The sequence below is a fragment of the Mchenga conophoros genome, linkage group LG11 (assembly GCF_057382185.1).
Source record: "Mchenga conophoros isolate Kocher_MC1m ecotype Shallow Benthic linkage group LG11, M_conophoros_male_GT1.1, whole genome shotgun sequence".
Lineage (NCBI taxonomy): Eukaryota > Metazoa > Chordata > Actinopteri > Cichliformes > Cichlidae > Mchenga > Mchenga conophoros.
In genome coordinates this window covers 17,660,775-17,781,240 of record NC_140536.1, presented here as the reverse complement: position 1 = coordinate 17,781,240, position 120,466 = coordinate 17,660,775, and the positions used below count along the sequence as shown (strand labels likewise).

General features: G+C 41.6%; 12 protein-coding genes and 1 long non-coding RNA gene across 20 annotated transcripts; 5 read left to right on the top strand and 8 right to left on the bottom strand.

The window, feature by feature from the left end:
- The first annotated feature begins 8,120 nt into the window (after positions 1-8,120).
- Positions 8,121-9,414, top strand: nr0b2a (nuclear receptor subfamily 0, group B, member 2a). Its single transcript, XM_085290325.1, has 2 exons — positions 8,121-8,724; positions 8,840-9,414. The coding sequence occupies exons 1-2, from the start codon at positions 8,190-8,192 to the stop codon at positions 9,079-9,081; spliced, it is 777 nt and encodes a 258-aa protein (XP_085146451.1). The 5' UTR covers positions 8,121-8,189; the 3' UTR covers positions 9,082-9,414.
- Positions 9,415-12,006: 2,592 nt separating this feature from the next.
- Positions 12,007-15,675, bottom strand: kdf1a (keratinocyte differentiation factor 1a). 2 transcript variants are annotated; one of them, XM_085291215.1, is made up of 4 exons: positions 15,546-15,675; positions 13,935-14,965; positions 13,452-13,526; positions 12,007-12,744 (listed from the first exon to the last, which is right to left on the bottom strand). In XM_085291215.1, the coding sequence occupies exons 2-4, from the start codon at positions 14,944-14,946 to the stop codon at positions 12,659-12,661; spliced, it is 1,173 nt and encodes a 390-aa protein (XP_085147341.1). In that variant the 5' UTR covers positions 14,947-14,965; positions 15,546-15,675; the 3' UTR covers positions 12,007-12,658. The 2 variants fall into 2 exon arrangements, with proteins under 2 accessions (XP_085147341.1, XP_085147340.1); XM_085291214.1 differs by having other exon boundaries at positions 15,265-15,593.
- Positions 15,676-20,553: 4,878 nt separating this feature from the next.
- Positions 20,554-22,543, bottom strand: LOC146563867 (trophoblast glycoprotein-like). The gene is made up of 2 exons (XM_085291212.1): positions 22,283-22,543; positions 20,554-22,036 (listed from the first exon to the last, which is right to left on the bottom strand). Exons 1-2 carry the CDS (start codon positions 22,540-22,542, stop codon positions 21,067-21,069), a joined length of 1,230 nt encoding a protein of 409 aa, XP_085147338.1. The 5' UTR covers position 22,543; the 3' UTR covers positions 20,554-21,066.
- A 1,099-nt stretch (positions 22,544-23,642) lies between these two features.
- LOC146563866 (transmembrane protein 222-like) lies at positions 23,643-27,722 on the bottom strand. Its single transcript, XM_085291213.1, has 6 exons — positions 27,474-27,722; positions 27,217-27,301; positions 26,876-26,907; positions 26,678-26,774; positions 26,276-26,406; positions 23,643-23,780 (listed from the first exon to the last, which is right to left on the bottom strand). Exons 1-6 carry the CDS (start codon positions 27,590-27,592, stop codon positions 23,693-23,695), a joined length of 552 nt encoding a protein of 183 aa, XP_085147339.1. The 5' UTR covers positions 27,593-27,722; the 3' UTR covers positions 23,643-23,692.
- Positions 27,723-28,214: 492 nt separating this feature from the next.
- wdtc1 (WD and tetratricopeptide repeats 1) lies at positions 28,215-38,106 on the bottom strand. The gene is made up of 16 exons (XM_085291211.1): positions 37,917-38,106; positions 37,267-37,409; positions 37,102-37,185; positions 36,957-37,003; positions 35,729-35,840; positions 33,843-34,030; positions 32,702-32,884; positions 32,464-32,558; positions 32,246-32,361; positions 32,079-32,154; positions 31,904-32,000; positions 31,640-31,810; positions 31,307-31,542; positions 30,906-31,071; positions 29,829-30,021; positions 28,215-29,679 (listed from the first exon to the last, which is right to left on the bottom strand). Exons 2-16 carry the CDS (start codon positions 37,330-37,332, stop codon positions 29,482-29,484), a joined length of 2,028 nt encoding a protein of 675 aa, XP_085147337.1. The 5' UTR covers positions 37,333-37,409; positions 37,917-38,106; the 3' UTR covers positions 28,215-29,481.
- A 3,037-nt stretch (positions 38,107-41,143) lies between these two features.
- cep85 (centrosomal protein 85) lies at positions 41,144-53,361 on the top strand. Of its 3 annotated transcripts, none has more exons than XM_085291206.1 (14): positions 41,144-41,266; positions 42,163-42,221; positions 42,326-42,457; positions 45,931-46,718; positions 48,509-48,639; positions 48,742-48,859; positions 48,976-49,161; positions 49,626-49,778; positions 49,874-50,028; positions 50,139-50,256; positions 50,704-50,754; positions 50,848-50,955; positions 51,191-51,329; positions 51,444-53,361. In XM_085291206.1, exons 2-14 carry the CDS (start codon positions 42,182-42,184, stop codon positions 51,605-51,607), a joined length of 2,283 nt encoding a protein of 760 aa, XP_085147332.1. In that variant the 5' UTR covers positions 41,144-41,266; positions 42,163-42,181; the 3' UTR covers positions 51,608-53,361. The 3 variants fall into 3 exon arrangements, with proteins under 3 accessions (XP_085147332.1, XP_085147330.1, XP_085147331.1); XM_085291204.1 differs by having other exon boundaries at positions 51,086-51,329; XM_085291205.1 differs by having other exon boundaries at positions 41,179-41,322; positions 51,086-51,329.
- A 699-nt stretch (positions 53,362-54,060) lies between these two features.
- Positions 54,061-58,496, bottom strand: ubxn11 (UBX domain protein 11). 3 transcript variants are annotated; one of them, XM_085291208.1, is made up of 14 exons: positions 58,295-58,496; positions 58,152-58,192; positions 57,687-57,782; positions 57,474-57,574; positions 57,328-57,379; positions 57,167-57,246; positions 57,019-57,085; positions 56,708-56,925; positions 56,545-56,622; positions 56,348-56,471; positions 56,154-56,257; positions 55,015-55,088; positions 54,485-54,628; positions 54,061-54,397 (listed from the first exon to the last, which is right to left on the bottom strand). In XM_085291208.1, exons 1-14 carry the CDS (start codon positions 58,363-58,365, stop codon positions 54,226-54,228), a joined length of 1,422 nt encoding a protein of 473 aa, XP_085147334.1. In that variant the 5' UTR covers positions 58,366-58,496; the 3' UTR covers positions 54,061-54,225. The 3 variants fall into 3 exon arrangements, with proteins under 3 accessions (XP_085147334.1, XP_085147333.1, XP_085147336.1); XM_085291207.1 differs by having other exon boundaries at positions 56,708-57,085; XM_085291210.1 differs by lacking the exon at positions 58,152-58,192 and having other exon boundaries at positions 56,708-57,085; positions 58,295-58,474.
- On the top strand, positions 54,301-59,215 carry LOC146563862 (uncharacterized). The gene is made up of 3 exons (XR_014894372.1): positions 54,301-54,546; positions 55,608-55,742; positions 56,128-59,215. It is a non-coding gene; the product is annotated as an uncharacterized LOC146563862 (long non-coding RNA).
- A 9,201-nt stretch (positions 59,216-68,416) lies between these two features.
- On the top strand, positions 68,417-75,383 carry fez2a (fasciculation and elongation protein zeta 2a). 2 transcript variants are annotated; one of them, XM_085291202.1, is made up of 9 exons: positions 68,419-68,882; positions 70,139-70,247; positions 70,433-70,549; positions 70,713-70,845; positions 70,939-71,198; positions 71,344-71,424; positions 71,812-71,887; positions 71,959-72,024; positions 74,302-75,383. In XM_085291202.1, the coding sequence occupies exons 1-9, from the start codon at positions 68,542-68,544 to the stop codon at positions 74,316-74,318; spliced, it is 1,200 nt and encodes a 399-aa protein (XP_085147328.1). In that variant the 5' UTR covers positions 68,419-68,541; the 3' UTR covers positions 74,319-75,383. The 2 variants fall into 2 exon arrangements, with proteins under 2 accessions (XP_085147329.1, XP_085147328.1); XM_085291203.1 differs by lacking the exon at positions 71,344-71,424 and having other exon boundaries at positions 68,417-68,882.
- Positions 75,384-77,075: 1,692 nt separating this feature from the next.
- Positions 77,076-78,811, top strand: clec3ba (C-type lectin domain family 3, member Ba). The gene is made up of 3 exons (XM_085291200.1): positions 77,076-77,389; positions 77,499-77,597; positions 77,792-78,811. Exons 1-3 carry the CDS (start codon positions 77,293-77,295, stop codon positions 78,190-78,192), a joined length of 597 nt encoding a protein of 198 aa, XP_085147326.1. The 5' UTR covers positions 77,076-77,292; the 3' UTR covers positions 78,193-78,811.
- Positions 78,419-97,016, bottom strand: LOC146563858 (CUB domain-containing protein 1-like). 2 transcript variants are annotated; one of them, XM_085291199.1, is made up of 13 exons: positions 96,889-97,016; positions 93,960-94,172; positions 93,502-93,864; positions 92,593-92,805; positions 92,135-92,497; positions 86,077-86,292; positions 85,619-85,981; positions 85,144-85,512; positions 84,059-84,250; positions 82,881-83,240; positions 82,425-82,781; positions 80,671-80,758; positions 78,419-80,471 (listed from the first exon to the last, which is right to left on the bottom strand). In XM_085291199.1, the coding sequence occupies exons 1-13, from the start codon at positions 96,956-96,958 to the stop codon at positions 80,108-80,110; spliced, it is 3,531 nt and encodes a 1,176-aa protein (XP_085147325.1). In that variant the 5' UTR covers positions 96,959-97,016; the 3' UTR covers positions 78,419-80,107. The 2 variants fall into 2 exon arrangements, with proteins under 2 accessions (XP_085147325.1, XP_085147324.1); XM_085291198.1 differs by lacking the exons at positions 92,135-92,497; positions 92,593-92,805; positions 93,502-93,864; positions 93,960-94,172; positions 96,889-97,016 and adding an exon at positions 86,745-87,007.
- Positions 90,025-91,701, bottom strand: LOC146563859 (uncharacterized). The gene is made up of 3 exons (XM_085291201.1): positions 91,692-91,701; positions 90,893-90,968; positions 90,025-90,789 (listed from the first exon to the last, which is right to left on the bottom strand). Exons 2-3 carry the CDS (start codon positions 90,898-90,900, stop codon positions 90,354-90,356), a joined length of 444 nt encoding a protein of 147 aa, XP_085147327.1. The 5' UTR covers positions 90,901-90,968; positions 91,692-91,701; the 3' UTR covers positions 90,025-90,353.
- Positions 97,017-112,085: 15,069 nt separating the features above from the next.
- On the bottom strand, positions 112,086-113,706 carry tmem158 (transmembrane protein 158). Its single transcript, XM_085291197.1, has one exon. It carries the CDS (start codon positions 113,387-113,389, stop codon positions 112,688-112,690), a length of 702 nt encoding a protein of 233 aa, XP_085147323.1. The 5' UTR covers positions 113,390-113,706; the 3' UTR covers positions 112,086-112,687.
- Positions 113,707-120,466: the final 6,760 nt, after the last annotated feature.

Here is a 120,466-nt window from a genome sequence, read left to right as displayed (position 1 = left end):
AATTTAATAAGTGGCTGTCAGACAAATGCAGTGGAGTAAAGGAAGGAGTACAGAAACGGTTAGCTCAACATTGAATGTCAGTATTTAAACATTTATTTATTTAGTGTACAATGTAGATACAGTGGACATTCACATGTACCAGCTTGTGTGTGTGTCTGCCAGTCACAGTTTTCAGGACCCCAACACCTGACTACAGACAGAAAGAAAAAAATAAAAAGCATTTTTCATAATCAGCTTGAATTCAAAGTCCAAAACAGGAACTAACAGAAATACAAATAAACCTTAAAGAAAGAAAAGCAGCAATATAATAATAAAACTAATGCAGTGACCCAAAATACAATCATCACAAAAATCCAGACCATATCCAAACAATCACCAGTCTTGATCCTTTTTATATTTTCACTGTGAAATGCCCCCTAACATCCACACAACCAGTAACCAGTGCTGCTCAAAATATATAATCAGATTGCTTAAAATCACATATTGGGTCTTAATGGTTGGATTTTTGGTGTTTAAAGTCTGTATATAAATGTGCTGTGTAATTTGTGGAAAACAAAGTGATGCAAGATTGGTCAGGAAAATCCAGAATCATAAACATCAAGTTAAAAAATTAGAGCCCAACCCATACTGATACTGACATTTGACATAAGGACAAAGTTCATTTGTCTTTATTGTTTTTTAAAAGTCTGACATTCCAAACTTGTTATATGATATTTTATATTAAGTTGTTTACCGTCCGCTCGATTCTACACAGGTCAGCTGGTTGCTGTGTTTGTGGCATCCCAAACAGGTAAGTTATGAACACAGAAGTTGCATTCAGATTCCTTCCAATGCTGCTAAAATTAACACTCTTTACATAGTTGATTGGTCTTTCTCCAATTTTTCCTTTAGTTTTAAAATGTTCTTTTATCTGCCATTATACATGCCAATACCGATAGCTCAGTAAATAGACCATTGGATTAATAGAACTGCTTAAGCACTGTCTTAATGTTTTCATACAGTATATATTATAAGAGGTCACATCAAAGTGGCATCGATGTGCTTTGATAGACAACATGTTTAATCATGTCTCACTTGGTTGCACAGGTATATTTCTTTTCACACTGACTATAAGTTGCCAATTCCGCCTCTTTAATAATGGTCACAGTAAAACCTTCATTTCATTAGAAATACACCAAGAGTTGTTCAAAACTGTTTAACTTAGCATGACTAGTAAAAGGATAAAAGAGAAAGAGGCAGCTGAGAAATATATCTAGTCAGAGTTCATTAACCCAAAGTTAACCCTTGCTTTGTCCTTCACCTCAGCTTTTATTGTTGTATTTTTATAGTAATGGGCAGTAAAACTAGACTCGGGTGTCTGGACTCTGACATTATGTCACACATCATATTACACACACACACACACCGTGCATTAGTCATCACCCTCCTGATTAGTGGAAGTTCAAACAAATTCTTGAGAATGTGCATGTGTGAACGTGTGTGATGTAAAAATAAAATTAAAATTAAACAACAGTAGATGTGGTTAATATGTGATTAGATCATAAAACAGCCACCTAACTCAAGAGATGAACCTGTGTTGTGTGTACACATAGCAGACAGCTAAGCAAAGAACCAATTTTAAGTGGCAAAGAAAACATGATTAGTTCCCACTTGTTTAGTCAAACTTGTGCAAAATGCCAAAGATAACACAATTTGAAATACATAAAATAGTATTTTCACACCAACAAGGTCATTCAAAACTTGGCGTATCTCAGCATGGTGTGCAGTGTGTCCTTAAAATTTCAGTGGTGTTGGGGATCTTTTCACAATTGGTGAAATTATGAACAGTCAGATTTTGAACGACCATTCAATAACACGTGAAAAGCATCTGATTGGCAGTAGCTTCATTTTTCAGCGTGACAATGATCCCAAACACACTGCCAGTGCAATAAAAGCTTTGGCACATACAGTGGCTTGCAAAAGTATTCAGCCCCCTTGAACTTTTCCACATTTTGTCACATCACAGCCACAAACATGAATCAATTTTATTGGAATTCCACGTGAAAGACCAACACAAAGTGGTGCACACATGAGAAGTGGAACGACATTCATACATGATTCCAAACATTTTTTACAAATAAATAACTGCAAAGTGGGGTGTGTGTAATTATTCAGCCCCCTGAGTCTTTGTAGAACCACCTTTTGCTGCAATTACAGCTGCCAGTCTCTACCAGCTTTGCACATCTACAGACTGAAATCTTTGCCCATTCTTCTTTGCAAAACAGCTCCAGCTCAGTCAGATTAGATGGACAGTGTTTGTGAACAGCAGTTTTCAGATCTTGCCACAGATTCTCGATTGGATTTAGATCTGGACTTTGACTGGGCCGTTCTAACACATGGATATGTTTTGTTTTAAACCGTTCCATTGTTGCCCTGGCTTTATGTTTAGGGTCGTTGTCCTGCTGGAAGGTGAACCTCCGCCCCAGTCTCAAGTCTTTTGCAGACTCAAAGAGGTTTTCTTACAAGACTACCCTGTATTTGGCTCCATCCATCTTCCCATCAACTCTGACCAGCTTCCCTGTCCCTGCTGAAGAGGAGCACCCACAGAGCATGATGCTGCCGCCACCATATCTGACAGTGGGGATGGTGTGTTCAGAGTGATGTGCAGTGTTAGTTTTCCGCCACACATAGTGTTTTGCATTTTGGCCAAAAAGTTCCATTTTGGTCTCATCTGACCAGAGCAGCTTCTTCCACATGTTTGCTGTGTCCCCCACATGGCTTGTGGCAAACTGCAAACGGGACTTCTTATGGTTTTCTGTTAACGATGGCTTTCTTCTTGCCACTCTTCCATAAAGGCCAACTTTGTGCAGCGCACGACTAATAGTTGTCCTATGGACAGATTCCCCCACCTGAGCTGTAGATCTCTGCAGCTCGTCCAGAGCCACCATGGGCCTCTTGGCTGCATTTCTGATCAGCGCTCTCCTTGTTCGGCCTGTGAGTTTAGGTGGATGGCCTTGTCGTGGTAGGTTTACAGTTGTGCCATACTCCTTCCATTTCTGAATGATCGCTTGAACAGTGCTCCGTGGGATGTTCAAGGCTTGGGAAATCTTTTTGTAGCCTAAGCCTGCTTTAAGTTTCTCAACTTTATCTCTGACCCGTCTGGTGTGTTCTTTGGACTTGTTGTTGCTGCTGCCAATATTCTCTTAGACAACCTCTGAGGCCGTCACAGAGCAGCTGTATTTGTACTGACATTAGATTACACACAGGTGCTCTCCATTTAGTCATTAGCACTCATCAGGCAATGTCTATGGGCAGCTGACTGCACTCAGGGGCTGAATAATTACGCACACCCCACTTTTCAGTTTTTTATTTGTAAAAAAATGTTTGGGATCATGTATGATTTTCATTCCACTTCTCACGTGTGCACCACTTTGCGTTGGTCTTTCTTCATGCAACAAGAAGAAATGGGAGTGAGACAAAACATGTTTATTGAAAACAACGCTTAAACTGAAACAAGCGGTTTTACAGCTGATGAAAGTTTAGGACCACGTGCCTTTAAAAGGCCAAATCTGTGCAGAAATGTGGATTCATTGACATTTTCTGTCAGGTAGTCACACTGTCATAACGTTCTGACGGCAAAGGCAAAAAAACGTTCTCTTTTTGAACGTGGTCGGGTTGTTGAACTGCACAAGCGGGGTCTCTCGCAGTGTGCCATGGCTGCTGAGGTGGGATGCAATAAGACAGTCATTTCTTAAATGATCCTGAACGTTATGGACCAAAAACGTCAAGTGGAAGACCCAAAAAAATTTCACAAGCACTCAGCCAGAGGATCCAGTTGACTGTCCATCAAGACGCTGGATGATCCTCGACCCAAATTAAGGCTGTTACTGGTGCCAACTGCAGACCCATAAACATCAGATGGCATCTGAGACTGAAGGGCTTCAAAAACAAAAAACATCAAAAACATCTTTAAAAAATTTTATTTCACTGCAATTTAAAGTTCAGTGTGTATATGTGATGGATGCATGCAACCACACAACTGAGATACTTAGGTAATATTCATTTGGTCTTTTGTCTTATGTTTATGTTATGCTCTAAAGCTTCTGTGATCATAAGTTAACTAATTTGATATTTTGAGTTTACCTGTAATGCATGACAGCACTAAGCTATAGCCCAAATGGTGGCATAGACTTTGCTTTGCATTGTTTGTTATTTTATATAGGTATGTTATATTGATTATATTTCTGCTCTTTCTGAGTTACCTGACCTCCGCTCCAGTCCTTCCTGGTTTGGCTGAAAGAGGAGGCTGAGGGTGGAGCTGGTTTAAATGCAGAAGCCAATAAAGTGGACTGGACCATCTATTGTGATCATGCAGGGGGAATGGGGTTCTTCTTGAATGATGGTTAGCTGTTATCTCTTTAGTTTTCACCTTTGGTGTATATAATGGTTTATTCATTTGCTATATAACTGGAGCTGTTTCTCATTTGGGCAGATCAGGTTGTTGAGGTATGTTTTTGTTAAGTGACTTTTGAGTAGCGTTAAGTTAAAGTCTTTTATGGGCCCACTTGGTTCTTAAAAACTTTATTTTTGTTATTTTGAATTTTTGTAATCATCTTGTCCTTTTTGGGGGTATAATAAAACCCTTTTTTCTTTTTTTTTTCTTTTTTTTTTTTTAAGATTACATTTGTGCCTGTGTGTTCCTGGCTGCTTGATTCATGACAGTATATAAATGCAATTTCAATCTGAATTTTAATTGAGTGATTCTGGGGGTCTTTTTCGTCTCCTGAGTACGTGTTCCCATGAGGCCACCCTGTGTGAATCATCTTTGGGTTGATGACCTTATTAAAATGGAACCAGGCAAATGAACCTCTGTATTAGCAGTAGGTCAAGGCCAAAAGTCATGTTCAACACATGACGTCCATCATGCACCCACGTGGTAGCACGGAACGTTCAGTGGCCTGAAAAAACTGGAAGCAGTGGAAGTTCAGTCAGTCAGTGTTTTGGGAAAACTGTGAAGATGAGTCTGAGCGACTCATATTTCCACAAATCCAGTAATGCAATTACAGTAAAGTGTCCTAATAAATTATTTTAAGGTGCATGAATATTGAAGATATTAGGAAAACAGTCTTCAGCTCCTGTCTATGACATCATCACCATCTTGCTTCCCTTTACTCCGAACACAGTGGTTGTTCTACTTATAGTATGAAGGACGTTTCGTTTTACTGTCCTGGCAGAGATAAACGTCTGTCCTCCGTGCCCGTCTGTGCCTGCTCCAAACCTCTATAAACACGGGCCTTATCAAAACCATTTACAACTGTCAGCATGCTTGATGAAGCCTGAGGGCTGCTGAGTGCATTATAGGTCACTTCCCTGAAGGGAGCGCGCTCTTGAAGATAACCCCGTGCATCTTATCGTGTTTTGAAGCTGTGGTCAATTTCGATTAGGCTTCTGTGAGTACGGACATCGTGTCCCATATGATTGATATGATACTGTCCATCATAATGAGATCACCCTGGGAAAAAAACAGGGCTGTTAAACATTTTTCATGTATTCTTTCAAGGAATGAGTAAAGGCATTGATAACATAAAACAAATATTCGGTGACTGGCGCTGCCAGTTGTGTCTGGTGTGTAATCTCTTTATTGCGGTCATTCACTTTATGGACTGACCTTGACACAGGTACCCTGCAGTTCAGATCCTCCTCTTAAACTTCCAGTTTCAAGCTTCTGGGTTTGTCAGGCTTTTTGGCAAATGTGTCACTAAATAACAATAAATAACGAGGATGGTACATCATATATGGTGGCACCCGGGATCACTGACTATCATAAATGTTTTACTGTCTATAGTTCATGGCACTGGATGTTCAAACCAGAGGTCTTCCACATTGGGTTGTTTGTTTATTTCTTACGATAATAAAATCATTTTCTTATCGGCCCCAAAGCTCGGTGCCAGGTACGGGGTAGATAACAAAATAGGATAAATGCATTTAAATGACAAGTGGAAAAGTGTGCAACATGTTACGGACACCATGAACTCCACGTACAGGAGTTTGTTGTGCTCATTTCAAGTTTCAGAAACTTGAAAAGAAAATTCATAAAAGTTAGTTTGATATATGAAGAGATATACGAATGTCACAGACTGAAGTAAGATCAACCTCATGGGGACAATAATTTGCCATGGCCAGTACAAATGTTTACTAGATTTTTTTTGCAGTACAGTAGTACAGCACGTATCAGGGCAATCAGCGTAAAGTCTGCACACCACAGCCAGGGCTGGAAATTCCCTTCACAGTACACAGGAGACTGATCTGGATTTCTTTTATATTGACTTGAGAATATTTTTTAAATAGTTGTGTGTGTGTATTTGTGAAGATATAAGACACACAATTTCCAATTTTATCTCAACACACAATGATAAAGAACACTTGAAATGAAATGAATAACTTCCAAGGTCAATTTTAAGTAAATCCCTACATACATCTGAAAAAAACAAAACACTTAAGCCTCAAATTATAAACCAAATCCCCCAAAAATAAAACTCACAAAGGTAAAACCAATAACAAACAATAAATAACAGTTTTATGCAGGTGGTTTTGTGTTTAATTGTGAAAAATAATTGTTTTGGGGGTGGTGGGAGAAAAAAAACGTGTGTAGCAGTTGTGTCAGTAGAGCGGTTTCTCACACATTCGTTTCTTGTTTTCTTATTGAGTGGATGGGGCAGAGCTGGAGGGCTGCAGGTACGGTGCAGTCTACTTCTTGGGTGCAGGCTGAAATATCTCAGCGGTCATTTTGCACAGATGCTGTGGATTCTCCAGCTAATAGATAAACGGCTACGCACCCACTCCAGTCGCCTCAGAATCATCATAATCACCTGACCCTGCTTTAATAGTAAGTCCCCGTGTTTCACAAAGCTTGACCTGTGATCTACTAACCAGTTATCTCTGCCTGTTCCCAAACTACAGATTAATCTTTACAGGAGGGAGGGATTCTCGAGACTGCCAGAGATCTGGACTTTTAGTGGCGTCGGTCTTTTCATTGGAACATCCGTTACAAATACAAAACATGAAATACAATAAAAACCACTGGGCAGCTGCAGATCCACCAGTCTGGGTGTCAAAGTACTCCTGGGTGATATACTGAATCCTGAGTCCTCCCTGATGTATCCATTAGAGTGTGAGTGGGTGTTTTAGGCACAGATAATAGTGCTGTGTGGATGTGTGAGACTGTAGAAAGCAGTTTGAATTTGATTTCAACTGATCTATGCGAGTAAAAGTCCATTTACCAGTGTGTGATAGTGCTGAAACGCTATTTCTGTACCATAAATAGAACCATATTCAAGGTTGTCCTGTGGCACACAAGAAGGTTTTCTAGCTCTTCTTCACAGGTTTGTGCAGAATTTGCGTTTTCACTGGATGCTTGTAGTCTTTACATTGCAATGTGGCAGTGAAAATAAATGTCTGCTCTATCAAATACATGTCCAACTTTTCAACCCTTGTGAGCTGGAGGAGGCTGAATTACACTTCTCTTATATAAAGCTTCCTCTGGTTAAAATCACAATATAAATAGTAATAACTCAGCTTGTTTAAAAGTCAAGATTCCTTGCCAAATAATTCGGTTTTATTTATATAGTGCCAGATCGCAGCAACAGTCGCCTCAGGATGTTTTACATTGTCAGGTAAAGACAATAACACCAAGGTGGCTGTTTACAACCAGTTTCTACTAAATTAGAGTATTAAAATAAAATTGTCTTCTGGGATTTTACTCTTTTATTTGAAGTTATCTCGCAGGTCAGTGACCCAAGTCTACTTTGGCCTGTTTCCAGTATTACAGGTGTGAGCTAGCAGCAAGCAGGGGCTCACTGTGGGGCTGATTACTTTTGCAGTCCTTGGTAGCTTGGTACTGCCTGGGTTAATGACACCGGTTACAAGATAAGACCCAGCCCTCTTGATAGCCAGACTTTACATCAGCAGCTCCTTTTCATTGAGAAAAGCTTATCAGTTTCCCAGGGTTGTTCCAGTCACCTGGCAGAACACACAGTTGTTTTTCATATGGAACGTATTGACAAGTCAAAGTCCACTAAAGCAGGTTGGGCTGGCCTTATAAATAGAGGGAGACTCCAAGCAGCAGCAGCAGCTGTGCTCACAAGCGCGTGAAGAGGCCATCCTGCGAGAGGATTCATTTAACTGCCCACACAATCTGTGACTCGGTTAAAATGGACAGCGCGTGTTGTTGTTCAACCAGCAGTGATAGGACTTCAAATCCTATCCTGTACAACATCCTGAGCCAAATGGATGGCAGCAGACCAAGCCAAGGCAACTTCAGCTACAATTCAGTGCGTCACAGATGCAAATGTGAGGCGCGACGGACAGTGTGCTTGAAAAGGCCGTCGGAGATTTGCAAAGAAGCTTCGGCGGTTCTGGTAAAAACCCTAAATTTCATGAAAAACTTGCCCGCCTTTAACCAGCTGCCTCCAAACGACCAGTTCGCCCTTCTGAAAAGCTCCTGGGCGCCACTCTTCATTCTGGGTCTGGCCCAAGAGCACGTGGACTTTGAGGTGATGGACATCCCCACTGATAGCATGCTGAAAAAGATCCTCCTGAACAGACCTGAGAACCCTGAGGTGGAAAGGGAGCAGCCCACTATGGCCGGTGTCAGCAAACTCGTGTCTTGCCTCAAAAAGTTTTGGAGTTTGGATTTGAGCCCCAAGGAGTACGCATACCTCAAAGGGACCACGATATTTAATCCAGGTATGTATTCGAAGTGTTCAGCTTCAGCTTTCTCTGGTCAGTTTTCAGTGGTTTAATAATGGTGTGCAATATTAAGCATTCATGTAACTTTACAGTTTTGTTTTTCCACCGACAGACGTACCAGATTTGAAGGCAGCCCTGTTTGTGGAAGGCTTGCAACAGGAAGCTCAGCAGGCCTTAAGCAAGGTGGTTCAGCTCCTCCACCCAGGGGACGGGGACCGCTTTGCTCAAATCCTCCTCACAGCCTCCGTGTTGCAGAGCATCACCCCCAGCCTCATCACTGAACTCTTCTTCCGGCCTGTGATAGGACAGGCGAACCTGCTGGAGCTGCTGGTGGACATGCTCTTCTGCAGATAGGAGCAGTGGATTTTAGAGCTTTTCCGTCTTTGTGAAATGAAGGATTGCCTGATGGTGGGTTGCTCTAAAACACATTTACTATTAAACAAAACTCAAAGAAAACAAAAACTGTGAATTGTTGAAGATGGGGTTATGAACTGCTTACACTGAAAATGATGCCGAGGTCACTGAAGCCCAGTCTGACAAGATTTCGTCCAACTGAACTGGATTTGACTTTCTACATTAGGACAGAGTACCTACTGCCCATGTATTTGCGTGATCTCATGACGGGAGCTCTCTGTTGTAAATAATTATTGTTTGCATTTACAAAACTTTTCAAATAAATCTATTTTTTTACACAAATGAAGAGTGAAATTGTGTGTCGGTCACCTGAAAAGGGAAGTTTGTAATATATGTACCAGCTGGAACATCTGGTACTAACAGTCTGGTTTGAACATTTGACCCCTGCACTCCATTGGCAGGCCCATCAGTGATATGTGCAGGACAACATGACACATTAAATTCTTGTTGTTGCCAGAGCTCTTAAAAAGCAAATACCTTGAAAATGGGAGTAAAAGGATGATTTTGGGGTGATGGGGTGGCTGTAGCTCAGGTGGCAGAGCAGAAGGTCATTTTTACCTAAATAACCTCTGCATTAAAATGTCAGGAAATGTTTTACATGTTACATTTAACATGAGTGCTTATTGATTTTAAATAAATTAACAGCTAGTAGACTTTCTTGAAAATAGGTTTAGATAACTGTATTACAGAAAAACAAATAGTATCTGAACATATTAAAATAATAGGAATAAAGAATTTTACACTGCTTTAACAAATTAAGATCTTAACGAAGCCAAAAAAATAGAAGAAAAAAAGCATTTACAAAGAATATCTCAGTTCTCTGTGTGAAAATGTCCTGTTGATAACAAAGGTCAGAGGAGAATGACCTTCGATCTGACAGGAAGGCAACAGCAAGTCAAATAATCAGTTATTATTATTGCCAAGCTGTGCAGAAGAGCTTTTCTGACAGCACTAAAAGCAGCAGAAGAAGAAGATGCAGAAAGACCACACTGAGTGCCACTTCTGTCTGCTAAGAACAGGAAAATAAAGCTACACCAAAGCTGGACAATAGAAAACTAGAAAATGTTGTCTGGTCTGATGGGTTTTAATTTTTGCTCCAATAATCAGGTGGTAATGTCAGAAACGACATTCAGCTTTGAGCTGAGGCTGCTGGTGGTGTGATGGTCTGGAAAATACTCTCTTGGCACACTTTGGACCCATACCAGTGAGCATCGTTTAAAAAACCACAGCTTACCCGTTGTTGCTGAGCGCAGCCATCCCTTTTTGACCACAGTATGCCCGTCTTCTGTCGGCTGCTTCCAGCAGGTTAACACACCATGTGACAAAGCTCACATCATTTCAAACGGCTTTCTTTAACATGAAAATGAGTTCACCGCAGTCAAATCCCCTCCATAGTCACCAGATCTCAATCATATTGAGCATCTTTGAGATATGGTGGAATGGGAGATTTCCATCGTGAATGTGCAGCTGACAAATGTGCAGCAACTATGTGATCTTATTATGTCAGTGTGGACCAAAATCACTGAGTTTAGATTGCTGCATGAATCTCTGGAGAGCATGAAAATGATTCTATTGGTGGGAGGAAATCAAAAAAAGAGCTTTTAGGGGATATAACACAGTTATTTATTTATTCATTATAGAATAGGTGGGGGAATGACAGCTTAGAAAGGATTTATCAGGGGTCATAAATATATCCATGTTATTATTAGTTATGTATCTTGACCTGAGGATGGAGACACTATGTTTAAATGTGGCAGCACAGTTTTATACGCAGTCTACGTAATGCTTTCTTTTTTCTCTAATGGTTCTCTGTCCCCCTCTCATGGAAAACTGTGGAAGTCACACATTTTCCCAACAGAGAGAATCATAAAAATTGAGCCTGAACTTTATTGCGTTTGCAAACCCTTATGAGTGCAAAAGCCTCACTCGGAGTGATTTTAAAGGTTCAGCACCTGAAAGCAGCCGAGGAAAAACTTAAAAGGCTAAATCAGCTGCGACGGGAAACTCTTGACTGGTTCTTGGAGATCTGCAGGCTGCATCACTTATGGAGCAAGCTCACGATTGGTCTTGTCCTGTGGTATGTTAGTTGTGAAACTGTGAGCCTTTACATGACACCTACATACAGGTAAAACAGGAATGTGCTGGTGGGGGAGTGAGCCAGAGGAAATGGGGTTACACAGGCCAAATGCAACACACACAGAAACAACTTGCCTAAAACAAAAAAGCTGTGTGTGTGGCGCTGAAGAACAGATAGTTAGGAAGTGTAATTGTCTTCATGCAAGATTTTACTGGGTTTTGAATAAAAACAAAATAGTTTCAGTAACTTTGTTTGTGCGTTTTCTCGGTGCAATTTTGGCTACCGGTTTAACCCCCCGCCCCTCGTTTTAAAGCAGTAAGTCACAGCTGGAAACAACTGTACAGGCTCCTAAAATAAACAAAAGATAATGATTATTGACAGATGCAGCTTCATCTGTTTAACCCAAATTTGAACCGCTTCAAGAAAATTAGGCTGACTTTCTGCACTGTTCCTTCGCCTTTGCCATAAATGACAAAGACAAAGCCGTGGATTTTATTTCCTTTCTGTAAGAACCAGCCAAACGAGTTCCTTCTTTTGCTGAGGGCGGAAAAAGCCTGCCTGCTGTAACACAGTGACCTCGGGGAGATGAGCCTGACAACAATAATCCCAGAGATAAAGAGGAAAAAAATAGGCTGAAGAGAGAGTGCCAGAGAAGCTCGTGATGGTAAAGACTTGTTGATATACATGAGCAAAATCATTTGCTGCCAAACAAATGGAGCTGCTTTATATACAGAGAGAGAAAGACTTCCAGATTTAGACTTTTGAATAAACACAAGCATAAAGAGGAATGAAGTTGTTTTTTTTTTATTATTTTGTTAAAAATATGACTTAGTAGCTAACAACATAAAATAAAATAAAAATGTGGACAAACACCACATATGGTTTTAAAAAAACCACAAAGTAACATCAACAGAAGGGTATTTACAAAATATGGCTAATACAAATTTCAGGTAAAAAACTCATGTCTTAGGGTTGTGGGGAAATGGCAGGAGGTCGACAAGCTCATACACACATACGGCACATGCACAACAGCTAGCAAAAAAAATGAAGATAAAAACAAGAACGAGGACGGCTCTGTTCAAACGTCTGCCTCTTTCCTATGGCATCCTGTTGAGTGGAGTCACTTTTTTCATCTTTAAACACTGCACAGAAAAAATACATAAAAACCTATATCTCCTAACGTGTGTGTGTGTGTGTGTGTGTGTGTGTGTGTGTGTGTGTGTGTGTGTGTGTGTGTGTGTGGAGGGGAAATAGGGGGGGAGAGTCTCCTCAGTGGGTCTTTTGCTTGAAACATAAAGATGCTTGAAAACAGCAGGTAGTAGCTGGACCACTTAAAGGCAGAAGTACAACCACCCGGGGTAAAAGGTGCTCAACTTGGTAACAGCAGGAGGATGAAATAGCCCATGTAACTGGCTACATCTCATTGTTTTTGTTTGACTTTTAGAGAATCAGAGGAGCGCCTGAGGAGTAGGTTTCAGCGTCGTGGTGGTACGCCGAGTAGGCCGTAGTAGTGCTGGAGGAATATGCTGCAAAAAGACAAAAAGGAAAAAAAGGAAGGATTGTTTAATGCAGTGAGGTTAAAAAGCATAGCTCTAGTTTCATTTATCCTTAAGCAAAAAAACCTGGACAAACCCAGGACCCGGACACGTTCCCCGAACACAGAGTTAAAGTTGTGAAAACACGGTGTGGCGTACCCTCATTCACAGACATGTAACAGGACACCCGTCCTTTTACCAACCTCTTCACCGAACAACAAGAGAGAGAGAGAGAAAAGAGGAGCCTAGTTTACGTAATCCATCTGTAACCCAAGTTGGTGAAATTACTTAGCAGATCTGGGAACATTATGTGACATATATTTAATGTGACTTGATCTGCTCATCTAGCAGGTGGTGTAGCATTACCATGGAGCTGGAGGGCAGGCAGATAGGTAGGTGTTAGGTGAAAGAATATGCAGGGAATGGAAAAAGGGCAGGAATGCGGTGCTTTCACTGCTAGGAGAGTGGGATGTGACTGAAAGGTGGAGGAGGAGGAGGTGAGAAAACGCCTACAGCTGCACAGCTACAGCACACACACACAGAGCAGGCTGGTTATTACACCCAAATGCCCAGGATGGACTGCCAAAGTCAAGCAGAATTACTTTATTTACTCCCGAGTATCTTAATTCCACACGAAACCAAAAGAAGACAGACTCATGGGAAATCCCCACACACACCACCCCCGCGCATGCACTCACTTCGCCCGCTGTAATTTCTCATCTTTCTCGCCAGCTCGTCTGATGGCGTCTGCTCCGACACTTTCACCTCTGGAACTGTAGCGAAAGGCAAAAAAACAAAGCAAAAACAAAGACAAGACAAAATGAACGCAGGCAAGAGAAAACAAACAGAGATCCAGCAAACGTTATAATTCATCCGGTCATCTCTGTTATCGTGCTTGAGTTTAGCAGACGCCGCACCTGCATCGACTTGCCTCAGATTAAGCGATTGTTATGAGGCTACTGCATGTAAAATACCTGGAGTTTTAGAGCTCGCAGCTACGAGGCAAACAAAAGAGCTTCAGCCGGTGTTCCAACAGACTCTATGAGTCATTAAGAAAAGATGGGTCAGATGATTGGTATATTTGGTATGTTGCTGCAAGGTGCTGGTGAGCAAGGTTGTCTTGTGCATTATAAATATTTACACAGTTCTAGCAAGAAAAAAAGAAAAGAAAAGATTCTTACAATCACTGCTCATGAAGGTGTTTGTCATGGTCTCGTTGCCACTGTCGGGGAGGGTCCCGTCCCTCCTGCTGTTATGATGCTGCCCGGTCGACAGGTAGCCCTTGTTCCTTTTGCCCTTCCGCGTGCTGATGCGGATGACCCCGTGCACCAGCTTGCACTCGGCCTCTTGCTCCTCCAGGTTGTAGTCCTGAGCGATGCTGTAGATGAGCTCGCTGATCTCGTTGGTCTTGCGGGAGAAGGAGGAATCAGAGGTGCACTTGGCCAGCTGGTCAATCTGATGCAGGGCGTAAAGCTCCAGCAGCTTCTTGGTGATCAGAGAGTCAATGTCTTTGTCGCTCTGCTCATCCAAGTCGTAGTCCTCGTAGGATATAAGGCTGGTGTTGCTGACCGGCCGCTGGTTATCCCCTTTACCTGATGCGCGACCCCGTTTGGGGTCAGCAACTGGGTACTTTACCTTCTGACCTGCTATGTGCACATCTGGGTAACGGAAACTGTCATTCAGGGGCAATCTGGGGGTCTTGGGCTGCTTATTATTGGGCTCCAAAGACATGCCAGGGGTTTTCATAGCTATGCCGTTAGGAGGTCGAGGGTCACCGACCGTTTTGGGGGTATGGTCTGTGGAGCTCTCGTTAACGGGGAGGCAGGGCTCCCGGGTGCCATAAAATCCACAGGTGAGAACACAACAGATAAGAGCCTTACAGCTACTCCAGCCCATAGAGGCACAGGAGCCACAGGACTGCCTGCTGCTCGGCACGCTGTCTGCCGACCCCGGAATAAATCCTATTGTCTCTGAACCCCTTCCTGTGCCGTTTCGAGGGTGGCTTCTTCCTCGACCATACCTGCCCTCTGAATAGCGGGAGTGGTCTCGTAGTTGCTCCCCATGAGGATCCTTGTAGGAGTCTTGGCTGGTCGTGCTGTCCCTGGATATAGTCCGGTTGGGTCGATGGTTGTCCGCCCTAGAGCAAGAGTTGGGGTACTTGTGGCGGGGAGCCCCTGTGCTGTGGCCAGGCATGGCTCAAAAAGCCTGGGACCTGGAGGAGGAGGAGAGGACAGATTAGTACAACCTCCATAAAACCCCCAAAACACATTGAACTAAGCTGCATTTAAAGCTGAAGCAGGAAAAACATAGCTTTCAGTAAAGTAACCTAACATGAAGCTCGGAGAGTGTAAATAAAGCTGAGTGCTCTGATTTCTATCTTAACAATAACTTTCGTCGCACCCTTGGTTTTTTTTTTCTTGCCTAATAGTGCGCGCGGAGGAGAAAAGGTGAGACCAAACCTCATTCAACATCCAACTGTTTTTCCATTTTACTTGCAAATCGTCCACTTACCGCATAAGAGGAAACACTTTTATCCCAGACAACTTGTTCAACGAGCAAAGTGCGGAAGTCTTAGAGAGAGAAAAAAAACTACACTAACGCTCCAAACGGAGAAAACAAAACCGCCTACAGATTTTTAGGTTTGTGTACTTAAGCAAAGTTTGCAAACCCAAAACAGAGTCCGGCAATCCGAGGGGAAAAACACAGCTCAGCTCATCGAGGTCGTTTGTCTTTCAGTGAAAAGAAGTTTACAGTCTTGCGTTGCCGAGAGTCTCCCAATGTTTGGCTATTACCTGCGGCTACAGCTAATCCCAGATCCTACACCCACCCACAGGTGAGTCGTGACGTCACACGAGGCGGATTTGAACGTGCAGGGGACGGAACGAGAGATGTGGGGAGGAAAGAGGGGGCGGGGGGTGATACGAGGGGAAACTATTGCATAATAACGTGTATGTTTGTTTGTTTGTTTTTTAAAAATTCCATAAAAATGTGTCGGATTTCTTTCAGTTTAAAAATGTTTAAATACGCATTTCGTGAATTATTAAATAGTTCTTAACCCGAGAGCAGCCATTTGGCTTTTCTACCTTTAAAACCCGCCTTCCAGCCAAATGGCTGGTAGGTGTTTAGCTAGGCTTTAGCTTCAGCCAAGTGGAAGCTAAATTGGCTGGTCATTCATATGTAAATTAGGTTGTTACCTGAGAATTCTGGAGGGGAGTGGGGGTGTGTGAATGAGGGGGTGGGGGAGCTGCTAAAAGCTGTGAACTTCCTTTTGTGTTCGTCTTGATGCATTCTCAATCATCCAGGGAAATAAATCTCCAAAAGTCACCAACTTGGAGTGGTTAGTTTCCTGAGCCACAAGGAAACTTGGAGTGTTTCAGTTTGCCATCTTAGGGAGAAATCAACACACATGGGTGTATTTCCTTTGTTGCTGAGATTTATTGATAAAAACAGTACAAAAAACCAACCATTTGTACACATATTTACAAATAATAATAAAAAGTGAGTGAGTACATTTCAACATTTTCAGCAATCACTCACAATCCTGGCACTGCCATGGTATCTGTAGTCTGCATTGAACAGCTTGAACATTACACATGTAGCTCAGTTTAAAGTTCATTCATTACAACAAGAAATCATTATTCAGTAAAATTTTATAACGTGCGTTATACTCTAAAGTAAATACCCTAGAATAATAGACAGAAAACTCCTGTATGAGGAAGCACTTGGTGAAAGTGGAAATAAAAAACTCCCTTTTAACAGGAAGAAACGTCTGGCAGAATGAGGCTCAGGGAGGGTGGCCAGTTGGGGATGAGGGAAGGAAGACAGGATAACAGACACACTGTGGAGGAGAGCCAAAGATTCATAATAACTAATGATTAAATGCAGAGTGGTGTATAAACACATAGTGAGTAGAAAAAGCGAGTGAAGCTTGATGAAGAATATTTCATTAGCCTCCATAAAAAGTATAATGGAGAAAGGAATATGGGAACAAAATTAAAACAATAAAAATAAAAGGCAAGTTTATTTATTTAATATATGCTGCTTTACTCAAACTGAATGTGCTTAAGACTAAACATAAAAGCATAAACGCCTGTGTAGGTTTACAATGCCTTAAGGCAGAGATTCAGGGGGCATTTTGCAGAAATAAATAAAAGAAAGTCCCAGCAAAACTTCACGTGAGTGGTTTCTACAATGAAAACAGATACCTTCCTGGGATCTTCCTTTCCAATGTACGATCACTCAGGAATAAGACAGACGAACTGGCCCTGATGAGAAGCATGAACAGAGACTTTGCCTCCTCCTGTGTGTTATGTTTTACGGAGACGTGGCTCTGTGAGGACATCCTGGACAGCGCGCTCAAGCTGGAGGGCTTTCATCTGCTGCGCGCGGACCGGCAGGCCGCTCTCTCCGGTAAGACCAAAGGTGGAGGTGTCTGCTTCTACATTAATAGTGGCTGGTGCACAGATGTAACAGTGATTGCTCAGCACTGCTCTTCCTCTCTGGAATACCTTTTCATTCACTGCAAACCGTTTTATTCTCCGCGGGAGTTTGCTTCATTCATCCTGGCCGCTGTTTACATCCCGCCAGATGCGGATGCGCAGGCAGCTCAGTGCGCACTCGCGGAGCAGATTCTCCACACGGAGCGGACATTCCCGGACTCTCTCATCATTGCTCTTGGGGACTTTAACAAAGCCAATCTGAGCCATGAGCTTCCCAAATACAAGCAGTATATTAAATGCCCGACCAGAGAGGAGAGGACATTAGACCACTGTTACAGCACGATCAGCGGGGCCTATCGCGCGGTGCCCCGCACTTCACTCGGACTTTCTGACCACGTCATGACCCACCTAATCCCCGCGTACAGACAGAGGCTGAAGCTCTCCAAACCTGTCGTGAGGACCAAAAAACTGTGGAGCAACGAGGCTGTGGAGGAGCTTCGCACGTGTTTGGAGACCACAGACTGGGACACATTGAAGGCTGCTTCTAACAGCTTGGACGAGTTTACGGACACTGTCACCTCCTATATCCACTTCTGTGAGGACAGCATTGTGCCATCACGCACCAGGGTGAGTTATAACAATGACAAACCCTGGTTTACTCCTAAACTCAAAAAGCTGTGGCTGGAAAAGAGAAAGGCGTTCAGAAGCGGAGACAGGGACTGCTACAGAGAGGCCAAGTACAGGTTCACTAAAGAAGTGGACATTGCCAAACATCAGCACTCTGAGAAGATGCAGCAGCAGATCTCAGAGAATGACTCGGCCTCTGTGTGGAAAGGTTTTAGGAATATCACCAACTACAAGCCTAAAACCCCCCACTCCACTGATGACTTGCTCTTAGCCAACACCCTTAACGACTTCTACTGTCGTTTTGACGAGCCATCAGGCAGCCTTCACACCTCCAACGGCCCCAACAATAGAGGCACTTTGGACACTCATTCCCCCACCTCTCCCCCCTCCATAGAGCCATCACCACCTTCAATCACTTCACCTGCAACACCCGCCCCCTCACCCCACACAAAAGAGGATTTCACACCACCTCCTCCCACCACAACTCTTCATATTCATGAAGCAGATGTGAGGAAGCAGTTTAAGAGTCTGAATGCTCGAAAAGCTCCCGGCCCAGACGGCGTGTCTCCTGCCACCCTCAGACACTGTGCAAACGAGCTGGCCCCAGTGTTTTCTGGCATTTTCAACTCCTCACTGCAGGCATGTCATGTGCCTGCCTGCTTCAAGTCCTCCACCATAATCCCTGTCCCCAAGAAACCTAGGATCACTGGACTAAATGACTACAGACCCGTGGCTCTGACATCTGTGGTCATGAAGTCATTTGAGCGCCTAGTTCTCTCCCATCTCAAGACCCTCACGGCCCCCCTCCTGGACCCCCTGCAGTTTGCATACAGAGCCAACAGGTCTGTAGATGACGCCATCAACATGGCCCTACACTTCATCCTGCAGCATCTGGACTCCCCAGGAACCTACGCCAGGATCCTGTTTGTGGACTTCAGCTCTGCCTTCAACACCATCCTTCCAGACCATCTCCGAGACAAGCTTTCCCAGATGAATGTGCCTGATCCCATCTGCAGGTGGATCACTGACTTCCTGACGGACAGGAAGCAGCATGTGAGGCTGGGAAAGAATGTCTCGGACTCCCGGACCATCAGCACCGGCTCCCCTCAGGGCTGTGTTCTTTCTCCTCTGCTCTTCTCCCTGTACACCAACTGCTGCACCTCCACCCACCAGTCTGTCAAGCTAATCAAGTTTGCAGATGACACCACCGTTATCGGACTCATCTCGGACGGGGATGAGTCTGCCTACAGGAGGGAGGTTGAACGTCTGGTGTCCTGGTGCAGCCACAACAACCTGGTGCTGAATGCCCAGAAGACAGTGGAGATTATTGTGGACTTCAGGAAGCACACAGCCCCACTCCCCCCCATCATCCTGACTGACACCCCCATCACCTCTGTGGACTCGTTCCGCTTCCTGGGTACCACCATCACCCAGGACCTGAAGTGGGAGCCCACCATCACTTCCGTCATCAAGAAAGCCCAGCAGAGGATGTACTTCCTGAGGCAGCTGAAGAAATTCAACCTGCCAACACGGACGATGATGCAATTCTACACCGCAATCATCGAGTCCATCCTCACCTCCTCCATCACCGTGTGGTACGCTGGAGCCACTATCAGGGACAAACAGAGACTGCAGTGTGTTGTGCGCTCTGCTGAGAAGGTGATTGGCTGCAGACTCCCATCTTTGCAGGACCTGTACACCTCCAGGACACTGCGGCGTGCAGCTCGGATCTCAGCTGACCCTTCTCACCCTGGACACAGTCTGTTTGACCTGCTCCCCTCAGGCAGGAGGCTCCGGTCCATTCGCACCAGAACCTCTCGCCATAAGAACAGTTTCTTCCCCTCTGCTGTTGGACTCATGAACAATAACCATATGACTGTTCCCACCACTAACACATGACCCTACGCTGTGTTCACTGCATCATTCCATGTTTGGCACTGATCACCATCTGCACTCATGTATATATCATGTATATATCTATCCACTTAGCACTTTTAATTCTTATTCTTATTTTTATATTTTTATGACAGTATGTTTGCACTGAAGCACCGCAGCAATTTCCTAATGTTGTAAACCTGCTCAACATTTGGCAATAAAACCCTTTCTGATTCTGATTCTGATTCTGTCTGATATTTAATGAAGTAGAAATGTTATGGGGGGGGGGGAAATCATTTTCTATCTTTTGACGGTGTTTCTATCACTTTCTTTATTTGGTGTTGTAGGGCAGATTGTAGGCAACGTGTTTGTTGGCTAGAAGGCCGTAAAAGTGCAGATGATTCAGATCATTCTTAAGGATAAATCAAATGAGAGCGTCTTTGCAGCTTTCACATTTTCCAAAGCTGTCCGGTGGACCCTTGGTGGCCAGTTCTGCCCTTTAGGCTGTGTGCTTGACACCCCTGATAAACAGCCATGTGATGCAGGATAGCAGAGAATTTTTGTGTTTTAAATTGCAGCAGTGCACTTTTCTAATTTCTCTATATAAATCCTCTTTAACGTGCACATACAATGGGTAGAGAGCTCCGGCAGGGACACAGAGGTGCACAGCTGCAGAGCCAGCAGGTGTGTTTCCCGGTGATATCATTCATTCTGCCCTACTTTTTCCTTGTATAGAAACACTTAATCACCCACTCTTTGAATTGAAATAGTATGGCAATCTCACGTGGAGATATACATGACCTTGTGTAGCAGTGCCTTCCTCACTACACTTACAATAAAACAGCACAAGAAATTAATTACATCATTTCTTTTTATTTCTAATTAATGTAAACACAGGTTTTTATATCATACCAAGACATATTCATTCAAATACAAATCGCATTATTACCGCTCCTATACAGATATAGGGCTGAGTAAATTTAAAGGTTTTGCTTTTTTTTACTGAAGAACACAGTAGAATAGACCTACCCTACCATTCACTGGTCATCTATAATTTATGTTATTTATGTTTTTCTTTATCTTCTGCTTACTGGAAAGATATTTCAGCTAATATAAAAGTAAAGAAAGCACACTGAAAAAGCTAACATCCATTTCCAAAGTAGCCTATGTGTAAGGTCCTTATAAAAATCTAGAAGAAAAACATACACTTACTAACTTACAAATACAAGAATCTAGAGTATCTACAACACAAAGGCACTTTTTTTTTAGGTTTCTAGGATGTAACTCCGATATGTACAGAATGCTCGAGACAAAATTGCAAATTTCCTCCTAAAACTATTTACAGCTACACCATAATATGTCAAATCATCAGTTAGTTTATCATAAGTTTAGAGGTGGGGAGGTTGTCAGCTGTTTGACTTGTTTTTGTGGGGGCAACAGAGGTGTCACTGGGCAGCTGCTGGGGCAGAGATATTCCTAACTGCCTTTGCGCCCTTCTGCTGTCTGCAGAAATGTGCCCCAGCCGAGGGTCCGAGTCAATCTCGTATCGGTAGTGATAGCCCTCCAGGACATCCTGACAAGCGTCTCTCATTTCATTGATCCACTTCTTCATACCTTTGCGATTCAGGTAGAGCACAAAGAGAAAAACCATGCCAACAAGCCCCAGAACCAGTCCCAGGAAGACATAAGAGGTCTGCAGGGTGAGATCAGCGACCTCTGCCAGGACTGGAACAACACACCCGATATCCTGGATGCTGAGCCCTCTTAGGCGGGCGTCAGTTAATGCGCCAGGTGAGGCACATCTCACAGCATCCACATCAACCTTAGCTCTCGATTTATTCAGCCACGCGACAAACTCATTGATCTCGCAGGAGCAGGTGTAGGGGTTGTTACCAAGCAGGATTCTGATGTCCCCAAGCTTGTCCAACTCCACCAGAGCATCGGTTCCGAATGTGCTGAAGGTGTTGTGCGTCAGGTCAAGCATCTCCAGGTAATTCATGCCAGAGAAGGTCCCACTGTAGACTGCCACCAAAGAGTTGTTGGAGAGGAAAAGCTGCTGCAGATTGGGAAGGTGAGAGAACATGCCCGGGGGAAGCAGCGCAAGCTTGTTCCCCGAGAGGTCGAGGCGGAGGAGCCCCGCGAGGCCCCCCCAGCGCAGAGCTGTGGTCAGGTCTGTAAGGGCAGTCAAGTTGTAGAGTGACTGGCTCAGGTTGAGCTCCTGAAGGGGACTACCAGGTATGCTGAGAGCCTCTGGATGGATGAGTGCCAGCTGGTTTCCACTGAGGTCCAGGAAGCGCAGGTTGACCAGGGAGGAGAAGGTGTGGGACGCCATCTCTGTTAACCTGAGGAGACGACTAACACTTTAACATCAGGTTTTAGACATCTGATTATATCCTCCTGCTTGGAAACAAGAAATGCTGGGAAACCTCACTGTACTATCAAGGTTAAAAAAAGAAAAACTCACAGAAACAGATCTTTATTTATTTATTTATTGTGTAAACATAAAGAAATAAACTATTCAAATACGGCTTAATACATACATGGTTGAAACTGAAAAAGAAACAAATAAAAAACACTGACATTCTCACCTGTTATTGGTTAAAATGATGTTAGTGACGTTCTCCAGCTCCGTAAACGAACTGGGTCCAATTTGGTGTATATTATTCCCTGTGATAATGACGGTCCTGGCATATCCTGGAATATTTTCTGGTGCTGTGAGCAGATCTTTAGAAACACATTTTACCGTGCGGATCACAGCGAAACACTCACAGCCAAAAGGACACTCCAAGCAGCGGCACAGAGCGCAGAAAAGAATCCCCAAAAACACAAAAACAGCAGAAAAACACATCTCTAAATAACAGCTGAAAGAGTTTAAACTACAGACGTGTATTCATAAATCAAACTTTAGCTGTTATCCTTTGTTCTCTAAAAGTGATCGGACACTGCAGAGGTGGCAAAGACTGCTCGCTCAGTCGTCGTCTGCTGCACTGTGGGAATAAAGGTTCCCGTAAAGTGATGGTAGTTCATATCACACAGAGTCTGCTGGATGAAAACGCAGTCCCCTTAAAGGTACAGAGGACAACCCACAGCCGGTCACCTTTATCCCAGTCTGCCAGGGGAGACAACAAAAGAGCTCTGCACACAGCAAATCCAAAATGCAGGTACAAAAATGGAAATATTAAACGGTTACAGACATACAATAATAAATAATACTTATTCAAGTACCAAAAACATCCAATAAAATAACATAATGCATAAACAAGTGATCAAATATTGCTCATATAACTTGGCAGGATCAAGTGTGAGGATGCACAAAAGGAAATCATACAAATCTTACTGCAAAAAAGCCAAAACAAACAAAAAAGAAGTCACTTAACATAGAAGCGTCTTATTAAGGAGGAAAATGTATCCGAGGGAGCGCAATACCCTAATTATTAACATGCGGGTTTCCATCATTCTATCTTTGGTCTAGCTGCTCATATTTCTAAGACAAATAATTGATGAATACTTCCAGCTTGAAGATTTTGCAATCCGTTTTCTATGGATTCGTCACTGAAATATATATTAGCCCGCCTGGAAACACATTCATCACTGCCGTTCATCAAAAATACATCTCTGCAACTGAAATGCATTACTCTACTGGGGTCTAATCTGGACGTCGTCTCCTTCATGATAATATTAACAAGGGGAAATAAAGCAAAAACACAAATGCAGACACTGTAGCTTGCCTTGCTAGCATAATAACCAATGAGAAATAATCAAAATATCAATAACTGAAGGACAAATTGTTCATTTCAACTGCCCCCCCCCCCCAAAAAAAACCAAAACATTTAGCTTTGCCCTTTGATACTCTTAGAACATGCATCACAACAGATGAAGAGGCAGTCACTCAGTTTGTGCGCAAACAAACGTTCCATCAGAACGCACCACTCACACCAATGACTGTGTATAAAGTATAACCAAAAAGCCTGAGGCAGCTCGTTCTACTGCTCGCCGCACTACTGTAGGTTAAACGTGAGGATGAAGGTGGCGAGGACTCCGCTGAGCATGACGAAGGGCAGCCAGGTCTTGAGGAAAGCAGCCCAGCTGGAGGATGGAAAAACACAGTAATTAGAGTACTTCTCAACACCTGGATGTGACAAGGACGTGAGGTGTGCCGGAGTGTCACATGGTGCAATCTAATATAGTGTCTACAGCCCCAGCTTGTGTCCTACTGTCCCTGTCCACCCAGCCGGTGTGCGGGGAGCCCCAGCGGAGGACTGACCTCCAGTTGTTACACAGAGGGGAAGCGCTGCCGTCTGTGATTAATTGCGCGACTCCCCTTCTGTTTAAAAGACTCCTGTGCCACAGGATCGTATGAGCAGAGGCAGCACAAGCTGTGACGCCAGCAATCTCTATGTGGGTCAGCAGAGAATAATGAGGGAGGATCTCTGAGCCATATGTCTCTTGATGCTTTCCAGCATCCAGCAGCGGAGCTATTTAACAGACTGTTCAGACTGTGGTGATGAAGATGCTTCAGGTGTGCTGCACAGTAATGTTCTCCTTCAGTTAAACTGTAATACTAGCACAGCTACTCGTATCACCCTTTGTAGCACCTATGTCTGAAAGAGTGAAACCTGCCATGATAGAGGGTTTAGTACACTCACAGGACACTTTATTAGGCACACCTTGGTAGTATTGGGTTGAAACCCCTTTTGCCTTCAGAGCCGCCTTAATTCGTCACAGCAAAGATTCAACAAGGTGCTGGAAACATTCCTCAGATATTTTGGTCCATGTTGATGTGACTGCACAGCTGCTGCAGATCTGTAAGCTGCACACCCGTGGTGTGACACTCCAGTTCCGCCACATCCCAAAGGTGCTCTACTGGATTAAGATCTGGTGATTGTGGAGGTCTTTTGAGCACAGTGGACTCATTGTCATGCTTAACCCTTGTATGGTGTTCGGGTCTGTGAGACCCGTGTTCAGTTTTTTTCAAAAGAAAAATTAAACAATTAATTATTTTTTCACGTGTAAATGTGTTGTGTCTTTCCACTCACTCCACTTGATTATAACTGATTTATTTATAACATTTTATATAAAAGAAAAACGAGAAGCACATTAATTCATAAATGTGATCTAACAAAGGTAAAGGGAAAAAATTAACCATGTTTGCTGTTCATATGTCTTGTAATTGGGATGAAGTAAACATCTGTTGAGTAATTTAACATAAAATTGTTTGATAGTGTTAATTTGGAAAGCCAAAACTCTAGCGGGTCCACCAGACCCATGAACACTGGCTGAGTAACAAAAATACGAACACCACACAAGGGTTAAGAAACTGGTTTGACGTGATTCTAGCTTTTAGACATGGCATGTTACCCTGCTAGTAGCAGAGGGACATACTGTGGTCCTAATAGGAGCAACAATATTCAGGTAGGCTGTGGTGTAGAAATGATGCTCAGCTGGTACTAAGAGGCAGCAGCCTGAACACTGATACCAGGCACGCTTTCATGTTGTTTACCCTAAATTCTGACCTTACTATCCAATCTCACAGTAGAAACTGAGACTCATCAGACCAGGCAACATTTTTCCAATCTTCCATTGTCCAAATTTGGTGAGCTCGTGTGAATTGGAGCATCTGTTTCCTGTTTTTAGCTGGTAGGAGTGGGACACAGTGTGATCTTCTGCTTCTTGTAGCCCATCTGCTTCATGATTTGTCATGTTGTGCATTCAGAGATGCTCTTTTGCAGACTTTGGCTGTCATGAGTTACAACGAAGGTATGTTGCCTTTATATAAACTCAAAGCGGTCCAGCCATTAGCAAATTAATCATTAATTTTATACAACCTGTTTCCAGAAAAGATGAGACATTGTGTAAAATATAAATAAAACTTACAATATAAATCAATCAATTTGATTCTAACTAGATGTTTCAAAGGAGGTGGGATAGGGGTATGATTCCCTCCGTGTTGCCTCATTTCTTCTTTTAGCAACACTGTGTAAGGGTTTGGGAGCTGAGGAGATCAGCTGATAACTTTTGAAAGTTTTATAGAGGATTTCACCTGTGCAACAGTTAAGGGCCCTAAAAATACACTAAATATTGTCTGCAGGGTGGCATGTTTGGACTGCAGGCAGACGAGTTTCGCAGCTGGGTTCTTTTACTGCGAAGCGATGCTGTTGCAGCATGTGCAGAGTGTCTTCTGTATTGCACAATGTTACTAAAAAACATAACCTGTATAAATATTTCAGCATTAATAATAGCTTGACAAATGTGAAAGTTAACCAAGCCAAAAGATCACGCCCGTTCGTTTTTGGTTTCCAGGTTTCCTTGGATGACTCTAAATGGTAGCATGTGGTATTAGTGGCGGGAGGGCGGGGCAGTGTTTAGCACTGTTGCTCCACCCACCAACAGGGGCCTTTCTTTGTAGAGTTCACATGTTCTCTCTGGGTACTCAGACTCCCTCCCACAGTCCGAAGACATGCATGTTGGGTTAGGCTGTAGCAGGAATGAGAGTGTGAAGAGTGATCTGTCTCTAGCCGCTCTTATCATTCATACATGTGTTTTATTCCTGCAGTGCTGGAATAAGTGGCCAAAATATTTACCTTACGTGTTTCCCGTGAGTGAGAGACAGCACACACAGGTTCACCATGTTCCAGGATGTGCTGTTGTCGTAGCGCATCAGGTTGAGGGCCATGGCAACGTGGGAATGGCAGTTATCAAAGCACAGATTGTGCTTCAACAAAAAGTAAATAAATAAGTATTTATTATTAAATCACTAATGTGCAAGGAGGGTCACTAGTGTCAAAATGAATTAATTAAATACATCATTATATAATTAATTAATGAAAACTATAATTAAATATTATTACATATTTAAAAATATATTTTAATTGTAAGTAATTAATCAAACACTTAATTCATTTTGGCACTGAAGGCCTTCCATAAACACAATCCAGAAATGTGTTAATTAATTCATAAGAGAATGCTAAATACAACAATCTTACCGGCCTGCATTTATACTCCTCTGATGCATCGTGCACAGCTTTGTCCCATGTAGCTGCACCATTACCACACACTTTATCCACATCAAGCTTCCAATACCTGAAGTATTATTTTAAAAGAAAACAGTGAGTTACCTTTAATGCGTTATCTCTGCTCCCCCCCTACTTGTTAAAAGACAATAATATCATCAATAAACTTACTTTGTGGGTCTACCAAACCCCATGTTATCCTCCTGCAAAGAGCGGAAATCATGCATGTGAATTAGTGCTGTACGATCATGATCCAATACCAAGTAAATACAGGGTCAGTATTGACAACACCAACACCGACACTGATACTTTAAACTTATAAAGGTAGAAAAAGACTAAATCTGAACACAGTTTATAACACAGTAGTACTGATCCAATACCAGTACCATATTCAAATTGCTTCCCACCGCTAATGCGAATCTATCCTTGAGACTCCCATTGAGAAGGTCTAGCACTTTAACATCAGTCTCTATGCGGTGATGTGATAAACTCGATGCAAAAGCAGTGCTCACCGAGACAAAATATGACCCTGCGAAATCTCGTATGACTCCAGCAGAAGTGCATATGCCCATGTGACCGATGAAGGGGAGCACCCACCTGCAGGACGCACGCAAATAACACACGAGGCAATTACTGTACGTCCTAATGTCCAGCAAAACAGCTAACGCAATACCATTACAAGGAAACAGTATTAGCGGATAAGATAAACATAGCTTCGTTTCATCTGCTGCCACAGCACAGGAGCATCAATACTGCAGTAGCCTCTTACGTTAAAATGGGAATGGGTGTCCAGACAATGCAGAAAGGGTAGCGGCTGCTTTTTCTGTCGTTTTTTGGGAAATCACCGTGGTAGCTCATCATTACGTCGGTATCGTTCGCCTCCGCCATCACAGCCTGGAGTGACAGAAGGAGATGAACGGCAGTGACGCACAGCGGAGGTACGCAGCCACCTCCTCCAACCGTCGGTCCGTGAACGCAGCACGGGCCATCTGTTCGTCGATTAAGGCCTTTACGGTCAGCGAGGAGGGATTTAATGTTAGCTGCAGCGCCCTAGCACTTTACCTCTATAACAAATCTAAAAAATAATTTTTTTTTGTCGTTTTCATGTATTGCGATAGTCTCTAAATACATGCATAATGGTCTCATTTCACTGTAAAACTGACTGCTTTGTGGTTCTGCAATTAATTCACCACATCAATGAAACATCTGCAAAACACTTGCTTTTCCAGCCCAGCGTTGTTGCTACAGAGTTACCTGCAGTAACTTCTCCCACAGATGGGTCACCTCATTAGATGAGATGCTCATTTAACTTGCTTGTGATGTACCGTGCTCGCATTTGTTGCCCGACAGTCAGCAAAAAGCGCGGACACTGACGAACGGGGATCCTCCTAACCTAGATAAAACTAAGTGCTACTGTACGCGTTGTGTAACCGCCAAGCTAAAAAGGGCAAACAGATGAAACAAACAATGAATCAAAAGGATACTAAGGTGGTGTTCAATAATTTTTATTCTTTGTTCTGTTTGCCACAAAGGTCTTACAGGATTCCTCAAAGAAAACAGAGCATCTCAAATTAATGAACAAATGAAAACGAATGGAAGCCTTAGTGATGCATGTAGCTGAGGACTCCATTCATGAACATTTACCCTATCTAAGGGTAAAGAAGACCCAGCGAGCACTGGATGGCTTGTGGCTGTGCTGTTTTATTGCCCTGCATCTATGCTCAGAGAAGCCTCGTGCAAGCAGGACTGAACACCTGGCTGCAGCAGAGGACTAATGCTAGAGCCACGCAGCTAGTAGGCAGGAACCCTAAAGCTGCCCCCTCCCCCCAAAAAATGACATTGACACTTCATCTCAAATGATGTGAAATCAACAGGACTAGAAGAAAAAAAAAAACTGTATTAGAAAGCTGCTTTCTTTGACCTGTCAATAATCTATTGTAAGAAAAACCTCTTAACTAAAAGGAGCCAAAGTTATGTTTCAATGAAACAAAGAAGTCTAACATTAATCCTTCGCTGTTTACGTGACAGATGGCAACCTTTGGCAGAAGAACCCCTTGTTTTTTTTTTCCTTCTTCCTCCTGACAGTTGTAAACTAAAAAAGCATATAAATACATTTCATTAGAGCAACTCTGGCAGCGTTCACAACTTAAAGAGCGAGTTAATTCTAGCCTTCCAGTGGCCAAAACTCCAACGGAAAATAGGATTGAGGCTAACTTAAATAACTTGGGTGTGCAGCCTTTCCGAGATGAGTGGGTACTGTGACGCTTTGCTCTGTCTGCCGAGCAGACAGGAGTTGTAACAAATACACCGTTTTCGGGTCAGAGATCTTATTCTGACCGCGCGGCCACACGCCGACCTGAAAATAGGCCACCAGATACGCGCCTCTCCAACATAAACCTGAGGAGCGATGCGTGCTGAACTCCTCCTTCTTTGTGAGAAAGTGGGGGAGTGAAGTTTGAAGGTGCTCTCCTCAAAGTCATCCCACTGCCACCGCAGGGTGGAGGGAGGGACGGGCTGAGGTGTTGTAGGTGCTTCGAAGGGGTGGAAGGGTGCTGTCGCAACCCTCCATGAATTTCTCTACCCCCAAAAGTGGTCTCCACCAGTCCTCTCACAGGACAGGGGAGGGTGATGCATAGTGCAGAGATGTGACACGACATTCACTCAATGTTCTGTCAGACGGGGCTGGGGAGTAGGGCGAGGGGATTTCAGATTCAAACAGGAGCTAGTAGAGTGCTTTGCTTCCTAAAATCCATTCTGCAGAACAGATGACTATTTGCTTAGCTGGGCCTGCACTGTACTTGTCCCTCTGAGCTTTCTTCATCGTCTGAACCATCTGGACCGACACCGCGCAGGCCTGTGATGCGATAGCCCATGTTAAGCAGCATGACCTCCAGCGGATCCGCGTTCATGCGCCGCTGATTAGCCTGAGCAGCTCCCTCCATGTCTTCCACCACACGCCCGTTTTCGCTGTCTGTCTGCGGTATTTAAAAAGAAAAAAACAAAAGAAGTGATCAAATATAATTCCAACAGCATGACACATCTTTTTAATGAATGGCATCTCCTTAACACACTCCCAAAGCATGTCAAGACCAAGTCTGCGCATAGAGGAGTTTCCTCTGTTTACCTCTGGCCTGGGGTTCCATAACCGAACGACAGGGTCGATACCGCTAGTAGCCAGGAAGCAGTAGCTGGGGTGCGGCTGTAGGCAGTTGACTATGGACTCATCCCCCTGCAGGATCCTCACAAGATTGGTTGTTTCTTTTTCCCAGATAAAGAAAGAGCCATCGTCTGAGCCGCTTACAATATACTGGCCTTTGCTGTGGAGAAAAAGAATCCATTCAGACCTGCCTGATGAGCCATGTTCCTGGGACACAAACCTTTTACGGGGAATTTAAATATTTACTCGGAAAATTGTGCAATCGTTTTACATTGAACTTCTTTCATAGAATGTCAACTTCACTGCGCAGATGTGTACAGTACTGAGAACAGCTGAGGTGAAGGTTAAGCAACAGCAGCGTGCCATTTTCTACCATCACTCAGCATACAGTACCTCCTTTGGCCCATGGTATCAAAAACCAGTCTCGTTAAGCTGTTGGAACTGCACTCACTAATCAAACACATCATAAAGATTTGTGTTTATTTAAAAGGTAAACTAAATGAGCCACAGCGTGAGTTGGTGTTGATTAGAATATATTCTGACTGTTATAACGTCATGGGAAGTAGACGATTTAGTCACACTTTTGAACAGCAAAAACAAACAACTGCTTCATAGGCCAACATCTAAAAGTACGACCGACTCTAAAGAAACTAAACAACTTGTTTAGATTGAGGAACTGTTGATTGTGTAAAACTAATAGAACAAAATTATGTTAAAATAAAAAAGGCCAAATAGTAATCAAACAAAGCTGTTAATCAGCCCCCAAAAGCTGCTCACACATGCTAAAAATATGGCTGAGATTCCACAGCTTTGTAATAAAGAACACTTTACTCCTGTGCAGCTACTTTCAAAGCTGTTTGAGCATTTTGCTGCAAAAGAGGTTTGACTAGTTACTGAGTGCAACAGTGTTAATGTGTAAAGGCTCGGCTTTATTTATAATCGCTTGAGCACAGTGTGTCATTTAGATAAAGATCACGTTACATTTCAAAGCTCACGACTGCCCCCTAGTGATGACACAGCGGCCTGGCAACGAGATTAACCCACCTTCCAAAAAAGTTGGCTTCTTTGATGTCAGTGGTGGTGTTACAGTGACCGCAGTATCTGTGTTTGTAGTCAAAGCTGCGCTCTCTCAGCTCCAGCTCATCTTCAGGAATGGACTCTTTCCGACTGAACGAGTGGAATCGGATGGAGCTGTTGGCCTTTTTGTCTTCTGCAGTTATAGAAAAAACTTTTTTTTTTTACTGTAATTCACACAGATTTTAAAACTAAAATATACACAAAGAAACGACATGTGTACTACAAAGCAGGTTTTTTAGTGAGCATACAATCATTGTAAATAATGGCAATTATCCAATGAAGTGTGATATAAATGTTTTTTTCTAGATCTGTGTAAATTCTCTGAGAGTTACTGAAAATTAGCCAAGAGCTATTTCTTTCTTTCCCACCTGATTCTGACTTGGAGTAAAGAGCAGCCTTGATGTCTTTATCTAAGGCATCACAGGCACTGCTGTGCGCCTGCTCTGGAAACTTCCCTTTGAAATCGTCCAGACACTCCAGAGCCTCAGCCACATATTTTAGCTCAAACAGACACCGTGCCAGCCTGAAATGTGCTTTCAGATGACCGGGGTTTAGACTCAGAGCCTTCAGACAGTCCCTGAGGGCATCATAATGGTCTCCATCCCTAAGAATCACATAGAAAAACATAAAGACTCAGGGTTTCCAAAGGTTTTAGAATTAAAAAAAGCATCATTCCTCTGCACTAAAGCAACGCCGCATACCACTTGCGTTTCATATAGGCCGCAGCTCTGTTCCCGTACAACATGGCGTTGCTGCTCGCCTGATGAATGCCTAAACTGTACAGCTGGATGGCCTGTGTCCACTGCTGCCGTGCAAAAGCATCATTAGCTTGTTGTTTTATCTTCTCCAGGTGAGGAGGGAGGTCATTAGAACTGAAAGACAAAAGGGAAAAGCAGATATTTTGACATAAATTCAAATGTATAACCTCAGTCAATAGACGTGTAGTGGAAAGAGCCGACGTTTACCTAGACTGCATTTTGCTCCCAGTAAAGTGAATGTGGCCAGCTGGCAGGTGAATTCCATTGGAGACGCCGTTTGTCGTCTTTCCATTCTGCACATCTCCTGGAAAGCGAGAGATTCAATAATCGGCATTCTTCATGTACTTTGGAGTTAGTGTGAAACTCAGTGTTTATTATCTACCTGTTGACGATTGGCATTTCTTTGGAAGCAAGAATGTATATGGCCTCTGTTTGAACGTCAAGTCAAACAGATACACCTGCAAGAACCATAAAGAGATAGTAAAAGGATCCCATAAGAATGCCTCTGCGATTCTCACATGGTTCCCTCTCTGTTTGGTGATGCATTACCTGTTCCCCGCCCATGTTAACAAGCAGCTCGGTGCCATCAGGACTGAAAGTAACATAGGTGGCAACCAGGACCCTCAGGCGGTTATTGTAGTCAGGGAGTTTCACCGGCAGGTGACCTGAAACATTCAGTCAGATGGTAATGGTATTAAACCACAGTCCAGAATATAAATGCACCCATTAAAAGAATTTGATTCCAGACAATTTATCTGTATACACACCTGCAACATAATACTGCCCAGCTCCATCTGGGATGGGCTTCTGCCTTTCACAGAATGTGTGCACAGCTGCCGATGTGCTTTGACTCAGAGATTTCCTGTGTGAGGAAGAAAAGAAAAAAAAAGTTCGGAACTTCCTTGTCAAAACTTGGAACGCACCACAGAGTAACTACAAAGCGCTTTATTTGACAGTTTGCCGAGTACTCACTACCACAGAATAGCATGAAAAAGCCAAACTCACCTGTAGTTGTGTATCATCCTGATGTCGTACAGACGTACAAAAGGCCCATTGGCTCCCACAGCCAGGTAGTTGTTGTCCCGTGGGTTAACAGCTAAACATTTGGCCTCGACGAGCTGACCACAGAACTCTGTGAGATCGATCAGCACCTCCGAGTGTTTACTGTTCTCCCTCAGGTCGTATTGTCTGCAGTGAACAAGGACAACATGCACATATTACCTTGGCAAAACCACCCACTACCAAGTCTAAGGAGCTTGGAAAGAAAAGCGTCTGGACTTCTTTACGTTGCTTGAAGACGTTTCACCTCCTATCCGAGAAGTTTTTAAAAAGAGGTTTTTACACCATTACAAAGATTTTTTTTTCTTCACAGCAGGTACTAAGCTAAAAAAGAAAAGCAGAAACAAACAAGATTGATCCACACAACACACTCATTGTCCCACATATTTCTAACACTGACCCCAAGTGACAGTAAACAGCTACAACATGTAGATGTGGGTCTACAAACCTGCAGGCTACGAATGCACCAACATGCTGTGAGCTTTGATCACACTGCAGATTAAGGCTGGGCAATATGGCCAAAAATATTTATCACGATATATATTTGAAAATTTGCGATAACGATATAACTGAAGATATAATTGACGGGAGACAAAATACTTTACAACTCCACAACTTTATTAGTGGAAAAAGAACCCCCATCAATGCATTTTGACTTAAACAAGCAGCGGTTTTTATGTGCATTAAAGCTATATAAAAATTTAACAGTGTAAATGCAAATTCCTTGCTGACAGTTTGGCCCCACAATGAGCTCACCCGTAACCCTGGCTGATTGTGACCCACACCTGTTTTCACACTTTGGCTCATGTGATTAGGTAGAGGATCATCAGGGGGTCCTTTGTCCCTCTTTGGGGGGGGGGACACTCCCACTGGGTTTAAATCTGAGACTCTCCACCTTTTGACTCTTAGAACTGAAGAAGCTTCTCGGATGAGAGGTGAAATGTCTTCAAGCAACTTAAAGAAGTCCAGACGCTTTTCTTTCCAAGCTCCTTAGACTACGATGACCTGGATGACTGAGAACCTTCACAGACACCCACTACCAACATAACATTTGACTTTAATACATTATTGATCTCTTTGGTCTAACCTGATGATGCCGTCCTCCGCAGCACTCCAGAAGGTGTTGGGCCACATGGGTGCTGTGGCTATGCGTTTAACTCTGTTTGTATGATCAGAAAACATATGGATGGTTTCCTTCACTGTCAGGTCATGCACGTGGACTTTTGTGTCGGCTGCACCCGTTACCAAAATTCTGTCCCCGGAGTGAGGCAAGAACTGCATGGACAAATAAAAATACCAAAGTGAACTGATAAGAACTGAGATGCAACACTTTATTGGCTCATATTGGCACTGTTGACATCAGGCGACCAGCTGATTAGTAAATAAGCTGACAGAGTCCAACGATCATCTGTAGGGCATGTTCGGTTTAATAGTCCTCACATCTGAGACAGATATGAGGACTGTTTGATTCTGTACTCACTTAAAAGTACCAAATAATATACTTTATAATAGGAGGTAATTAATAATAATGAAGATCAATTTGTTACACTGCCGTTTGAAAACCTGAGCTGTAAACACTGGCACTGACCCAAAATCTTACAAACAGCGCATCCCCACTAAGTATACACACACAATGTTTGAGAAAGGCTTAGCTTTGAAATAAATGGTGATATAAATGTCAATAGTCACACACAGGACATTGTTATGACATTTACAAAGACTTCTTAAGCTGAATTCATAGTCCAATGTTTGTATCCATTTACATAGCTGTATGGCTACACAGAGAAGAGGATTATGGGAATTCAACCAACACTGAGGGTGCAGAGGCACACTTGCTGCAGTTCTCCACAAAAGTGTGCAAAATGAACAGGAAAGAGAACACCAGTGGAGTTCATCACGAGGAGGAAGAAAAGGAAATAAGACATCATAAAATAAATATATATATATATATGTAGGGGTGGGCGATATAAATGATATACGATAGAAACGATATAAATTTGGCCAACGTTAGAGATTTTGACTATACCACGATAGCGCATGTTGATGATGTCATCAAGCTGCGCCTGTTTTGACCGAAAGCGTCGTAGCGGCTGCAACCATTATCATCTGCAAATTATGCCGGGCGACAGTCATAGCAAAGAGATGAAGCACTTTTGAAATATGGGGAAAGCCAAAAACTGCGCTTCCTCCACTTCCGTAACATTGATTCATTAATGCTGATTTCTCTCGCAGCTGCAAATTCCTTTCTGACAGTTTAACCAAAAGGCATTTCCAGTGGAAATTGGCCGACAGATCCTGAGCATAACATGTATAATATCCACAAAACTTAAAAGGAGGTTATACACACACAATACAGTAATATTATGTAGAAGCACAGTACGTATTACTCTGCGAGGTTCCCAACTACGGTAGCCATAATGCTCCGACAATCCATAAAGCGGTGCGGCTTCACAGCTTAGCAAAGTCGTACTAAAACATTTTTGACAGATTTTTGAGCGCCGTGTACCACATAAAATCGGTTCGGTAATAATAGTAATAATAGTAATAACGACGTGGTGTGTATCTGACGGACGAAAGCTAAACCAGTTCCACACCACTGAAGTTGCAGCATTTTTACAAACCAATTCTGGTTCATCTGTTTCATTCAACGATTCTTCTCATTCTCCGTCACCGCCATGCTTTTCCCACCATGTGCGTATGAAAACAAAGGCACTGCGTATGCGCATTTTACCCATATTCTATCGCGATACTTCATTTTCTTATCATTGCCTAACATTGTACTGGTATTACCGTGAACGGTATGATAAGGCCCAGCCCTACTGCACATCACAGCGAAAATTATTCTCTGCCATATTTTCGTAATTAACCTTGAGGAAGAGCAACAAGGCAGCCTCAATTGTGCAATGACTGCAGTATTAATATGTTTCTAAGCTCAGGCACCATCCAGTACACTGTAGAATGTGTTCTCCTTACCTTTACAGAGAATATGTTAGCCGCATGACCTGTGTGCATAGTTGTTAGCTTCTTGTGCCTGAATGGATCCCAGATGATGGCATGTTGATCATCCGAGCCTGAAGCCAGCAGACTGAGTACGAGGAAAAAATAATAACAATTCAAAGAAGCCAAGCAGCATTTCTTTAAGGTATGCACCTTTTTTTTGTTGATTTATTACATTTACACGTTATATTACAGGTATTAGAACTAACTAATAAGCAGTTGGACCTGTGTTGCTAGATTCACTTTAGAATGGATGCAATATCTTTATGTTAAACTGATCCCTCCTGGTGTGCTGAAGGTGTCAGATTACGAAAGAAGCAGACTCACACCACTGATAAACATGGCGAGTGAGACTACTTTTACTAACTAGTAGACAATGTTGGGGTTGTTACTAGGAAAAAAGTAATGTATTAAACATTACTGGTTACTTTTCTTAAAATGTATGTAGTACATAAAATTACTGAAACACACTGTCACATACTTAATTACCAGGCAACTAATATAAAACTGAGGTTACAGTTCCACACACCAACACAAAACCCCACCCTAATGAGGGCACAAATACAATCTTTCTTTTAGTTTTCACATATGAAAACAAAGTCAACAACACAAAATAAAGTTGAAAGGGTCTTCAAAGCTATCGCCACAGTGATTCTACTGCAAAAATATGTACAGGTAGAAATGGAGTCTGCAAGCCTGACTACACATCACTGCCTTTTAAAGTTCAGGCTTTGGCTGCTGGGCTGGGATCGCCATACAATAAACTTTGACATTATTCTGGGTTTCTTGTCTAGCTTTGTGTATAATGCAGATGTTTCTGTCCTACATGCAGTTTGTCATCATGGCACTCTTGTCCTTTGGTGCAATAAAAATAAAAGTAATAACCATATTTCTGCTCTTTAAAAGCATTAAAAAAAAGTTTTCTTCTTTCTAGCAGCCAGTTGCTCAGATAACTGAAGAGCCTTTGTAATTCAAGTAACAACATAACTGTAACTGTATTGTAATTAGTGAGTAACGCATTAAATTACTAAAATAAGATATAATGTGATTATATTATTACTTTGCAACACGTTAGACCCAACACTGATAGTAAAACTGTGACATTTAAAATCCAAGCAGGAAGTGAACAGGATGCAAACCTTATCTGGACAGATACAACAGAAATTCACTGTACATACAGGGTTCACAGGGTTTGATCACTTACTCTCCACGTTCGTTCCACTCCAAACAGTTCACACAGCCTGTGTGGCCCTGTTGAAATAAATGACATTGAGGGTCAGACGAAGAGAACAAAAGAAAAAAAAGTGTCCCAATGTGTTTACAGAAAAATATGTCATGTTATTAGTGACCTGAAGCTCAGCCTCCAGTCCAAGTCTCTTGATGAAGGGGTCAGTCACATGGTAGAACCTTTGGAAGCTTGCAGCTCTCTTGTCCTAAAGACAAAAGAGCACATCTCCATCAGACTCTCCATCAGACGGGGATGATCACACTGGCTCTGGACTGTTCTTACATACCCTGATCTGCCTGTGCAGGATATCTCTGGAGATGTTGGCAGTAGTCATGGCCTCACCGCAAAACATAAATTAGGTTTCGAGGCTGGAGGTTTCCAAGGGTCAGAGATCAGGATTCATTTACTCTTTTTTTCCTTGTGACCAAGCTGTAAAAACGCAGAATGGATTAAGGCAGAGCAGAGACTTGTTAGAAGACAGAGACTTTACACCGGTATAGCGTCAATATCAGCTTTAAACAGAAAAAGGAAAAAGTCGACATTAAACTCAGGCATGTGATTTATTCAGAGATTTTTTGTTGCTCATCTGACATAGGCACAAAACATACCGCTAGCTGGTCTACAGATAGTATTTGCTCCCGTTACCTACAAAGCGACTTCATTAGCTAACCAGGCTAATGTTAGCAACGTAGCTCTGGGAATACAACAACTGACAGTTTTGCAAAAAACTAACAATTATTTAAAATCTAAAGCCCCATTAGCCTACGAGAATGGTTAACGATCCGTGCACAGGGCCTTTGAGAGACCTGTCGTTCATCAAGAAGCTGGCGTTAGCGTACTGGCGTTACCTTGCTAGCTAAACAAAACATCCACTTTATATAACGTTAACATTTGCAGCGCTTTGGTGATAATTTACAACTGTTAAACAAAACTCACCGTTTCCCTCGAGCTAAGGAAGCCTCTGTCAAGAAATGTCCATTTAGTAAAAGTCACAAATTGCACTCCGTGTGACTTTGTTGACAGGATACTCGCTAATACCTTCGCAGACCTGAACACAACCCTCCTCCACTGCACATAAGCACGCAACTTTGTTCCGCCAGCTGAAAATACACCAAACTCTTCCGGTCTGTTTGGACATCACAATAAAAGCATTCCAGAATAAAAGCATTTTCAAGTAACGTTTAATAAAGGAGCACTACAACAAAGAATGTAACATATATTTACCAAATGTTTAAGCAATACATAGTATTATTTTGTAATTTGATGGTAATCTTGAAGGAAGAATTTGTGAATAGTGTTGTGCGGGTGAATCATGTGTAAGTAAGGATCCTGACTTTGAAAATAGGGATGGTGTACACGAGGTAGTGAGACCTGCTATGATGCTGTGATGTGTGATTTGGAGATGGTGACACTAACATAAAGACAGAAGGTGGCGCTGGAGGTGGCAGAGTTAAGGATGTTAACGTTTTCATTGGTAGAGACCAGGATGGGCAGGATTAAAAAACACGTATATCAGTGGAACAGCTCGGGGTGGAGGCAAAGTTAGAGAGGCAAGGCTCAGATGGTTAGCAGAAGAGGGATAGTGGGATAGTGAATATAAATCTGCCAGGAAGGAGAAAAATAGAAAATCCCCAGAGGAGGTTATAGATGTAGTGAAGGAGGTCACGCAGAAGGTCAGGCTAACAGAGGAGGATGCTGGGGGTAGGGTGAGATGGAGCCAGATGGTCTGCTGTGACGACCCTTAAAGGCAGCATCAAAAAAGAAGATTTTGTAAATGAATGAGTGAAAACAATAAGAGTAATTTTATGTACTTCACACAGTGAATGAGGAAGGAGAGTTTCCTTATGTAAAAAAGCAGTCAAATTAAGAGGGCGGGCAGAGTTTGTAAGTGACCAAGCAGACCTATGTGTTTATGAGTGGAACAGTCTGAGTTCAATTAAAACAACCTGGGATATTTACAACCCACTGAGTGATAAAGTATCTGACTTTGTGAATTATGGTATGAATACAAACAATACAAACTCTCTCATATATATATATATATAAAATAATAATGATAATAATAATATTTTATTATTATTATTATTATTATTATTATTATTATTATTATTATTTGGCTTTATTTTATTTTTAGGTCTGTCTTTTCTGAACTACTTTTAAAAAAAGATAATAGTTTCAACTTTTAGTTTTTCTTTAACAGTAAGATTGTTAAACCTGAATCTCATTGCATGTGTTTTTACAACCCTTAAATAAAGATGCAGCAAAGTAGTAAGTTTAATATTCAGATATTAGAGTTCTTCAGAAACTTTCGAAACTCTAAAAGAACATAAAAGTTGTCCGCTGTAATAATAGTGTCTTTAAAGTTTGTAATGATTACTTGTACTTTTTCAGGGGTCAGTAATACTCGATTCTGCTCTACTCTACAATTCTATGGTTCTTTTTTCAGTTCTTACCAAACTTGGCTCAAAAAATGGAAGTGAAAGTGTGACATATGCTGAGTTTGTTTGTTGCTTTATTGCAGGAAGTTGAGAAACTGACATTTGTAATACTCAACATCTGCCATCATAGGGTAACATGTGCAGCAAATTAGGATTTTCTTTTTGAAATTTGACACTTGAGAAATCAGAGTTTTGGCACGATTGTCAGCTGACAATTTCACGTGCTAGCAGTATGTGGTATAGTATATTATTCTTACTTTTGTATCTATAGTACTGTGCAATTGTTTTAGCCAGGTGAGGAAAAATGCTGGAAACAAAGAATGCTTTCAAAAATGGAAGTGTTAATCATTTATTTTCCTTCTGTCTCTTAATGTAATCCCAGACACATTTGATGATGTTGAGATCAGGGCTCTGTTGGGGCTATACCATCACTTCCAGTACTTCTTGCTCTTCTTCACGCTGAAGATAGTTCTTAATGACTTTGGTTGTATGTTTGGGGTCATTGTCTTGCTGCAGAATACATTTGGGGCCAATAAATAATCATTTATATTTCTGAAAGCATTTTTTGTTTACAGCAATTTTCACATCTGCCTAAAACCTTTGTACAGTAGTGTATATAAAAAAGAAACAATAACAACAATAATATCAATAAGGTCACCAGAACTGCTTTCAACTACTGAAAAATTTAATAAATAAATAAAATAAAACAAAACATAAGAACATTTTTATATCAAACTGACTCTGACAGATTGCTCTATGCATTTATGTCAAGCAGGTTAATCATTAACACTCTGTTAACCAGATTATCCAAAGGATCATTGGATTGAGCCACTACCAGAGTCCTTAACCGCACATGGAAACTTGAACATCTATTGAAATAACTTAATTGGCTCTCAGTTCAACACTGAATTATCTTTAACTTCCTTCTATTTAACCCAGCGAGACCTCTCATGTCATCAGGCGCAGATCTTTTAACTACTCCTAACCACACAGCAAAGTGTGCTTTCAGAAACTGTGGTCCTGTTCTTTGGAACGATTTGTCCGCTGACCTGAGGTCAATTATAAGTGTGTTTACATTCAAAAGCAGACTCAAAACCCTTTTTACTTTCATAGACTTACACTGTATGTGTTTGTGTGTGCGTGTTCGCTTGAATTTAATGTTTTTGTAACGTTTTCTTTTGTTGTTTTTATTGCCCTACGTACAGATCCGTGTAATTTTGATGTCTATCTTTTATAGGAAGAACATTGAGTTTACGTGTACTAAAATGTGCTCTACAAATACAATTCCTTGACAATTCATTGACATTGACCTCTTGTGTTTAAGTTTACAGTGTTCACATCAGTGCCAATCAACATTTTGTAGTCCAATTTAAGGTATTTTAAATATGGCTTCAACACATTTTAACCCTTGCGAAAGTCTTCTTCTAGGTTATTCTTGCCTTCTCTGTGCAACTTGGTTAGATGCGTTCGTTGTGTGTTGCTGTAGTGGTTTTTTGGCCACATGACAAGATAAAAATTCTGTGAATTAATCTGGCTCAGAGGTTAATATTTCACGATATTACACCAGCACCCATAGTTTTGAAGTCGGTGTGTACCATCAGTGGAGGTGTAACAAGGTGTATGCAGAAAACTCCGCAGCGGTTTGTGAAGCAGCACCCACTCCCCGAATTTAGCGGGCGGCGCTGTAATATTAAACAAGCTTCCACCGTGTCTTTGCGGGGTTGTCTGCCATCAGAGGAGATCAGTTGGCTAGCGGAACAACAGCAGCAGCAGCAGCAGCGAAGGGTTCAGATTCAGAGCCCGAGACCGAGATTTATCACTGTATTCAGTCCTTATCTGAAACCGAAGGTAAAGTAGCCGTTCTTTCAGCGTGAAGAACCGGCTTATCTACGATAATGTGCACGGTAGGCTGAAGTCAGATATGTATCGTGGATGTGAACTCAGGAGTCTAAGAAAACCGTAGCGGTGTTAGCTGTTAGCTAGCTTGTTCGGCGGAAACGGATTTGTCGTGGATTAGCTAAAATGCTTAACGGTGTAGGGCATCGCTGCTCAAATCTTAAACGAGTTGTTTGTGTGTGTGTTTTTCTTTGTAACAAAATAGGTAGATTGGGATAGCAGTAATTGGCTCATTCGGCTGACTAACAAAAATACTTTTAGTACATTCAGTTAAGCGTGTACTCGTGTTTAGCTTAAAGCGTTCCCTGGCATCAGTAGTTTCCTTTAAGAATTAGCTACAGAAAATGATTAGTTTGAACAACAGTGGGGGGTGTCTTAGCCTTTTGGTGCCCACCATCATTACATTCTTTTCTCACCATTGATTTGGAAGTTCCTATAGGGTTCCCGTAGGGATAGAGATGTTTGTATAAGACATTATGTAACGAGAAGACATGTGCTCGTGTTGTTATTTTTGTTGCTACCCAGAAAAGTGTGTGTGGTGGTTGTTGATGGGCAGATGAATTTGATAGGCGAGCAGATCAGTCAGTAGCTAACAGCTGCTGTGTCCTAGCCCGTGACCGTCCAGTTCATAATTACTATGTGCAGACAGGCTTTCTACGGTGGGCACAAAAGTCTGCCAGCCTCTGTCAAATTATTGTTTAAAATAGATCGTTAGTTGTTCAGCTGTTTGTTTAAGTGAGGCAAAGTAAACAAATTTACACATGTTCCAATTTAAAGCTATTCCATGAGTTTGATCACCTGTTCAGTGTCCCGTACCATACAATAATGCTAATTCCTTGTCTCCACAGGTAACTGGTCTTTTATGGAATGACCACCTCGCAGAGATATATTGAATCCAAACCAGCGGGTAAGTTGACACGCTGCTGTCACCATGCATAAGCCCTGTATCATTTCCACATGTGTTGATGTTCTGCTCTGCTGTCGTTGTCCCTTTTCACAAATGTGCATTAGCCCGGTTTGCTGACATGGAGTGGCAGACGCCAGCTGTGTCAGAGAAGTTCCAAAGCCGTTTTGGCCGCCGGCCCGGAACATCAGACAGCGGGGACACTGGTCTTGGCACATCAGCATCTGACAGTGCAGAAGGTGATGACTTTTGCTTGTTCTTCCTCTGCCTGTAGTGCCTGTTGTGTAACATTGTTTTGAAGACTGTCTCACTGCAGTGACCTGAACACATCCATTAAACAGTGTTGGGTTTGTTTTTCTAATGGTTGTGCACCCTTAAACCTCTGTTCTTTAAAATTGCTCACTAGAAAGTTGAGCGCAGTCATGAAATATTTAAATTAGGTAATGCTTGGCACTTAACAATTTTGGGGAGATGAAGCTGGAACACACTGTGTTGTCCATGGTGTTGTTTCTAGGTCTATTTATAGGGTGATAAAATGTTCATGATTCACCGCTGATGCCTGGGACATTTACAGAGATACTCCCCAGCCAAAACTGACCCAAGGTGCAGCTTGTACTGCTCCAGAGTTGAGGTTAAGTGAGAGGAGATGTTTGAATGCCAAGGCTGTACCTTGCCTGTGGCGGGAATATCACTGCTTTCACATTGTTCTGTTTAAAATGGGAATCTCCCAATGGTTTGATAGCTTGTGTGTGCATGCACTAGTGGAAAAAATAATGGACTGAAAGGCTGTGTTTAATGGATGGCCAGCTGGGATGGGTGGTCCCTGTTTCCAAAGGAAACATTACAAAATAATAGGCTGCAGAGTAGCAGCACTGTAGGCTTTGGGCTGGTATTTATGGGTGGATTGCCAGGCAATTGTCAAGGACAAGGAAAAATATTAGTGAGGTGATGGTGTCCCAGCACACTGAGTAAACTGATGGTTATTTTGGTGCTCTCCCTGTCACTATGGTGAATTAAACAATCTCTGCTCCTGGCTTTTTATCAGTTAGCTTTAAGAGAACCTGTGGAGTTCTTTTTTTTTTTTTTATTATTATTATTTAACCAGGAAAAAATGTCTTCAGAGTGTCCTGGCCAAGAAAGACAACAGTACAGTCAGTGGAGCATAAAACAAATAACACACAAGCAGAGATACAATAAGAAACAACCAAAACTTTCAAACTTCCAGTAAATACCAGTTATTAGTGTTAGTAGATGCATGCGTTCTGTCTTTGAAATAAATGAAAGCAGATGCCATTGAGGTGGCCAGGGTTATCTTACACCTCCTGAACATGTTAATCGCTGAGCTCGGCGCTTGTAAGACAATATTCCTATAACGGTCAGAGCTGTATTCAAGCGAATGGTTGGCAGGCTTGTTATTAGATACACTAATTGCTAGTTTTGCATTATTTTGTCCAACCCTCCACATGTTCATGTATTGAGTTGTGTTCCCTGAGCAAATTTCGTTTATAGCAATAGTTGTAAGCTATTACAGAGCTAAACTAGCAGCACTGACCCACTGTACAATCCTGAGTAGTTTGAGTGCTTTTCTGGATTTTTCTCTGGAAGTTTTGGTTTCCTGCCTTGGCTCATATCATATTCTCAAGATGTCAGTTTGATACGTTGAATAAAGGTGAAATTAAAATACAAAACAGAAGTCTCCAGACATTGTCTACAGTTTTGTGCTCTCCTTCAACAGACAGTTGTCCACTCTGTTCTCACATAGGCAAACTTGGAGCTGAGAGACTTTTCATTGGATGATATCTAGAAACGTTTCAGGCTATAGTGCATGTGGGAAACTGGCTTTAATATATCCAGTAATGCAGCTATTAGGCTTTTTTCCAACCACCTAGACTGATGGCAGTGCCTATAAATATAGCAGATAATTAGGGTTTGGAATTAAACTGCTTCCAGTTTAGCACCAGTATCAAATTGTCCAGTCCATTGCATTCTTGTGGCTCCAAGCTGATCAGTGCCTTTTAATCGGGGCCTTCATGATTTCCTGACTTTTGCATATTTTATAGAGGGACATCAAACTCATGGAAAAAGGTTTTTGCACATCATAGTCACACACAGGCCTTCTAAAAAAACAAAACTCTGTTTCTAAACTGTGTTCAGATTCAGGTATAGTAAAACCTCTGTGTCTAAGCTGAAAAACTATGTACTTGGATGATTGATCATGAATCAATGAGGGTATTGATAAAGAATCAGACCAGCAGGCAGAAGAGATAATGACATTGTTAACAATGATATCTTATCAGTGTCTTTCACTAAAAGCTACGATAATGAGTTTTTAGAGTCACCGTGAAGTGGGAAATACACTCGATTTGGTATACAAATGAACAAGTTTTGGGTTTTTATGTCTTTGGGTAGGAATGTGTGTTGAGCAAACATCTAACAAAGGTTGTTCTTGCTGAGGAGTTCAGACATGTTCTAGCCAGTCGTGATTCAGTGGAGCCTTGAGGCGTCTTTTATATCAGATGTGTTATGTTTTAAAAAAAAAAAAAAAAAGTTTGTTCTTTTTTTCCCCCCACCCTATTTTGCCATGTTTGCTGTTTATTTTTGTGTGCAGTGATTATTCAGGGTGTCTTAATTTAAATCAGTTCTGGTTTAAGCTGGTAAGAGGTAGAAGTATCCCATTCAGTATTTGACTTTGGAGGTACACGTGTGATGTGTGGTTCAGTGGGAGGAGGCAAGATGCTTAAATAAGCGGCACCCACAGATTGCTCTGTAACTTGAGAGGTGGGCTATAAATACCCCCTAACCTTTCCTGCGTGTGCCTGTTTGTATGCGTTCGTTCAGGGCTCGGTAAAGGCGAGGTCTTCTGTTGGAGGACAATACGGCTTTGGGCTTGCTCGTCGGGCGGCTGTCAGTCTTGGCTTCACAGGTTGTTCTGTTGCTCTCAGGAAATGCAGAAGACTGTTCTGTGTTTTGATTTAAAGCGTTCTGCCGCTCTGCTCACTTCCGCTCGTTGTTAGAAAACATGCCACAGCCTCTAACACGTTTGCTGTGTTCGAGTGACTGCCCAATTTTCAGACTTCAACACTTCTCTGAGGTTTGTAGTGCTGGTAAAACAGTTGTGTAACGTGTGTTGAGGATTGTGGAGATGGCTGGTGTTGGGTTTTCCTGTGTTCCTAAAGTCATTTATCATCTCTGAAGCTTCCAGATTAACATTGCTGTATCTGCTTGCTTAGTAAAGTGGACTCTGTGTTTACTGAAGCTGTAGTACCCCATGTGTGTTGTCAAAATTTTGCTAATTATAGGGCTGAACTTTTTGTCTGCCCTTCTGCAGTAACATATTTTTATAGTGGGTTATAATTGTACATGTTTCAGGCAGGTATCAGCAGGTTTATTAACACAGTGAACACAGGAAATGTTTGTCATGTAACACGGAGCTCTAATTCTGTGCAGTGCTTTAAGTCTATTATAAGCCTATTCCCTGAGTTGAGTCAGTCAAAGCCATTTAATTCTTTCAGCGGTGACACCTCATCATCAAAGTAGGCCACCAGTAAACCCTGCTGCATCTACTTTACACTGCTGACTGAAAATAGAGAAAATGGCCTGCGGTAGCGCTCCAGATATTCTGCACTGGTTTAACAGGGAACATTTGTAGTGTGAGAGAAATCCTCTTAATGTTGTTTCTAATGTTTGTCTTCTTTTATTTTTTTTTTTTAAGATTTCTGCAGTTCCAGCAGCAGCCCCTCTTTCCAGCCCATCCGCAGTCAGATCCCCATACCCACTGCACATGTCATGCCATCCACGGCCGGAGCCCCGGCCTCAAAGCCCCAGTCATGTGTCCAGGAGGACTGCCTGTCCTCAGCTGCAGGTCACAGATCTTCCTCTGGCTCCAGAACCCCAAGCGGCACCACGTCAAAGTCCTCCTCTCTCTCCAAATCAGCATCTTCGCCCAACTTGGATGCTGAAGTTGGCGTGGGAGGAGATCCCGTCGGGGTAAAGCCCGACTGCCTGAGTCGATACCGTAGTCTGGTGAATGGGCTGGACCACTCGCTTTTCCCAACAGACCATACGCGATTGGACGAGGGCCACAGGTTTGATACTCCTGCGGTGGAACCTACACTGAATCAGTCAGCCATTCTGGGTGGGTTATGCCCTGACATGAGACTCCGGTTACAGACCGGGATTAGAGACACTCCAGACTACGTGTCTGAGGCCTACAGAGGAAGTTTGGAGCACAGCTATAAAGTTCTGCCTGAAGCTAGGCCTGGCGTTCCTGGTACTGCAGAAGCCTCTAATCAAAGGGGCGGACAGCCTGGTGTGGCCGGATCTGCTGGAGTTTATACGAGTCCTCTTAGCCTTCAGACGCAGGCTCTGTTGAGAGAGCACGCAGGCTCCAAAGGTTATGAGCCGCTGCGGCAGGACAGATGCAGTGAACTTCCAAGCTGGCAGCAGCAACAGCAGCATAAACAACTGGAAAGCTTACGCTTGCAAATGGAACAAATGCAGGTATGTATCTCAATATAAAACATCTACTGCTGCAAGATTGTTGGTAAAGAAAGTGAGACCAACAAGTTTGGATTTCAAGTGTATCTTGTGACACTTTTTCCACACAATATATTTTGCTAGGTGGCAAAACAAAAAAGGCAGCTTTAAATGGGTTCAGATGTATCTGGGAAAATGTAAAAAACTGAAGATTTGTGGAGTAGCTGTTTGTTTGTAAAGATTAAAACTTGGCAAAAGAATAGCTTCTATACACAATGTATAGATTTTCCCATTTCTTTATTAATTACATATAAAATGTGGTCTAATACACATTTAAGTTTATTTTAAAACAGGATTTTAAACAGATCAATAACCAAAATTTAAATTTCAACTACTTCAACCAATTATATGCTGTCTGCAGATATATTTAATTATTCGATCTTTTGTTAACACTGACTTTTGTTATGTTTGGGAGCAGATGCTGACCGAGTGCCACTTTGAAGTGTGACTTTTAGCAGTTTATCAAATTTTTGCTTACAAATGAACACTTAAGTACACTAATGCAGTTTTTCTGGAACTAACACTGAACAAAAACAAGCTAAACCTGATCGTATTGAGAGGTAATTATACTATATGAACAGGCTGTACAACCTCTTGCTGATTCAAAGCCGAGATCGATGAGCTGCATTCACTCATTTCTAATACATAACGTTATTTATTGTATTTTAAATGCTTAGATATAATTTTTGTGTCCTTTCCCAATAAGCGTTTTTGTCCTCAACATACATAGCCTATTTGACATTAACAAAAGAAGTAGATGACAGGCTCGTGTTCATGTTTCTTGGGAATATATTTGTTATGCCAGTTTATTTGTTCTGTCACTGTCAGGTGGCTAGCTGTGTGCAGATTTAAACCTGTTATGTTGTCAGCATAAATGTGGCGTGTGTGGCTCTAAAATTATAAGTATTTAATGTAAAGATGTTGGCACTAAAGCAGAAATCAAACAGGTACCAGAGCTTATTTATTGATCATAAGAATACTGATCAGCTCCAATGTTACCAGTTGTACTATTGGCAGTGAACAAATAAAGAAACTTGGTGTCCTTTACTATTGTTTTATTAATAATATATTGTCCAGTTTGTATTTCAAACTTTATAATTTGGGGTTTAGAATCAGAAGTTCATCTTCCCTGTTTCTATATGTGCGTGAAGGCCATTGCCAGCTGCAGCACAGTGTAGCACGTACAAAGCTACACAATGAATTATGGTTCCTAAAGTCATAAGTACAAGTCTTTTGCATATAAAGGCAGAAACTCCAGCAGTCTGCCGGTAGCTTGAAGGGTTAATGATTAAAAGTAACCGTTTTGTCCTGAGTGCACACATGCATGACGAGCATCACTATCATTGTCTTTGTCCTGAATCCTGTTAATTTGTTTCTTATACAACATCAACAGTGAAAGCACAAATCACCAAGTAGTGTTGATAAGACTAGTAGTACCATTACAACCTTAACATTAGTCATCTAAAGTTTTACTGGAAAACAAACACTGCTGGCACTGCTAATTATTTCATAGCACAGTGACCCATGACCATGTGATTTGACAAAAAAGTAGTTGTTACTTTCGTGTTGCATATGAATAATTGGAGGTTATTCATGAGGCGTTTGCAGTACTCGGTACTTTAAAGCACTAGATCTGTTGTTGCTAACCCCTGAATTGTGTGAAAAAGTGGAAAGTATGCAGGTGTGTCTCGTCACTTGTCCGCCACTGTCAGTTAACACTGACACGTAATACATTTCTCCCTCTCTTGTTACAGCTAATGGGTGGAGGAATGGGTCAGTACCCACCTCTATACTCAACACCGGTTCACTCTGAGTCGGGCAAGTGGGACGCGCTGGTCAAAGCCAGCGAGAGCCTGCTAAAGGAGAAGGAGCTTATCATTGAGAGGTAAGTGTTTGTAATGGGTTCACTGCTTTTATTAAATTACCAAAACAAAGCTTTGTGAATGTTTGTGTTGTTGTTGATGGTTGGACTTGGTTGTGATCGCAGACAAAAGCAGCACATGGCCCAGCTGGAGCAGCGTCTGAGGGAAAGCGAGCTGCAGGTTCACGGAGCCCTCCTGGGCAGAGGAGCTTCTTATGGAGATATGTATATGCTGCGTCTACAGGTTAGTAAAAACATGCTCAGCCTCCAGAAAGCAACGCTTAGGACTACTATACTGCTGTCATGTTGACTAACTGCACCCATATCTTACTCAGCTGAGTCTTTGATGTTGACTTGCAGGAGGCTCAGAGGGAGAACGCGTTCTTGAGGGCGCAGTTTGCAGAGCGCACAGACTCTGTTGTTCTGGAGAAAGCAGAGGCAGAGCGCAGACTCGCGGCAGTTGAGGCTGAGATGCGGCGACTGACCGAGAATCTGAAGGAAGCCTGCGAGAGGCACACGGAGGAGATGAAGAAACAGGAAGAAAGGGTTTGTGCTTACCCAACACGTCCTTATTAAGAGTCATGCACACGAGAACCACAATATCGAGACTGAAAACCTTTAAACCCTAATGATGGCCAATGCAATGGTTGTTTTTTTTTATATATAAATAAAAACCCTGCCCAATACTTTGCTCTAGCATGTCCCAGTATTTGATATTAGCTAACAGCAGAGCAAAACACTTGACGTCCTTGAGCCCAAGGACATCAAGTGGGAAGTTGTTGTCTCCCACACAAGAAACAATATGGTGTAGATAAAAATCGGTCAGGGTTAATCACTCGAAGCCTGAAGCACGCTTCCTCTTTTCATTAAACAAACTTCTTTGAAACTAAAAAGTAACAATGGGTTTGTCATTTTCCTTTATTCATCATCAGATGATTGAGAAGGGCTGTATTGAGCGGCACATTTGGGTACCGTAATGTTATCAGATTAACGTGTGTTTATGTTTCCAGATCCGCAGTCGAGACAAGCACATCAGCAACCTGAAGAAAAAGTGTCAGAAGGAGTCGGAACTGAAGAGGGAGAACCAGCAGCGTATTGAGACTCTTGAGCGCTACCTCGCTGACCTGCCCACCTTGGAGGACTACCAGAACCAGAACAAACAGGTTAGGACACTAAACTTTAACTCCTTTTCGTTTGCTCAGGTGCACATGTGTTAATCATTAAACCTGTTCATGTTTGTTTGCTTTTTTAAAATAAGCTGTTGGAAGCTGAACATCAGGTAGCAGAGCTAGAAAGGAAAGTAAAAGAACTGGACGACTGTCTGGCGACGACAAACTCGCAGCTGAAGGAGAAAGACTCATACCTGGAGGAGCAGAAACGCAGGGAGAGGGACCTGCTGACCACCATTACTGAGTATGTGTACTCCTCTCTGTAGGCATGTTATTTCTCCTCGCTCTCAGTGTAAAAAGAAAACCTAATAACTGTGCATAATGAGTGTTCTGCGTTATTTTTGTCTTCATCAGTATGCAGCAGCGGGTACAGCAGGGCCTGGAGGATGGAGCCAGACTCCCTTCTCTGGATTTTGAGAAGCTTAGAGGAGAGAACAACAGTTTGAAAGAGGAGCAGCAGAGACTCAAAAAGGTCTGCTTGGTGTGGTCTTACATGTGCAAAGAAGGTTCACCTTTTCAGATCAGGACAGAACACAAAGACAGGATTCAGAGTGTAAATATCACTGGATAAACTAGAATAACTAAGGACTATTTGTATGTAGGTTTATTAAAAAGTAATTTCTATCCCAAAGTAAAGATGCAGAAAGAACCCACTTTGTGCATTGACCTCAGATGACTCCTGAGCTTAGAGGAAGTTCATGTTCAGATGAGTTAGATTTACAGAGAAGTGAGTATTTCTCTGGGAAATGACTGTATTATGTGGTTTACAGCTTGTTCTCTGCAGTGTGTACTGAATTTGCTGTGCTCATGTGTGCAAGTTAGATCAATAACATGGAAAATATCCAGCACACGCTGGTCGGTAACGCCTCATTGGTGCTTAAGTTGGTGTTGTTTTAATGCTCATTTCTTCTCTTTGCAGGTTATTGAGAAGCAACACAGGATGATGGAACAGCTTGGATCACAGATCCAGGTGTTTATCTCTTCACAGGGAATCTGAATGAGTGCGTGTTTGCTGTTTCTGTAGCGCGCAACATTTTTAAATCTTTTTTTTTTTCTTTTGCAGGCTTTGGAGGAGCAGATATCTCAGGAAGAAAGCAGCTCTCAGGCTCTCAGAGAGGAGGTGCTGGCCAAAGAGCAGAACGTGTTAGAGCTCCACACAGCCATGAAGGAGGTGAGCTATATTAACCACCATCTCCAAAAAAGCACCAACTTTCTCAGTTTGTTTAATTTAGAAATCAGACCTCTGAGTCCTCAATAAAGCTCGACAGCTCCTAACACCGATGCCGATCATTGTGTTGTAGCTGTCGACCCAGAACCAGGAACTAATGGAGCAGAATTTGACGCTGCAGGAGCAGATGAGCGATCCAGAGCAAAAGTGCACTAACCAGGCTTCCTCTGTCCTGCAGCCAGCTGGGGCTAATCTCACAAAGAGACTGCATGCTGAGATTGCTTCCTGCCTCAGTGACCTGCGCTCACTGTGCAGCATCCTAACCCAGCGAGCCCAGGGACAAGACCCCAACCTGTCCCTGCTCCTTGGCCTCACTTGTAAGCACTACTCGAGTTTTTATTTTTGACCTTCATCTTTTTCACTGTAGTGTTGAATTTGATGTTTAAATTAAATGTAATCGAATGAGAACCAATTATGCATTGTTTTTCCAGCACCCCCATCCGTGGCGGAGCACGGCGAGGACTGGATGAATCCTGAGGTGCTGCAGAAGAAGCTGGTCGAAGTCCAGCAGCTCCGGCGCGATGTCGAGGAGCTGCGTAACGTAATACTGGACCGTTACGCTCAGGACATGGGAGAAAACTGCATAACTCAGTAACCTCGACAACCAGCCACGATGGAGGAAACTTGCGGGAACCTCTTCATCTCGGAGGACTCTTAACAGGCTTTTCTTCCACGCTTTGTTCCTGAATGTCAGAGGACTGGACTATAATTTCCTTGAAACGAGGACAAAGGAAAGCCCATATGGTTTAGCTTCTACTTCTCGACTGACTGCATGTCGAGTCTCAAGCCTGCCTGTAGCTCAGAGCCCCCACCTCCCCGCCCCCATCCCATTGAGTTCATCTATTTCAGTCCAAGGGCTAACAGAATATAACTTACCTCTAATACTTGATCCTTAAGCATTGTGTGTCTGTGTGTTTGTGTGCGCACGTGTGGGTTTTTTTTTTGTTTTTATAATGATGACGACATGATGCTGTCAGTTACCAAAACAGTCTTATACTTTTTATTCCACTTTGGTGGAAAACTCTTTGTGTAGAGGTCCTGCAAATATTAACTTATTTAAAATTTAATTTCCCTCCAAAGGGGAATTATCTGAGAAGTAGTTGACAATCAACTGAAAATATTTAACCTTTGCTTTTTACTTTTGCTTTTTTTTTCTTCCTTTTTTTAACGACTTTGCAAGGAAATGTTACTAATGCGCCATTTGAAATGGTGAACACTGTAATACTGGACTCTGCTGTGAGGTATGAGGCATAATAACTAAAAGAGGTTTAATACCAAATCAGCTTCTCACACCAACAGGCCTACCGTATACCAAAGAAACACCGGTCGAAGCAGTCGTGCAGGTGTGCGAGCACTCCTCGCTGCTGCAGGCTTCCTCCTGAATGAATTACCAACATGTGCCTTTCTGTCGCGTTTGCAACTTCAATGCTAATTTCATCCCAGACCAACCACAAAGGGCTGATTGCAGCTGACTCTTCCAGTATAACCGTTCACTCAGTGTGTCAACCAGTAGGACAGTCAATACATTCCCTCTGACACTGAATGTAGTAGGAAAAAAAAAAAACGTGTTGCAAAGCTCGAGTTGGCCCTGGTAGATGATTAAAACACGGTGAAAGTCTGAGCGTAGATATAGCGTAGATTTCATGTCGATGACAGCAGACTCGCATTCAAGCCGAGCGGTGAACTGTTTGAGTAAATGTATGAATGAGAAACAGTATTAATCTTCAGTATTATTTATTGTTATTTTAGGGTTTTTTTGTTTGCATTGAAAACTCGGTGTGAAAGTTTTCTGGGTCTTCCTAACGTGTTGTTGCTGTAATAATGTGCTAACGTGTCTCAGCAAGCATCCACAGTGTGCAAAGGTCCCATGAAGTGTCTGTTAGATTGTATTATTTCTTTGTGGTTTGAGGTGTGATGAGATGGGATGTTCCTTCAGGCGTTTTGACTGTGGAGGTGACTGTGGAGGGGTTGGCTGGATCACCCCATAATCACGGGTCACATCGAAGTGAATGGAGTTTTTGTATTTGTCCTGACGGTGAGATAAGCCATTTAAAAGGGGAAAACAAAAACGAAAAAGCATGACACTTTATGGGAAGAGAAAGGGATTTTAACATAAAAATATGCAACAATGACTTTTATTATTCTGAACACCACCCAGGGACACACAAGCCATTTTTCATTTCATGGGACCTTTAAACTTGAGTAGCACAAGATTTCTCTTTGAAAAGTCGGGCTCCGCATGCCTTAACATCTCAAATGTTTTGCAAAAGGGAAAAAATATGTTTATATTTTCATACTTTTGTCCTTGTTTGTATTTGCATATTTTAGAAATAAAGATTTTCGACACTTGGTTTTGTTTTAATTGGTCTCAGATTGCTTTTATTTGTTTAACTTTGCAGAGAAAGGATGAAAAGACCAGACTGTTCCTGCAGATGTGTCAGCTGCACATTCATAATGAGTCCAGGGAAGAGATTGTCCTTTAAAAGACACAAATTAGGAGATTATGTCCTACCACCAGCAGCCTGAACCTTACTTTTATGTTTACTCAGAATTCTGAACGTATCATCCAAGTATTGCAGCAGAAACAGACTCATCAGACCATGCAACATTCTTCCAGTCTTAATCGTAACTTCAGCGTCCTGGTCTCAACTGACAGCAGCCGGTGTGGTCCTCACCTGCTGTAGCCCACCTGCTTAAAGGTTCTGTGTGTTGTGTGTTAAGAGATGCTCTTCTGCATATTGTGGATGTAACAAGTTACTGCTCCTTTCCCATAAGCTCTAAGCAGTCATTCTGTTTCTCCTATTTCACCCAGAGAACTGCTGCTCACTGAACGTTGTCTCTGAACTTTAGAGATGGTTGCGTGGAAAATCCCAGCAGACCAGCCCATCTGGCACTAACCGTTCTGATGATCTGTTTGAACTTTAGCAGGTCAGCTTGAGCATGTCTACATGCACTGAATTGCTGCCATGTGATTATCTGATTAGATATTGGTGTTAATGATCTGTGTCCCTGTTAAGATAAGAGCAAAGGTATAAGAAACAAAAGGAATAATGGCTCATTGGGATTTTATTTCAGTGTCATGGGTTTGTGAATGCTTTTGGCCTCACTGTCACAGAACACAGTCGTCATTAATAACATCAGCAACACCTTTACTTCTGCTCACGCTCCGCTCTGCTGTGAACAGCACTGATGTAACAAGATAAAAGTAATTCTTTAATCTTTAACAGCTTTGTTGACGTCGGCCAGTGAAGGATCGGGCTTCCTCTGTCGCAGCAGTAGAGTGGCGTTTGTCACGATTCCACGCGACTGGAGCGTCTGACCTTCATCATCATAGTTGCGCTGTGGGAATGCGCTGATGATGTCATAACTGGGCACACCGCCCCTTCTGTAGTGCAGCGACAAACAAACAGCAGGCTGGGTCACGTGATTGTAAAAGCAGCGGTGCGGTCAGTGCATTGAGATGTGTCCTCACCTGTGTTTGTCCAGGAACCTCCGCAGGTCACCGACTGTTTCCGACGGGGACATTTTCACTATGTAAGTGTGGCTCCCGTCTTCTGACTTCACCTTGAGAGTGATGACATTACAGGCAGGCTGGTAGGCGCTGAAAGCCTGCAGTCTGGTGGCAGCCATGACGCATTATGGTTGTTAGAAAAATGTGGGTGAAAACTGGAGCGTTGCATCACAAACACGGTCACCAGCTGATGGCTGCCCTCATTTTCAGATCAGCACATACAGTAATCTCTACAATCTGGACGATCAGTGGCCAAATCGGGATTTAAGCAGGTCTTACATCAAGTGTGGTGTTCTTAAATTCCTTTAACCCACTTTGTACTTGTCATTTTTTTCATGTGGTATTCATTTGGTATGGCAAATGTTTTTAAGCCATGCTTATTTGCACAGCATGAGTTTGTGATGACTGACACCCTCTGGTAAGTCTGTTAACTGGCAGAGACAAATATTTATGCTATACACATAAAAAATAAAAGAGAACATTTGGTTTACCTCTCAGTACTCGCTTGCAGTGACGGTGTATCTATCAGTATCACTGAACTGCTGCTGTCCACATCAGATGTACCCTGGTAGAAGCACACTGATTATCAGTGCTGTCTTATATATACATGAGGACTTAACCATTAGGCCCTCTATAAAGATTTTCCCAAGTGTTGCTAAACAGAGAAACAGTGGAACTGAAATCAGAGATTTGTGCAGGCCTTTAATGACACTAATGACAATTAATGTTGATTTTGGCCTTCTGGAGCCTGGTCTTCACCAGGGGTGACTATGTTTTGGGGCACTGTCGTGATTAAAGACAAAGCAACAACCCAGACACAGGTTTACTGGTGACTGCTTGAGATTTTGCTCCCAAATCTTCACATATCCTTTTATTTTGATTTCTTCCACCTTGAAGAGATTCCCAGTTCCAGACACAACATAATACTGCCACCACTGTGTTTCAATGTGGGGACGTTGTTCTTTGCTTTATATGTCTCTCACTTCTTTCTCCAAACATAAAAAGCATCTCTTTGGCCAAAGAGCTCTAGTTTTGTCTCATCTGATCAAAGCATGTGCTACTAGTATCTAAAATCTTTCTCCAGGTTGTCCTTCAGTGAGTTTGGCATGAAGTTATCTGTTCTGCAGAAGTGGAGTTTTTCTTGTTCTGCAGCTTTGCAGTCCATTCCTGTGCTGGATTCTAGTGATTATCTTCTTTGAGACTATAATTCACGACTCGAGTAAGTCTGAACGGATTTCTTTTGTTTTTGGTAGCATGCTTTCTCAGGTGGCAGCTTGAAGTTTTTATAATGTGAGAAAATTGGAAGCTAACTCTCAGTTTCAACTTAGCTTCGAGCATTACAATGTTAAAGCTCATCATTGCACAGCAGTAGTGCCTGCTATGGTTTTTCAGGGAACTAATAATACTGATCCTGGTAATTTTTGCTTTTTTCTGAAATGGTAATAATAGTTGATGCTTTATAAAGAAAACTACAATGTTTACAAATGTTATGTTAAAAAGTCCTTGGTCTGTTTAAAAAAGCACTCGGAAAAATGTTGACGAAGCTTTTAAACTTTGTAGGGTGGCTGGTAATTTTGTCCTCATCTGTATATTTGTACAAACAGATAATTGCTGCTTCTCTACGACTCACCTGCAGCTTTGCCCTCAGCGAGTTCCTGATATCAATCACTCGGCCGGCCTTCACCACCAACTTCGGCAACTTGTTCAGGAACTGATCTGTGGTCAGCTTCTTGCCTTTGAATCAGAAGAAAACATGAGAATGACAGCAAAGTCTCTGAGGATCTGCACCGCGGCTTTGATCAGGGTGACGTTTGCAGAACAGACCGGGGAAGTGAGAACTCAGCGAGCTTGCTGATTCATCTTTGTCCCCACAAACAGCCTGTCCTTTACCAGGAAACGTTTCCCACGGGAGCCTAGAGTTGAATTCCTCGTATCGCCTGTCATGAAGCTGCAAAGAGAATTTTTGTGAAGACAGTCGATTGTTCCCAAAAACAAAATAAGAAAAGGAAACTGAGACTCACCTCAAAAGGTACACCATCCGGAAATCTTTCTTGAAGCTCAGATGGAAAATAGCCATCCATTAGATCTTGCATGCACTGCTGCAGGGACCAAGAGTTTACTTTTAACCAAGGAAAGATTCCAGTTTAATATAGACTTTGATTTTCCTTTTTTAGTGTAGCTAACCTGCGTGCTGTGCTCCTGATATGAGCGGAAAGGACCATCAAACATTACAATGCCATTCCTGTAGAGCCTCAGTGGAATGGGATCCTTTTTTGCCAGCTGTGCTCCTGTCGCTGTCATTTGCACAAAAGACTCTCCTTCCCCTAGGAGGACGTTCAGTTCTCTGATCCTCTGCAGCACGAGATCAAAGTTTATGTGGACACCTCTGCCACCAGAAGTCTCTGCAGAAGACAACAAAACAAAACAAAAACAGCACAGCTTTAACATACAAAAGACACGGAGGGATTGCAGGTCTGCAGGACTGGTGGATCTACCTCGCTCTGCAGGATCACCAGAGTCTGTATCTCCCACCCAGATCAAACCATAATCATTCAGAAAGTCCTGCAACAACGACAGCAGCTCAGTGAAACCTCCACACTGATAAAATCACGATCTCATACTTTATGAACACACCTTACTCACCTCCATCTCATGCACTTGATTTTGCAGTTGTTGGCACCGGCTTTCGAGATCATCTCTGCTCCTCGGGTCATGCATGCTTCCTAAATCCACACAATCATGAAAACGCTTTGATCGACTTAACATAAATCAAACTCAAGTCTGTGCCTGCTGTAGGTAATTACCTGACTTCTCCTGAACCCTCAGCTTCTCCTCTAAATCTGAAATCTGTTTATCCTTGGGAGGAATGATGAAACCATAAAGTGAGGTTTAAATATGTTTAAAGGATGGCTGGCAGTTTTGGTATTCGTTGAAGGGGTTGCATGCTCACTTTGCGCTCTATCTCCTTTGCATGGCTCCTCACTGTTTTCTCCAGGAGGGTCACTCGCTGCATCATGGCAGACATGAGGTCAAAGTTGGTCGGAGGACACCCTGGAAACCAGCAATTAAGTATTGGAAAAATAAAACTTATAATCATTTTGTATGTGATAAATAAAAGAAGATATATTGACACTGGAATATGAAGCATTGTGTTAAAGCCTACCTTTCTTTAATGGAGCTCCCGTATTTGAGGTGGAGGCTTCGTTGGTTGTAGTGTGAGAGTAATCAGAAGACTCATCGGCCAATTCAGCCTCAAATTCTAAAAACAAAAAGTATCATGGTTATAAAAGATGTTTTGCTATTTTTTCAACTGGAAAAGTTACCTGATAAACTTATGATCAGTTTCTCCAGTAAGATATAATTGTTATTATTCGTCAAATGTGAGGATTTGCTGCATTTTGCTCATCACAGTTTAAGTTATTTATGTTGTGGACACATGAATACTGTTAGATCTCCACACACTTTAAATCAAACAATCACAGTGTGTCTAAAGTGCAGACTTTGAGCTTTAATTTGAAGGGTTTAAAAGGAAAGTAGTTCTAGTTCTAGCTGGGATGTATTTATTTATTCTGTACTTGTACTTTACTGAATTTGCAGCGCTGCTGGTGATCTGTGAGTGCATCGTTACCTTTCAGCAGATTCCTCCTGAAAGGAACTTTTGATTTGCTCCTGCAGGTCGAAGAAAATTAAGTGTGGCGACATGATTGATACGTTTATTCTGCACAATAAAACTACAGTCCAGTTTCTACCTGTGTGGAGTTAATCACCTACCCTTGGTCTTTGTGAGCGCCCTGCAGAGGAGTGCGTTTGGTTTTCTTTAGCATCGACAAAGGAGAGCTCATTTTAAATCCAAAGCCTGAATATCCCACACTTATTTCTTCTTTGGACTTCTTTCTGTTCAGAGAACGAACTATAACAGAGGTTCAGAGGGATTTCCGGTGTTTTCTCAGTTTGTGTGGAGTCCGTTTCCAATAGCAACAATGTAACGTATTAAGTGAAGTCTGCAGAAGTGCCTGTTTCATCCAGAGGAGGTCGCTCTTTCTGTCCTCACTTTAAAATTATTAATTCATTTCCAAACTAAGTGATTGTAGTTTTTTTAATGTGAGAAGTCATAAATATTTAATGTTTTATTCATCATAATAAGATGTATTATGAAATGTAAGCACTGGTGATGTCATGTTGGGAAACTAATGAGACAGAAAAACAAAACAAAAAAGCCTTTTTTTCATGAAAGATAAACAAACATTGATGAGTGGTGTTTCCTAAATTTGCCTTTACTATTTAGATGCCGTTAACCATGGATACTCAGAAATTATGACGGCAGCAACTAATCTTTGCCATAACATTTTTTCTTCCCAACTTTGACATACAGACATACCGCTCAGGCGGTAGAGCAGGTCATCTACTGATTGGAAGGTTGGTGGTTCGATTCCTGGCTTCCCCTAGTCTGCATGCCAAATATCCTTGGGCAAGATATTAACCCCAAATTGCTCTCCGATGCATCCATCGGAGTGTGAATGTGTGTGAAAGTTACTTAGAAAGCACTTAGAACAATAAGCTTGTGTGAATGGGTGAATGCACAAGTTGTGTAAAGCGCTTTGAGTGCTCAGAAGAGTAGAAAAGCGCTATATAAGAACCAGTCCATTTACCATTTATGGTAGAGGTGGGCAGATTGATCAAAATATCGATACCAAAGCTTGTATTGGTATCAGATCAACACTAGCGCATTAGATTGATACTTTTTTGCCCTATCCTCTAAGTTCAGTATGGAGCCCACTGAATTGTATTCAATTTTTTGGGAGAAAATAAAAAATAAAAACACATTTTCTGTTGACTGTCACATTTATTGTATTTATAACCGATAGTACAGAAGTTGGTCCAAAGCCCTTTAGAGACAGGCACATTTACGTCACAGATCTCCAAAATAAAAGGTTTTGTTGTGCAAACAAATTACTGTGGAAAGTAATTAGTGGTTTAGTGATCATCTGTGCGTTTAATACACATTATTAGTCATATTTAAAGCACATATTCAACTGGATACACAATAAAATAGTACCTTCAGAAACAATCTAATTACTTGTATAACCTAAGAATAATTCAGTGTCTAAGAATAATTCAGAATTAATAACCACAGTTTTCAGTTTAATACACCAGTTTACGCTTTAATTATGAAACCTGAGCCAAAGGCTTAATCATGTTGACCAGAATCCTCCAAAGTAAGTTTGTTTCAGTATTGTTTACACCATTGTTTCAGTCTCTTAACTACATAAATGCTGTCCATGTTATATTAAGCAATTAAAAACAGGATAGATAATACAGAATACAGATTTCATGCTGTAGCGCCTCAGCAGCAGCAGGGTAATATGCTTCCATAATTACACATTTCCAAGACGAATTTGCATGACATACAGCCCACGTGTAACACACGAGGGCTGTGTGCTTGATAGGTTGCTGAAGTATAACACTGATTTCATGGAATTTATTGACATTGACAGTGAGGTAGTGTTACGACATTAAGACATTAAGGACTTTGATAGATTCCATATCTTCCTGTCAGCCAGAGGACCACAGATGGAAACCTCTCTTGGGGAGACTAGTCAAAATCAGGTACACTTCGCATTTGCTAAGTCATAAAATGTGTTTCAACAGTTATTAACAATTAGTCAGGATCAGATTTATTTGCCAAGTAGCAACTACAAGGATGAAATCAATTGAATTATTATTCAGAATTTATTTTAGTCTCTCTAAAAATCTATCTTTATCTTCCCTGTCTCCAAGACTGGAACAAGTATTGCATCACTTTGCAGTGATCCTGAAGCATCATCCAACAACACACCAACCGCAGGGGATATGCATCGGTGATCTAAAGAGTGCAACCAGGCAGTATCACTTTATTGCCTTTCTATCTATCTATCTATCTATCTATCTATCTATCTATCTATCTATCTATCTATCTATCTATCTATCTATCTATCTATCTATCTATCTATCTATCTATCTATCTATCTATCTATCTATCTATCTATCTATCTATCTATTAGGGGTGCAACGATACTCGTATCGATATTGAACCGTTCGATACAGTGCTTTCGGTTCGGTACGCATATGTATCGAACAATACAAAATTTGTAATTTATTTTATCAACTTTCCTTCTGACGATGCTGTCTGTGTTGAGCGCTCAGTGAATCTGCGTTCGACTACTCCGCCTAGGCTGCACTGTCGAGCCTAGGCGGAGTAGTCGAACAAATATATATATATATTCTTCCTCAGTTCAGCAATCTGTATGTAAGGATCTGGTTCTGTTGATACAGAAAGAGAAAAAAGGGTGTATAATCATGTGCTACCAGCAAAAACCTCAGCCAACTTATTTACAGTTTTTCTCAGTCGCTTTGGTGCGTTCCTCAGAACACCATTAACATTTGCACAGCAGTTAGTGCATTTCCCAAAACAATTAGTGCAAACTGCAAAACCTAGTGGATAGCCTGCAAAAGCACGTCACATGCACAGAATTGATTATCCATACCTCAAAAGCAAGTATCCATGTCAATGAAACTGTCAGTGCCATCAAAATGAAAAGTCTTGACACCATCTTTATGAACAAGATAGTCAAATGGCATTGTCATGTTTCCACTATGACAGTTTATAATCTCAGTGTTTCCCATTGCAAAAACAATTGGTGACACCTGAAAATGCTGACGACAGCACTATGGCCTACCTGTACAGCCATCTGAAATGTGCAGTAAAGTCACTGTAGATGTTATGGGAGTCTTGGGAGTAACTGAGACACTGAATACGTACGTTTCACATTTCCATTGTGTAGAAGTGTTTGTAATCCTACAGAATTGTGCAAAAGAAAAATATGCTACAGTCACTTGTTCACTGTAGAATACATGTAAACATAAAATCACCCATTTGGTAGAGCTGTGCACTAATGTGAACAATAAACATCACATGTAACAGTACAGTAAATCATTCTGGCACATCCAGACGTTCCTGTCTGTCTGGCCACATATTTTCATCTACATCACAACAGATGTTATCCCTCGCAATGCAGCGAGGAAAGTATCTCCTGGAGTGGCGAATCCATCCTCTGCAGGACCCTGCTGTGATGTCGTCACATGCTGCATCCATGGCTGCTAGCAGGGCCATTTGCTCATGTGGATGCCGGTCATAAACTTTCCACCTCCAGGCAGAGAAAAACTCCTCCATTGGATTAAGGAATAGGGAATATGGAGGGAGATATTCAACCAGAATTCTGTCATGTGCTGCAAACCACTCTCTGACCAGATGGGAGTGGTGAAAACGGACATTATCCCAGACAACAACATACTTGCTGAGTTGGCCTCCACCTCTCTCATTCTCAGGGACTAGGTCCCTGTAAAGAGTGTCTAAAAATGTCAGGAGATGTTGGGTATTGTATGGACCAAGAAGGGGGATATGGGTGAGGACGCCGTTGTCTGAGATGGCTGCACACATGGTAATATTCCCTCCGCGCTGACCAGGGACTTCAGTGGTTGCCCTCTGTCCAATGCGATTTCTTCCACGCCTTCTGCCTTTGGCCAGATTGAAACCTGCCTCATCAACATACAGTTTTTCTCAGTTGCTTTGGTGCATTTCTCACAACAGAATTAAACTTTGCACAATAGTTAGTTCAACCTCCACAACATGTAGTTGTTTTGGCACAACCTTGTGCAAATGCCTTTGGACATGAAGCAGTTGAGTAAGTACAAATATCTAAAGAATGGTCACTTTTGACTTGCTATTCATCACTATCTCCTTGCTTTTATCATGAATGTCACAATTATTTATACTTGTACCGGCTTAATAGTCATTGTCCTCACAACTAATAGTCTTCATTTCATTGCTTGTGTCAGTGCACTCAAAATTGTTGAACATCTTGTCAAACAATTTGTACACCCATTTTGAAAACCCTATTTTTAAGGAGTTTCCATGAAAATCTCCATAAATTACTTTTCTCAGGTGAACCTTATCTCACACTAATGAAAATTGGTGTGTGTTACTCTTACTTGCAACCAATGAAAAGCCTCTTCTACCCAGTCACAGGTGACGAGTGAAGGAGCTCCGTCACCAGTATGTACAGGTAAAACATGTTTGCATATGTACCTCTGTTTACTGTAAAAGTTTAGGCCATGTCCTGCACTTACATTTATGCATGTTACTGTAATCCTATTAACAATTCAAACTGTACAATCTGTTGTGCGAAATGCACCATTACAGACTTTTTCATTCTCATCCTTTGTATAGCGTATCCTGGAATTGGAAGCCAGGGAACCCCTGCACACGTTTGTATATCTTGACGAAGCGAGATTCAATCTCGCAAAAGGCAGATGGCGTGGACGAAATCACATTGGAGAAAGAGCCACCATTGATGTCCCAGGCCAACGAGGAGGAAATATTACAATGTGTGCAGCAATCTCAGAAAATGGCGTTCACACCCATATTCCTCGTATTGGTGCATACAATACACAACACCTGTTGGCTTTTCTGGACGCTCTTTATAGGGACCTAATCCCACAAAATGAAAGGGATGATCCTGGTGACAATCGGACAATGTATGTAGTGGTTTGGGATAATGTTAGCTTCCATCACTCTGCTGTAGTCAGGCAGTGGTTTGCAGCACACGACAGGATGCTTATGGAGTTTCTTCCTCCTTACACTCCATTCCTAAATCCAATTGAGGAGTTTTTCTCTTCCTGGAGGTGGAAGGTATATGACAGGCATCCACATACCCAAATGACCCTGCTAGCAGCTATGGATGCAGCTTGTGATGACATCACAGCAGCGTCCTGCAGAGGGTGGATTCGACACTCCAGAAGATACTTTCCCTGATGCATCGATAGAGCTGACATTCGCTGTGATGTTGATGCAAATATGTGGGCAGACAGACGGGAGTGTCTAGATATCAATGATTGATATGCAGCAGTGTCTGTTTTTCAGGGTTTTGTTTCATAACTACTGCAGTAAGGTTTACTGTCTAAGTGAGTTTATGTTTGCTGTAAAATGTTTGATTTGTTGTATTTCCCCAGTTGCACAATGCTGTGAACAGTTTCAATTAAATATTATCAAGAGTGCATATGAAGTGTCTTGATTTTCCTTTACAATTTATGGTTTTCAACATGCCATGGATGCTGTCCAGACTTGACATGTCATTGGGGAGCACCTACAAAGAAATCCGTCACAATGAGAACATGTTCAAACCATTTGATTTTGTGACCAAAGGTGCTGGTGTAATGACTTGTAATTGTGACAGCCCTGACACTTTGATATAAGTACTTGCTTTTGATGAATATATTATCTGTTTTGATTAAGGGACTTGCTTTTGAAGCATTGACTACTTATTTTGAACAACTGACTTTTCTTTTTGATGAAGTGACTCACTTTTGCAAGTTATCCACCATGTTTTGCAGTTTGCACTAATTGTTTTGAGAAGAGCCTTAGTAGTGGTGCAGAGATCAATTCTGTTGTGAGAAATGCACCAAAGCAACTGAGAAAAACTGTATATGAATGTGTGCAGTGTTTCCCTGGCTTCCAGCTCCAGTACACGCTTTAGAGAGAGACAGAAATGCAGTGTCACAATATGCCTGTGTACAGTAACAAACAGTAATGCATGCATTTGGTAAAACACATTGTAGAGTATGTGCTGTGGAATTGCAAGTGTACTGCATGAAACTACGAAGTACTGTAAAACAGTTTGCAGTGCAGAACATAGAAGACCAGCTTTACCTGCACATACTGGTGACGGATCTCCTTCACCCTGTCACTGTTTCGTTCAAATGGCACTTTATACAATTGCTTCATGTGGATTTCATTTTTCTTGAGTACTCTGTCAATTGTTGAAATTGAAACAGATTCAATATTGCCAAATACCGTGTAATTCTCTATGACAGCGCTTTGTATTTCTCTCAGCTTTATTGCATTGTTTGCAATGACCATTGCACAAATGGCTTCTTCTTGCTGTGGGGTAAAAAGGGACCCTCTTCCGCCTCCGCGAGGTTGTCTTACAATCCTATGTGGTGCAGAGTAAACTTTTTGTGAAATTGCAAATACAGTACAGTAACATGTGATGTGTCTGAGATGGCACAGTACAGTACAGTGTATTACTGTTTGCATACCTGTTTTCCCTACGGAATATTTGAATGATTGAACTGACAGTAGTTCTTCCAATATTGGGTTGCACCCTTCGACCAGCCTCCTCCATGGTGAGGCCGTGATTGACAACATGGTCCACAATTGTAGCCCTTATTTCATTAGGAATCCGCCTATATCTGCCTCTTCTCCCTCTTCCCCTTCCCCTTCCTCCCCGCATCCTCACCCCTCTTCCACGGTGCTGACCTTCCATTTTGTGTCACAGAAGTGTAGAAATGGTACACACTAGCTCCTGCGCAGTTTATATATGCTTGCCAATTGGGGATTCACAGGATTCATCCATAATTGACAGTGAACAAGTTGTTTGTCATTGGTTACAACTAAACTTTCACACGCCTCCTCATGAGTGACAGCTGTAATTCACCTGAGATCAACTGTTCAATTTCGGAGACATTTCCAGGAACAATGATACAGAAAGGTATAGGATTTGCTTGACAGATGGCCAATATTTGGCATGTGATAACTAGTTAAACAATTTTGTGTGTGATGACTCAAGCAATGGATGTATGGCTATTAGTTTTATTGGGAACGACTATTCAGCATCCATAGGTATGATTACTTTTGACTGACATGACATAAGCAAATGGAAATGTCAGAAAGCAGCAGGGAAATGTATGGAAGCAACTGATTCATGTCCAAAATCATTTGCAGTTTGTTCAGAGAGAGGAGAAATTGCTACTATGATGTGCACAAATGACTGAGTGTTGTGGAGGTTGAACTAATAGTTATGAGAATTTCAATTCTGATCTGAGAAACGCACCAAAGCGACTGAGAAAAACTGTATTATAAATGTTACAATCATTCCACTGGTGTCATTTCAATTGCAATGTAAAAAAAAAATGGGTGTAATATTGTTGCACAAATAGAAATTTGTCTCATTTGAATGTCGTGCTTTGTATCTGTTCACCTCCTTGTTTGTGTGGTCCTCACACTTGTAACTAGGGCTGCCACAAACGATTATTTTCATAGTCGACTAGTCACCGATTATTTTTGCAATTAGTCGACTAATCAGATCATGCATCCGTACAGCTTATTGCACCAGCACGCATCTGCTCTTATATAACTATCTTTAGCTTACAGCTTTAAGTGTTTAAGGTATGTGCTAACTAAAGATAAAGACAAGATGATAGTTTATTAAATTTTAATGAAATCTGCAGATTGTTTCGGTGAGGTTTAATAAACTCCTTGCTATCTATAATATAACGGGAAACCGGAGTATATTCTTGAGCATCTCACACTTCTCATAATCAGCTGTCTGCTTGACGTTTATTCAGCTGTGTAAAAACTATAACTTTAATCTCAGCCAAACCGATTTACTCAGGAACCAAGAAAATACTGAAAAAGGCCAAACAATAACATTTTAAGTTATCTAAGTGACTTATATATGTTTAACCTGAGTAGCGAAAGACGGCGGTGGGTTTGAAAACGATTTGCCGGGAGTCCGGTGTTCTCACGGACTCTAGTGAGCCTTGAACCCCAGTTAGCTATCGAGCTGGTGGGTAACAGACACCGCCGAAAACATCAGAGTGCTTTTGAATATGTGGTGACTTGATAAACTGTGCAAATATTTAAGGTTTACACTAGAGATGGACCGATCCGATATTACGTATCGGTATCGGTCCAATACTGACGTAAATTACTGGATCGGAGAGAAATAAAAAATGTAATCCGATCCATTAAATATCAAAAAAGCACCTCACAAACATGGCGACATGGCGTAACTCAGCTCATAACCATAGCACATTGGCGCAATATGCGTCACGTGATAGAGCGGCTGTGTGTATTTGTCGCCTCGCTACCAATCCGGCATTTCATCTCCGAGGAAGTGATCCCAGAGAGAAGTAAAGCAAGTGTGTAAGTTCATCTCTGAATGTTTGTAAAGCATTTCCACGTTAAGCTTAACAACCGATATATGGAGCGACTGCCTCTCCCTCTCCTGCTGCTACTTCAATCGTGATACTGATCAATGATCAGCTGATCGGCTTTTGTTTATCGCCCACTTCGCGCCAGAAAGAGGAAACCAGCAGCTGAACAACAGCAGCACGTTTAAGCTTGATAAGCTGTTGTTAGAATTTACTTAATATTACTTTCTAGACCAGGATCTTTTTCTATGTAGCTGACTGCTGGTAACTGTGCAGGGGCGGATCTAGCAAAGTTTAGCCAGGGGGGCCGATAAGGCATGAACAGGGAAAAGGGGCACAAAGACATACTTTCCTTTCTTATTCTCATTTAAATTCATATCGGTATCGGCAGATATCTAAATTTATGATATTGGTATCGGTATCGGACATAAAAAAGTGGTATCGTGCCATCTCTAGTTTACACAGCTACATTCTCGCCTGAAAATATGTTAAACGTTTATTTTGTGACCCAGAAAGAATAATAAGAGTAAAGTTAAAACTAACTAGCTGCCGCCATTGTTGGAAACTGAGCAGGGCTGCACCACGAATTCTGGGACACAGGTCCTTCTTCTTCTTCAGGGTTTAACGGCAGCTGGCATCCTTGTACATGCAGTGCTGCCATCTCCTGTTTCAGTCCGTTATTACACTCTTAAATCCTACTACTTATTCCTGCGTCTTTTGGGATGTTACAAAGTTTCAAACGATGCGTCGACTATTAAATTAGTTGTCGACGATTTTGATAGTCGACGTAATCGTGACTAGTCGACTAATCGTGGCAGCCCTAGTTGTAACCTACTTCTTTAGAGTGAGATGAGCTTCGAACAGGACTGCCTGATGAAAGGAGGCTGTCTGGGTCAAATGCACAATGGCATACACTACAAAGAGGTCCGACAGTTTCAGTCCAGAATGACAAAGTAACCATTCCTCTGAATGATGGACTGACATGTGCTGTGGATCAGGTTCAACATGTGTATCACTTTATATATATATATATAATTATATATAATGACAAGCTTTGATACCATTAAGCTGTATTTGAACCCAAGGTACACTGTTGTATACCTTGGATGCTATATTCGGCGAAATGTAAATGTTTTTTTGTTTGCACACAACTGCATATTTGTTAAATGTTGACAATTTGTTGAAGATTACAACTGTTACCTTTAAAAAAACTGCATTCATGTATTGTCTGGACATGATTATTTCAGAATATATATGATAATTGCATTATTTCAAAGGTTTATTTTTGACATTTTAATAATCTAGAGAGCTAGAACGTTAGCCACATATTAATGAGTCTGTCGAATAGAAATTGTTTTGATATATAAATTTAGTAATATAGACTTGGTTAAAATTGACTTTAATAGATTTAAATTTAAAAGATTCTGAAAACTGTCGTTTATTCTGTTTGTAATAAATAATAATGTGCCAAGTATAAAATGGATCAATAAATGTATACTATATATACACATCTTTTTCTCATTTCTTAAAAAAAATGAAATTTACATGTTTTACTATGTTTTATCTTTGTGTCAAAATAACACGTCTTTGTGTTGACTTACTTGACACAGAAGATGTGTTAAAGGAGCAGACACATTATTTTGTGTTAAAATTGACACGTGTTGTCCCTGAGCAGATACAGCACATGTGTTAAAATCTAACACGGTGTGAGATTTTTAACACACCCCAAAAAGGGTATAAACTCGCCATTGTATCGGGTCAGTAGTGATAAATGATCACGATGCGTTTTTATTGCTTTTAATAATCACGTTGTTGTTCAGACCCCACGTCACCGTGACCTGTTTATATTCCGCGTCTCGCCGCTAGGCGGCCCGGCGCAGGCTCGCTGTGGGCAGAGAGCGGGCAGACAGGGAGGATGCGGAGGCCTGCCAGTCCCACAACAACAACACATCTATCATCCACCCGGGGCGACTAGGCCGGTCCGGGCTATGGCTGCACCTATTGCACATTTCGACGACGACTGGCCGAACCTGGGTGATCCGAGCATGGTGTCACAGGAAGGGCTGCTGCCGCAGAAAGGCCGTGTCGCCGCCGCCGCCGCCGCGAGCGAAGCGGCGCCCGAGTCGCTCCTGTTTGGCGGTGATGATGATGATGATCTGCACGACAGCAGCTTCTCCCCTAGAGAGAACGCGGGGTTCCGGTCCATGGAGGATCTGGTGAACGATTTCGATGAGAAGTTAACCACGTGCTTCCAAAATTTTGACGCCAAGACGGAGAGCATCGCTCCCGTGGCCGTGATCGCCGAGGACACGCTGCTGGAGAAAGACGAGTGAGTCCACGGCCTGTCTACGGCAGGCTGCGTGTTTCCCATCCAGTGTGCATGTGGAGGCTCCAATACAGTTTAAAAAACACGGAAAGACATGTTGGGAACATTTAAAATAGGAAGTAAAGGCATCGACACATCACCTGTTATCAAGATATTCAAACTGAGTAAACTTTAGTTCAGATTAATCTTATGTGCCCTATATTAAAGATCGATATTGGCCGATACTCACAGTTGTTTTATTTTTAACCCATTTCTAAAATCAACATCTTTGTGATATTTTTAAGAGATACATTTGTTGCAAAATAACTGCGATATTATATTTAAAGCTGGTTAAAATAATTTTTTAAGTAGCCTATGTAATAATAATAATTTCATATCAGGGTAGGCTGCTGGTTGTTTAAAAAGTCACCTTGGGCATTTTTACCACATTTAGAAGTTGGGGATTGTTTTAAAGTGTTCATTCCAAAAACATTTACAGTTTCCCAACCTATTCACAAACTGAAAGGAAAAATCAACATTTTTTGTTTCACACTAGACTTAATCCATGTCTGGGAAACTGAGCCTTAAAGTGTTAAATTGAAAAGAAATGGGAGGTCAAGGGTGGAAAAATCCTCAACAAATCCTAAATAGGAAACATGAAACTTGGCTTAAGTGCTCCATCAGGAGGCATGATGCTTCAGCTCTGGGTGTAAGTGGCGCTTTTTAAACGTCATCATCTGTGGTATTTTCAACCTGATAAGCTGTGTAGGGGATTATACTTTTAACCTAAGCATCAGACCTGCTTAATCTGATTGTTATGTTTTTAGATGCAGCATTAAAAAAAGTATTTCTGTGGTGCACACAGTCAGTACCAACATCCTTGCTGATAACGTAGGTTTGGTTTTTAGTAAAAAAATGTATCGCTAAAGGGGAATTCCAGGAATGCTGTGATTATCTCAAGTGCTGCAAACAGGAGAACTGTTGCTTTTGTTGGTAAAGATTAAAAATGAGAAAATAATCTTTAAAAATGCAAAGAAAAGATGAAGTCCATCCTGATATGTACCTCAAGAAGATATAGTTTCAGTCTCAAACTATAAATAGCCTCATTCTTTTTGCAGTTCATTTGTTTATTTTGATTGATCTCAACCTTGACATAGTTTGTAACACAGATGCTAAGATATTTACAGTCATCAGATCCCATTGGAAACATGTTCAGGCAAATGAAATCTGCAGGACAGCCTTTTAAAGACTATGTGGTTGAAAGTCTCGTGTCCCCTCAGAATCTGGAACACTCTGACGGCTAACTACGGACATGTGATGCCGGTGGACTGGAAACGTTCTCGAACGCGCTCCCTCCACGTTCCCACAATCAACCTGGAGGAGAAACCTGTGAGTGATCCCACTTCTTCCGGCCCATCCTATCTCTGTCTCATTTTTCCCTTCATCCCACCACCCGGCTCCCCTCCCTCCAATGCCAAATCCCTCCTCCGGTCATCTCGCAAATCTCAAATATTCATTGTGCCAGGGTTTAGTGCTTTGATTAAATTCCCTCCTCCTGCTCTGTTCCTGGTTAGAGAAAGGCAGATGTCGCTTTGGAGCTGTCTGACGATGAGGAGCTCAGGGATCAGCTAGACATGCACTCCATCATTGTTTCCTGCATCGCAGAGGAGCCCCTTTTCACAGCAGAGCAGGTACGTTACACAGCCCTGTCAGAATCCAGCATAGTTCACCCCAGAAGCAGCCACACTGGGTCAAGCCTGTATAGGCAGAGCTTAACATGGCTGAAATCTTTTCCACAGATGTTTAATAACTCGTGCTCGATGGGTTATTTTAAGAGCTGGCTCTTTGATGCAGGTTATTGAGGAGATAGAGGAAATGATGCAGGACTCTCCTGACATGGAGGCAGAGCATAATCCGTCACAGTCGGACCTGTCGATGCTCTCTGTGGACGTTCAGCAGCCCAACAGCTGCCCTGACTACGAGGAGAGTGAGTGTCTGCTGATCAGAACAGTGTGTTATGATGAGTTATTTTGTTGCATATTATATTAGTAATTTATGGGAATATGCTTTGGTGGTCCAGGGATGAAAGCCTTGAGCATTGCAGAGCTGAATGAGCGTCTGGAGGAGACTGAAATGAAGATCAGGAGGTTTTCAGAGGAGCTGGTTCAGCAGCTGGCTCTCAGGGATGAGCTGGACTTTGAGAAAGAGGTGAAGAACAGTTTCATCTCAGCCCTCATCGACGTGCAGAACCGGCAGAAGGAGTACCGCGAGGCGCTCAAGAAGAAGAAGAAGCTTAAAGGTGGAGCTGGGACATCGCAAGGTCTTCCGGAGAAAACATCTGTGAGTACTTTAACTTTACAGCCAGGTTTTAAGGAATTCTCACCAGGCCTGAGGTGTTGCTAGAGTGAAAGAGATCTTTCTTTTCTAGTGTCTGCTACATTTACTGTATCTTTTTTCCCCTTTGTTTTTCTTCCTTTCTTGTCAGCGCTTCAGCATGGAGGGGATCTCCTCTGTTATCCAAAACAGTTTCCGTCAAACTTTTGGGAGCGGGTGCAGTGAGAGACAGGTTACTGTGCTTTTCCTTTTCTCTGTGCTTTCCATCTGCTCTCGAATGGTGATGCCAAACCTAGGTTCCCACCTGCAGTTTATCTTTGGGTGTACCTACGTTGGGTATAAAGTATGTGGACAGAATAGCTCTAGTGAAAGTAGTTCAAATCCAGTTTGAAATGAGCTCAAAGGAACGTGTTTGAATAAGAGAGGTGTTGTTGAACAAGGGTTCTTGAGTTTATCTGACAAGTGCTACGTCAGAAAAATAAGCGTTGGGAACCACCCTAAAACACAAACGTCCATTCTACTCCGCAATCTCAAAACTATTAGTAAGATCAGACACTTCAGTTTAGGCTTAACGTGTTGTTTTCTTTAATATCAGTGTGTTTTCTCAATTGTTTTACAGTATTTGACCACAGTCATCCCTTACGAGAAGAAGGGACATCCTCCTTCGATTGAAGACCTCCAGATATTGACCAAGAGTAAGTTGCTTCACCTGCACTGTGCAGTTTGTTGCAGTTGACTTACTAACTCTGATTCATTCAATTCCCAGTTCTGCAAGCTATGAGAGATGATAGTGACAAGGTGCCCAGCCTCCTAACAGACTACATTCTCAAAGGTGAGCTTTTCTCTTGTGTTGTTACACAGGGTGCTTTGCATTTGAAGTAAAATAACATCACAGAGAGACTCCCAACAATCCCGTGTTGGCAGTACGTCTGCATATGTCATCCTTGTTCCACATAACCCAAAAGATCAATAGCAGTCAATTATTACTGTGCTGATGATGTAAGCTCAAAGGGACGCGGCAGCGGTTATATATGCTGCAACCATATGTTGTAAATCATTGATGCTCAAATTCGTTTGATTTCAGTTCATTACAAAATCCTCTGAAAGCTTCAACGTGAGTTTTTAACTCCAAGCTAGACTGTGAGAGTTTTCCTGCATCTAAACAAGCCTTTAGGGGGTGACTTTGGCCTGTGTACAGTGATGAAAACGGGTCTTCTCTATTACCCCATTAAAGCATCGTCCCCTTATGTGTCACCTTTTGATATGCCTGTTGTGGAGTTGGCTTAAAGTTTTTCGGAGACGTAATAAAACCTGATTGTGTAAAAGTCCAAATTTAACATCTGGTTTCTTGCTGGTAAATCTTCATTAAGTATTTTGAACACACCAGCAGATCCTTCAAAATCACTTTCAGACTGTAATGAAATCAGCAATAAATTTGGAAAATTACTTTTGGTACCACTTTATAATAGGGTCTGAACTAAGGGTGTAATTCAACCGGAATTTACTGGAATTAATATAATTTAGTCTGAAATTACAGTGTGATTATGTTAATCTACACATACTTATGGGTGAATGAACTACAATAAGGAGTGTATCAACAGAGTATAAGTAGTCAAGTTGTTACTGGAAAAATGTTTTACTGCAAGTAATTTCATTGTAATTTTACAGGAGAAAACACATTATATAGGAAGTAAGAAAAATTATATAGTAAGTACATAGTAACTCATTTTAAGTAGTGCGTGAATTACTTGAAGTAGTGCAAAATTCATTGTAAGAGGTGTGTTACTTCCAGGTAAGTTTGCGGAAGAGTGTAGTGTAGTGGCTTTTGTGTAGAAAACACAAAATAAACCAAAGATATGACTGAAATGTACAAATGAAAAACAAACCTAAAAGTATTCATAGCTAAAAACCCCAGTTTATTCTTGTTGTGGATATGCATTAAAATGATTCTATTAGTCTTTTTTCACTCATATTAATCAGGTTTTTTACCCCTCAGTCATAAAAGGCTAATGGGGTTAAATGCTGATGTCATCCACCCACAGTAGTTATTTCTTGCTTCACCCTGCCCGGTGGATGGGTGGGTGGCATGAAGTCTGTAAATGCAATAATCACTGACTCATCACTATACGACTTCACGGGCCTTGATGGACGTCCTGCGATGTTTGGTGGAGTTTGTTTTTTCTTGTAATGTTATATAACAGGGCAGGTGAATAGTGGAACATCCATAAAGCAAAAAGACGAGTTCAGTGCACCACTGCTTACAGTTACTTACACACTATTTAAAATTGCTCTCAGTATAATTTGAGTCTCCTTTCCTGTAAAAACCTGAACTGTTACCCTTTTATTCTGCACTGTGTACTGGATAAGGATTCGTAGGTAAATATAATTACATTGTAATTTCAAATAAAATACACTGAAATCCCATTTAATTTTTGGTGAATTACACCCTTAGCAATGGGTCATATTTTAAAAATGCTACTTAAATTGTAAACACTGTGCACATGATGTTTACCGAGTACAGAACTTTAGTATCTTTAAATATTTGCAGTCTGTCCTTTTGACTGTGTCGTCCACATTTCACTTTCTGTTTCATGTCTTTATTTTTTCTTCCTGTATTTCTTTTGTGCTATTCTTCAAAACAAATCGCTGCCCCACACTCGTAGCTCTGGTGTGAGCCCTGGATGGAGAGGTTTGTGACAGTTCGATTATGAATGTTGTGGTGGTGTTACTCATAATGAGAGAGCGCCTCCTCTTGACCACTGAACTGTAGTGCAGAATGACCCCGATGCTTTCCCTCGCACTTCCCCTCTCTCCTGCACGGTTGTTAGTGTCCAGACCTGCAGACTGTGACTCACAACCACTCACATAGAGATCTGTTTACCTAGCACTTAATATATGAGACACTGCTATAAGGATTAATAGTTATTAATCACAGCTAAGGCTGTATTTGAATCACTCGACCTGCACCAGAAATAGGTTTAGTTGCTCTTGTACATCCTTTTGTTTTTCCTCATCTTTATCTCCTGGATTGTAATTAATGCCTTATACTGAGGCTGTGTCAGCGGCTCCATCGCAGCTTTGTTAATATTGATCTCTGCTGTTGTTCCAGTGGTTTGCCCGACATAGACGAGAGGGAGGCTCTGCAAAGATTGTTAAGCGTGATGAAAAGAAGAAGAGGACTCATTGTTTTGTTTTTTTGCAAACATGAAGCACACTTAATTTATTCCTGGATGTTTTTACCTTTGTGTGTCCAATTTTTTTCCCCTGGATTTTCATTAAGTTGTATTTATTTTGTACAAGCACTATGATTTCAAAGCGTGTGTATTCTTGTGAATTTTTGTTTTTAATTGTCTCGCAGGGTGATAGTGTATCCTAAGTTAGTAAATTATATAAGAAATGTAGACTGGCCGTGCACTGAGCTTTGCTTATTGATTAGAGCAAAGCTGCACCGCGGTCGGCTTTGTGTTTATCGGAAGTGCTGAGCTGTACACGGAGCGGAGAACGCGATGCACAAAGCGCTCTGATACAGATGTTGCAGTGATAGAGGATCGTAATAGTGAATGTTAGCAAGCTTCTAAACTGATAAGCTTACACAGAAAATAACTTAAGAATTTTAAAAAAAGAGGAGAGTGAACCACAAGATAGTATTTATTACAGTAGCACCTGAAACAGATGAGAGAGCTCTAAGGGAACAAGATACAAATAATTAAATACAAAATGATGAAGATTACTCAGATTATCTGAAACCTGTGTTTATAAACACAAAACTATCATATAGTTCAGTTTTCCATGTAGCCGCAGACAGAGGGGAGCCATCTGCTTTCATCTTAGCACACTGCAAACATGATTGTTATAATTTCATAGAAGATGACGTACTGTATTGATGGCTGAGGTGATTTAGTCTGGACTGATATTTACTGATTAACTTACTAACTATGCATTTGAGTGAATTGTGACCCACGCACTGTCTGTACTCTTGCCTCTGTGCATGGGGCGGCGTACACTACCAATGGGCATTGCTGTTCTCTATGTATTACTTTATACAAGCTGCCTTTGCCTTTGGCTGAACTTTTGTACATTATAAATGACTTATTTTCATTGAATGTCATGTTACTAAACCACAGAACCCGCTTCCATGTTTATTTATTTTGTAAATATTTTCTTGATAAAATATTGATGATATTGATAAAATCGCATCGTGTCGTTTCTTAATTTCAAACAATGCTCGCTATATCTTGATGCATGCTCAATTATCCAGGTAAGGAAATCCAACTGAAACGCTACGTTCATAAGGACAGGATCAACTTTTTGGGAATGCTCACTATAGTGACAATAAGCACCAGCACTTCTACCTCAAACAGCATCACCGAGAAATATATGCGCCTTGATTTTCAGTCAGTGGTTTGCAACAAAAATACAAAATGCAAGTAAAATGTACAAAATACTATAGATAGATGGCCTAAACACCCATATCCCCTTTATTTAATATCTTGCTATGCTTAAGGGGTCTGTGTCTGACAATTTTGTCAAAAATATGCACATAAATAACCTGCAGTGCTCATCCTGTTCCACCTCACACAAATGAACACATACCCATCCTGCTACTGAATTGATGCCATCCTGGAGAAGCTGCAGCTGTGCAGCTTGAATTGGCTGGAGGAGAACAAACAAACTGCAACTGTAGAGAAAAATCAGTCAGCCGGGATACGGAGGGAGGAATGGGCTGCATTTCTCTCTCCACTGCCTGCAAACTGTTCCCTTTTTGGGGGAGGACTACTTGTTGCCTCTCCAGCATATGTGCTGCCATTTTCAACAACGGGGGATTTAGGTTTGTTTTGTGGCTACAGGACCTGGGCACCTTCCAGTCATTGAGTCAACCATGAATTTGTCGGTATGCCAAAGAACTTGTCAAATATGAGCTTAAGCTGTCTGTCTGACACCTAAAGCTTGGATAGAACAGTCATACAACAGGACAATGATCGCAGCACATCAGCAAATCTACAACAGATTATCTGAACGAGAAATGAATCAGCATGTTGCAGTGGTCCAGCCAATTCCAGACCTCAGCCTGAATAATGAGCTTGTAAACCTGAATGAACTGAAGCAACACTGTAAAGAATAATGGACAAAAAATCCTCCACAACTTGAGAGTCTGATTAAGTCATACAGAGTACAATTACTTCAAGTTAGTGTTGCCAGAGGTGGTTAAATCGTGGGATTTTTCCACACTGCCTCTGGTGTAATATGTCATGTGTTGCTGTTCATCCGAGTTTGCATTTTCATTATTTTTAAGGACTGTACACGTGAGAATGATAATTCTGTTTGCTTGCGTTTGCCAGGCTCTGTGAAATGTGGCTCTGTGGATAGTGATTGGTTGGAGTCTTGGCCAGTCTTCCCTTTCATTGCTGGCTGATGGTCAGTAAAACTCTATGGGCTTCCAGAAACATTTTAAAGTCAATTTCACAATAGTGAAATTACTTATTACACAAGTCTCTGCCACATGTCAGCTACACACCCTCCAGCTCATTTAGGCGATCCAGATGTAAGCTGTGGACCCCCCCAAAAAAAAAAATCCAACCTTTGGCCCTTAAAAGAAATACAGCTGGCTCTGTGACAGGAAAACAAGAGATTAGATCGACAGTTCAAAAAACTAAGATAAAAGCCTTTTCATGTGTTCGTCATTTTAATAGTTGTTGCCGTTAAACAAAAACCGATGCAGGTAATTGACAAAATAGCTTCATCAACATGCCGATCTTGTTAAATTCTATTAATGTAATAAATGACTGCACACTCAAAAAGACAAAAGGATATCTGTAATTTATTGGTGTCTTACAAACATATGGAAAAACCAGCCATGCTTGTCTGAACACTGTTAAATACAAAAAGCTGCTCCCCATCCATCTCGCCTCAGCCTTTCAAAAGCAACACAAACCTCTGTCAAACATCTGTAAAACATTTGTTCTCTCTCAGATAAGATTTCCTCACTCCGCTCTGTGCCTCCAGCCCGAGTGTGTAAAACGCCACAGTCTGGCCAGCGCTCAGAAGCTGTGCTGCACCAAAACAGGCTCCCTGCATTGGATTTAAGGTATTTTTTCCAGGTATGATGGATGCTAGAGGACTTTGGATGGTGCTCTGCCTTCTCTTGTTGGCACACTGCTCACCCCAGCAGAACTCGAAGAAAAGAAATGGCAAAAAAGGTAGGACTTCATATTCACCAGCTGAATATAAAATCAGTGGCTTCTACAGGACAGTATTGTTAGAGTTCACCTTGTTTTTTTGTTTGTTTGTTTCGGTAATTTTGTGCAGAATCTGCCATCAACTCTACAATCGAGAATCTGCAGAGGCAAATTGATGACATTACTCGGGATCTGACCGTGCTGAAAGAGCAGCAAGCTTTACAAACAGGTGTAGACTTCTTCACAAACACCATGCAGTTAGATTTTTTGTAAAGAATGCCCCAAAGTTGCACAATCCACTCAAGTATTTGCTTCAGTTTGCAGGCTGCATGTCATTTTCTAGTTAAACAGCTTTCTAGAGATGGAGAGCTGAAACAGATCCAGGGCTTTTGAACCACTTCCTCATAATTCCCTCTCTATCAGTTTGTCTAAAGGGCACAAAGATCCACAGAAAGTGTTTTCTGGCCAATCTGGTGAAACAATCCTTCCATGCCGCCAGTGAAGACTGCATCGCCAAAGGAGGCAGCCTAAGCACTCCTCTAACAGGAGACGAAAACGACCATCTCTACAGCTACGTACGCCAGAGCATCGGCCCCGATGAGCACATCTGGCTGGGCATTAATGACATGGTTACCGATGGCCACTGGGTTGACCAATCAGGCTCTAATGTGCGCTTCAAAAACTGGGAGACTGAAATCACCCAGCAGCCAGATGGGGGATCCAGCCAGAACTGCGCCATCCTCTCCATCACGGCCAACGGGAAGTGGTTCGATGAGAACTGCAGGGCTGAGAAGGCGTCTGTGTGCGAGTTCAACATCGTCTGAGAGACCATCTGTTGCTCCGTTTTTCAGTCTCTGACATTGCTTTGTAAGCATGAAGTGCAACATTATGAAATGCGCTGAAAAATAATGCGCTGCATCTTTAATCAGCCTGCATTTTCTCGGCCAAGCCTTCCAGATGTCAGTCCAGAACAGAGATTTCACTTGGTGCTCTTTGTATAAGCTACACCCACTTGTACATACACTCCATAAACAATGCTTTAAATATTCATTGAGGTAAACACTGGAGGGTTTGTCTTTATTTTTCTCTTATTAGATGCCAGTTAACATAACAAAATCTTTTCTTACTGAGTTACTAAGTTCTTTTTACAAAGTGCCTTTTCTGTGCCACCTTCTTTATTTCTAAATGTTAAGTTATGCTTCTCATGTTTTATTACAGGATATTAATGAACATGTTTACCATTTTATTCTTCTCTCCGATGTAAAACAAACAAACAAACAAACAAACAAACAAACAAACAAACAAACAGCAGCAGATATAATGTGAATGTACTACTCCTCATACAGAAAAAAGCTTTTGTAACAAATCTATTACAACCAAAGGTAATAAATAAAACCTGGGTTATGATTGTTGTCATTTTCACGGTCACATCATACATTCATTTCCTCCATGAATAAACTAAACAAAAACAAAGCATGAGCATAGGGTAGTTTCTCGTTTAGTTTTGGTTTTTAAATAGGTGTGCCAAGTTGACTGATTCATTGTATTGTGCAACTGATTCAGTATGAACGTAAGACTCCCGCCTGTCCAATTTATACTGGAACTAAATCCAGCCTATTCACTAAGAGAGAATGATGAGAGTATGATGAGTACAGTCACGTAACACACACACACACTACATTTTGTGTTTGCATTCAAAGTACTTTACTCACCCAAATGAAGGCGACAGATCAACAAGTCTGAACACTTCCAAACTTCCGGATTTTAAAGGCTCCTCTAAAGTTTCTTTACTCACTGTGAGCCACTGAGACTGTAAAACATTTATGGCCACACTCCGTGGGGAAGAGGAATTTTCAAGACCAAAGTCCTTCTGAAGCACTTTTCCTCAAAGAGGACAGATGCATGCCTTGAAAGAAAACTTTTCTCTTTCATGTTTAGGCTCATGCTAGAATAAGGGACATTTAAACAGCAACATATTACAGCTCACTACTAAATAAATACATTTTATGGCAGATGCAGCTGCTGATATAATGCAAATAAATGTATATTTTTCCTCATTGTAATCCAAACAAAGCTGTGTCTGTCCTCATAACAAATGGTGAAACAGGTTTTTTTTAACTACTGATCAGTGCTGATCATGATATACAGTCTCAGTATGAACTAGTAGCACTTTAGGCTCGAGCTTCTCAAATGCTCGGTTTCAGTTTGGCACCGTCCCAGTAACACAAATGACTGAAAACAACTATAAGATCCTTACTAATTTCTAAAGGGAGCCTGACCTATATGTAAGGCTCATTTATGGTGTAATGACACTACAGCTAGAAAACAAAAAGCAACAATGAACAACAGAAGGACATGCTGCTGCAACATACGGCTGCTGCAGTCCAGACCGTTGTGTTCTGATAACGATATAATGTATTTACAAAATATCACAAATGGAAAACTTCATTTCCTGAAAGCAACAGAAGACCTCTTTATAAAAACTAAAAACCTGTGTAGAAGGAATGATTAAGTGCTGCTTTTGAAAAAGAAGAACCTTAACCTGAGACAAAACGCTGTAACAGCTGCAGACAGGTTTGGAAGCTGTTTGTGTGTGCCTCACTTTAGTGCAAAAGCTGCACTCAACACAAAAAAAGTGTCTTTTGGGGGTCTGAACAGCGAGCAAACACACGGGGAATAAATATCCCAAAGTTCAAGTGGGTCAAGAGAAAAATCAAAAAGTCGAGTCCAATCTTCTGCTCAGTTGCCGCCCTCTGGCTCCAGTCGAGGCCCCAGATTTGAAGACTGTTCGTCCTCACTTTGGTCCATCAGGGTTTGGTCTTGGCTCGGAGACCTGTTGGGAAGTGGAGGACCCTTCTGTGACGAGAGCAGTGGCTTTTGAGAGTCTGTGTGTCCCGTGAAATGTTGGTATGTTTCTCCATAGATGCCAATATCTGCACCCTTTTTCAGCAGGTGTGTGTAGACGAGTGTGTCGTCGATGGAGGTGTACACGTGAGCGTCATCGTCTTCGTGTGTTTTCGGGGGTCCGTTGTATCCTGGCAGGAAGTTGATGCCATCTGGATTATAGACAGAGACTTCGTGATTGAGCTTCTTCTTCTTCTTCCTATTTGGCAGAAAAGAAGATCGGAGCTTTTTTAAATTAAATTTACTGATAAATTATGCTCGCTATGATTTTCGATGAAGGACAAAAATTTCTAGCAGGTTGAGGAGAGCAGATAAGTAAACAATGTGAAAATACCCATGTTAACTGTAAAGAAAAATAATAAAACTCAAAGAACAAAGGATAAAAGAGTAATACTCACCTAATCACCACACAGACCACAACCAGCACCATTACAAAAATGACCAGCAGAGCAGCCACCACACTCAGGATGTTGATTAGTAAAAGGCCTAGAAAGAAAAAAATGGCAACAAACACCATAGTCAGCTTTTTCTATCACATTTTTCCCTGACATTGACAGACGGATGGTGGACGCTCCTGCAGTGATGCAGACACTGCATCAATCCGTTGTGGTAATGAGAGCTGAGTATGACAGCAAGGCTCTCGATTTACCGGTTGATCTACCATCCAACCCTCACCTATGGTCACAAACTCTGGGCAGTGATTAAAAGAAATGAGTTTTCTCTGAAGGGTGGGAGGTCTCTCCCTTAGAGAGAGGTAGGTGGTTCGGGAATCTGACTAGGATGGCTTCTGGGAACCTCTTGGCTGAAGTGTTTCCGGAATTTCCCACCGGAATGATGCCCTAGGACACACCCAGGACATGCTTGGGAGATTACATCTCTCAGCTGGCCTGGAAATGCAGCAGTATTCCTCCAGATAAGCTGGAGGGGGTAGTTGGGAAGAGGGAGGTTCTGGGTGTCCTTGCTTAGGCTGCTGCCTCCTGAAGCTGAAGAATTAATAAAAATATAGATAAATACAATCCTGGTACTGGAGCTTTCTTCTTGCACAAGAGAGAAAGAAGGAAAGTAACTGCGTAAGTAACTTTTCCCCCAAACAGAACATTGATTAAAAATCAGCAAAGCAGAATAAAACTTTGCACTAAGGTTAAAAAAAGAAAACAGTTTCAGTATCCATGACCTCCACGCTCCCAACTTTGAAGCCATACTACAGCTTCATACTCCTGTATGCTACAGCTGCAGCAGTTCTTTAGGCGAAATACTAATGCCAATCAGTCAGTGATGATACTTTATGTAAATACATCTGGCGAGCAGAGCACCAACAAATTAAATTCCTCAACAAGCTGCGTATGACATTTTACCAGCCCATCACACCTCCAGCTGTACGGCAAGTCTGTGTATGAATCTCATTTCTTAATGAGAAACCAAAAGCACAGAACAGAGCAAAGTCTTCACTTCACACAACTGGGAACCAGTGCTCAGTCTGGGCAAGCAAGTCATGTTTCTGTGACACATCACCGATGACACATACTGTCATTCTTTCAGAGCCGTTAAAACAACCTGCCCTGACTGAACTGACTGTGCACTGGTAGGATCACATGGAGGAGGCTTTTGAAAGCAAGCTGGCCAAGTTTTAAGGACTTGTTTCGGGAGGACTGCCAGAAAAAGGTCATCTTCCTGTTGAAGTAGGCTGCAGAGTCCTCACCCTGCCAGGCGTGAAGAGACCACACAGAAACACAGCTATCAGGACTGCAAAAGAAGCAGCTGATGGAGCCTCCAGGTGGATTAAGTGGGGAAATCTGAGGCTTAATGTCAGGACCTGATCAATCCCTGGCTGGGTCGCCAATCCGAATCACCCAAGGAATCTAGGAAAGATCACTGATGATGCTCGCCAGGATGCATCTTTCATCTACATATGCACAACAGTGTATTGACCGAAATGTTCAGCTGGCTAACATCCTTATCAAGGCAACAGAAACAAGCTGATGCATGCTGAAAATTAAAGTTTGTCACATTCGTCTTCAAAAGCCAGAGGACCTTGAGTGTCTGGACAAATTTTCATGGAAATTCATTGAAATATTCTTGAGAATTATATATCTATTTTTTAAAAATCAGAAAATTATGATATAGATTAAGTAACTGTAAAGTTTCCTCTTACCATTGCTCTTCTGCAGGGAGATCTTGGTAATTACGCTGAAGTTTCCTCTTTCAGGCAAACAGTTGGACATGTTGAGGTAGAAGCTCTCAGAGACCGTGAGCTCGCTATTGGCCACCTCATCCTCCCTGTGGCTGTAGTCCTCCTTGGGGCTGCCCATTCTTTGCACCCGGATGTTGGTGTGGCGGTTGATGCACTTGGGCTGGCTGAGCTTGGTAAAAATCAGCTGCGCCTCCATCTTCGGAGGAACTGAGACAATCCAGGAGACGGTGGAGTAGGCCTTCATTCCCGCTGGCCAAGCTGGAGTAGCCACAAGTTCTGGGGTGTCTTTCTTTGGAGAAACGGTGAATATGTATCTTTCTGAAGGTTATTGCAAAAAGAAAACAATGTGAAATATTAATGGTTATTTAATGTTCTTATTTTATTCAGCTTATCCCCTTCAAGTGTGCTTGTTTTTACCTGTAATCTCTTTTTCAAAACTGGCATTCAACACAGCCGATCTTGGTGCTTTAGCATTCATGCTGGACCACCATGTGACAGACACACTTGTGTGAATGTGGACGGTCTGTATGGCTCCGTTGGGGCAGAAGGTCCCAATAGTTGCTCCATTCTCTTCTGCCACGTTAATAGTGACGCTGTCATCACATAGCTGTCCAGGTAGGGACTGCTTAAGGGGCCCGGTGGGAGAAATCAGCTTTACCGTGCCGTGCTGACCGGGACGCAGTATCCACGTCACACGGCTCAGAGGTGCAGGGAGGCATGATGGCAGCAGAGGCACCGACAGACTGACTGGATCAGGACATTTACCAGAACTACAATCTGAACGGAAAGAGGTTCTCAAATGAAACTGATAAAGTTCTTTACAGTACAATGAGAAGCACTTTTAGTAGAAGGTAGTACAGATGTTTTTAAACACATGGTCTGAACTAACTTTAATGAACCTGTAAGCACATGTGAGTACTAATGTATTTGCCAACAGCTGTAACATCTCCTTTGAGCACCCAAATTAGGAGGCGTGTATATAAACTGAAAAATAAAATATAATAAAATATAACTTAGTAACAAATCTAAAACAGCAGTGAATATTTATCCTTAAATTACACTATATTACAATGCATTTTAAACGCCTTCATTAGTATTATTATTATTATTATTCCGTCTTAAAATCAAAATTTTGAATATTTTCAGCTGAACCAACTCTGATTTGCCTGAAAATTATATGGATTAAAAGTAAATAATGAACTTCGCCTTGGTATAAGAAATACTTTATATTTATTTATTTTTTAAAAAGATCCCACCATTCACTTTCCAGAATTATGATAAGAAAAACCAGTAAAAATTTCTTTTGAGATATTCAAATATTGCCTCCGATTTTAAAATGAGAAACACGGTGGAAGTCAGACTATTTCTCAAAAATTATATTTTTAAAATTATTTAATATATTATGTAAAAAATTCACAGCAATCATTTTAAATATATGTTCAAACTTTGGACCATAGAATTTTTAGCCAAATCTAAGATGATTTAGATTAAATGACAAAAGTATTATAATGAATTATTGATGATACATCTGTGGATTTTACACAGTGAGGCTTAAACAGCTGATGAAACGAGAGTTTAAGTAAATCTTGAGTTACCTATGACTTGCGTGGCTCTGACTTCCATGTTGCCAGGAAAGCAGTCCTCAAAAGACAGATCAGCACTTGATGTGACTGTGATGTTGTCTTTTTTCGCCGAGTTTATTTTCATCACGCAGTCAGGGGTCGATGTCACCGTGGAAATGTTCAGAGAAAGGCCCTCAGTTTTGCTGAGATCTACTCTACATGGCACTGGAAGGGTTGGGGGCAACAAAACAAAGCACGTACAACAAATGTGATTCCTCAAACTTTCCTGGAAATTTATCAGTGCTGTCATACATGACTAAGAGATTAGGCAATTTAAGAGTTTGCCTGGGCTCAGAAACAGGCCATAACACACACTTTCCAAGTCCCTCCTATTCACAAATATTACAAGAAAGGGAACATTGTCATACCACTGACTAATCAAACTGCACCTTTGTTGTAACCTTTAAGACGATAGAAAAAGAAAAAAGAAAGAAACTATTTATACAAGTACATGCTGCCACATGCAGAGCAGGCAGCACACATCTCCCCAACAGCAAAACCACTGTACAAAAGAAACTGCAGTACTAAATTTAGCCATGTGGGACCCACACATTATTAATCGGTTTTGGAAATGGAGCTACACTTAGTAACTACGTGTTTGAAACACTTGGAGTCAGACGAAGCATCAGCATCACCCAACACCTTACAGTGGGAGAAACCACAGACCAGACTATCTGAGCTCACCCTCTTTAATAATACTATAGCTAAAGACATAATGTGATGGAGCTTTTAACCCCTGTGACTAACATGCTTCTGGTGCTTGTTGCTTACTTGTGGGTCAGACTGCACTCATCAGCTACACACCTGTAAAGTCTGGTATGTATTTACACAGTTGTGCTGCTCTAACATAGAAAAAGTTTGACATATAGACATGTCACTGCACATAATAACACACCTTCAAAACATGAAGACATCCTCAGTATTCACTTGTAGTCTTGTTAGGGCCTTTTGATTAATTACAAGTCCAATACGCAATCTTCTTTCAGCTCCATTTTTGGTCTCTACCAACTCACACTTTTGTTACCAAATGCTCCACAAAGTGCTTATATGATACAGACCTGTTGAAGCTGGGCTGGAAGCAGACACCTTGAGGGTGAAGGTGAGTCCAGGAGAATCAGCAGGTGCTCTCTCCATCTCGCAGTTCCTCAGCGTGAGCAAAAAGTCTCCCTGGTTCTGGAGCGGCTGTGTGTCATTTAGCCCCAGAACCGATGTCACCCTGCCTTTCTGGTGGTACTCCACTGCTACTTCCTTCTTCACACAATCTGGCTGTGTGAGGTTTAGAAACTGAAGATCAACCCTGTGTTTGTCTGGGACCTGAAAGTACCACTCCATGATGTCATCATCAGGAAAGCTCTCTGGGTAGTCCGGCGAGAGCAGCTCTGAGGAAGAGGTCCCTTTTGGTAAAGTCAGAGAAATTCGGGCAAGAGCTACAACACACACACACAACACACCAAATAAATTGAAATTAAAACAAAAATTGTTAAATGACACTGTAATTTTGAAAGAAACACAAAACAATGAATGTAAACTCACACTTGATTTTTTCCCGCACAGTCACATCAAACTTGTCATTTTGCAGCTTCTGCTCTGCTGGGACGTCCACAGAAAAGCTGCCGCTTTTCAAAACCTGAGCACTGCTGATGGTGCCACTTCTGCAGTACTTCCCCACAGCCACATTGCCTGTAGACTGGAAGGCCTGGAGGGTGTAGGTGTGTCTGTCTGGACATTTCTCAGATGGATTGATCTGTTTAAGACCCGTGTTAGTGAAATCTATTTGGAAAGCTTTTGGCGCTGCGGCTGCTAGATTCCAGGTAAACGTGCGGTTAAAACGCAGCACATCAGTCGAGCTGAAGTCAGTCTGGATGATGTGGCCACTGCATGACTTCGTGGTGCAATCTGAAAAGAGAAATTGAATCCACTCATACTGCGTTAGTCCACTAAGGACATTCAGTCTCACTGATAAAATAATCAGATATCACACAGACACTTACTTATACGCCGTACAATTTCTATACTGAATACATCTTGAGGTCTGGAGCATTCAAGCGCCACTGACACAGTACTTCCACTGAATGAGTTCAGAGATTCAATACTGCAACGTTGTGTGTTCCCTGATCCTGTACACACTTGGCAACCTTTGACCTGATTATTATTTCTGATGTTTATAGTGGCTCCTGGTTCAGCAGTGAGAGTCAACTTCTGGGCCCCTGGAAGCAAACAGAGAGTTATAGTGAGCAAAGGGATAAACATGTGTGACTTGTGTCATATCTGGAAATAACACAGTGAAATTCCATTCACAAATAAAACTGACTGCTGTGATGGATGAAGCTTGTCTTACGTGTTCCTGTGACTAAGCAGGTCTGTACTGAGTAAACCTGAGCAAGCTCAGCACATAATATGGTGCTTCAGTCAGGGCTCTGGGTCGGCCATAACCTAGTTTACACTGAAATGTTTGTTATTCAAATTTACACAGGGGCAAAACCGGCACAGCCCATATCAAATGACACACTCTGGGAGCTTCTTGAAAGGGATTTTCTTGCTTCAGCTGTTTTCAGCTTCTGAGTGAAGACAGTGTCAATATTTAACGGACAGATCCACCAACCCACCAATATTTCACACTAAATCTCTCCCCCTGGTTCATATTTAAGGTTCGGATTACCTGACACGGTGGACACGATGAACGTAAGAAGTAAAATCCACAGAAGGGCCGCGCCTGTTGATACGGACATGCTGCCCTACAGTGAAGCTCTGAAACTTTCAATCCTGAGAGAAAAAACAAAAATAAAATCAGCGGACACATTTCATCGCTTCTTGTCTGGAGCTGGGACGCCACATTTTCCTCTGCGTTACATCAAGCTCACGGAGCAGCTGTTGACACAACGAGTCCACTCCCTATGTGAACGTGTGCCAGCAAGGAGGGAGTGTTGAGGCCAGGTGATGTTTAAAGGCGTGGCTAGAATCGCCATCTTGGCAGGTAGGCGTGCTGACGCGTTACGACACGTGATGTAGAACAAAAGTGCTAAAATAAAGTGAAATTTCTGGAAAATATGCAGAGTTTGATATATGATATTACCGGAAACGATAAAACAGGCTCAGTCCTCTCATGACAATAAAATCTAGATTTAGCCTGCACTGCTTTTAGACTTAAGGAATGCGATTAGTAACAACTGTGCTTGTCTTCTGTTTCATGTGAAAATCTTTATGATCGAGTGTAAAATAGCAGAACAGATCGAGGGAGTTGTGCCACACCCTGTTTCTAGGGAAGAAATTGATCATGTGACCGCACATTTATGGAGAGTCCGACATTTTTCTCATCCTGCAAAGAAGCGCCTCGTTGCATGAGAATTAAGCACATTTAAGTTCAAGTGATTTTTGCCTTTCCAGGTAAAATTTCTGTGATCAAGGTATTTTGATTATTTTGTCTGTTTTAAACAAGTTTGAAAACATTTCACAAATGTGTTAGTCCTTTTGTAAGCCACACTATGAGTCTATACGCCTGTAGTTATGCCACAGAGTTATAATGTGGAGGACAGGCAGAGCTTCCACTCCGTTAGAGGACGTAAACAGAGCTGTGAACTATAGTGAGCAAGGTGGAGAAGGGGAAGTCCATTCGGGTGGCGAAGAAGATGCACATATGCAGGATGACATTAAAACGATCTATGGAGAAGAAAAAGATAGATGGAAAAGAAACAAGGCCATTAAAGGATATAAAGGAACTGCACTTGCCTGTCCAGTCTTTGACGACCATATAGAGAAAGAACTGGCAGAACATATAAAGGCACAAGCAGCTTGATGTGTTCATTTCTTTGTGCATACTCAAAAGCCAGTTCACGGTATTTGAGTATGAACAAAGAAATGGATCAAAGAGGCAAACGCAGGTTGTGTTGTATTTATTTATTAAGATGAAGTAATTGGGAACATTAATCATAATAATTTCCCCCTCTGGATTACAAACGTCCTTCTGTGACAAACTAAGTTAAATAAAAATTCATTTTTGTCCTCACGATAAACTGGTCAGTCCGGCCAGCAGATCACGTGCTGCGTGGTCTCATTTGTAGTAATTTCTTCTTTGTCTTCTTCTGGCAACCCATTTAATTGGAGCAAGGAGTTGTTCTGCCCTCTAGTGGAAAAGAATGTAATTGTTCTGCCCGTTACTCACCGCTCGCTTAGAGTAGCTACTTGGATGGGAAGCTTGAAGCTGTAATATTTACTTAACCAAAAAAAAAAAAAAAAAAGAAAAGAAAAGAAAAAAGAGGGCGGATCGTATTGAAATTGGCACAGGAAAGAGAAACAAGTTTGTTTAAGACCACTGAAAACTTTTATCTGCACTTGTTGTCTGCTGGACGTTGCTCTGGAAGGAGAAAGCTTTGGTGTTCTATCCTATTCAGAGGAGAGGTTTGGAGTCTTCTTTCACCCCCATTCTCTGCGGCCTGCTGGAGCGGGGGGGCTAGGAGGAGGAGTTGGCCGTCCGACTGCGGTCTGGAGTGTGGGGCCTCCCTGCTGCTGCGGAGTCGGGGTGGTCTGCCTCTCCCCACCGCAGGGAAAAGGGTAACACCACCTGGGTCTGGGTGCAGTTCCCCCCTCCAGGGTCAAGGGTACCTAGACCCGGTTTGTAGAGCACGCTTGGGGAGTGTGATCGTGTGTACAGCGTCTCTTTATGTCTGTCTCCACGTTGGTTGAGTGTGGAGTAAGTGCATATGAGAGCATGAGGGTGGGAATGGATGTTTGTGTCTGTGTGTGCCTGTATGTCTGTGTCTATATGTCAGGTTGGGTGTCAGGCGCCACCTCTCTGGGGACATCTCAGGCCCTCCAAGGTTTGGAGGCCTATCTTCCCCCCACCACCACTTCCCCTGCCAGTGGCGGACTCCCTCAGACATCGGTGCGTTGGTGGTTCTTTGTGTCTGGGGATGGGCGTCCAGGTACACACCGGCTCACTCCTTGGCGGCCGCTTATCGGGGCCTGGAGCCTGGGGCTCGCTCCGGCCATTTCGGAGGTGGGGTGCCCCCGGCCTCTCGGCCTGGGGCTCGGTCACTCAGGCGCAGCTGGCTGCCGGCGGAGCTCACGGGCGCGTCACTGCAACCCCCCCTGGCTTCTGCTCCGCGGCTGCTGAGTGAGCCCAAGCGCGTCCATGCTCACAGGTGTACACACGGGTGATCACACCCACAAACTACACCCTTTTTGGCTCCTACCTCAAAGCACACTGTGTTCTGTTGATCTTATGTGCTGCACAATAATGTTTAACATTTAGTATTTACTGTCATATTCCCATATATCATTGTGATGTTGTTTATTCTATTACTCTTGTTCTCTTCTGCTTGTTTTCTTTTTTCTTTCTCAGCAGGTGATCCAGGTGATCGATAGATGCATTTTTTTCTTTTTTTTCCCTGCCCGTTCTGTTGGTTTTTGTTTTTTGCCCTTCTCCCCCGTCCCTCTTCTCAGCTGTTTCTCTTTCACTCTTTCTTTCTCCCCTTCTTTCCCCCAGTCAAGTCTGTCCCGTATTCAGCAAGTGAAAATAAAATAAACAATAAAAGGTGAATCAAATGGACCATTACGGCAAGGCTGGGATGGTCAATTTGGTAAAGTAAATCTGTTGGGCATCTTTCTTTGCCTTTAGACAATAATTCTGATGCAAAAGAGCCAAACGGGACAGGCAAAAAAGGAAAAAAAAGACTTTTGGATTTTTATGCACTACTTAAATGTACTTAATTTCTCCCCTTTCCTTTAAAATACCTGATATTCTGTAATACTAATAAATAAGTCATGAACTTTATAAAATTACTTGTGCACTACTTAAAATTAAATAAAATAATTTCTGTTTTCTGTAAAAACCTGACTTCTCACCCCATTATTCCAGTGTACCTGCTTTAAGTTATTGCAGTCAAATAACTACACTGAAATTAAAAATAAAATACACTGAAATGCAGTTTAATTGCAGGGGAATTATGCCACTAGTCTCCGATGAGGACAAAGGACTCATCCCATCGTGACACATTAAAAAAGCAATATATTTGACCTTACTATGAAATAAATATGTTTTATGTCAGATGCAGCTACAGGGGATGATTGAGAGCAACTTTTGCAATCGAAGAGCCTTTAATCTGGGACAAAACGTTGTAACAGCTGCAGACAGGTTGTTTGTGTGTGCCTCACTTTAGTGCAAAAGCTGCACTCAGAAAAGGTGCTTTGTGAGGAAATCACACAGGGAATGAATATCCCAAAGTTCAAGTGAGTCAAGAGAAAAATCAAAAAGCTGAGTCCAGTCTTCTGCTCAGTTGCCGCCCTCTAGCTCCAGTCGAGGCCCCAGATTCGGGAGCTGTTCGTCCTCACTTTGATCCTTAGGCTGGTAAATCATATTCTGGTAAATTGTATTGTCCACCGGGGTTAGGATTTTGCTTGGTGGCTTGTTGGGGCGTGGAGGGCCCTGCTGTGATGAGAGCAGTGGCTTTTGAGAGTCTCTGTGTCCTGAAACAGGTTTATATGTTTCTTCATAGTTGCCAGTCTCTGCACCCCTTTTCAGCAGGTGTGTGTAGACGAGAGTGTCATCAATCTCTTCGTACACATGGGACTCATCATCTTTACAAGTCCCCAGCACGTCTGGGGATTCGTATCCTGGTAAGAAGTTGATGCCATTAGGATTATAGACAGCGACTTCATAATTGCCTTTCTTCTTCTTCTTCTTCTCCTTCTTCTTCTTCTTGTTCTTCCTGTTTGGCGGGAAAAAAGAGAAGATTGGGATTATTTTCTGTTTTATTCAGCTATTGATGGGTCATCCCCTTTGAAAACACACTAAATAATAGAAATACTCACCTAATCATTACAACTAGCACTATGACAGAAATGACCAGCAGAGTAGCCACTACACCCAGGATGATGGTTAAAGGTGCTATAGAGGAGAAACAATTAACTTGGTTAACATTTGGATCACATTTTCGACTGTGCAGTGGTTGTAAAAAAGAATTCAACAATAAACAGAATTGCTGAAGCTGAAAAATCGTTCAATTATCGTTTATCCTCCCAAGTGTGAAGCTACACTACAGCCTCATATTCCTGTGGTGCCTTACACCAAATGCTAAAGTTATCAAGCTGATGTGATCTGGTCACAGTGCTGCAGTTCTTTTTGTCATAAACCAAAGTCTTGGAAAAATCTGGACCTAGTGATGACGAGGTTTTACCCAGACTATCGAGCCTCCAGCTGTTGGGCAAGTTTGAAATACCTTCCTAACCTGTTTGCTCTGGGGAGTCATGCTCAAACACAGTGTTGTGACCTCCCCAGGGTGTACCCTGAACTGCATAAGTGGAAGAAAACGTAACATTTGGGGCCTTGTTTTCGCTCTCTGTGGTCATCACTTCAAACATCTTCTACATTATGCAATGACAGAGCTTTATGCAAAAATCGATTAAAGCAGTTTTAGATTTCCAAAAGCAAATATTTTCCCCGGGAGTAACTCGGAATAACATCTCATGTATTTATTGTTAATGAAAGTACAAACTATGAATGAGTGAGTGCTTAATCTCGGATTGACACAATATATATATATTTTTTGTCATTGAAGTCAGTGCCGTTTTATTTTTTCAGACCTTTTGAACGGGGTGGGTAAGCAGACACCTTGAGGGTGAAGGTGAGTCCAGGAGAATCAGCAGGTGCTCTCTCCATCTCGCAGTTCCTCAGCGTGAGCAAAAAGTCTCCCTGGTTCTGGAGCGGCTGTGTGTCATTTAGCCCCAGAACCGATGTCACCCTGCCTTTCTGGTGGTACTCCACTGCTACTTCCTTCTTCACACAATCTGGCTGTGTGAGGTTTAGAAACTGAACATCAACCCCGTGTTTGTCTGGGACCTGAAAGTACCACTCCATGGTGTCGTCATCAGGAAAGCTCTCTGGGTAGTCTGGCGAGAGCAGCTCTGAGGAAGAGGTCCCTTTTGGTAAAGTCAGAGAAACTCGGGCAAGAGCTACAACACACACAACACACCAAATAAATTGAAATTAAAACAAAAATTGTTAAATGACACTGTAATTTTGAAAGAAACACAAAACAATGAATGTAAACTCACACTTGATTTTTTCCCGCACAGTCACATCAAACTTGTCATTTTGCAGCTTCTGCTCTGCTGGGACGTCCACAGAAAAGCTGCCGCTTTTCAAAACCTGAGCACTGCTGATGGTGCCACTTCTGCAGTACTTCCCCACAGCCACATTGCCTGTAGACTGGAAGGCCTGGAGGGTGTAGGTGTGTCTGTCTGGACATTTCTCAGATGGATTGATCTGTTTAAGACCCGTGTTAGTGAAATCTATTTGGAAAGCTTTTGGCGCTGCGGCCGCTAGATTCCAGGTAAACGTGCGGTTAAAACGCAGCACATCAGTCGAGCTGAAGTCAGTCTGGATGATGTGGCCACTGCATGACTCCGTGGTGCAAGCTGAAAAGAGACAATGAATCCACCCATGCTGTGTTAGTCCACTCAGGACTTTCAGTCTCACTGATAAAATAATCAGATATCACACAGACACTTACTTATACGCCGTACAATTTCTATACTGAATACATCTTGAGGTCTGGAGCATTCAAGCTCCACTGACACAGTACTTCCACTGAATGAGTTCAGAGATTCAATACTGCATTTTTTAATAATTGATCCTGTACACACTTGGCAACCTTTGACTTTATTATTATTTCTGATGTTTATAGTGGCTCCTGGTTCAGCAGTGAGAGTCAACTTCTGGGCCCCTGGAAGCAAACAGAGAGTTATAGTGAGCAAAGGGATAAACATGTTGGGTCCTGTATTATATCTGGAAATAACAGAGTGAAATTACCATTTAGATGAGATTAAATTCACAAATACAACTAACTGCAGTGACAGATGAAGCCTACGGCTTGTCTCCTCCTATAACTAAGCAGCTCTGTATTGTGGAACAAGTTAGAATCCAGATTAGCGATCAAGAGGTATAAAATCACTGCGTACTAGCTAATCAGTACTCCAGTGAATAGCTTCACCATTCAATGAAGATTCGTTGGAATCTAAAATCTAAAGTCTTTGTGTTTCCCTGATGAGCATCAGTAATGAATACAAATTATTACATGCAGCTTTACTCTTTAGATTTTTTTATGCCAGCAAACATTTTTTCAAAATTGATTATATGATCATAAAACAGGACACCTACACTGTATTAGCTGACCTCTCACCAAATTTCTATGTATACACAGAGTCTGCACCTGATAGAATAAAAAATCTATTATGGGGCTGATTGTCACAAGGTATAAAACACACACACACACACACGCACACGCACGCACACACACACACACACACACACACACACACACACACACACACACACAAAACACAAAAAATTTAATTAAAATGAAAACAAAAATTGTTACATTTTAAAAGAAACACAAAAAAGTGACTGTAACTAAACTCACACTTGATTTTTTCCCGCACAGTCACATCAAACTTGTCATTTTGCAGCTTCTGCTCTGCTGGGACGTCCACAGAAAAGCTGCCGCTTTTCAAAACCTGAGCACTGCTGATGGTGCCACTTCTGCAGTACTGCTCCACAGCCGCACTGCCCGTAGACTGGAAGGCCTGGAGGGTGTAGGTGTGTCTGTCTGGACATTTCTCAGATGGATGAATCAGTTTAAGACCCGTGTTAGTGAAATCTATTTGGAAAGCTTTTGGCGCTGCGGCCTCTAGATTCCAGGTAAACGTGCGGTTAAAACGCAGCGCATCAATTGAGCTGAAGTCAGCCTGGATGATGTGGCCACTGCATGACTCCGTGGTGCAAGCTGAAAAGAGAAATTGAATCCACCCATGCTGTGTTAGTCCACTCAGGACTTTCAGTCTCACTGATAAAATAATCAGATATCACACAGACACTTACTTATACGCCGTACAATTTCTATACTGAATACATCTTGAGGTCTGGAGCATTCAAGCTCCACTGACACAGTACTTCCTTTTAAATAATTCAGAGATTCAGCGTTGCATTTTTTAATAATCGATCTTGTACACACTTGGCAACCTTTGACTTTATTATTATTTCTGATGTTTATGGTGGCTCCTGGTTCAGCAGTGAGAGTCAACTTCTGGGCCCCTGGAAGCAAACAGAGAGTTATAGTGAGCAAAGGGATAAACATGTTGGGTCCTGTATTATATCTGGAAATAACAGAGTGAAATTACCATTTAGATGAGATAAAATTCACAAATATGACTAACTGCAGTGACAGATGATTTCTCCTATAACCAAGCAGCTCTGTATTGTGGAACAAGTTAGATTCCAGATTAGAGATCAAGAGGTAGAAAATCGCTGCAGTACTTCGGTAAATAGCTTCACCATTCCTGGAAGATCATTTGGATCTACGTGGGAAGAATGGATGGCATCTAAAGTATTTGTATTTCCCTAATGAGGATCAGTAATTTGTTATTGCAGCAAATTGTTATTGTTCTATAGTCATCATTATATGATCATAAAACAGGACACCTACACTTTATTTGCTGACCTCTTACCAAATTTCTGTGTATGCACCGAGTCTGCACCTGAGAGAATAAAATTAATCTATTACGGGGCTGATTGTCACAAGGTATGGAGTAGGTTGTCCCTGTAGCTATCAACGGGGTTTCAGTAAAAGAAAAAGTGAGTTAAAAAAGAATAACAACAACCTTGTATTTAAGCTGTGAATTTGAACCAGTGATAATTACTACGAATTATGTATGTATTATATATGAGAAATCTGCAGTGCTTTAACAACCTTTATTAAAGACACAATAAACACTGAAGACAGATTCCACATCCATGATTTTGAATTGATGTCATTTTGAAAAAGCAGGTTGTTCTGTATATTTGTTTAAACAGACTTTTGGTGCAAGATTTTCCAACTGATAAACCGAATTCAATACCAGGAATTCAATTTGAATAGGGATCCACAGGACATGTGGAACAGCTTAAGTCTACCTTACTACTAAAAGAAGTGCAAACTGTGCATTGCATTGTCATAGGAATGCCTGTATGTATTATGCCATGTATTATTTTGGTTAATTAGAATGTGTATAAAATGTTGTTAGACTTGATTGTAATCTCTTTTATACTGCTCTTTAACATGAACCAAGAATGCCTGTTCAATCAGCTTCATGAGAATAATTGGCAGCTATTCGTTATTCTGGTTAATAAAACTCTCTTATCAAGGAGTGCTCTCTTAGTGCTGCTGTTTATACCTAAGGTGATGGCTGCACATTGGAGCTCTGAAACTTTAAACTGGATACATTTAAGCATTCAAATCTCATTCCCCACAGCCTAATAAAGGAGATGTGAAAATTGCTTCAGTTTCTCAGCAGATCAAGGTGAAATTAAATTGATTGATTGAACAGGTATTCTCTGTGTCCTCTGTTCTAATAATTACAACAAAAAGTTTCATTAGTGCTGCTATCATCTTAAATATATTAATAAAAGTTTCTGGAGGTCATCCAAGGTCCACCAGCCCCTTTCTTTACTGTGAAAAGGTTGTGAAACATAAACCAGTATTGTATACATATATATATATAAAACAATCGCGACCTTAACACATGTTGTAGATGAGAGAAGCAGTGAAAACACGTCGCTTCCAGCCAGAGAAACTCGGGGCATAACCGGCTGTGTTTTAGTTTTTAATCTGTCAGCTGCGGACTCTGTGAGAGTAAAGATTAACGCCCTGGAGGACGGGGCTGTGGCCCCCCCACACCCTCTAGCAGATTATTACATGAAGGAACCTTTTAAAAAAACAAAAAACAAGCGCGTCCATGCTCACAGGTGTACACACGGGTGATCACACCCACAAACTACACCCTTTTTGGCTCCTACCTCAAAGCACACTGTGTTCTGTTGATCTTATGTGCTGCACAATAATGTTTAACATTTAGTATTTACTGTCATATTCCCATATATCATTGTGATGTTGTTTATTCTATTACTCTTGTTCTCTTCTGCTTGCTTTCTTTTTTCTTTCTCAGCAGGTGATCCAGGTGATTGATATATGCATTTTTTTTCTCTGCCCGTTCTGTTGGTTTTTGTCTTTTGCCCTTCTCCCCCGTCCCTCTTCTCAGCTGTTTCTCTTTCCCTCTTTCTTTCTCCCCTTCTTTCCCCCAGTCAAGTCTGTCCCGTATTCAGTAAGTGAAAATAAAATAAACAATAAAAGGTGAATCAAATGGACCATTACGGCAAGGCTGGGATGGTCAGTTTGGTAAAGTAAATCCGTTGGGCATCTTTCTTTGCCTTTAGACAACAATTCTGATGGCAAAAGAGCCAAACGGGACAGGCCAAAAAAAAAAAAAAAAAAAAAAAAAAAAAAGAGAGTAAAGATTAACTATAAAAACACAATGATTTAGGATCATACTTTAATGCGTATAAAACAATAACAATAAAATTTTTCATTATTAAGTTGCGTTTTAGAATCTGTATATTTCTGCTGTTCATCAGGGAAACACAAAGACTTTGGAAGCCATTAAAAACAAAAGTCTCATGTCCACACTCAGAGGTCTCAGAGATCTTCCGGGAAATGCTGCGCTATTTTCTCGAAAACTGATCAGTCAGTGGTGATTCATACCCACTGATCTCCCGTTGACCACTTCCGCTGTGGACTCGTTATATGGCGTGGCGATTTACCGAAAACAGCCGTACTCAGTATCACCTGACACTCACGCTCTGAGAGCTTCTTGAAAGGGATTTTCTTGCTTCAGCTGTTTTCAGCTTCTGAGTGACATTAGTGTCAGTATTTAACGGACAGATCCACCACCACACCAAATCTCTCCCACTGGTTCATATTTAAGTTTCAGGTTACCTGACACGGTGGAGACAGTGAATGTAAGAAGTAAAATCCACAGAAGGGCCGCGCCTGTTGATACGGACATGCTGCCCTACAGTGACGCTCTGAAACCTTCAATCCTGGGGTGTTAACTGAAGCTCAGCTAGTTGTTGTTGACTCCTAATTGTGAAAGTGTGCCAGCAAGGAGGGAGTGTTTACGCAAGGTAAAGATTAAAGGCGCGGTCAGGAGGACCATATTGGCAGGTATAGGACACAGATGCGTTAGGACAGCCCTGTAGCCCAGTAAAAAATAAAATCCTGAAAAGTATCATGGAGAATTTTTAAAAAAGAAGCTAATATACGAGAACTGTTGCCTGAAACGGCAACTCACCCTTAATCACGTCATTTCAATAAAGATGTCACGATTTAAGATCGCATTGTTATAGAGCCTTAGTTAATGTGAGCAGGACGCCTAACACCTGTGACTGTCTTCTGTTTCTTGTGAAGTTTTTTAATCTTTTAATAGATCGTTGAGTGCAAAACAGTAACCCAAAGGATATATTGAGGTATTTGCTGAATAAGAAATTGATAACTATAAATATGGTTACTCCCAACTGGAAAGATTTACAATGTGGAAACATAAACGATCTTTGAGCTTTCTAAAATTATATTATGAAGAAATCCCCCCCCCCCCCCCCCAAACAATAAACAGCCTTGTGTGGTTGCTCAACTGTGAGGAAAAAACCCTGACTTTTAGTTTCTCTTCACAGGACAAACAGGTTAGTCAGGATGTGTTACAGTATCTCAGTAACCGTACATACGGTACATGCTGCTCAACCCATTTCCAAGTGGCACAGAGACAAATGGAAACCTTTGAGTGGCAAATGGCATTTTATTTGTAAGTTTGGTGTAAAACTTTCAGACTATTTCCCAGTATTGTTAATGTATCCCAGCTTGTCTAGATTCTAAAATGCAACTTAATAATGAATTATTTTATTGTTATTGTTATATACGCATTAAAGTATGCTCATAAAACATTATGTTTTAATAGTTAATCTTTACTCTCACAGAGTCCACAGCTGACAGATTATAAACTAAAACAGAGCCTGTTATGTTCTGAGTTTCTCCGGCTTGAAGTGCTGTGTTTTCACTGCTTCTCTCATCCACAACATGTTTTAAGCTCATTGTAGATTCATTACTGGGGTTATTCTAGGAAGCAGGTTTAGCTAAGTCCAAGTTTGTTAATCCCGAGATGAGGGAAACTCGGGTTTTCAGTTCCAGAAAGTTAAGTTAAACTTTAACTCTAAGTCAGTTACCAGGGTAACAGAGTCTGAACCTAACCTCCTCACTGGCGGGTTTTCTTCAGCCAACTCCTCGTTCAACAAGAGAGAGAAAGCAAAGAGAAACTGGTAAGAATCGACATGTCAGAGTCAACCATAGCTTCTGCTTTGTCCACATTCATTGACGATATTTTTGTGAAAGCTGTAAGTTTATGTTTTTCGTGATTTTCTAGTTGAATACAATGTGTTTGTGTGTGACTGTCAGTGTTAGGTAGGTGAAGAGAGCTGCACTTACAGTATCTACACCTGTGTGGCAAATGTCTGGTAAAGATATAGATAATGAAATGTAATTATTACTAAAATATACATAATAAAAAATGAAAGCTGAAATTGATTCAGTTTAGTAATTTTGTCTGTTCTTATAAAGGCCCTGAATGCTGTGATATATGCCAACTGCCAGATGATCTCAACGTGTTTTACACCAGCTTTGAGACCCCCAGACCTCCCAGACCTTCCCGTCCTCCCATACCCACCAGACCTCCTAGATCTCCCAGACCTCCAAGACCTTCCAGAACCCCCAGATCACCTGACCCTCTCTCCTGCCAGCGGTCTCAATAGACCAAGTACACAAGGTCCTGAGGAAGATCAACCTCCGCAAGGCAGCAGGACCAGACAACATCCCTGGACGAGCCCTTAGAGCATGTGCTAACGAGCTGGCTGATGTTCTCACCTCTATCTTCAACCTTTCCCTCAGCCAGAGCATTGTTCCCACATGCTTCAAGACCACAACTATCATCCTTGTCCCCAAGAATAGCCCAGCCACCTGCCTAAACGACTACAGACCTGTTACACTCACTCCAATCATTGCAAAGTGATTTTGAGAGAGTGGTGATGGCCTACATTAAGAGCAATATTGCACACACTCTGGATCCCCGGCAGTATGCCTACCGGCCCTGTAGCAGCCCTTGGCATCAAGAACGACAGAAGAGTCTCTAACGGGTGCAGCCATTTATTTCCTCACCACACACGACTCATTCTCTGGACGTTGAGCACCGTGAAAACTATAAAATAAGAAAAAATTTATACCCGTACAGTCCTTTTGAACTATAACAATGAGCAATAACAACAATGAGCTTAAGTTAATTCAGGTAAGTTCAAACAAGTAATTCTGAGATATACAGTCACAGATTAAATAAAACAAAAGGGGTTTCAAACAGGGGTTACACAGTTCGGTTAAATAAAATATAACAACAGATCACCTCTCATCACATACCTCAGTCCGCTTGCCAAGGGTGCAAACTCCGGTGAACACTTAAACACTTCGGCCCTGCTTCGGGTGCTGCTAGTGTCGGATGGCATTGCTGCTGCCCTTCACTATTCCTTCTACCACCTGGAGAGTAATGACTCCTACATCAGGGTACTCTTTGTTGACTACAGCTCCACCTTCAACACACTCACAAACTCATCCACAAACTGTCTACACTCGACCTGCACCCCACCCTCTGTGACTGGCTACAGGACTTTTTGACTGGCAGGCCTCTGTCTGTCAGGATCGGCAACAGGACCTCAGTTATTATTATCACAAACACTGGCGTACACAGGGTTGCATCCTCAGTCCCATCCTCTACACCCTGTTCACCCACGACTGTGTTGCCTCCAACAAAGACAACAGCATACTGAAGTTGGCGGATGACACTGCAGTGATTGGTCGCATCACTGGTGGGGACGCGGCGGCTTACAGGAGAGAGGTGGCCGGTCTGGTGTCATGGTGTGAGGACAACAACCTTACCCTTAAGCGTAATAAAACAAAGGAGATGATAGTGGACATGAGGAAGAAGAAGAGGCCTCACCAGCCGATGTGTATCCGGGAGAGTGAATTGGAGAGGGTGAGCAGGTTTAGGTACCTGGGCGTCCACATCAATGAGGACCTCACCTGGACACGGAACACCACACAGCTGGTCAAAAACGCTCAGCAGGGGCTGTATTTCCCGAGGAGGCTGAGGAAATTTGGTATGTTGGCCAAGATCCTCAGTAGCTTTTATAGCTGCACTGTGGAGAGCACATTAACCAGCTGCATCACTGCATGGTACACCAGTACTACTGCTATGGACCGCAAACGCCTGCAGAGAGTGATAACAACTGCGGAGATCATCAGGACTCCACTGCCCTCTCTGCAGAGCATCTACCATCACAGTCCAGAGGAGAGCTGCCTCCATCCTTAAAGACCCCACACACCCTCAACACGGATTGTTCACACGTATGCCCTCGAGACGAAGGTTTAGAAGTGTGAAATCCAGAACATCCAGACTCAACAACTCCTTCTTTGCCACTGCTATCAGACTCCTGAACAGCTGACCTACCTCAACTGCAATTTGCATATCAGGACACTTTGCACACTAAGTTCATTTTGCACATTAAGCTACTTTGTACATCCATCTACATCGACATCTGCATACCTCACTTGTCTTCACTTACTTATTTTTGTACTTATTCATTTATCTTTCATTATTTTTTATCCTTATTTTTTTTACATTTGTATTTATCTTAATATCTTATCTTATTTTTATCCTTATTTATTTTGTTCCCTTAACCCTTACTTAACTGGCATTTGTGTATTGACAGCAAAGCAAGAATTTCATTGCACAGAAATATGCTATTTCTTCTGTACCCATGACAACGAACACTTTGAATCTTGAATCTTGCGAAACAATCGATGAGTTCAAAAACCCTCAACCTGGAGGAAAAAGCGCACATAGCCAGATGATGGAAGCCATGATTGTTTGATGGAAAAGTGCCTGAAAAAGCAGAAAAAATGCTTCCGTTTCTTCCGGAGGAGGGACACTGCTGCTTCCTCTCTTGATGTAGCCTCTTCTTCCTCCACCTCTGTTCCATCTTAATTTTCAGCTCTCCTCTGCCCTCTCTCCCTGCATCTTCTAACACCTCTCCCCTTCCTTCTTCATCCTTTTTCTTTTTTCACCTTCATCCCCAACCAGTCCTGACTGTTTCTTTAACCTTTTTTTTTTCAACTTATGTGACAAAAGAATGAACTAACTTAATTTATCCTTTGAGAATTTTTCATCTAATCTTTACAGACTTTTTCAAAAACATTTTCAAACATTCAGATCTGTCTTTTCCTTTTTTGGGAAACCTCATAAATGGTGAACTAAGAATCCTGGAATATGGTTTGAAACATTGACATTTTAGACTAAAAAGGACCATGTTTTGCTTTCTGGCAGCTTTTATTTTGAAACTGGAACACTAATCAGTGCTGCGCTGCACAGTCCCCATCGGGAATCCGCTGTGCAACAACCCTTACTTACCAATGCAGAAATTTCGGACTCTTACATCAGCGGCGCTAAAGCTAATGCTAAAGCCACAGTGACTTTGACAGTGTTCATTTGGAGGGACGTGTTGTTTTATGTGAGACACTAAGTCATCAGAGTGTGCACGGACACTCTACGTTTGACTGATATTGACGCTTGGGTATGGTGTGTGAACGCTTTTTCCTCTGAACTGTAAGTTTTGTGGGAGAGAATAGTTTAGGCCACACACTTTTGAAATGGTGTCCCACCCAGACAAAGCCCCTCCCACTATGCCCCTGCTTTGAGTCAGATGTAGTGAACTTACTGCAAAACTCTACACACGAATTCCTACATTTATCAGTGCTGACACCATGTGGTCACTCAGAAAGCACTAACAGTCAATAAACTCACATCAGCTCAGCTTTAGCTCAATTACACACAATTAACAAAGTGGAAACACTAGGAGTCAAAATATATCACACACCAAATCAGAAACTTTGATGGATAGACAAAAAAGCCAAAGTCAGCTCATTCAGCTTTGAAACAATGGATCCAAAGACATGCAAAGGAAGAGGTCGAGGAGGAGGACCTTGTTAGTGGATCATCTCAAAGTGTTATGACTTCTAAAATTATGAATAATTTATTATAAATGACCGAGATGAACACGGTCAGATATCAGCCAAACATTTGACAATAAAATGTAAGAAAGTAAAGCCCAAATACCAAATACACTTATCAATTATCTTATAACTAACACTATTTGTCTAAATAATCTCCAACACCCTGGAGAACAACGAGGAGAGTTTAGAGACTCTCCAAGATTATATTGATCAGTGCTTTCAGGATCTCGTGATGAAGAAGACCCAGTGTGCAGCTTCCCCGGCCAAACCTGAGACGCCGTCATCGAAAAGACAACGCCCGGCAGATTCACCCGGCTCAACATCGCCAGCCGGCAAAGATATTGCCGACATACTGGAGTCAATCGACAAGCGATTGTCCAGTTTCGACGCAAGGCTGTCCTTGGTGGAGATTCTTCACCGAGAATTTAAATGCTTGCGAGAATCTATGGGCTCAAAATGTGGTCATAAATATTTTGTACTTGTAAAAAAGATTTGTATGTGTAAAAAAAATTTGTGCGTGCTTAAAAAAGATTTGTATGTGTAAAAAAGATTTGTGCGTGCGTAAAAAAGATTTGTATGTAGCATGTAACTTGGATGGATTCAATGCTGGCGTGACCACAATGCACACGTCTGCTGTTGCTCACAGTGGTCCAAGGGACCACTCAGGGAGTTTGTGTGTTCGCTCAGACACATGAAAAATTAGAGGGAACATTGGTTGCCGCCATGCTTTTTCGGCTATGTGCGTATGAAAACAAAGGCACTGCTCATGCACGTTTTACCCATATTCTAACGCGATATTTTATTTTCTTATTGTTGCCTAACATTGTAGCGGTATTACCGTGAACCGTATAATATGGCCCAGCCCTAGTGTACAGGGCCATTTACCCTCATGATTAATATTCACAATAAAAATATCAGACGAACATCATGAAGTCTGTATGTGTTTCATAGTGTCGAACAACCTTTGTACAGTTAGGAGTTTATAACAAACCTAGGAGTTACTACATGACGGAAACACCAACATTATTTCTTTTATGCGCAGGTCACGATGATTATTGAACAAAAACCCAAAGATCAGATGTTAATCGGATTTATTTGCTCTCTCTCCTCCTTAAACATGTTTTTAATGTTAGTTATAATTTAGAATTGGCGACTGAAACAGGTATGACACATACGAACATCAGGAAATAAAAAAACAATAACTATAACCCCAGTAAATGAAGTAAGTGTACTGCGGGGATTATGGCAGCTGTGTACTGGGACCTGCATTTTGTTGGTACGTATTATAGACCAATAAGTTATTTTTAGAAGTTTAAATACGAGCAATCAGTTTTTGGCAGAAAACGTATGGAACGTATGGAACGCCACTGACTACAATAATGAATTAATTAAATATACCATTAAATAGTTATTTAAATGTGCCAATAATTCATTAAAATGTGAAATAAATAAATAATAAAATGTGTCAATAATTAATTGTTGTGCCTGAAAATGAACAAATAAATGAAATGAATTAATTGTGTCAAAAATAATTATTTAATTAATTATTTCCCATTTTAAGTTTTTGCCGCAGAGTGTTGGATCCAGATTATGCAACAAGGCTCCTGACTACGGTAGCCATAATGCTCGGAAAATCCATCAAGCGGTGCGGCTTCGTAGGTTAGCAAAGTTGTACTAAAACATTTTTTGACAGATTTTTGAGCGCTGTGTACCACACAAAATCGGTTCGAGGTCAGTAAGCACAACCGGAATTTATACATAGGGTGCACCAGATTATAATGAACACTGTCGATTTTTGAGAAAATTAAAGAATGTTAAGTTTGCCTTATAATGTGGAACATATTGTATACTGTACAGAAGAAATTAATATATCGCGATATGTGTCGTTACCGCACATGCTTCAAATTAAACCGCGATATGGATTTTTGGCCATATCACCCAGCCCTATGCGATACCACTGATTTCCTTTCCGATCCAATACCAAGTAAAATTCAGAGTGGTATTGACGATACTGATCCGATACGATACTCTGTACAAAAACGTAATGTTTCGTTGTATTCTATAATACAATATATAATTGTATTGTGTAATTGTAAAAATAATATAATAATAGAGGTTCATAATGATTACAGGACATCAGACTACTTGTTCGTATTGCTTAATAATGCAGAATTATCATATTGAAATAAAAAAGCCTGAAGTTGTATGCTATTTGAGCATGTCGCCTGCCTGCAGCACTAAAGGACTCCGTGAGAGACGTCTGTTTCGCCCTAGCAGCACCTGTCCCTCTCCTCCTCTTCAGTTTGCCTCAACATACGCTCGTCATATTCTGTGATATGATTTACTCTGTGTTTGACGAGGTTAGTGGTGTTGCCACAACACCTCACTGTCTTGCCTGTTGTCTTGGCTGTTTGTGGAGGTAAAATACGTCCACACATAACGTCGTTAACGCTCAGCCATTGTTGTGAGTGCGCACGCCAGGAGCTGCGGCACATTTATACAGCCGCATTTCGCATATGACTATGAAAGGCATAAGAGGAAGTAGTTCCTTCCAATTTAGATGATCCGAATGATATAGTTTCTTTCCACTGTGTTCCTGTTAATAATAAACTACAAATTTACCCCAAAGTGCTAAAATATCGATATTTTAATATGAGAATCGATTCTAGAACATAAATTACTGGTATCGGAAGAATCAATATTTCAGTATCGATCCGCACACCACTAGTACGTATCACTCCGCGAGGCTTCTGACTACGGTAGCCATAATGCTCCGATAATCCATTAAGCGGTGTGGCTTCGTAGCTTACCAAAGTCGTACCAAAACATTTTGGCAGATTTTTGAGCGCCGTGTACCACATAAAATTGTTTTGAGGTCACTAAGCACAACCAGAAATAATACATAAGGTAAACTGTTGATTTTTGAGAAAACTAAAGGATTTTAAGCGCACGTTATAGTCCGAAAAATACTGTAAAGCAACGTTTATTGGAAATATGCCTAATTCCAGTCCCTTTTTGTCTTACAGATGACCTGCTACAGAAAACCCTCTCCCTCTATCTTTGACAAGCAATCAACAAGCAATTCTGTCTGTCCTATCACTCTCCGTCTCCCTGCTCTATCTTTTTTTGACAAGCCATTCTATCTTCTATCATTTTTCCGCCATGAGCTCTATCTACCTTGGCAAGCTTGAACCTGAGTTGAAAAGAAATCCAGTAGTGAATTACAGTACAGTAGAACGTACAGTAGAAACTACCTACACAGCCCTACATTTGTAGTTTTACTTTTGCATTACACTCTGGAATAAACACTGATAGTTTGGCAGTTATTTTTATAAATTATAGAAAATATACACCTTTTTAAAGGTTTATTTGTAATAAGATAATTGGTTATTCTGTAATACATACATTCACTGTATTCACATAAATATTAAATTAGATTGCTTGAAATACATTTTGCTAGTCTGTTTCATTGACTATAACATTTGACTACAGTAAGTTTATGCTATTATTATTTAAGGATAAACCCATTTCTGTTACTGAGTGTAAGTGTTCAGTTACAATTGTCATCAGAAGCTGCCTGAGGACCCAGACTTCCTGTTTCCTGACTGCTGCAGAACATCCAGCTGAAGAATCCTCATCGTCTGTTATTGCATAATCTCACATTTGCTGCAGACACGAGTATCAAGTGGACATGTCTCACTTTGCTCATTACAGCACATTTGATGGTACAGATCACCTTCCAAGCCTTGAACAGGGTTTGGACTCAGAGTTTCGCTACGGATCATATTGTGACAAACCACACAGATATTTGTTGATATTTGTTATTTGTTGAGCTGTTTGAAAAGTTGAATTTGTATTAGCTTTATTACCACACCACTAAAAAAATTAATTCATTTACATTATATCCATTCATGCTTCCATGTATATCCCAGCACTAATGTGTTGAATAACATGTCAAAGAAACGCATTTAAAACTGATTTATTCCGTCAATTAAACATAGATTTTCCTATTCATTCCCAGACAGGACTTACAATACATTCTACTAATATCCCAGCTGCACATGAGACCTATCGAACCAAAGATGCCAGCAAATAACACTACATTGCAAACCATCACACCCAGTTTTAGAGACACTGCAATCAATTTACCTGTGGGTGCGCACTGCAAACAATTCGGGTCTCAGCACAGCTGGAAATCAGCGCTATGCATGACCTGCGACCTGGGTTTGTAAAGAGAAGTGGCACAAACAAATAAACAAAAAAATGAAAAAAAGAGTTTAGTCCGCCCTTACAGGCTCACTCTCAATCATTCATAACAGCCTTTATGGCTGGATGGACTAACCAAAGCAAAATTAACCAAAAGAACAAAAAAAGAACAGCAGAGGCAGCACAACAACAGCTGCAAAACACAAACAATAAAAACATCAATTTTATTAAACCATTCAAAATCACACATCTAAAAACCCCCAAATATACCTACAATAATTTTAGTAAGGCCATCCTGTTTCAACATTTGTAGACCACTATCTCAATGTAGTGAAGTAGATTCCGGGGTAGGATTTTATGTGATGTTCACGAATGCAGCACTAACATCCTCACCTTCCCAGCTGACAATTAGCGGCCTCATAAGAAACAGCTGCGCTTCACTACCAGACAGAGGCATTTGGCAGTCTTGTTCCATCCAAGGTGGCTGAGAGCATTAGGAAGCTAAGCACTGCAGATCTCTCCAGGAGCTACTCATTTTAGTATTAACTAGTGATGGGTAGATGAGGCCTCGTGAAGCGTTTCAGCACATTCCCCAACTGTATCAATACTGTGTCAACAGGTGTTGCTGTTTTGCTCCATACTGACACCTGCTGGACCTTATGTCACAGTCAGGTGACAAAGGCTGTCCCAATTCGTCGACTCCTTCAAATGCGGCCGACAAATGTGTCTGTCACTAGGCAAAACTTGTAAGGATATTGACCGAATGCTCTTCAACTTCCTTTGGAAAAACCGGACACGTTACATCAGAAAAAGTGTATTGATGAATGACTATGAACACGGTGGTCTCAATGTTTTGGATTTTACTACTCTAAACAATACATTTAAGATTAATTGGGCTAAACATTTTCTTAAAAATCCGGTATCCATTTGGAATTTTATTCCTCACTACATTTTCTCTAAGTTTGGTGGTCTAAGTTTTATCTTAGGTTGTGATTATAATATAGATAAGCTTCCAGAAAAGCTCTCGATGTTTCACAAACAAGTTCTATTAGCTTGGTCCCTTATATATAAACACAACTTTACACCCCATACATATTCAATTTGGAATAATAGGAACATAATGTATAAAAATAAATCATTATTTTTTTCTAGGTGGGTTGAGAAACGGATTGTTTTAGTGAATCAGCTGTTTAATCCTAATGGGCAGCTTATGTCCTACTCAGAATTCTTAAACACCTTTAAATTTCCAGCCACACCCAAAGAATATGCCACATTATTTGATGCAATACCTACGGGTATTATAATGCTTTTTAAAGGTATTCAACCATCATCTGTTTCTCTCCCCAATTCTTTAGATTCACACATAGGAAGAATCTGTATAACAAACCACAGTAAAAGTAATAAGAATATCCGTGCTTTGTTCCAGATAGAATCTCTAACTATCCCACATGTGGTCTCTTATTGGAATTTCTTTGTCAGTGACATTAACTGGAAAAGAGTATGGACAATTCCTAACAAGTATCTGGTAACGAATAAAGTGAAGGAAGTCTCATTTAAAATACTGCATAAATTTTATCCTGCTAATCATTACATGACGAAGTTCAAAAGGGACATAAATGTGAACTGTGGATTTTGTGGAAGCCATCCTGAGACTGTGCAACACCTCTTCTGGATCTGTTCATACGCTAGAACATTTTGGAAGGACTTCAGTAGATTAATTGCTGGACATCTCTATAAAGACTTTACTGTGAAATGGGAAAATGTTGTATTTTGTTTCTTTCGAAGGCAAAAAAAAAAGATGTTTACTTTATAATAAACTTGTTAGTTATCTTAGCTAAATTTTATTTTCACAAATGCAAATACAGTAACAAAAAGCCTAATTTTAAACATTACTATAATGATGTTTTATGTTACATAAAATTGATTAGTGGATCACTTAACAAAAAGTCTATGAAAACTATTACTATTTGTAGTAATTACAAATTATTTGAATGTTTGTAATTCTTTGTATTACACCCCCTGGCATATGTTAATTTTGTTCTGATTGTATACATGTTCTGTATACTGTTTCTTAATAAAGTTTAATATTTAAAAAATGAATAAATAAATAAATTTAAAAAAAAAATGTGTCTGTCACTACCCTATCCGTACCGGAAACCCGATCGGTACCCCGCATGTGCGAAAGGTGTCTACTTCCTGTCGAAGCGTTTTACGATAGTTACGGGTCAGAGTATCTGTTAAGATGTTAAAAATAAGTAATAAGTATCTCTTAAAATGTTTCCAATAATGAATCATTTCAATACAATGTAGACAAAAATGAAAAATAAAAAGATAGTTATGGATCAGAACTCCGGAAGTAGACACCTTTCGTGCATGCGGGGTACCGATCGGGTTTCCGGTACGGATCGGGTAGTGACTGTCGCTACCCGATCTGTACCAGAAACCCGATCACAGATTTTTGAGCACCGTGTACCACATAAAATCAGTTTGCAGTAAGCACAACCAGATTTCATACATAAGGCACATTTTTTAAGAAAATGAAAGGATTTTAAGTGCGCCTTATAATCCGAAAAATACGGTACTGAAAAAGTTCTTGTGCTTAAAGTGCTTCACTGAGCTGAAATTTAAACTTAAAATATCTCAAGATATATAAAATAAAAAGAAAGTCTAAATTAAAAATGCCTCAAAGGCTTCGAACTGAACATCTCAATATCTGAACATCTTACCTTGGGCATGGGCATCTGATAGGTTCCTCCCTTGACTATTTTTGATTGGTTTAGACCATGATATGGGCATAATGTGTGTCTGTTGTTGACCACACAGAGACTTTCAGAGTTGCGGAGACTGTTTTTTTTCACTTGTGTGGCTGGTCACATCAGTGTGCCAATCTTTTGGGCAGAACGTTGGCACATAGGTGGAATGTGCAGGTGTCACTATTGTATTTTTGTGTCATTTCCCCTTTCTCCTCATCTGTGCAGAGACGCACGTGACACACAAATAAATTGAACAGCGTGGAGTCGGTGCTGCGGCGCTTCAGCAGCGCGTTCGGCTACTCTAAGCAGCACCTTGTTTAGGTCAAGATAGGTCACATAGAGACTTTCAGAGTGTGACCTAGGATTTTTTTTAGTCGCACCCTTGTTACTCTTAAATGACATTCTGATCTTTTGAGCATGTTTCAATAATCATTGCTTCATTATTCTTTTCATTTTTTAAATTCATTTTAACAAGATGTAATTAGGCCAGACTTTCCCTGTATCTTTTAAAAGCAAACATCACTATTGTAATTTTAGATTTGCTTTTTAAATCATGTATTGATGCATCACTGGGTTGAGTGAAAAGAAATTTTTAATAAGGATTTACCAAGCAAACATTGATGTCAGTTACCCCATAGTGGGGTTGGTTGTCAGACAGTACGGGGTATTTTGTCCTTACAGTCATCAGTGGGATTTTAGTAAAAAATGTTGATTTAAAAAAAAAAAGTATCAATAAATTTCAAATGAACACCACCAAAAGTCGCTTGTATTTAAATTGTGAATTTGAACCAAAGATAGTTTTTGTGAGTTATGAGCAGAGAAAAGACTAAAGTCATTTACAGTGCTTCAATGATGCAGCCTTTATTAAGGCCACAAAAACAACTGAAGACATATTCTGCATCCATAACTGTATTTTGAATGATACTGGCGTATCACTGAAATAAAAATGCCAGATGTTGCCTGTATCTTGTAAAAGACAAGCAGTCTTTTTGTGTTTCCAACAGGTAACCATGACTGTCAGCGTTTTAATAAGTGTGCACTTTTTTTGTAATAAAAAAAGCTACTCCAACCCAGAACAATTACAAAATACTTCCTCTACTAAAAGTTTTGTGTCTTTTTCTCAATCTAACTACTGATAAAGGGACAGCTTGTCTGGTCAAATGTGTAATATCAACAGAGCTCCACAGCGCCCTCTGATGTGTGACTAACAAGCAATCAGACAACCCCATGTTTGCACATGCTGCTGGTTCTCATGATACACAGAACAAAAAGGGTGATTTGCACTTTATGTGGTAACACCTCCTTTTGTCTCCAGCATCTGTGAGACAACAAATAAGTCTACAAATTGTTATTTCAGCAAAGAGTAGGGTGACCAGATGTCTGTGCTAATGTGGGACTGCATAGCATTTTCTTACAGTGTCCCACATTTTACATTGGCACAAAACACTTGGAAGTATATTTGGCTTTTGTGTCGTAAATGGCAATCTAGTTATAGTTTAAACTGTTTGTTGTATTTTTAGTTTTTAGTTTGCTATGAAACTTTCACACTACTTCCCAGCATTGTTGACGTCTCACTTTGTCCCTCAAAAAACACAGACTTTGATGGGATTTGTTCACCCTAGAAAGGAGTGGCAGAGAAATGCCTTTACTCATTTATGTGTGTATTTGTTGATGCTGATTACATTACTGGACAATATTTAAAGCAGGTTATAGCTACTCAGGGCTCCCTGAACCTGCTTTTGCTCATAATTTATGCGTGCAACAATATTCTAATATATTCTATTCTAAGTTACAGCACATTTCCCACAGAAATTAATCCAGACACTCATCAGGAAGGACAGGTAAAAAGAAGAAACATTTGCAAAAGCCATAAATTTCATCATAACACCCTGAAAAATAACTATATTAATAGTGGTCATAATTATGAGAATGAGAGAGGAGGACAGAGTGAGCGAAAAAGAGAGAGCAGGATGATAACAGTAAAGCGAGTGAGCAAAAAGAAGCAGGAAGGAGTGTCAGACTCAACAAAATGAATAAGACAACGTCGCATCTGTTTCGTCCACATTCACTGATGATATTTTTAAAAGTTGTAAGATTATATTTTTGTTATTTTCTAGGTGAATACAACATGTTTGTATGTGACTGTCAGTGCAAAGGACAAGTGAGGCGGATGAAGAGAGAAAGGACAGAGATATTGGCTGCAGATCGCCGTCCGTCCCTGAGCCTGGTTCTGCCGGAGGTTTCTTCCTGTTAACAGGGAGTTTTTCCTTTCCACTATCGCCCAACTGCTCGCTCATAGGGGTCATATGATTGTTGGGTTTTTCTCTGTATATATTATTGTAGGGTCTACCTGACAACATAAAGCACCTTTAGGCGACTGTTGTTGTGATTTGGCGCTATATAAATAAAATTGAATTGAATATTGAAGTTAGATGTAAAAAATAATCATTATTTTTCACAAGATAATTTTCATACATTTCCACTGTCTTTATTGAATAAGGATACTTTAACCACCTGTTGATTTAGTGGACTGCCTCTGTGTGGTTAAGAGACTAAAACGATGTGTTGCATGTTTCTCCTCTTATCTGCTTTGCAACAAATTGTCAAAATGACTTAAATTTTGCCTCAGGTTTGATAAATAAAGGTTCCACCCTGAAATGATTGCATTATATTGAATTCTGTGATTATTCATTCCGAATTCTTCTTAGACACTAGCATAGGTAATCCTTCGACTTAGTGCTTTTGAAGGTAACGTGTGTAAACAACTGAATTGAAGTTTGCAAAGGCGAAAAGGGTTGACTACATGAGCAAACAGCATATTCTAATAATATCATTTACAAGGCTCTGGATGCATGACATTGTGACTGTGGCTTCCTAAAAGTTTGATCTTAAAATCACCCCATACAAAATCTAAGTTCAATCACACACGTTCCTGCATTTTAAGCAAAAGTGAGCATAAACATACAGGATCCAGATCCAGAGGTAAAATCATGATCCATTCACATTTAACGTGAGTGCTTGTGTGTGTGAAGTAAATGTGACTGCAGAGAACAGGTCAGAGAAAATCTGGTATGGCCTATATATGTTTTATTTTTACTTAAATCTTTAGAACATGAATACAAATAACCACTTTTATTCAACTTGACATAAGAAATCTAACAATATAAGTACTCAATCCCTCTCTATGCCAATCATAAACAACAACTATGTTTTTAAAGGATCTTAATCTGGGGGCAAAAAACTATCACATTGACTTCTGAATGCGCATGACTGTTGGTTATATAGTGTATGAGACGGCACGCTTTGAAGTTCAGTTTTCAGTGCAAAAGTCCTACACATAGAATAAGGCAAAAACTTTCTAGAAAGATTAAAAACTATACAAACACTGTTTAAAGAGAAAAGTTTTGCACAGTTTACGCAGACATAGGAAGGCCTACAAGGGTATACAAAACACATTGGTGTTGGTCCCAGTATAGATTAATATTGGCTAGTATATAATAACCCTTTATACTTTACCTCGGTTGTCCTAAAGTGGAGGAAAAGGAGGTCTAAGAACACCCTAGATTAAAGCATTTGATCAAAAGGTTCCTCCGCAATCATTCATTCATACAGTTCGATGGCTACAATTATAGTATAGGCAGCACAGGCTATAAATATAATGAAGGATATTTCAGTTATCTGGGTCTCCTCTGCTCCATCCCATTAGGCAGAAATCCTGCAATGATCGGCACTGGCCATATGAGAGCAGCAACACTCCACACAATGATAACCAGAGTCATAAAACAAGCCACAAGTGTCGACTCGATGGGTTTTCTGTTCAGCCTCCAACTTTTGTCCCCCTTCAGCTCGTCGAGGCTGAAATCCACGCAGCAAAAAGTGACTTGATCCCCGGTCTGCTGGCCCCTTGACCTACCCTGACCGAACTTCCGGTACCGGGACATCCCGCAGCCCACGCACAAGCGCAACTCCTGCTGACCCCCGGTGACTCCGAGGTGCTCGATGACAACGGGCGAGATCACCCTGTTGAAAGACGCGGCGAAAAAAGCCCTGCCGTGGTTGTTGGTGGTGTAGATGATAACATCACACTGGAAGCCGAAGCTGCTGTCCCAGCGGGCCACCAGCGACGTGGGCAGGAGTCTCTGGACGCTCACGTTGCACTGGGACAGACTCTGCATGGAGGAGGCGTCGGGCGAGGCGTCGCTCTCCTCCACAGACCTTTTGGAGAAGCGCACGTCCACCTCCAGGTTCGCCAGGAACCTGTTGGAGGAGTTGATGGGCGGCAGGAGGAGGTCCTCGTCGCTCCAGCCTTGACATCGCGGGAGAAGTGCGGCCACCGCGGTCAGAGCCAGCAGGAGAGTCGGAGAGTTGTTCAGCATGGCACAGGGCGCGTCTCTCCTGCTCGCATGGTGCGGTGACGATCGCCGGAGACGGACGAGATGTGCAAATGTTTAATTCACCAGTCGCGAGTGTTTTTTTGTTTTTTTAACGCAGCACCCAGCGGAAAGATTCAATTCCCTGCTCGGCTGATACAAATGGAAACGTCCAAAGGCTGTCATGCGCGCATCCCCCCTCCCTGCGGATGTTTCTATCCGTCTCGTTCTTCAAATGTGCCCATCTATCGGTACACAGACGTAGCAGGATGGGAAGAGCTGTGCGCTCTCAGCTCCGATCTTCACTTCCTGCCGGTCACTTCAGGTGTGAGCGCTGAGCATCAAAACACAAAGGAGTGGTTTGGGGGGGGGGGTCTCTAGTGCTCCAGTGCGCAGGAGCTCAGTGCATTACATATTTTCTAGTCATGACATACACATGCTTCATAAACCTACCACACCAAAAATAAATGAAAGCGTTATACAGAGAACGTCACGTGACCGTATAGAGGCCAGTTAATCAGCTGCCCTCAATTTATTTCTCAATTTATTCCTCTGAGGCACCAGGAGTTAGCAGCATTACCAGAAGTTTAAAAATAATCACGGGTCCCCCAGTGCACCCCTTTAGCCCCACTGAGCTACATGTCAACACATGAGAGAAAATCTCAAAAATTTCTTTATTTATTAGGATTTATTGAAATATTCACCAGGCTTGCTACATTTCCCGCACAGAGACATTTATTAAAATGTTAAAGTGCATTTTTTTTCAATGATTTGGCATCAAAAACGTGCAATTTCTAAAATCTCAGTTATACCCAACTACAAAAAAGCTTTAAAATGTCTTCTGACAGGGAGCAGTATTATTATGGTGGGGGAGCAGCAAATTCTGCGTATATACAGGTGTCATATTAGAGTCTGTTGATAAGACAATCCATCATTTGGAGCAGACTGAAATATGGATGTTTGGATGAATTTGGTGATTGCCCCACCTTTTTACCATCAGCAGCAAACCAAAAAATCAGCACAAACAGACATTGGTCACTGATTTCAGATGACGATTGTTATCGAGGGCAATTAGAGAAAAGTCTCAGGCCTTGATCCAGGGTGAATGGAAGAATCCTTACTGCCACTGCTTTTCCTCCAGTGATGAGGTCAGGTTAAAATTTCAGTTTGACTGCAAATTCACACTCCCTAGGGGTTTCTACAGCCTGTGCGAGTTGGGGAGACGTCCCCGTGTAGCACATGCGTGTCCATATGTTTATAAAAGTGTTTGAAGTATTTTGTGCCACAGAGAAGCATGATAGGATTTCAGGTGATAAGGGACAACAGCATTACAGCAAGGACGCAGCGACTTTGACTGTTGTTTCATTTGACGAACTGAGCTGAGAGATAAGAAGTTAATCCACCACATGCAGGAAAGATTAACCTCCGGACCTTTATTTATTCAGATCAGATTAGATTCATTGAGTTCAGCCTGAATGATGGTCTCTGAGCAAACAGCAGGGTTTTAGTGCCTTGCTCAAAAACAAGTGCTGCTCTTTCATTTCCACACAAGTAGCTATACCTTGACCGGACACTTTGTTAGGGGGACCTTGCATGGACCCTCTTTTTGCCTTCTAAACTCCCTTAATTCTTCATGGCACATATTCAACAGAGTGCTCAAAACAATCCGAGATTTTGGTCAGTGTTAACATGACAGCGTCACAGGGTTGCTGATTTGCTGGCTGCACATCCATCCAAAAGGTGCTCTACTGGATTGAGAGCTGGAAACTGTGGAGGCCATTTCAGTACAATGATCTGATTGTCATGATTAAGAAGCCAGTTTGACATGATTTGAGCTTTCTGATGTGTTATCCTGCTCCAGCCATCAATTGGTTTAGGTCTTATTTGTCAGATAGTCTTCTGCTCCTCTGTCATGTGGTGTCCCACAGGGCTCAATTTTAGGGCCACTGCTCTTTTCTCTGTATCTACTGCCTCTGGGTTCTATCCTTAGAAGGCATGGGATCTCATTTCACTGTTATGCCGATGACTGCCAAATTTATTTGACACTAAAACGCAAGGATGCCATCTCCATAAAACCTCTCTTGACATGTCTAGATGACATTAAAGCTTGGTTGGCTCGAAACTTTTTAAATTTTAATAAAAAGAAAACAGAAGTGTTGGTGTTTGGACCCAGTGGTCCCTGTGAGTCCTCCTCTGTTGTTTTAGGATCCCTGGAAGTCTATTTTAAATCTGTTGTTACTGACCTTGGTTTTAAGTTGGACAGTGATTTTAAATTGGACAACCAAATCGGAGCAGTGGTGAAGTCCAGTTTTTATCATTTAAGGCGACTGGCAAGAGTAAAATCTTTTCTTTCGAGGCAGCACCTTGAAACAGTGATCCATGCTTTTATTTCTTCCCGCCTGGACTACTGTAACTCACTTTATGTGGGGGTCAGTCAGTCATTGCTCTCACGTCTGCAGCTGGTTCAAAATGCGGCTGCACGACTCCTAACAGGAACTCGAAAAAGAGAGCATATAACCCCCGTGCTGGCCTCTCTGCACTGGCTGCCTGTGTCTTTTAGAGGTAATTTTAAAATTCTTATGTTTGTTTTTAAATGTCTACACAGTCTTGCCCCGCCTTACCTCTCTGAGCTTCTTCATCCCCACACACCCTGTCGGTCTCTCAGGTCAGCTGACCAGCTGCTCCTGGAGGTACCGAGATCCAGGAGGAAGCTCAGAGGGGACAGGGCCTTCTCTATTGTGGCTCCAAAATTATGGAATAATTTGCCCATGCATGTTAGAGAGGCCCCTTCACTGTCCACTTTTAAATCACGTCTTAAAACCCACTTTTATTCCTTGGCTTTTAACCTCAGTGAGACTTAGTTTCTTTTTTAATGCAGTAGTTATTTAATTAATGATTTCACTCTTCTTTTATTTGTTTTTTATTTATATCTCATGTAATTTTATTTTACAGTTCCAATGTACAGCACTTTGTGTCAGCTGTGGTTGTTTTAAAGTGCTTTATAAATAAAGTTGATGATGATGATGATGATCAGAAGATGGGTACACAGCATGAACAATACTGGACATGGTCAGCAACAAATTTAAGCATTTAAACTGTGGCCATGTGGTACTAAGAAGCCAAAGTGTGACAAGAAAATTACCCCCCACACCTTTACACCACCCCGAATCATTGATACAAGGCAGGATGGATCTATATTGTGACCCTGCCATCCAAACGTGGAAGCAGAAATGGAGATTCATCAGACCAGATAATAGTTCTCCAGTCTTATATTGTCTAATATTGGGGAGCCTTTGTGACACGAGTAGCAGTGCAGTCTCCTGCTGCTGTCAACTGCTTCAGCGTTTGATGTTTTGTACGTTCAGAGACGCTCTTCTGCACACTTTGGTTTTAATCAGTGGTTATTTGAGTTACTCTTGCCTTCCTATCAGCTCAAATCAGGCCAGCCATTTTCACACTGACCTCTGACAACAAAAAGGCATTTTAACCCATAAAACTGATATTTTCCCTTTTTCAAACAATTCTTTATAAACCCCAGAGAGGTTTGTGTGGGAAACTCCCAGCAGATCAGCAATTTCTGAAATACTCAAGAAACAACCATGCCACATTCAAAGACACTTTAGTCACCTTTCTCCCCCATTCTGATGCTCACTTTGAATTTCAGCAGGTCTCTTTGACGATGCCTTAAAGCCTAATAGCTCTGAGTTGCAGCCACATGATTGGCTGATTTGATAATAATGATGTGTAACTAATACAGAGACTGTATGAATAAATTCTGTCTGAACAATTTCAGCCTTTATCTTCCTTTAATGAAGTACGTGTTAATTCTCTAAAAACTGACAATCTAATAAAATTATATTCAAGTTTTTTACACACATTCAGTGATGAAGCATCCATGAGAAATACTACAGCATCATTGTTGTGTCATGACCCCACTGATGGGGAACTTACCTGGCACACACATCTAAAATCTCAGAGTTTTTGTTGTCTGCAGGAATATGGGGCCAGTTATTTGTACTGCTGTAACGTACAGTTAGACAACCGTATGATAGGGTGTTGCCACATTTTATTTCTGATTAAGTCAGGGAATGAGGGAAGATTATGATCTTGCCTAAATTTGTCCCTCACAGAGAGATGTTTTTGAGCGTCCAACACAATTTTTAGTCGACCCTTCCCACGTTGATACTGTACCTCCTTTCTGAGTTAAAAGGCACTTTTGTGTAAGCATGCTCATTCTGAACATTCTTTTGTCCTTCTGTCAGGACAACCTATTAATGGGTATCTCCTGCTGGATACATAAAGCCTTGCTGCTGCTCAAAGATAGCTGCAAGTTCAAATCCACTCAGGTCTAATGACGGTGCCACACACAAGCTACACAGCTTCTCAGCAAGCACAGAAGGCCACTCATGAACCAGGTGTACACCAACATGGCGAATGCGTACAGAGCCCAGGCTTATCCCCACCTGGGTCTGTCAGACCATCTCTCCCTTCTGCTACACCCAATATACACACAAAAGATCAAGAGCACTGGGATTACAACCAAAACCGTGAGAACATGGCCGCAGGATGCTATTCCGATGCTTCAGGACTGTTTCCACTGCACAGACTGGGATGTATTCAAGGTGCAGGACACTGACAATCGTGTCGCATTGGACAGTTACACCTCCACTGTCTTGGACTACATCTGTTTCTGTGTGGACAATGTAACAACTTGGAAACGACTCCGTGTGTTCCCTAATAATCCACCCTGGATGACACACGGAGTTCAACAACTTATTCGAACAAGGAACAACGCTTTCAAATCCGGGGACCAGGAGGCATACAGTGCTGCCAGGGCCAACCTGAGAAGAGGCATCAAGACTGCCAAGCAGCAGCACAGGAGGCGTATCGAGGCCAGGTTTGAGAACAACACAAACCCAAGGCAGGTCTGGGAGGGCATCAGGGCTATCACGGACTACAAAAGAAGAACACCATCACCCTCAGCCGACAGTTCTACTCTGGCTGAGGATCTAAATCTCTTTTATGCCCGTTTTGACAGGGAGAACACCGACCCTGTCCTGTCCCCTCTCCCCTCAACCGACCCTGCTCCGGTCCTGAGCACTCATGAGCTGAGGCGTGTGTTCCGGAGCATTAACACCAGGAAGGCGGCCGGGCCGGATGGAGTGCTGGGCCGGGTGCTAAAAGACTGTGCTGCGGACCTGGCGGACGTCTTCACCTCTATATATAACACCTCGTTGTCCTGTTCACTGGTACCATCCTGTTTCAAAGCAGCAACCATCGTTCCCATCCCAAAACAGTCAAATGTCACATGTCTGAACGATTTCAGACCTGTGGCACTCACCCCCATTCCCGCCAAATGCCTGGAGAGACTGGTCATTAAACACATCAGAGCTGCTTTTCCACCATCCCTGGACTCGCACCAGTTTGCATACAGGGAGAACCGGTCAACCGAGGATGCGATCGCCACAGTGCTGCACACATTACTGAAGCACTTGGAACACAGGAATACCTATGCACGGCTCCTCTTTGTAGACTACAGCTCGGCTTTTAATACCATCCGGCCATACAAACTCCGTCCCAAACTCCACCAACTGGGACTTAACTCCTCTCTGTGCAACTGGATTGTGGACTTCCTCACTAACCGTAGACAGAGTGTCAGAGTGGGTAAGAACACCTCTTCCACCCTTGTGGTCAACACCGGTGCCCCTCAGGGGTGTGTTCTGAGCCCTCTGCTATACACTTTCTTCACCCATGACTGTATTTCCTCCTGCGCGTCCAATCTCATTGTTAAGTTTGCAGATGACACTACAGTGCTCTGACTTATATCCAACAATGATGAGACAAACTATAGGACAGAGGTGCAACAACTAGAGTCATGGTGCCACGACAATAACTTGGTCTTAAACACCAAAAAGACCAAGGAGATCATTGTAGATTTCCGGAAGAGGGGTCATAACAACCATCTGCCTCTCTTCATTGGCAGTGAGGCGGTGGAGAGGGTGAGCAGTTTTAAATTCTTGGGGGTAACTGTGACCGAGGACCTGTCCTGGGGCAACCATATCACCTCAGTTGTACGGAAGGCCCAACAGCGCCTCTACTACCTGAGGAGACTGCGGAGCGCACACATTCCCAGATCTCTGATGTTGAACTTCTACAACTGTGCCATCAGCAGCGTTCTGACGTATGGATTTCTAGTGTGGTTCCCCAGCTGCACCAAGGCCGATCAGCAAGCACTCCAGCGGGTGGTGAAAGAAGCTGGCAGAATTATTGGAACAAGTCTGCCAGAGATCAGTAATATCTTCCCCACTCGCTGTCTGAGGAGGGTGCACAGTATCCTGCGGGACCAACATCACCCTGCGCGCCACCTTTTCCATCTGCTGCCCTCAGGGAGAAGGTACAGGTCTATACAGGCCAGAACATCCAGACTGGCCAACAGCCTGTATCCACAGGCTGTGAGGCTCCTGAACTCTCTGCCCCCCTCTCACGGACAATAACCATATCCAACTTCTTAATAGCAATGAACTGGTCTGCATTGGTGCATCATATCTTTATTCTCTTCCCCCTCCTGCCCCCCCCCCCCTCTTTCTTAAATAGATAACTATCATATCTGATATCATATCTCACAGTACAATAATATTGAATGGGTTGCATTGTTGTATTTTGTCATGTTTCTCAGGTCTTTGTCTGAATTTCTACGAACATTATTGCTAAGGATTGTCTTATTGCATTGGAGTCACACTGGGTTAAATATGTACACTTGGGTTTTAAGGGGTATTTATTATTTTCTTCTTTTTTTTTGGGTTGTATGGAAGCCCCAAACGCAATTTCATTGTTCTTGACAATGACAATAAATAAATAAATACAAATAAATACAAATACAAATGAAAGAAACTGTCCACATCCGTTCTTTTTTCCTTTTCAGTCATAAAACAGCCGCTGCATGCAAAGTGTCTTCCTGTAGTTACTGTGGGGATAAACAAAAAGTATTTTACCAGCATAATATAATCTGCAGTATGATCATTGCTTTAACAATGTAACAGATAGCTTTAAGAAGGCCTTAAGCAGTTATGACTATTTTATACA

Coding starts and splice junctions, on each gene's coding strand:
- nr0b2a (XM_085290325.1), top strand. CDS start 8,190: ATGGACAGCGCGTGTTGTTGTTCAACCAGCAGTGATAGGACTTCAAAT. Junction 8,725..8,839: donor GACCACGATATTTAATCCAG/GTATGTATTCGA, acceptor TTCCACCGACAG/ACGTACCAGATTTGAAGGCA.
- kdf1a (XM_085291215.1), bottom strand. CDS start 14,946: ATGCCTGGCCACAGCACAGGGGCTCCCCGCCACAAGTACCCCAACTCT. Junction 13,527..13,934: donor CACCTTCATGAGCAGTGATT/GTAAGAATCTTT, acceptor CTTTCGCTACAG/TTCCAGAGGTGAAAGTGTCG. Junction 12,745..13,451: donor GAGAAATTACAGCGGGCGAA/GTGAGTGCATGC, acceptor GTCTTTTTGCAG/CATATTCCTCCAGCACTACT.
- LOC146563867 (XM_085291212.1), bottom strand. CDS start 22,542: ATGTGTTTTTCTGCTGTTTTTGTGTTTTTGGGGATTCTTTTCTGCGCT. Junction 22,037..22,282: donor ATCATTTTAACCAATAACAG/GTGAGAATGTCA, acceptor TCGTCTCCTCAG/GTTAACAGAGATGGCGTCCC.
- LOC146563866 (XM_085291213.1), bottom strand. CDS start 27,592: ATGGCGGAGGCGAACGATACCGACGTAATGATGAGCTACCACGGTGAT. Junction 26,775..26,875: donor GGGTTTGGTAGACCCACAAA/GTAAGTTTATTG, acceptor ATAATACTTCAG/GTATTGGAAGCTTGATGTGG. Junction 26,407..26,677: donor AGGAGTATAAATGCAGGCCG/GTAAGATTGTTG, acceptor TTTTTGTTGAAG/CACAATCTGTGCTTTGATAA.
- wdtc1 (XM_085291211.1), bottom strand. CDS start 37,332: ATGTTTTGCGGTGAGGCCATGACTACTGCCAACATCTCCAGAGATATC. Junction 37,186..37,266: donor TCCTGCACAGGCAGATCAGG/GTATGTAAGAAC, acceptor TTTTGTCTTTAG/GACAAGAGAGCTGCAAGCTT. Junction 30,022..30,905: donor GAAGCCAACTTTTTTGGAAG/GTGGGTTAATCT, acceptor TTTTCTCCACAG/CAAAGGCCAGTATATTGTAA.
- cep85 (XM_085291204.1), top strand. CDS start 42,182: ATGACCACCTCGCAGAGATATATTGAATCCAAACCAGCGG. Junction 42,222..42,325: donor TATTGAATCCAAACCAGCGG/GTAAGTTGACAC, acceptor AATGTGCATTAG/CCCGGTTTGCTGACATGGAG. Junction 50,029..50,138: donor CTGCTGACCACCATTACTGA/GTATGTGTACTC, acceptor TGTCTTCATCAG/TATGCAGCAGCGGGTACAGC.
- ubxn11 (XM_085291207.1), bottom strand. CDS start 58,365: ATGAGCTCTCCTTTGTCGATGCTAAAGAAAACCAAACGCACTCCTCTG. Junction 57,575..57,686: donor GGGAGCTCCATTAAAGAAAG/GTAGGCTTTAAC, acceptor GCTGGTTTCCAG/GGTGTCCTCCGACCAACTTT. Junction 56,472..56,544: donor CGGATGGTGTACCTTTTGAG/GTGAGTCTCAGT, acceptor TTCTCTTTGCAG/CTTCATGACAGGCGATACGA.
- fez2a (XM_085291202.1), top strand. CDS start 68,542: ATGGCTGCACCTATTGCACATTTCGACGACGACTGGCCGAACCTGGGT. Junction 70,846..70,938: donor CTGCCCTGACTACGAGGAGA/GTGAGTGTCTGC, acceptor TTGGTGGTCCAG/GGATGAAAGCCTTGAGCATT. Junction 71,199..71,343: donor GTCTTCCGGAGAAAACATCT/GTGAGTACTTTA, acceptor CTTTCTTGTCAG/CGCTTCAGCATGGAGGGGAT.
- clec3ba (XM_085291200.1), top strand. CDS start 77,293: ATGATGGATGCTAGAGGACTTTGGATGGTGCTCTGCCTTCTCTTGTTG. Junction 77,390..77,498: donor GAAAAGAAATGGCAAAAAAG/GTAGGACTTCAT, acceptor AATTTTGTGCAG/AATCTGCCATCAACTCTACA. Junction 77,598..77,791: donor GCAGCAAGCTTTACAAACAG/GTGTAGACTTCT, acceptor CCTCTCTATCAG/TTTGTCTAAAGGGCACAAAG.
- LOC146563858 (XM_085291199.1), bottom strand. CDS start 96,958: ATGTCCGTATCAACAGGCGCGGCCCTTCTGTGGATTTTACTTCTTACA. Junction 85,982..86,076: donor AGAAATTGTACGGCGTATAA/GTAAGTGTCTGT, acceptor TTCTCTTTTCAG/ATTGCACCACGAAGTCATGC. Junction 83,241..84,058: donor CAGAGCCACGCAAGTCATAG/GTAACTCAAGAT, acceptor CTTTCCGTTCAG/ATTGTAGTTCTGGTAAATGT.
- tmem158 (XM_085291197.1), bottom strand. CDS start 113,389: ATGCTGAACAACTCTCCGACTCTCCTGCTGGCTCTGACCGCGGTGGCC.